The sequence below is a fragment of the Triturus cristatus genome, chromosome 7 (assembly GCF_964204655.1).
Source record: "Triturus cristatus chromosome 7, aTriCri1.1, whole genome shotgun sequence".
NCBI lineage: Eukaryota > Metazoa > Chordata > Amphibia > Caudata > Salamandridae > Triturus > Triturus cristatus.
In genome coordinates, this window is record NC_140590.1 from 326,356,569 (window position 1) to 326,500,747 (window position 144,179).

The 144,179-nt window shown below is 48.7% G+C and overlaps 1 protein-coding gene across 3 annotated transcripts; it reads right to left on the minus strand.

Annotated features, from left to right (window-relative positions):
* Window positions 1-12,398: 12,398 nt before the first annotated feature.
* LOC146809587 (galactoside alpha-(1,2)-fucosyltransferase 2-like) lies at window positions 12,399-117,908 on the minus strand. Of its 3 annotated transcripts, XM_085616430.1 has the most exons (4): window positions 117,724-117,908; window positions 98,535-98,622; window positions 33,302-33,396; window positions 12,399-14,420 (listed from the first exon to the last, which is right to left on the minus strand). In XM_085616430.1, exons 3-4 carry the CDS (start codon window positions 33,307-33,309, stop codon window positions 13,367-13,369), a joined length of 1,062 nt encoding a protein of 353 aa, XP_085472556.1. In that variant the 5' UTR covers window positions 33,310-33,396; window positions 98,535-98,622; window positions 117,724-117,908; the 3' UTR covers window positions 12,399-13,366. The 3 variants fall into 3 exon arrangements, with proteins under 3 accessions (XP_085472556.1, XP_085472555.1, XP_085472557.1); XM_085616429.1 differs by lacking the exons at window positions 98,535-98,622; window positions 117,724-117,908 and adding an exon at window positions 33,481-33,968; XM_085616431.1 differs by lacking the exons at window positions 98,535-98,622; window positions 117,724-117,908 and having other exon boundaries at window positions 33,057-33,397.
* Between the last annotated feature and the right edge of the window lie 26,271 nt (window positions 117,909-144,179).

Sequence of the window (144,179 nt, forward strand, 5' to 3'; positions counted from 1 at the left end):
GTTTAGATGGCATCATATTACATGACACCTAACGTGATCTAGATGGTTATGACATGGCATGGTGGTATGTTAACATATGATAATAAAAGAGGATTAGCAAAATGTCTTGTCCTCCTACTTCTTAAAGGTATGCCCTTCACACCAAGTTAACAACCTGCAACAGTTGTCAATATATAAAATGTTGGTAACCGAGAATGTGTAAATGTGTACTGTATTGGCAGTGTTGTTATGTTGTAACTGTCTATGCTACTACATCAGCTTATGACCCAGTAAACAACAGCTACTGTATCAATGGGATAACACATTACCTGTCATACAAGTTTTACTACAGTAACGATTATAGATACATAAGTCAGCAATGATTGAGCAGTTCAACATCATACTAAAAATGGTTTAATCATCCTTATAAGAGTCTTAGAGGCGAAATACTCATTGAAAAGCACTGTAGCTTGATTGGTTTTCTTCATAAACACCTTTTTGTATCTGTTTTTCATAGAGGTGTAATGCAACACTTGTTATCTACTCACATAAATGGCACAGTGAGTTTACTGTATACCCATGTCACAAGTACAGCTGCAACTTTAGAAACTTTATAATTAGCAGAGTAAACACTGTGCTTAGGTGTTATTTACATTTCAAATAACATTTAGAAAATCCAAGGGCTCTCTGTATTGTTTGGGTTACGCCAAGGTACTTGTGTTTGTACTGAGAATAAATACAGAATGTACAGAATGGAATACTATATAGTGTGAACATAGGACAGAAGCAAGGAGTGATGATCTATGGCAACTTTTTTAGCTCTGATTTAACTATGTAAGGTTTAGTAATGGGTTCTAGGAAAGGCTCTTATGCAAATTTGTTGGGTGTTCTGTGAGGTTCTGTTGGGTCCATGTGAGAATCTCTATATAAGGTTCTTTCGCAGGCTATGAGATTAATTGTTAGGGGTTTGTAACGGGCTAAGAGAGGGTTTGTTGGTGGCTTTGAGGGTGTCAGGATCTGTGTGGTGCTATATTACCTGTTGGGGGTAGTGTGAGCATCTATTTGGGGATCCAATGTGTCTTTGTGTAGCTCTGTTGCAAGTTATGAGTATTTCATGGGCTGTGCAAGGACTGCGCATGGGGTTATGTGATGGTCTGAGGTGTCAATTTGTAGGTTAGTTGAGGCGCAAAGGGCCAGATGGATCAAGCCTTTTTGCATTTGCAAACGGCCTGATTGACAGAATCGGGCCATGCGTGCCGGCAAAAAAGCATTTTGGTATGAAAGAAACCAAAATTGTGTTTCCGTAACACGTTCCCAAATTACAATTCGGGTTTATGACTACATACTGATCCAGTATTTGGAAGGGGCGTGTTTAGTTTTTTTTAAAAAATACAGAATAACAGTGGAATGTATTAATATTTTGCAACTAAAATGCCGTCACAAAATATTAATTCTTTGCCAACTGCTGAAAGATAATGATAAGGTATTCGCAAATGGGAAAGGATACCCACATATTTTAGAAAGTGGTCTAAAACATGTTCCCTGAGTTTCTTCAGAGGGTGATAACTTTCATTACAGGGAATAGCAAGATAACCCATTTGTTTAGATATATTTTCCACGTGAGTGGGGGAACCAAATGTGTGCAGAAAAGTATTATGGAGTTTTCAAAATCTGATTAAAGAAGAGGGAATGAGGTTGGCACAAGACAAAACTAAGAGTGCTTTGACTGAGATAGTATTTTTGGGGGATGGACCTGGGTAAAGTGACAAAGCAGGCAAAGGTATTAAAAGAGAAGACTTTGGTGCTCTCTTGAACATTCAAGCTGCCTATCACTTCGGGCAGTGGAGAAAGTTGTTTTGAGGATTTGGACTGCCTTTTTGGGGAATTGTAATGGCATGACCATTTGGCATTTAGGTGATGAAGCAGAGTATGGAATTCAGATTTTCTCTGACGCAGCATGTTCTAAAGGGTTTGAAATGTTTTGCCATCGTAAGCGATCTGTAGAGAAATTGTCGGAGAAGTAAGTTTGTGAGGGGGAAGCTTTGGATTCCTAAAATGTTTCCCGTCAATGGTGGCCCTGATTTTGGGAGCGAAACACTTCAGGAACGAGAAACTGACTTTAAATTTTGATAATGCAGCAGTGATCCAGATGATGAACAATCAGTGAATTAAGAGAGGGTGTTGAGGTTGCTCAGACATTTCATTCTAGGTTATCTGATTTAATTTTAGGATGCTGGCAAAGACTTTGCAATGCCTTACCTCCTTTGCGATGGAGGATGACTGGTGGGATAGCACAGGGAGTGGATCATTGCAGAAAAGCAAGGCCACTGGCAGGTATGAGTTTTGCAACTCATCGAGTACTCTCTGGCACATTCCAGGCGAGGACCACATTTTTGGCTAGTGGTGCAATGTGATGGATATAAGGCTCATGGCAATTGTCATACTTACTGTCTTGTCTGAGAGTAAGCCGCAGCAAACTCTTTGTGAATCAAGCATCTTATGTGTTTTATTCACAGTACCTTGCGCCCTCCAATGAGTTCAGCAATGGCAGATAGTTTTTTACTAAGAGATTGACCTTGATATTGGGAATTTACGGGGGTGGAGAGGCAAGATGGCGGTCACCTGAGACCGTTGTGCACACAGAGCACACTGAGCACTGAGAGCACTGAGAGCCATGGATTAAGGATTTCTGCGCCAGTCAAATCGGGATGAATGCAGCAGTTTGTAAATGCAACTTAGAGTCACATTCCCCCTCTAAGGCAAACGGGGACTACCTCCGATTACTAGGAGCAGTAATCGGACTGTCAGTTCTCCGACATTTTTTAAGGACTATCGCTGGAAGTGTCAAAGCCCGCCAAGAAGGCTCCTACCTGCCGGAGGCATCCAGCGTGGGATTCGGCTGCAGTGATACGTTCGGGACTGTCGGGCCCGCAGAGATGGGTCCAAAGACCGCGGCGGAGGCCCCAAAGGTAGGAGCGACCAGACGGGCACACGGAGTGATGGCGGCGTCGGGAGAAGCCCCAGCCGCATCTTTGGGGGATTCATTTGCCCAAACGCCGGTGCAAACTCCACGGCGGGCGCGCAGTGGGACGGCGGCAGATTTGGTTCCCGAAAAGAAGGGAAGAGGCGGAGTAATGCAGAAGGGGCGTCCGGCCGGCCCTACGGTGGACGATTTATGGAGAGGCCCTGCCGGAGGAGTAGTTCCGGGTTGTGAGGGGAAGCCCAGGAGCAAAACTTGCCTTGATGCAGCGCTGAGGACAGTACATGCTGGACAAGATCCTCCCCTGCAGGAATCAGTTCAGCTAGAGCAGAGCGGACTGTCTGAGGCGGTGAAAGGTCAGAATGACCCGATAATCAACATGGAAGGTAGGCCCGGGAGTGCCTCACCCCAAACACCGATTTTGAAATCATTGACAGACACTTTAACAGGGCAATTGGACGGGGGGCTCCCAACGGACCTAGAAATCGTAGCCACGGACAGGAGGGGAGATGGTATACAAGCAGATGAACATTGCACTCCTCCTCCGCAACTTCAGGAGCCACTACTCAAGGATTATTTTAATCCTGAATGTGCAACTTATTATAGTCAGGTTCTAGATAGTGGCGGCCAGACCGAGATGGATAAGGAACCCAGTGACTTTTTTTTTTCGGTATCAGATGGGGATGATGACGAGTGGTCTGAGGATTCCTCTGCAGATATTACAGATCTGAGCTATAGCGATGTAGAAGAGGCAGGTGGTGCTAAATGTAAAACTGTGCAGAGGAAAAAGAAAAAGAGTCAGGGAGGGAAAGATCTGGCCTGGGACTATACTCCTACAAGCCAACTCTCTGACCCTTTGCCCATCTCCCAATCTGTCTCAGATACATTAGAGCTAGCCTCTCCACCGTCACCAACGTTGGAGGTTTTCCTTCAGGCAATCACTATGCATTGTTAGGAAACCCGACAAGACAGTCGCAAGGCCCAGCTTGCCATGCGCAAAATGCAAGGTGTTGTACGGAAACTGTCTAAAACCTGTAGTTCATTTGGCGAACGTCTAACTGACCTTGAGGCCACGATAGTCACTACAGAATCTGATCTTGCCGTAAAACATGCCCTGGTGGATTCACATGAGGCACAATTGGTTGATGTCAGATGGAAGCTGAAGGAGTTTGAGAACCGCCAGTGGAGGAATAATCTACGCGTTCTTGGTGTACCGGAGGAGGTAGAGGGGGCTGACATACGCTCATTTGTTGTTGATTTATTGCGAGACTCATTGCCTGAAAAAACTGGCTGGGACTGAGCAATGGAGATCCAGCGGGCCCATCGGGTCCCCTTTGTTCAAAAACTGCCGGCAAGGGCGGGTGCTTTCCCCCGAGCCATTCTGGTTTATTTTGGCAATTTTCTGCTACGCCAAGTCGTCTTTGAAAAAGGAAGGCCTGAAGCAAAAAGGTCTAGGAACGAGATATCATATTTTGTTCGCCCAGACTTCTGCCATTCCACCGTTAAAAGGCGTTGGAGACTGCGGCAACTTATTAAACCTTTCCAGGATAAAAAGGCGCAGGCCTTTTTAAATAATCCTGCTCGCCTAAAAGTGATTTTTGAGGGGCAAACTAAGTTCTTTATATCTGAAATTAAAGCTAAAGAATATCTGGACGGGCTGTCCAGCTAGGTGCAGACTAGTAATTAATTCACATTAGGTGTTCTTTTTTCTGAGATTTTGTTGGGTGATTTTTTTTTTTCTCTCTTTTCTTAGCAGTAAAACAGATGAGATACTATCTAATCTGGGATCTTCTGTTAAGGATGCAGCATTGAGCAGGGTTTATAGAGATAGTGCTCTCAGTCTCAGTGTGTGTTGCACATTCATTGCGATCAGACTCAAGATTGAGTCTGCATGCCTCATGTGGGGAGGTGGGGGTTCTGGAGGGGTGGGTGGGTGGTGCAGTGGGTGGGAGGGGAGGGGAAGGGTCGGGGAAAGGGGGGAAAAATGCATAAGGAAAAAGAACATATCTACTAAATGTAAGAAAATAAGGAGACAACCAAAGGAGGTTAATTGGTGGCAGAAAAAGAGACAAGAACATAATGGGAAAATGAGTCTGTGTAGATTACATGAAGGAATCTGGGAAATTAAGGTCAATTTAAGATGGGGAAGATAACTATATGTTCATTGAACATTGCCGGGCTGAACGAGGGCTAGATTTGCTGAACTTATTAAGCTTAACCCCACAGATGTAGTATGCGTACAGGAAACACATATTCCCTGGGGGAAGAGAGAATTATTGAAAATAGCAGGATATCATTTACTGGCATGTACCACCCAGACATCTAATATATGCGGGGTGGCTATTTTAGCAATGAATTCCCTGGGCTTTGCCAAACGCAAACTAGTGGACAGCCTGGGTAGATGGGCAATTGTAGAACTTTCTGTGGGTGGCACTGTTTGTGCAATTTATGGATCTAACCAAGATGATCCCCAGATACTAGAGGTCTTGGAAGTTGAACTTGCTACGTGGCCAACCCCACTGATCCTCTGCGGTGATTTTAACATCTCTTTGGATTACAAACCTGGGAGTCACCCAGGCGGCTATGTGGGCAGAAAGCCACGAGTTTACAGGGCATTGAATTCCTTACAAACTAGTCATGGTTTGGTAGATATTTGGGCTACTAAGATTCCTGCTAACCCTGGGTATACATTTTTTTCCTGTCCCCATAAAAAATATGTCAGGATAGACTATTTTTTGCACAAGGGACCTAGTAGGGCAAGCTGGGATTAAGAAACTCCCCAAAATAATTTCTGACCATATTCCCCTGATTTTAAAATTGGAAATTGACTAGAATAAGGGGTTTGACAACCTGCACTCCTAGTGTAAATCAATATTCAAATTGTTTGAAATGATTCCATAAATGAATCTTACAGTAATCAAGGGTGCTGCCTTTGTGTAACCTGTTCAACCCCTGGACAGGCTGCAAAATATGACCACAAAATTATTCAAACAGAAGTTTGAGCAAAGGCGCACTATCCACCCGCCCTTCTAGGTGCGATGTATTAATCTGATTAAATTTTTGAAAGTAAACTACATACATTAATTATTATAGAAGAAAGCAAAACACTTAATCTCAGTGTGAAATGCAAACCAGTCTCAAATGTAAACCAAAATCATAATCCAAAATGAAACTCAAGAAGGTGACAGTGTCACGAATAAGTTCATGGTTGCTTAGTGCGTATCAATGTTCTTCAACCAAGACACCAAAGATGACTGTGAGTCAAAAGTCAGAAGTCAAAAACTCTCCTTTATTTTCTTGGTGTTTTCAAAGCAACGTCATGGTATCCCAATGCATTTCGGTGTGAACACCTTCTTCAGGGAAATGCTGTAAGGGTATACATGTGTATATATATCAGTGTTTATACGGATATCAACTATGAAGATGCAGAACAGATCAAGTGAACAAAGCATATATTATGTTCCATATAAAGCATTGTTAAAACATTAACATCCAGTGTTAGCCAGCCAATATTGTATCCACAAATGGAGCAAACGAACGGTACTTTTGGAAGAAACAATTCATGACAGAAAAGAGGCTCATACAGTGTGAAATGTAGAAACCAATGTGCATCTTCGTATCCAAAATAGTAGGAGTGCTTGGTGGGGGGTCACCGTTAGGACGCTCACTCTATTTTCCACCAAGCACTCCTACTATTTTGGATACGAAGATGCACATTGGTTTCTACATTTCACGCTGTATGAGCCTCTTTTCTGTCATGAATTGTTCCTGGGGGAGGAAAGTTTTAGATCGGTAGTCTCTGCATTAATTCTATCCCGCTTAGACTACTGCAACAGTTTTTATCTGACGATCAATAAAAAACTTCTTAACAGACTTCAGATGGTTCAAAATGCGGCAGCTAGGCTGCTTACGGGCACTCATAGGTCAGTATCTATTAGGAAAGGCATTGCTGACCTTCATTGGCTCCCGATCATAAAAAAAGCTCAACTTAAGGCTCTTTGCACGATGTTCAAAGCCCTTCATGGAGCAGGACCTAAAGATATAAGAGAACGTATCCAATGGTACGTCCCTGGGAGATCTTTGCGCTCAACAGAAGCCAAGTTGGCAGCAGTTCCCAGGGCAAACAAAGCCAGATGGGGTGGAAAGAGCACTGTTCTTAGAGCCACCACTGCCTGGAACGAGCTCCCGCTTCATTTAAGATCTGCTTCAGATCTCTTATCCTTTAGAAAAAACTTAAAGACATGGCTTTTCTCAGGCTAACCTCCGGGAATCTCCTGGGGGGCGGACTCTCTTTCAGGTAAACAGTTTGCAACGCCAGGACACCCTCGGGTAATAGTGCGCTTTATAAGCTCATATAACATAACATAACATGCAGGATCTAGCTAGGGCTGAAGAACAGCATATTTCACTGATAGCACAGGGACGGGAGGGAGATCAAACTCAGCATCAGATAATTGTACTGAGAGCAGAATTAACTAATTGGTTAACGCAGAAATCTGCTGAGGAGTATCAATCTCACCGAAACAGCGTTTATGAAACCACAGAACAAGTCGGTAGGAGGTTGGCACTCTCTACCAGGCAGAAGATATCCTAAAATGCCATATCTAAGATTAAAATAGATGGACAAGTTTATTCCGATCCACAGGAGATAATTAGAGGATTTCAAAATGATTACCAGGTTTTGTATCAAGATGACATCAATAAGAGCCAGGAGGAGATCTCTCTGGGTATGGCAGGGTTGGCTGCTGACTTTAATGTTGGAGAGGGGTTGGATGAGCTCACTAGAGAAGAGCTAGAGGCAGAAATCACACTCAAAGAAGTTAAACTAGCGCTCTCAGGAATGGCTACTGGGAAAGCGGCCGGCCCGGACCGGATACCCCTTGAAGTCTATAAAATCTTAGATATAGTTATAACACCTCTGCTCCTAGATCTGTTTAGGGGTGAACAGTATAATGGAACCCCCCCAGAGTCTTGGAAAGAGACTGCTATTATAATCTTCCCTAAAAAAGGGAAACCGGTGGACAATCCATCCTCCTATCAGCTGATCTCCCTGATCAATTCAGACACCAAAATGTATTCTAAAATTCTGGCTAATCGGCTGGGGAGGGTCATTGAGCATCTGGTTTCCCCATCGCAACATGGGTTTATCCCTGGTAAAGGCACAACAGACCATACCCGTAGAGTTATTTCTCTTTTTGATATTGTAACCAGGGATGGGGGCCAGATGGCTATGATCCTCCTCGATGCCGAAAAAGCCTTTGACCGAGTGTCCTGGGAGTTCTTATGGCTGATATTGGAACGCTATGGTTTCGGCCCTCAGTTAATAAAGGCTATCATGGCAATGTATTGCCAGCCAAAAGCCCGACTACAATTAATTGGAGGGGATTCCAGGAATATTAACATATCAAGAGGAACCAGGCAGGGCTGTCCCTGCTCCCCTATTTTATTTGCGTTATATATCAACCCTCTTGTGGTTATGTTACTACAGAGCCAGAAAATTAAGCCGATAATAACTAGTGGGTTTGAGACTAAAGTACTGGCCTACGCAGATGATATCGCGGTTCTAACTTCAAACCCGGCTGAGACAATTAAAGAAATCACTAGGATTGCAGAAAGTTTTGGTCTCCTCTCTGGATATGCCTTGAATGCTGGGAAAACTATAGTTTTATGTACAGATAATATAATCTTTAACGATCCTAAGAGAGCAACCTCTGCTGTATACCTTGGGGTTCGAATAAGCGCCAAAGTGGATAAAATTAGTAGAATTAATTTTGAACCTTTAATTACAAATATAGGGAATGAATTAAGGAGGGTCAACGGCCTGCATTTGTCAATTATTGGAAGGGGGAACTTCTTAAAAATGACTATGCTACCAAAAATATTATATTTGTTTCTGGCAATTCCCCTGATTGTGGAAGATAATTTATTGAAGGTGCTGGAATCTACCTTTTCTAATTTCATATTGCAATATGGGAAGGTTAGAAGAGCATTGAAATATTTAGCACTGCCCCAGGATAGGGGAGGGCTAGCTGTTCCCAATATTACTTTGTATTACTGGGCAACACTCTTACGTCAGATGACCACCCTTCTTTTAGTAAACAATACTAAGGAAACAGCGCAGGCCGCAAAAATACCCACAAATTATTAACTCTCTTTGGGGAAGGAAGCCACCGGGCTGCTACTCAGACAATTGGAACCCAGCTACTATAAGAAGGTGCGGTTCAAAGTGATCTATAGCTCATGGAGAATTTGGAAGCAAGTCTCTAAATGTATGGCAATTCCTAGAATTTCTAGATACACCCCCCTATGGTGTTTGCAATTACTCCCCTGTTGGGCTAATGATGATATGGGGAAAAAGTGGGAAAAATGCGGGATAGGAACAATAGGGAATTTTTGCGGGGGAGAACAAGACTTTCCATTCTCTAGGCTACAGCGGGTGTTTGGTATTTTAGAAAACCAATGCTTTAAATTTATCCAGATTAAGAATATTCTTACCATATGGCGTCCCAAGATTAAGCTCGATAAGATACCTCTTATGGAAGTGGTTGCTAGGGATACGTGCAGAATAAGAGACTTCTATAAAGTGCTTCTTGAGCATAGTCATGAGGACTTAGAAAAAACTGAAGCATCTTGGGCAATTAAACTGGGAAACCCAGACGTGGATATTTATATGAGTCTTTTCTTATCCTCAAAAGTTTTGTTATCCTCAAATTTAAAAGCACAAATCTATAAAACGTTATTTAATCTTTATTTTACCCCTGCTAAACTTTACCTATGGGGGAAAAGGGCAGACGATAAATGCCCCAGATGTGGGTTAGGACCCGCCACTTTGATACATATGTTTTATGAATGTGTGAGTCTGGCTCCACTGAAAGAAGGGCTCTTAGGTTTTTGGAAGGCCGGGTTTGGCCGCAGTTTAGAAATAACTCCTACTCTCCTGGTGCTTGGCTATGATGGCACGCTGGGCCTTGATACGGAACAAGAATATGGTCTGTTTCTGGGGGCAGCAGTTTATAGAATATTACTTGCTGCAAGATGGAAAGATACCGAGCCACCAAGCGTTCACATGTGGCTTGCTAGACTCCTCGGAATTTATAAACAAGAGCTGTCCATATACTCATGCCGGGGCAGACGGGCTAGAGCCCGGGGGAGGAAGATCTGGGCACATATGGAGGAGTGGAGTAGAGAGGCGTGGATGGAGTAATGGGGGAGGGGGTTGTGACCCGCTAAGTTTGCAAATAGTAGAATCCTGTGTAAGCTGGAATGAAATTTCTGCCGTATTGATTGATTTGATTTTCTCAATATAATCCCCATTGGTTATGTCTCGCAAACTTGTTAATTTGAATTTCTTTTTTTTTTCTCTTTGTCTCCTTTTTCTTTGAATATGTATGAATTTGTATTTATATTTTCTGGATATTTCTAATAAATACATTTTTTTTAAAAAGAAAAGATATTGGGAATTTACATAGAAACCACAATCTTTTCTACATCCCCCAAATCCTAACTCTAACCAACATGCAGAGCTATTTTGCTACGCAGCTGGAGATTAAGCAGCATATTCACAAGGGAATGGCGAAGTGTGGCGTTTAGCAAACATTGCTAATGCCAGGCTCTGCCATTCTAAAAATGCAGGGATGTGCTGTATTCACTAGAATGCGGCACACTCCTCCGTTTTCGCTAGCACTGGCGCTAAATCTAGCTGTCTAGCGCCAATGCAGGTTCCCTTGTACTACAGTACCAGGGTACCTGCATTGGGGGGAATGATTGTTTATGTGCAGGAAAGTTTCCCTTCCTGCACACAAACAATCCAGAATGGTGAACTGTAACTTCTATGTGTGATGCATTGTACAGCAAACATAGAAGTTGCAAATTGTCATTTTTTAAAAATGATTCTTTATGTGCAGGAAGGGACGCCTTCCTGCACATGAACAATCATTCATGGCTTTTTGCTGTTTCTATGTGTGCTGCACAATGCAGCATACATAGGAACAGTAAAAACAAGGAGAAATTAAGCATTCCTCCTCTTTTCGCCATGTTAAGAACAGGTTTTCCCTGGTCTTAATTTTGGTGCTGCCTCCTACTTATGCCTCTCTATTAAATATGGAGCAGCGTCAAAATCAATGCACGCCCCTTTCATGCTAAGTGTAGCGCGAAAGGGGGCCTTATTTACAAGGTGGCTCTAAGCCACGTTAAGTGGCTTAATGCCTTATGTAAATGAGGCAAAGAGTTTATCGCCACAGGAACGTCATAAAAAGTGATGTTCCTGTAGCAAAAGGGGCTTGTAAATATGCCCCTAAGTCTCATTTACAGCTGGTTTTATTTATCGGCGGTAAAACTAACCAGGGGAAATATCATTACGTAACACTGTGGTGTTAAACCTGGACGGTTTTACCTTCCGATTCTCTTTTTTGCAGGTCATGACGGACAATAATATGCAGTTTCAGTTTTACCATCAGGTGCATTTGCATGATTTTTCCCATTCTGACATGCTTTTAGAAATTTCACCAGGTAATACTTGCAAAAATGTGTTTGGAAGAAAAAATCAAATATCTGCAATTTGCCCTTGACTTGGAATTCAAAATTCGAAGTCGTCAGCAAACACCATTTCCACCTGATTTTCAGTTTAGCGTGGCACTCGCAATTAGGTCAATGGACAGTTTCTGAAGATCCATCCAAACATTTTGTGATTACTGGAGTACGCTAGTCCTGTCAAGTCAAGTGCTTTCTTGGGTGCAAATTGCACACCTGCCAAACACCAATTCTGTAAGCTTTAGTAATTATGGGACTTACAGGGTGTGGAAATTGCACATGATCCCACGTTTATGACCACACATTAGGGAGTAACATACTAATATCACTTGATTTACACCATACTACAATCCACAAATTCTTTTTTGTGCAATTTGCCAGAATGATTTTCTCGAGGTTTCATCAGGCAATAATTGTGTGGAGAGAATTCGAGGCATGTGTAATTTGAACCTGGACTATGATCCCATTTCTAGAGTCCAAAACAACATTAGTGCCAGACATGTCATGAGGCTAATTTCCACTTCTTCCTTTGCTCTCCCACGAAGATCGCTTCCAGGTGTCTGGCACAGGCTCAAGTCTCCAAGGTGATTGGGTAACACATGGTCAGGCTTTTACCTCGACCCCAAGTCTAGTAGGCGAATAATGTGTTTGGTCTACCTGCTCAGTGACATTAGGTAGTTACAACTGTGATGGGTAGACGCCAGCTCATCAAACTATTCACAAGGTTGCTTAATACATCATTTCAGAACAGAGGCCACTCATCCTTCTCAGTAAGGGATTACCCATCAATGACTATATAATTAATTAAGTAACACATCGAAAAACAGTGCATAAATTCAGATCACGTTTTCAAAAATTGGGCCATTCCATGGGAGTTATGGAAATTAAAAGTACTGTTTTTTTTTTTTTTGTAAAATATGTTTATTAACATTATAAATCACTCAAGAACATTACAGTCAGGGGCCAGCACTTACGTAAAACATCCGAACATACAGCTTCCCTTATAGAGTCATGCCCACTGTTACCTAATGATATACTATCTGAATTATCGCTCCCCCAACAAACTGTGCAGTGTAGTCCCTAGTAATCCCACCATCAAATCTCCATGTAAAGTCCTACTGTAAACATATGAATAGAAGAGACTTCACTCAACAGTGCCACTACTTAAGAAATTAAAAGTACTGTTGTGTGAGTTTTTTAATTTGGATATTTGATTCCCCTTACATATTCTCCACCCCAACTTTGAAACAGGCCCTTTGTAAGTGTATCCATTTAAACATATGAAAGCACATGGAGACACCATGACACAAGGACATAGGAAATTACGGGCCTGATTTAGAGTTTGGTGTACGGGTACTGCATGACAAACATGACATATATCCCATCTGCCTTATTACAAGTGCATTAGAATGCAATGCACTTGTAATAAGGGGGGCAGGATATCCATCATGTTAGGGTATGATGCACATCATGTCCGAGACAGAGTGCCTGTACGCCACAACTCTAAATCGGCCCAAAATATTTGGCTATGTTGGCCTATAAAAAGTAAACTCTTTACTAAATGTTGTTACTTTTCTAGATGTTTCAGATCAAGTGATATGATGATATTTGGTTGCAACCGAGGTTGGCGAATAAAGAACCTCTTGGCACAGATGGCACCCTCACTTGCAAGACTGAAGCGCTTCGCAGTTTATGAAAGTGTGTCATCCGATGAAGGACAAAGCAGTAACGCATCATTGGATCAGCTTGTTCGAGCTCCATATAAATTAGTTCGATGTGTGGACTACAGTGTTCTCAAACTCATTTAACAAAAAACATAATAAGAGGTATGATTCCTCCACTTCCGTGTTATAAAATTATTTAGCAAACCAGTCAATTTCAGTTTGAATACAAGACTGAAAGATCAGCTGGAATCCCAACCCAATGAGGGAGGAAAGCTGCCTCGTAGTGGAAGACTTCGAGAAATGGTGACTCCGGTAATGTAAAGTTCGTGAGGTAAACCGTCTCCCCACCGGCAAGATATCCAGCCCAATAACCAAAAGTTCCGATGGTCATAATTGTGTGGTTGCAATGGGCGAGAAGGGCAAAGTCTTTTCCCGAGGTCGACTCAATGCCATCACCCAAAAAGTAAACATCTCCTTTGGAGGCGTCAATGTTCTCTTTGCACCACTGCATCCCATTGCTGGCCACTATGAAGACAGGCTCAGGATACTTCTTCCTAAAGTAGGCCATGGCCTTTTGGAGGTAGTCTTTATCTGCTAACACCCCTTTCCAGATCTTGGGCATGATATAAACATAGTCCCCCCTGCGCACATGGATCCCAATGTAGGTCACGTTTTTTCGGTCCCCTCTCAGCTGGTCCAGGTGCTGGTTGACCTCTTCCTTGATAAAGTCATGGAAGGTGAACTCTCTGCGGATCTCATCCCGGATAGGGTGGTAGAACGTCCATGAACAGGGATACCCGGTCAGCTTAACATACTTGCCCTTTATAGTTTGGTACTCATTGGACATCCAGTCATGGAGCTCATATTCCTTCCAACATATTGCAGTGGCATTGCTCCTTGGAAGAACAGGTAAGGAGATTTTGAAGATTTGGCTCAACAATTGGTACATTTCGGGCAAAATGTATGCCGGGTGCCCATTGATCTTGGCCAGCGCATACAAAGCTGCATATTGTCCCATCTGGTTGCCCAACCGTCCGATGGGCCTAATGGTCCATACACTACTGTGGTTATCAAAATGTATTGATTCATTTTTTTCAGACCAGGATATGGTACAGGGGCATGTATTTAAAAAGGAACAAAATGTGGTGATATGCGGCAAGTAAGCATATGTCACCAGACACAGGAACAGAGATAGCACTAAAAAGAGAAGGTAAATCTTTTGTCTTCGGTGTTTCAGCATCAATCTTCGAGGATCACAGTGGCATTTCCTGCTCCCAAAATAAACAAACAATGAAAAGAAAACGTTATAACACTTCAAAGAGAAAACAAATTCAGTAGGAAATGTTTTTTTGGAGGATAGACGAAAATTATTACTTTTCTGACCACACTAGATCCTCTGAAAAACCTTGCATACAATGGACTCGGCCAGTCATAAGCAACCCCAGTTAGACATTCTTCTGCTATTGTTAAAGGCCAATCCATCTCTTATTTTAAGAGGCGGACCCACATCACCCCTATCTCAGAAACCTCCACTGGCTCACTGAAAAGATTCCAGTTCAAGATCCTCATGTACGCCTGCAAAGCTCTATACGATCAAGGACCAGCCTACATTACCATCAACTGAACTGCCATCTACCCACAATACACCTATGCTCCTCCTCTCTTGCACTCATGTACACCCCCATGCATCTATCACAGCTGCAGCCGGGGTCGCTCCTTCTGCTACATCGCCACCAAGACCTTGAATGACCTGCCTCTCCACCTTCAAACAGCACCCTTTCTGGCGGACTTCAGTGAGAAACTCAAGACCAGGCTCTTCAGCAGAGACATGGCACCCTCAGCACCTAGATTCCCCTAGGGGTGATAGAGTTGTGCTATATAAATGCGGATTGATTTATTGATTGATCTACAAAGCGGAAAGAAAATGTTACTTACCATTTGTAACAATCTTTCTGGTGGACACTCTAACTCTAAGGCTCTAGGCACTTCTCCCCAACCAAAAATGGCAGTTAAGAAACTAGGGGTCCTGATGGACAATGCCCTTTAATTCGAGAACCATGCAAAAAAAGTGGCGGACTTGTTTCGGCCTCTTACGCGGCCTGAAACCCACCCTGGGATTCTTTGATGCATCTATCCACCAAATGATTGGCCAATCAATTGTGCTGTCCCGTCTGGACTATTGTAATGGGCTCCTAATTGGAGATAATTAAGCTTTCATTAAAAGACTCCAATGGGTACAGAATGCGGCAACACGTACCCTTTTGCCCTACCGAAGCACTGTCATGCTTCCCATCTCCTTCGCGGTCTCCACTATCTGCCGATTGAACAGAGAGTCCAGTTCAAGGCTCTTTGCACCACGCATAAGATCCTACATGGCCAAGCCCCTCAAATCCTGCAAGCGGTCTGTTCTTTATACATTCCAGGGCGGGCTCTGCACTCTGCCAATTTGCACCAGGCTAGTACTTCAAGAGTGCACAGGCAAAGAGTGGGTGGACGTTCCTTTAAGGCATTGGCCCCCGCCCTATGGAATGCCACCCCTCTTGCTGTGCGGAGCACACAAGATCATTGGACATTCAGAAAATTGATTAAAACCTTGCTTTTCTCTTCCACTTAGCTCATCCTGCTCTAACCCCCCTTGTCTGCTTGCGCTGGGAAGCCCCGATGTTGGGTCAGCCATGCGCTTTACAAATCTGCCTAACATAACATAACATAACTCCCTGCCTCCTCACCTCCTGAATGTCCCCATGCATCAGATTATCTCCAGGAACATTTTGCAGTACTTCTCCTGTGCCAGTAGGTGGCATCCACTCCATGTCGACATGGGTTGCTACACAGATGTAACATCACTTGACACATATCATGCCACACTGGCATATTGATGTCACAGTCTCATACATTGTTCTTAGCCCGTAGAGGCAGATATGAGTTCAGCTTAATTTGACTGTAAATAAGCAGTGCAGTTATTTTGAATATGGCACCTTTCTATCCTGATAATTAAGACCATCCTGTCGAACAGTGAGGAACCTACAGGTAGGGTACCCACCAGAAAGACTAAGTACATTTTTCTTCTGATGAATGCTTCTACCTGCAGATTCCTCATTATTTGGGTACATACCACAATAGTACTGCCTCCAAGGTGGTGAATCTGAAGAAACGTTCAGACCCTGAAATTCCACAGCACAGAACAAGCAAAATGGCCATCTCATCTTGCATCTGAATCCAAGTAATAATGCTTGGAGAATGTGTGAAAGGAAGAGTTTGATGCTTTTGCTGTGGTGGAATGACCAGAAGTGCCTCCTGGTGGTTCTTACTTAGCAAGGGCATAAACAATCTTAATGCAGAAGATGATCTTTCTTCTGGACCACCTAACCCTTCTTGTTGCTCACATATACAACTAACAGTTGATTGTCAGATATGAACTCATATGTCCCGTGAATATAGAAGCTAACTGCCTTATGAGGGACCAGCAGATGTCCATCAGGCTTGCTTGCACATCACCCGGGAATCCTGTGGATCTCAGCCAGGAAAGTCTCCCTCAGGCAACCGAAGATCCCATGCCATGGGCCACCAAATCCACAGTGTCCAGGCCTGCAATAAATTTCTGTCTGGAGGCATCCCCACTGTCCTTCCTCACCTCAGGTAAGATGTCTTTCAAGTTGACATTTCCTAAAAGGCAAGGGGTGGCATTCAAGGAACAAAGGTACAGGCTCCAAGCTGAAAACACCTTCTTTCTATAGCCTCTAGGTTTTTCGATTGTTTGGTGGCGCCATGGGAAATGCTTGTGAGTTTTGTTTGGAGCAAGAGATGCTTGTACTATCAAACTTCAAGCGAAGGGTGGATGGACAAAAAAATCAGGATCATGTGGATCCATGCCGTATCAATGAGCGATCGATCTGTTTAGTACAGGGAAAGATGTGAGTTTCTCTCATGAGTGGCTCCATTAGGTCATTGGTGAAGGAGAACAGAGGCTCAGGCACTGCCAAAGCGGGCTACAATATCTCAGTGAGAACATTAGATGTTGCCTCCACCTTGGAATGCGGTATCCCTAGGACTCCATTAAAAGAGGCCACCCCAGACAGACACACACAATAGGGAGCCTAGGTGTGACTGAACAGGCCATCACTGGCAGGATGGGAGGGAGGAGCTGGGCACAGCTCCACTTGCACTTGAATACACTGTTTTCTGCCTCCATACAAGGGGCTGCATACCCACTGAAGTTAGTCTGGAGGCATGGCTGGGAATACAGGATGCCTGGCGACTTCAAAGGGAAACCTCTAGGAGCTTCTCCCCCATTTCAAAGGCACATCTGGGTACCAATACTTGACCACAGACACCAGCACTTCAGTACACGTCTGGACCTGTGGGTTCTCTGCCAGGAAGAAAGACTGCTCTGCGCCTGCAAGGACTGCCACTCTACTGGACTGCTGCTCTAAAGGAACTGCTACCCTGCTGTGCTGACCTGCTGCTCTCTTGCCTGGGGAGGAATAACTGCACCTACAATTTCGTCCTGAACCCAGGACCGCAGAGTGACTCACAGAGTTCGTCTGCTGGCCTCCTGCTCTGAGACTCAGGGACATAAAAGGATCCCCAACCAGCTTCAGCACTCAGCTGCAGTGAGTTCCTGACCTCCAAGTGGTGCCTCTCAGGTCCTGGATCATTGGTGTGGCTCAGAGGCTCTTAAAATCAAACATTTGGGCTCTTTGCAAACAGGCTTGTTCACACCGGAACCACCCTGCTGGCACCACAAATTAGCACGAGCCATCACCAGACCGTCTCTTCACACACCAAACATTGATTGCCCGTGGAGGGACCGCCAATGTAAAGATGAAGCCTTCCTGTCTGTGACGCCTGGACTGCTCTTTGTGCCACGCATACTATTACCGCAACACTCTCCTTTCTTCCCACAACCCCACTGCTGCGAACATGACTCCTGGCACAAAACTTGAGAAGGTAAACATTCAGAGGGACTAATCTGGGGCTGTTTCCGAACCATGTCCCATCGCGGTCAGCCTGAACTTTTGACTTTGACCAGGTCCACAATTAATAACTCTAGTTCTAGTGATTGGAGTTTTGTCATTTTGGTCTTGTATTTATTAAAGTACACTCTATTTTTCTAATTTGATGTGGGTTCTTTTTGTGTGGTGTTTTCACTGATTAAAGTGTTGAACAAATCATTTACACATTGCCTCTAAGTTAAGCCTGGCTGTTCTGTGTCGCGCTTACCAGGAGGTTGAGAACAAGTTCATTGTGGGTCTGCTTGTGTCTTTCCCTCCAAAGGATTGTGGTTGCTGCTCGATCAGAGCTCACATCCCAGTCAACCAGTAATCCAGTTTTTTACAGGTGAGAAATCTGCAGGGTAGGAATCCATTAGAATGACCCTACACACATTAAATTATTGCAAAAGTAGATGACTCTATGAAGGAAGTAGCTCATAAATAATAAATAATTAATGCTAATGGTCCACAGTCTTTTTCTAATTTACATATACTTTCTACTTTCGGAGTTGCATAGAGACTGTGCATTAAAATGTATGATTATGGATCACTTATTATTAACCCTATAAAACTAGTCTCTGGCTTCCCCCAAATTGAGACCCATAACAACAGGCGTATTTTAATTAAGTCCTTCAAGTAGGAAGCCCCCAATTCAGAGTGACAGATATTGGTAGGGCAAAAATGTGACACAGTCTCCAGCCTTTGTAAAAAACAGTTTTCACCCTTGTGTAAACCACCAACATCTGAATAACTCTAATAGACCAGTGCCATAAGAAGCCACTGTTAAGCATTTGGGGGCATATCAGCAAGGCGAGGCGATAAAATTATCGCCCCTTTATCGTCCGTTTTCGGACGAAAAGCCGCGATTATATTTTATCGCCCTAGCAGCATGGACATGCTATCGCGTGAATCCATGCCTTAGCGCCTGTTTACTGAACGCCCAGCTTTGCATCTCTAATGAGATGCAAAGTGGGCGTTCCTTCCCGAAATAACTGGAGAAATGTCGCTAACCGACATTTCTCCAATTATCAAGGGAATCGCTAACAAGCATAGCTATAAGAAAAGTAGCGCTAACGATGGTTATCGCTACTTTCCTTATGCCTGCTTTAGTTCTGACTTAGCCATGTAATCCTATGGGAGGTGGATTACATGGCTAAGACCACCCTGCCCTATCAGCAAGGTATCGCCGGTCACAGTGCGATTATCGCAGGATTTCCAGCGAAAATCACACTGTTTTCCAGCTAACCCCTGCATTTCTATCGCTTTGGAGATAAGCGTTGCTGATAGCACGCTATCTCCACAATAGAAAGCAGTGATAGCCGGCGATAATTATCCTAGCGCTAAGTGCGCTTAGCGATAGTTATCGGCAGCCCTTGCTGATATGCCCCTTGCTTTTCTATACTGTGATGATCTCCCTGAGATGCGTGGTGCATCATCAAAGAATGGCGCATTTATAACCTTCCAAAATGCATCACTATCCAGAGTTGTGCTTGCGATGATTGGTGCTCTCCTGGATTCCTCTCTAATACTATCCTTTGTTACTGTCAGGACCTTTTTAGGTCTCGCTTAGCGAAAGCAGCGCATGCGCCTACCTTGCTATTGCAAGTACCTTTTGGAATCGATTCTGCCGAGGGCTTGCATGTACGCGTCTGCATGGACAAACATGGCTGCTCTTGCCATTTATCCATAGCAAACAGCATGCACATGTCCGTAGGGACTGTGGACAGCCCGACGCCATTTTGCATTTTGGTGTCCTAGCAACGAAAATGCTGTTTCCTGTACGGCGTGGAAGGTGTCCTAGCAACGAAAATGGTTGTTATTTATTTATTCTTAACCGGCACGTTTCTTAACCTCTTCAGTGCCCCGCCCTTTCCACGCCCTGTGCCGGGCGTTGCATTAGCGGGCAGGGTTCATGACGAGATAGTCTCGTCATGGGCACAGCGCAACCGCGCTCCATGACGAGACTATCTCGTCATGGGCACTGAAGGGGTTAAAAATGCCGCTTACAATGAGTTTGTATTTATTTTGTTGAAACGCGCGCCGTGTAACTTTGTGCGCATTTTTGTGAGTTTTTATTGTTAAAAAGGCTGATTTCAGTACGCAGCTTGCCGGGGTTTGATGACTTTGAAAGTACTCAGCTTGCCGGGGTTTGAAGAGTTTGGAAGTACGCAGCTCCTAGCAACGAAAGTGGTTGTTATTTATTTATACTTAAACGCCACGTTTCCTAAAAATGCCTCTTGCACTGAGTTTGCATTTATTTTGTTGAAACACGCTCCGTGTAACTTGGCATTGGCATACTACTCACTCTCTACTACTTACTCTCTACCCCTCTACTACTCTATACTACTCTACCCCTCTACTACCCCTCTACTACCCCTCTATCCCTCTACTACTCTACCCATCTACCCCTCTACCCCACCCATCTACTACCACTCTATCCCTCTACTACTCTACCCATCTACCCCTCTACCTCACCCCTCTACTACCCCTCTACTACCCCTCTACCCCTCTACTACCCCTCTACCCCTCTACCCCTCTACTACCCGCTACCCCTCTACTACACTACTAACCCTCTACCTCTCTACTACCCTACTACCCCACTACCCAACTACCCCTCTACTACCCAAATACCCCACTACCCTACTACCCTACTACCCCACTACCCCCCTACTATCCCATTACCCCACTAACCCCTACTACCCTACTACCCCTCTACCACTCTACTACCCCTCTGCCCCACCCCTCTACTACCCCTCTACCCTCCTACCCTACTATCCCACTACTACCCCACTACCCTACTACCCCTCTACTACCCCACTACCCTACTACCCTACTAGCCCTCTACTAACCCACTACCCTATTACCCTACTACCCCACTACCCCTCTACTACCCTACTACCCCACTACCCCACTACCCCACTACTCCTCTACTACCCCACTATCCCACTACCCCTCTACTACCTCACTACCCTCCTACTACCATACTACTACTCTACTACCCCACTACCCTACTACCCCTCTACCCTTCTAACCCTCTACCCCACCCCTCTACTACCCCTCCACCCTACTACCCCTCTCCTACCCCACTATCCCTCTACTACCCCACTATCCCTCTACTACCCTACTACCCCACTACCCCTCTACTACCCCACTACCCTACTACCCCACTACCCCACTACCCTTCTACTACCCCACTACCCTACTACCCCTCTACCACCCCACTAACCACCTACCCTAGTACCACAATACCCCACTACCCCCCTACTACCCTACTAACCCACTACCCTACTACCCCATTACCCTACTACCCTACTACCCCTCTACCCCTCTACTAGCCTCTACCCGATCCCTCTAATACCCCTCTACCCTACAACCCTACTACCCACCTACTACCCTACTACCCTACTACCCCTCTACCCCAACTACCCCACTACCCCACTACTACCCCATAACCCCTCTACTACCCCACTACCCCTCTACTACCCCACTACCCCTCTACTACCTAACTACTCTACTACCCCACTACCCCTCTACTACCCCACTACCCTACAACCCCTCTACTACCCCACTAACCTACTATCCCACTACTGCACTACCCCCTATTAACCCACTACCCCACCACCCCCCTCCTATCCCACTACCCCACTACCCTACTACCTCTCTACCCCTCTACTACCCCTCTACCCCTCAACCCCGCCCCTCTACTACCTCTCTAACCTACTACCATACTACCCCTCTACTATCCCGCTACCCTACTACCCTACAACCCCTCTACCACCCCACTACCCCACTACTCTACTACCCCTCTACTACCCCACTACCCCTCTACTGTAATTGTAATTGTAATCAGTCTTATATAGCACGTGGTTACCCTCGGGCATCCCAGCACTTGATCAGACACACCCAGGCCAAGACCTAATCACACACATCACCGAGGAAATAAGTGGGACTTCAACAGCTTCCGGAAGCGAAGAGTGCCAGTTTCTGAACGCAACTCCAGCGGAGCGCGTTCCAAAGGGTGGCTGTGTGGACCGCAAATCTTCTGCAGCCCGTACTACTACCCTACTACCCCACTACCCCACTACCCCACTGCCCCTCTACTTCCCCAGTACCCCTCTACTACCCCACTACCCCCTACTACCCTACTACCCCCTACTACCCTCCTACCCACTACTACCCTACTACCTAACTACCCTACTACCCTACTACCCCACTACCCTACTACCACTGTACCCCACCCCTTTACTACCCCTCTACCCTAATACACTGCTACCCCTCTACTAACCCACTACCCTACTACCCTACTACCCCTCTACTACCCCACTACCCTACTACCCCTCTACTACCCCACTACTCTACTACCCTACTACCCCTCTACTTCTCCACTACCCTACTACACCTCTACTACCCCACTACCCCTCTACTACCCCACTACCCCTCTACTACCCATCTACTACCCCACTACCCCTCTACTACCCCAATACCCCTCTACTACCCCACTACCCCACTACCCTACTACCCTACTACCCCACTACCCAACTACCCCACTACCATGCTACTCCCCTACTACCCCACTACCCTACTAACCCACTACCCTACTACCCCTCTACCCCACCCCTCTACTACCCCACTACCCCTCTACTACCTCACTACCCTACTACCCCTCTACTACCCCACTAACCTACTACCCCACTACTGCACTACCCCCTACTACCCCACTACCCCACTATCCCCTACTACCCCACTACCCTACTACCCCTCTACCCCTCTACTACCCCTCAACCCCTCTACCCCACCCCTCTACTACCCCTATAACCTGCTACCCTACTACCCCTCTACTACCCCTCTACCCCACTACCCTTCTACCCCTCTACCACCCCACTACCCCACTACTCTACTACCCCACTACTACCCCACTACCCCTTTACTTACACACTACCTCAATACCCCTCTACTACCCCTCTACTACCCTACTACCCCACTACCCCACTGCCCCTCTACTACCCCACTACCCCTCTACTACCCCACTACCCCACTACCCCCTACTACCCTACTACCCCCTACTACCCTACTACCCCACTACCCTAGTACCCTACTACCCCACTACCCTACTACCCCTCTACCCCTCTACCCCACCCCTCTACTACCTCTCTACCCTAATACCCTGCTACCGCTCTACTAACCCACTACCGTACTACCCTACTACCCCTCTACTAACCCACTACCCTACTACCCCTCTACTACCTCACTAACCTACTACCCTCCTACCCTTCTACTACCCCACTACCCTACTACCCCTCTACCACCCCACTAACCACCGACCCTACTACCACACTACCCCCTAATACCCTACTACCCCACTACCCTACTACCCCATTACCCTACTACCCTACTACCCCTCTACCCCTCTACTAGCCTCTACCCGATCCCTCTACTACACCTCTAACCTACAACCCTACTACCCCCCTACTAACCTACTACCCCATTACCCTACTACCCTACTACCCCACCAGCCTACTACCCCTCTACCCCACCCCTCTACACCCCTCTACCCTACTACCCTACCACCCCTCTACTTCTCCACTACCCTACTACCCTGCTACCCCTCTACCCTAACTACCCTACTGCCCCACTACCCCTCTACTACCCCACTACCCCTCTACTACCCCACTACACCACTCCCCCTCTACTACCCCACTACTCCTCGACTACCCCACTTCCCTACTACCCCACTACCCCTCTACTACCCCACTACCCTACTACCCCTCTACTACCCCACTAACCTACTACCCCACTACCACACTACCCCCTACTACCCCACCACCCCCTACGACCCCACAACCCTACTTCTTTATTTTATTTGTTTATTTATTTGAAAAGTTTTATATAGAGCTGGCTAGACCCGGAGGTATCAGAGCGCTTTACATGAGGACGAGCATTGTTTCATAGGATAGTTACAAGTTACATTGTTACAAGATACACAGTTTTCGAGCATAGTTACCTATTGCTGGAGCGCAGTTGCATGCGTTAAAAACAAATACGTAAGGGAAAAAGCAGGCAAGGGGAGAGATTCAGGGGAGAGGGGATAGGAGCAGGAGAGGAAGACCAAGAATGAAAGAGGGGAAGAGGTGACGGAGGAAGAAGGAAACTTATCCGGAAAAACAGTGTCCACCGTCAGGTGTGCTGTGATCCCAGTGGAAAAGGTGTCGTTCCACACCTCCGCTGTGTGTGACTCCCTATACGCTGTGGACTCTCTGAGGGGTCACTGAGACTCCAGGGCATAAATACTGGATCCCTCCCCAACAAGGGGAGGAGGAGTGCTTTGGTAAAGGGCACATAGATAACAATAGTTACAAGATACACAGTTTCAGAGCATAGTTACCAGTTGCTGGGGCGCAGTTGCTTGCGTTAAAAACGAGGCAAGGGGGAGATTCAGGGGTGGGAGGATAGGAGCAGGGGAGGAAGACAAAGAATGGAAGAGGGAAAGAGGTGGGGGAGGTTAAAGGAAATATTAACCGGGAGACATGGAAAAACAGTGTCCAACGTCCGGTGTGCTGTGATCCCAGTGGAAATGTTGTTGTTCCCACACCTTCGCTGTGTGTGTCTCCCTTTACGCTGTGGACTCTCTCAGAGGGGTCTCTGAGACTCCAGGGCATAGATACTGGATCCCTCCCCAACAAGGGGAGAGGGAGGACTTTGTCAAGGGGCGCCATTCCCACACCTCTGCTGTGTGTGACTCCCTTGACGCTGTTGACTCTCTCAGAGGGGTCTCTGAGACTCCAGGGAATAAATGCTGGATCTCTCCCCAACAAGGGGAGAAGGAGCGCTTTGGTAAAGGGCACATGGATTACAATAGTTACAGTTCCAAAATCTAATACAGAAGAAACAAGTCCCTAGGAGTGGAAAAAGGGAAAAAGTGGGAGGAGGAGCGAGGGACAGGGGGCTGGGAAGCGTATCAAATCAGGCAGATCAGCAGTGGGTGTGGAAAACCTCGTGGGGGCCCAAGAATGTAAAGAAAACGGGTCCAAAGCTTAGCTGGGGTCTCATAGACATTAAGTCCAGTGTCAAGTTAGGTAAGAACAATTTCCGGTTCATCGCCTGCACTGCCTCACTACCTCTCTACCCCTCTACTACCCCTCTACCTCTCTACCCCACCCCTCTACTTCCCCTCTAACCTACTACCCTACTACCCCTCTACTACCCCACTACCCTACTACCCTACTAACCCTCTACCACCCCACTACCCCACTACTCTACTACCCCTCTACTACCCCACTACCCTTCTATGACCCCACTACCCCTCTACTACCCTACTATCCCACTACCCCACTGCCCCTCTACTACCCCACTACCCCTCTACTACCCCACTATCCCCTACTATCCTACTACCCCCTATTACCCTACTACCCCACTACCCTACCACCCTACTACCCCACTACCCTACTACCCCTCTACCCTAATACACTGCTAACCCTCTACTAACCCACTACCCTACTACCCTACTACCCTACTACCCCTCTACTACCCCACTACCCTACTACCCCTCTACTACCCCACTATCCTACTACCCCTCTACTTCCCCACTACCCCACTACCCTACTACACCTCTACTACCCCACTACCCCTCTACTACCCCACTACCCCTCTACTACCCATCTACTACCCCACTACCCCTCTACTACCCCAATACCCCTCTACTACTCCACTACCCCACTACCCTACTACCCCACTACCCTACTACCCTACTACCCACTACCCTACTACCCCACTACCCAACTACCCCACTACCATACTACCCCCCTACTACCCTACTACCCCACTACCCTACTAACCCACTACCCTACTACCCTTCTACCCATCTACCCCACCCCTCTACTACCCCACTACCCCTCTACTACCTCACTACCCTACTACCCCTCTACTACCCCACTAACCTACTACCCCACTACTGCACTACCCCCTACTACCCCACTACCCCACTATCCCCTACTACCCCACTACCCCACTACCCCTCTACCCCTCTACTACCCCTCAACCCCTCTACCCCACCCCTCTACTACCCCTATAACCTGCTACCCTACTACCCCTCTACTACCCCACTACCCTACTACCCTTCTACCCCTCTACCACCCCACTACCCCACTGCTCTACTACCTCTCTACTACCCCACTACCCCTTTACTTACACACTACCCCACTACCCCTCTACTACACCTCTACTACCCTACTACCCCACTACCCCACTGCCCCTCTACTACCCCACTACCCCCTACTACCCTACTACCCCACTACCCTACTACCCCACTACCCTACTACCCTACTACCCCACTACCTTACTACCCCTCTACCCCACCCCTCTACTACCTCTCTACCCTAATACCATGCTACCCCTCTACTAACCCACTACCCTACTGCCCTACTACCCCTCTACTACCCCACTATGCTACTACACCACTACTACCCCACTACCCCTCTACTACCCAATACCCCTCTTTTACCCCACTACCCCACTACCCTACTACCCCACTACCCAACTACCCCACTACCCAACTACCCCACTACCGTATTACCCCCTACTATCCTACTACCCTAGTACCCCACTACCCTACTACCCCACTACCCTACTACCCCTCTACCCATCTACTACCCTTCTACCCCTCTACCTCACCCCTCTACTACCCCACTAACCTACTACCCCTCTACTACCCCACTACCCTACTACCCCTCTACTACCCCACTACCCCACTACCCTACTACCTCACTACCCCACTTCCCCTCTACTACCTCTCTACTACCCTAGTACCCCACTACCCCACTACCCCTCTACTACCCCACTACCCTACTACCCCTCTACTACCTCACTACCCCCCTACTACCCCACTACCCCACTACCCCCCTACTACCCTACTACCCCTCTACCCCTCTACTTCCCCTCCACCCCTCTACGCCTCTACCCCACCCCTCTACTACTCCTCTACCCTACTATCATACTACCTCTCTACTACCCCACTACTATACTACCCCACTACCCTACTACTCTACTACCCCACTGCCCCTCTACTACCCCTCTGCCCTACTACCCCTCTACTACCCCACTACCCCACTACCCTACTACCCCTCTACTACCCCACTACCCACTACTACCCCACTACTCCTCTACTACCCCTCTACTACCCTACTACCCCACTACCCCTCTACTACCCCACTACCCCACTACCCTACTACCCCTCTACTACCCCACTACCCCCTACTACCCCACTACCCCACTACTACCCCACTACCCTACTACCCCACTACCCTTCTACCACTCTACTACCCCTCTACCCCACCCCTCTACTTCCCCTCTACCCTACTATCCTACTACCCTCTACAACCCCTCTAATACCCCACCCCCCTACTACCCTACTACCCCTCTACTACCCCACTACCCTACTACCCTTCTACTATCCCACTGCCCTACAACCCTACTATTCCTCTACTACCTCACTACCCTACTACCCTACTACCCCTCTACTATCCTACTACCCTACTACCCCACTACCCCTTTACTACCCAACTACCCCACTACCCCTCTACTACCCCACTACCCCTCTACTACCCCACTACCCCTCTACTACCCCACTACCCTACTGCCCATCTACTACCCCAATACCCTACTACCCTACTACCCATCTACTTCCCCACTAACCCTACTACCCTACTATCCCACTACCCCTCTACTACCCTACTAACCCACTACCCTACTACCCCACTACCATACTACCCCTCTACTACCCCACTACCCCTCTACTACCCCACTACCCCTCTACTACACCACTACCACTCTACTACCCCTCTACTACCCAACTACTACCCCTCTACTACCCTACTACCCATCTACTACCCCTCTACTAACCCTCTACTACCCCTCTACCCCTCTACTACTCCACTACCCTACTACCCCACTACCCTACTACCCCTCTACCCTACTACCCCTCTACTACCCCACTACCCCACTACCCTACTACCCCTCTACTACCCCACTACCCTCTACTACCCCATTACCCCACTACCCCCTACTACTCCACTACCCCACTACGCCCTACTACCCTACTACAAACCCCACTACCCCTCTACCCCTCTACTACCCCTCTACTCCTGTACCCCACCCCTTTACCTCCCCTCTACCCCCTCTACCACCCTCTACTACCCCTTTACTACCTCTACTCTCTTCCCCTCTCTACCCCTCTACTCCTCTACCCTTCTACCTCTCTACCTCTACCTCTACCTACCTCTACCTCTCTCTACCTCTCTACGCGCACACATATATATGCATATATATGCATATGCATTTATATATATGTATGTGTATATACATACATACATATATAAACATATATATACATCTGCATATCTATATAAATACAAATACAAATGCATGCATACATATCCATATATGCATACATATGCATGTTATGTACATGAAAGTTTGAAAAACACTAATAAAAGCAAAGCTAAAAAGCAACCTAATTACAAACAGAATTGCTTTAACTTAAACGAGGGCGAGACCTACTGCATTTTCAATGCTTGTTATACTGTTGTTCCCATATGTGCCATTTCCTATCACTGTACACCAGATCCATTTTTCACACTGACCACCAGTGCCAAATTTCACACTGCTCACAAGTGTCTGCTTCGGGCACTGTCTGCCAATGACAGATTCTCCCATTGTCCACTAGTGTGCCAGCTCCTCAATCTGCTCAGAAGTGCCAACCGTACACAAGTACCAGTGTCTATTTAAGCTCATTAAGCCCATTGAGGCCATGAGTACCAGCTTCTCACGCTATCCATCAGTGTCTGTTTTTCATAACGTTAACGCATGTGATTCTCTCACACTGTTTGCCAGCACAAGATTGTCACGGTGTCCATGGGTGCCAACTCATCCCACTGCCCACATGTGCCAGTTTCTCACACAGCCCAGCAGTGTCTTAATGTTCTCAACCATGCCATTTCTCACAAAGCCCACTATTGCCTGTTCCTCATAATGACTGCTGTCATATCTTCATATCAACCTCAGCTTCTCACACTACATTCCAGTGTTCACTTCTTAGAATGTTGATGACTGTGTGCCGAATTCTCACACCATACACCACTGTCAGCTTCCCACTCTGCCCAGAATTATCAGCTCAGGACACATCCCTTGAAATGCCGTTGTATCAAATTGCCCACCAGTGCTATCTTCTCACACTGCCCTCCAGTATGAGCCCCATACTGCCTGTATGTACTAGAGCCTCTCACCTCACACAACTGCCAGATTATCTCACTGCTCTTCAGTATCATGAGTGTAAGTCTCTCTCTATGATGCCTCATTGTCATCTTGTCAATGTACTCACCTGTATCAACTTCTACTCTGTAGTATGATTCTCCTGCCCTCACACTCTCTGGTTACATATTCTCACACTGTTCACACGTCTGTGCCTGTCACAATGCCCACCGGTGTGAGCCCACTATTGTCCCTAGAGTAAGCTACTGTGGACAGTGTGAGGAGTTGAGACTTGTGGACAGTGTGAGAAGTGGGCACTGGTAGGTAGTGTGAAAAATTGGCATTTGGTGGATGTGCAAAAAGATGGCACTGGTAGGCAATAGGAAACTGGTGCTTGGATGTTTTCCAGTGACAGTTTCTAACTCTGTCTACCTCAGTGTAGGCTTTACACAGTGCCTTCAAATGTCAGGATCTCGCAATACCCAACCAGGATCTCTCAGTGGTCACAAGTACAGTCTTTTCACACTACCACATGTTTCAGCTCCTAATACTATTCACTTATATTGGCTTCTTAAATTCACACCTGTGCTAACTTCTCTCACTTCCCTCCATAACCAGCTTCTCACACAGCTCACCAGTGTAGTTTTTCACAAAAGTCACCAGGTTATTCTATGCAGGCTTCTCAAATTGCTCACCATTATCAGCTTGTCACACTATGCCTACTTCAAAGGCAGAAAAAGGTCTAAATATTGGAACAGTAAACCCATATTTTGAGAACACTTCTGGATCAAGAGGAGATTCTGCCAAGAAGAAGAGCTGGAAAAGCTGTAGGGAGAAAACTGCCACTGGACTTGTTGCTGTGTTGTGCTGGCCTGCTGCTTACTGCTTCTGTCTTGGGCAAAGGAAGGACTGGACTTTACTTTCTTATCCTGCTTGTCAAGGTTCTCCAAAAGCTTTTGTGTGCTTGCTCCCTGTTGGAAGTCTCAGGACCATAAAAGACTTCATCTGCAGCTGCCTTGAACTCCTCTGATTGGTGTTCTAACCTGCCAGGTAGCGCCAATTCCAGTTCTGGGCCCTTGGAGCTGGATTTGCTGCTTCAAGGACTGAAAATCCATGCATCGCAGTTTGGCGCCTATTTTTCCTGCCGCTAGCCCGCTGTGAAGTTGAAAAACCAATATCGCAGCAGCAGCCCCAGTCCTGAGCACCATGTTCCTACTTTCGAGATCCCTGCTCCGACTCCGATGCAGGCCCTGCTGTGTGCCTGAAGGAATAGATGCGCCACCTGCATGCAGCTGAGAAAATTGATGCATTGCCTGTTTCGCCATCACATCCACCAAGCACTCCTGGATTTTCCACACATTGCACCTGTGCACCAAGTCTCCAGCGATGCCGTCTCCGGAATTTGACACATTGCTTCTCCTCGCGGTAAGGCATCAATGCAACACTTCTCCTGCAGTGCAGCAGAACTGATGCCTCCATTCCCTTGGGACTCAGGAATCGATGCATTGCTTGTGTTTTCTGACGCTTCCCTCCTTTGCGGCTGCTTTTCGTCTCGCATTTTGCTACATCAAAGGAACTTTGTGCTAAAATCAACGCATCCATAGAGTTTTATGGACTAAACTTGCTTAAACCTTCAAAAAGTGATATCTCTGCTTGTGTATGTTGGATTTTTGTCATCTTGGTCTTATTTGGTTTAGATAAAGATTGGTTAATTTTCTAAACTGGTGTGATGTCCATTTGTAGTGTTGTCCCTGTGTTATTGTGTTTATGTACAAATGCTTTACCTATTGCCTCCGAGATAAGCCTGGCTGCTCATACCAAGCTACTAAGGGGGTGAGCAGAGGTTATCTTGAGTGTGTAACTCCCTCACCAGGAGTAGAAAGAAGGGCCCCTGCTTGGACAGGGTGCAAGCCACTGCCAACTAGAGACCCCCATTTCTAACACCCACGCTACCCACTAGGGCCAGCATATCAAAGTGCCAATCACAGCCAGCTTGTCACACAGCCCATCGACTCCTGTTCCTTACATTGCTCACCAATATACATCGAACCTTTTCCAGGACAGCCACAGGGGATTTTGGAGCCCACAGACCCACCTCTGTGACTTTCGTCATGTTGTTCATGTGTGATGTACAGGTACAGGATTATAGTACGGCAGCTGTCAACAAGAGGATGATTTTCACCAAGGTCTTCTGAGTGGCATAACAGACCTTAAGGAACATTTCCCCTTGGTGACAGCTGTGCATCTACAATTTCAAGTCTAGCCTATTCCACTACAAATTAACTGCTAAATGGGAAGCACACATAAAAACAAGGTTTTCTTTTGTTTATGCTTATTTTACAATATATTTGTCTTTCTTGTACAATAGTTGACGTGTTTTCATTACAGAATTGTTGTTGATTTTATAGTGGCAGTGAGAACATCCAACTTCAAGGAGAACAGATAACTGACATGACTTTTTTGGTAACTATACTCAAAGGCAGACTGAAAAGTCTAAACCACAAAATCAGCTTGAGTGATAAAAATGAAGAACTCACTACGAATATTAAAAATTCTTCTGTCTGTTTTGGAGTGGCTAAAATGCTGCTCGACTAATCTTTTTTATAAACTTAGCCTCTTCACAATACTCCAGCCCTGAGTAAAACATCTTCAAAAGGTTTCAAAATGGCTGCCTTGTTTATTTTTTCTGTACTTTAAAATTTCACTCTATATTTGTTATGTCTTTTCTTCCACTTAAACTACATATAAATACTCCAAACAGCTATTATTTGGAAGTTTGGATAAATTAGGTATAACTAACTCCCTTGAGAAAGCTTCAATAAGCAAAAGTGAAACACGTGCCGACTTTTCAATGGCTAAACTATTCTTTATTAACAACTCAAAATATAAATACAATATAATGACTTACTAAATACCATTCATGGACAAAAACAGAAAAAAAAATTGAGAAATTATCAGATTTTAATCAAGAAATTACTGCGAATGAGCGCGCCTGTCTTAATACGAAATGAGTTTATAGTTTTACTGCCTTGCTTTCAATAGAATAAATAGATGTTTTTAACGGAACTTTGTTAACAATGATTGTTTATGGGCCTCTTCGTAATTATAAAATGTCAACTCTGCCCTCTTTGCAGACATTGCTAACAGGGGAGCCAATATGATACAACTGTGATTAGGATTTTTAGGGGACCCTCCCCCGAGTAAGCGAATTGTATCTGGCTCAAAAAATAGTGCAACATGTACCACACTACTGACGGGTAGGAGAGTGTGAATCTAGAACCAGACAGAAGGTGCTTCTATCATGCCTACTCAATGTACACCCTTTCATTATTCAACCTGTACTCTCTATGATATTGGCATTAAACTCCCCTAAACAGCAGGGTATGATGGGCACACAGGCTGACACAGAATCCGGGGGTATCAGGTGTGAAAGATGACAATGATACAACAAAATTAGGCAAGAGGCAGTGTGAGCAAAGGGCAAAGGATGTACAATAGGTGTATAATTGGGGTGGCTGGGGTGATGGGAGAGGGTTCTTCAGCACAAAGGCTGCAAGCATTGCTTAATTTGTAAAAGTATAAGTGCTGGTGCCCAAAGCTCTGCTCAGAAGCCGGGCCGGCACTAATGTCAGCGAGCAGAATACCAATGCTGCGTAGTCTTGACTCTACCTCATGCCTCTGTAATCCCCTCCAGACACTCCCACTCTCCACTCTTGCAGGTTCCTCCTTTTTCCCTTTGTGACGGTTTTTCAGTCTTTTTCTTCCTCCTTCTTCCCCCTTTGTGTGTTTTACCTCCTCTTCTTAGAATTTTTCTTATGCTTAAAAATAAGTTCCGGCACCAAAAATGAGTGCCAGTGGCCCCCACCTGCTCAAATTAAGCATTGGCTGCAAGGGTGTTACATGCACACAGTTACCTTCTCATGTCATAGGTCCTGATCGATTTTTCGCGACTCTCCCAGCGCCTTGATGCCTCCTCACCGGTGTCCAAGAGTCCACCACGATCCAAGCTCTGGAAAAAACAGAGAAGCCCTTTGTGCAAAGTGTACCAGGGAGCTTATTGCAAAACTATGAGCCTCTGAGAAACACAACCGACCAACTCCATCCAGAGCAACAACTGCTAGGTCCCTCCTTGAGTAGACACATCAAATGGCTGCGAATCCGGGCGCGGGGCAAAGCTTCAATTTAGGAAACGAAAACTGAAGCAAAAGAAAACAGCAGTCCAAAAAACGCAACCTCTCCCGGACCCTCCACCCGGTCTCTGGAGCTCTGACGCTCTAAAGTCCACAGCAAGAGGCACTCTTCTGATAATTGGGGAAACCTGTCCTTCGACTCCAGAAATGCCTCCTCGGAAGACGCACGTTTTCACTAATACCTGCATCACAATTCGAACCCCCTCGACTGCGTGCATACATGCAAGACGGACTTTTCAACCACACCCTGCTGGAAATAGCAAGGGACTAGCTGACAACTAGCCCCAGCTGGATCAGGTTGGTGACCTGTGGGTTTTGGAAATCTGTGGCAGGCACAGACAGTGCTGCCTTAGAGAAGGAACACTCCGGATTTCAGTTCCAGTCTCCTCTCATGTTTGAACCCGGTCCCGCCCAGGTTAATGCTGCCCTCCCCCCCTCCCCCTCCCAGTACAGGCAGGCTGGGAGAGACTCTTCAAGGACAATCAGTAACATCTTTTGTATCTAAGCTGGGAGCAGGCGCTGGAGTTGAAACGGAGCACAGCTGAATGCACACACACACTATGCTGAAATATGAACTCGTTTTTACTTTGTCCGAGCTATTGAATTGTAAATTGTGCCCTGCATATTACTCAAGGCTTTCTGAGACGTATACAATATCCACTGAGCTGTCTTACACAAAATACAAAAGCAGTGCTCTGCAACAGGCACATTAACGCTATAAGCAATTTTCTTATGATTAAAACCTCAGCTGTCCGCCATTAACCACCTCAAGCGAGCTCTTTTAGCAGCATTGTGCCCCAGTGGCGGCTGGTGACATTTGAAAGTGGTAAGGCGTAAAGTTATCATGGTACTGCACTGAGGCGAGCGAGCGAGCCCTACTAACTCCTCCGAGAAAATTTTGAAAAAAGAGTGGATAAATGGAGCATTTTCAAGCAAATTTGAGGAAGCAGGAAGGTTGATAAAGCACTTGCGAAAGTATTATGACAGGATCTGTAATAACATCCTTATATCCATCAACTTTACCCCAACACAAGTACAAACACACACTCAAACTCTTTCAAGTACACACATAAAGCACGAGTCACAAACATTTGTTTAGGCTTAAAGACCTATAAACAAAAAAGTATACAGAGACCGCTGCAGCTGCAAGCAGACGTGAAATACTCGATTTGCTCACAAAGTGACAAACACAAGACCCGCAGCCAGACATACTGGGCCCGGTGCCACCTCATAAGCACTCCAGGTCACACCTTCCCCTTTCTTGGAGCTTCCAGGAGACGTGCTGGGCAGGATGAGGAAATACTGAGTGCTTGTCCCAGCAAGTCGAGTTTCTTTCTGTGTTAAAAAATTACCGCCTTCCATTTTCTGCCTCCCACCCATTTCTGTGTTTCGGTGTCTTTGTGTCTCACACCCTTCACCATCTCTGCCACCCTCTCCTCAGCTGCCCTCTGCACTTCACCCTCAGCTTTAGGTCTCCCCATCACTCTTTCTACCTCCTGTTTTCCCCCATACAGCTCTGCCTGAATTGCACCCTCTTTCATGTTCATCCGTTCACTCTCTCCTAGCTGTCACTCTTACCACTCCTCTTTGCCCTCCCCCTCCTCTCTGTGAAACTCTCTCTCCTCTCATTGCCACTCTTTCCACTCTCATTTGGCCCTTATGAATCTCATCTCACGCTCTTCCTCTCCATCCGTGTCACTCTCACCTTGCTGTCACTCTTTCCACTCCCTTTTGCCCTTCCCTCCTTTCTGCGAACCTCTCTCTCTGACCTCCATCTCTGTCACTCTCCTCTCATTGCCATTGTTGCCACTCTCATTTGGCCTCTCATGAACCTTATCACAACACACGCTCTTTATCTCCATCTGTGTGACTCTCCTTGCTGTACCTCTTTCCACTTCCCTTTGTCCTGTCCCTCCCTGCAAATCTCCCTCATCTGCATCTCTGTCACCCCCTCTCAGTGACACTCGTTCCCCTCCCCTCTGTCCCTTTCTCCTCTCTGTGAACTTCTCTCTCATCTCCACCCCTGTCACTCTCCTCTTATTGTCACTCGTTGCACTCCCCTCTGTCCATCCCTCCTCTCTGTGGACCTCTCTCTCTTCTGCACTCCCTGTCCCCATCCTTTCATTGTCACTCTTTGCACTCCCCTTTGCTCCTGCCCTTTCCATTTCTTGATCCGTGGCTACTTCTTTCCACTCTTCCTTTCCCTCTCTCTCCTCTTACGCTTTTATTTTAACTCCCTGTCCATATTACCAACTTTACTCGAACAATGCCTGTTTGTAAACTCCAGCTTTGCGAAATGAAGGAATCAAGCATGCGGAGGTAAGGTGAGTTATCCAAGATCAAGCAGTGCCAGTGAGACTCGGGGTCCAGTTCTCCGGCCGAGACTTTAGTCACTGGCCCATGTGCTCTCCTCCCCCTGCTTTTGTGGGGAGGCGCACTACATGCCAAATGGCCAGGCTGATGACAGCGCCCAGCCCTGCCACTGTGGGCGACCTTTACACGCAGGGCAAACGCAAGCGTGTGGCACGACATGACAGCCAGGCTGGAGGCAGGTAGTACAGAAAGCACCCAAACACCCCAGGGTGACAAATGTAGTGTGTGAGACAAAAAAAAAGCAATAAAACAACAAGCATTGGCATAGCCAATAGGTCTCGCTTTTGGGACCTTATACGTGTTTAGCCATGCAACAGTTGCATAACTAAATACTTATAAGGTCCCAAAAGCGAGACCTATTGGCTATGCCAATGCTTGTTTATAGAGGCACTACAGTTGAAGATTCTAAGGGTGGAAGAGCACTGCTCCGTTAGCAAGCATAGGCACTACAGCGCTTCCAGCTTCAAAAGTAACTGCAGACACAAAAGAACATGGAAGGGGGGGGGGTCGATGAGTGCTAAAGCAACACAGGGAAGGCTGGCATATGGTGAGCACTTTCGCGGCCGCTTTGATGTTCTTAGTGGCCGCGCGGCTCACTGAGAACATCAGAGCGGCTGCGAAAGTGATCAGCAGGCTGCCAAATGGTGCGCGAGCCCGTCGCACATGCACTGTAGTTGGCGACCTGAAAAGCACTCGTTTGCACTTCCAAATCCCGCTTTCTATAGCTCTCGCCAGAGCAGCGCTAAAGCGCTGGCTCAGGCGAGACCTAAAAATCGGCCGATCTTCAGACGTATTGCCAACCAATGAGCGAGTAGCTCGCCTTGTATAGCGCCAAATGTCAGAGCGGTCCGTGTCAAGCCGCTTTTGCAGCTCTTCGGTCCCTCATTCTTTGCTTGAGGGTGGTGAATGGAGCCCGAGTGCTGGCCTTGGAAAGCAGAGCAGCTTTCATTACCGTGACAAGAGAGGCATCTGCTTGATGAAAAAGTGCTTAATTATACATAATGAAAAGCTACAAGTGTATTCTTTCAGCGAGACAGACAATGTAGTACGTTTTTAAAGAACACCGCGCTTGTGTTTCTGCACTAACTGAAGTCAAGAGCCTTTTAGCCTTCATTGTGCGCAGGTCATTCTATTCATGTTCACTTCAATTTAATTGATTTTGTTGCATTCAATAACCCGTGCATTTTGTAAACAGAAACAAGCGTTGGCGAACAAAATAGGTCTGGGCAGTGAAATCTTTTGGCATCCGCAGTGTCCAACTTGGAAAAGCATTTATTAAAATATTACAAACGGGTTTGCTGCATGTATATCCACAGCGGCCATCAAAAAAACAAACAAAAAAAACACAGATGGCTTCTGGGATGCGCGTAGAAACACAGCTGCAGTTTTGAGAATGCATTTGTAAAATGTTTATAAATCTAGCTCAAAGAAGGCTGCTGTGGATGCGCGCGCATCCATGAAAGCCAGCTTTCAATGGGGTGTTCAAAAATAATGTAAAAAAATTCCTGTGTGGCTGCTGTACATGCATATTATCTACCACCCATCTTGAAAAACATTCTAAGATAGATTTAAAAAAGAAAGCTAAGCTTACCAGACCAGGTCCGCGCGGCGCCTCTCTGCTTCTCGGCCGGGTCCCGTTGGTGCCTCTTCTAGTAAGGAACAGCACTGGTTGGCAACCCCTCTAAGCCAATACTGACGCTGCTCCAGCAGCGCCAGCATTGGCTTAGAGCAGGGTGACTCACCGCCCGCCCATTAGGAGACCGAGGTTTGAGCCTTTGCTCAACCCTCGCTCTCCTAATGGGCATGCGCCAGCCACAGCAGACAGTAGTGCGCATGACTGGGCACGGAGCGAAAATTCGCCTCCTTCACCCAGCATGCGCACTGCTGCCTGCTGTGCGCTCTGCGCCACCCCTGGTCTGCTGCATGTCAGTCACTCAGCAGCATGACGTCGGACCGCCCTCCCTCTTCAGAATCTGAAGAGGGTGGGCAGTCCGAGTTCATGCTGACTGTGACTGACATGATTCTCGACGCCGAGGCAGCTGCCGGTGCGGGCGGCTTGTGGGGCAACGCCCCAGCGCCCTTAATGGACGCACCGCCACTGTTGTGCCCTCTGGCTGCATGCGCAAAGATCTCCCAGCGTAAACTGTAAGCTATCTGAAACAACAGCCTGTCACCCGGAAACAAACTACACCAGCTTCATTATAACACTTTCCGCACCTGGCAATTTTCGGGGGGCAGAGTTGGTAAACTAACACATATGTACTAGCAAACTACCGACCACCTCAGATGACATCAAACAATTTCTGCCTCCCCGGTCACCAGCTTGTGATTTCTTAGACCACATGTGTTTGTTTCCATTAACAGCACTGTGCACTAACCTGTCTGACAAGGATCAAGTCTGTCCGAACAGAAAGAGTTCAGAAATTCCGCCTTTAGACCGAAAGTTGTTAATAAATCCTTTTGTAGACGCTTTTTTCTCTACTATCATCTTTTCTTCCCTTTTTTGTCTCTGGGTAAAGGGTCGAGTGCCTTATCTGATTTTATCCTCCAACTTTGGTTTCTCCTATGTCCAATTCCTACTTACATTTCTTAAGAAATTCAAGCTCTCCTCAGTCATACCTATGCGCCATCTCGCAACCCACCTTCCTGTTCCTGACCAAGTCCTTACTGAAGCTCGAGAGTGCAGCTGTCACTGGAGAGGGGCTTTGGCCCCACGCACATATTGAGGATCAGGAGTACATGTTTTGATTGAGAAGAAGTTGTGTGCATCCATAAAAAAGTTCATGACTTACACACAGCTGTGATCATTTTGTTAATTTATCCAACTTTCAGGGGCACATGCATGGCATTGCAATGCTATTTAAGTGTCCTACATAACTTAATGATGTATTGTGTTTTTCTCTGGCAGCAGCACGGATGGGAGGAGAGCACTCATTAACCTATATGGATTTTTAGGTCTGGCTTGACAGTGCAACCATCACCTAACCTTTTAACCTACACCACTATTACCATTCAGTTATTTGCTTCCACACAAATACACATCCATTTCCATGCTACTTGTGATGCTTCACATATAGGTGCCGATTACGATCCGGTAAAAACCGGGTACGAACCAACGGTCGGAGAGGTTTCTCCGTCCGACTCGTACCCGGTCGGAAAACTTCACAAACATGGAATTACGATTCGCACGGAAACACCATTTCCGTACGAATCGTAAAAAACACCGACCGACGAAAATATACGTACGAATGTGATCCGGGAATGCTGCGACGTGACGTCGGGACGCTGTCAGGCAGCGTTTCACGACCCAGGAAGTACGATTCGGACCGACAGCAGTCCGGACGGCGATATTTTCACGGCACCCAAAAAGTGCCGGAAAAGCGAAGTACGGCGCGAAACGACCAGAGTAGGTGGCCCGGTACGCGCCGTACCCCCCCCGCCCCCGTACGTAGGCGCCGACCCCCCCCCCAGCCCCCGTATGTACGCGCCGACCCCTACCCGTGTATGTACAGTGCGTACCCCCACCCGTGTATGTACACCCGTGTACGTGTCGTACCCCCCGAGTATGTACGCCCGTGTACTTGTCGTACCCCCGTGTATGTACACCCGTGTACGTTCGAGTCGTACCCCCACCCGTGTATGTACGGTGCGTACCCCCAGCGCTACACGCTGGGGGTACGCACCTTACATACACGGGTGGGGGTAGGACTCGAACGTACACGGGTGTACATACACGGGGGGTACGACACGTACACGGGTGTATATACACGGGTGGGGGTACGACTCGAACGTACACGGGTGTACATACACGGGGTGGGTACGACACGTACGTACGGGGGCTGGGGGGGTCGGCGCGTACGTACGGGGGCTGGGGGGGGGTCGGCGCATACGTACGGGGGCTGGGGGGGTCGGCGCGTATGCAGGCACATGTCTCCATGGTTGCTATGGGAGTTCGGTGCGGACGGTGTTTTTTCCATACGGTTGTAACATCGGACGCACAGGATGGATCGTAATTCCGCGGTCGGACTTCACTTTTCACATTTGTACGGTAAATCGTCCGAGGACGTGTCGGACACATTTTCCAACCCGAGGACGTGTGGGGAATGATTCCCAATGCGATTCGTATGGACTGTTTCCCATGCGAATCGTACTTGGCAGTTTGTACGGCACTTGTACGATTCGTACGGTAAAAAGACCGGATACGAGTCGTACGGGGAATTTTTTTACCGGATCGTAATCGGCACCTATGTCTCAACAGTTCTTTAAAGCCAGACCTATAGGCATTGCCAATGTATGTTTATAGTGCCAACTCAGGCCAAGCAACACCAACAAAAGCTTCATGTAATTATGTGTATACATTGCAACAAAATAGTCGGGGGGAAATGCTGCCAAGAAAACACCCCTCTGGTCTGGTGTTAGCTAATTCTTTTTGATTTTACTAAACTTATATGCATAATATACTTACATAAAGGAACTTGCAGCCACCACTCTTCGTGCATTGGTCTGTTCTTGTGTCATTTTTTTTTTTTTTTTTTTTACTTTTAAAGAACTTGTTAATAAAATGCGAGAATTACTGCCAGAAGATAGCGAACCATACAGTTCGAAGTATATGAAACAAAAACTCAAAGAGCATTTTGAAGATGAAATCTTCATAGGAACAGTTGCAGGGACTGCTGATGTCGTTACTTTTAAGCCCTTCAGTGCCCGCCCCTTTCCCCGCCCTGTGCCGGCCGTTGCATTAGCGGGCGGGGTTTGTGACGAGCTGGTCTCGTCATGGGCACAGCGCAACCGCGGCCCATGACGAGACCAGCTCGTCACGGGCATTGAAGAGGTTAAATGTACAGCTGCTCATGTATTGCAAGAGTACCACAGTCATAGCCATGAAGATGTTGAAGAGGATCAAAACAATATCCTTATGGCATCTGCTGAAATAATAAGAAATGATATTAAAGACATCCCTGTATAACCAGAAACATATCCAGCCATTGAAAACATCAGTAGTGTTGACTATAATGTGAGCTAAATTCCTGATTCGTTAAGGCTCTTATTATTATTTTTTTTAAAAAAATTTTTAAAGCTTTATTTATGTTTGAAAAACAAAACAATACAGAGATCTTGGTTGTGTGTTCAATAGATAGCCAGTGGAGAGATACAGTACACCAATTCCGCCTCCTAGACCATAGATAACATCTAAACAAGGCTCCAGGCATCAGTTCCCCATCAACCATCGCATCAGTCTCCCCCGCCCAAACCCAAACCCAAACAGGAATATCACAGAGCAAGTACCCATCATGCGCTCCCCCACGCCACCCCTACCCCCGACTGTCGTGTGTGCAATGGCCAGGTCATGCGCAACTCACAACTCAAGACCCAAAGTGATGATGTCCACAGCGCTATATCCACCCCACGACCTCCCCGAATGCGTAACCCCGCTACTGTACAGCCTAACCCACCCCCGTGGGCACTATCCCCGAACTGGAGTGTGTTTGGGAGGAGCTTGGTAGGTTTGCAATATATGTTTTATACGGGCCCCAGATGTCCCTGGGCCGTGCCACGGTGGGTAGGAGACTGGAGTAAATCTCGCTATTCGTGCTGCAGAAAGACATGGCCGGCAGCCACATCCTAGCCGTGGGAGCAGTTCTATCCCCCCAGCGCTTAGCAATTTCCCGCTTGGCTAGCAGCAGGCCCAGGGACACTAGCCTCCGAACCGTCTTGGGGAAATTTACTGTGTAGCCTAGCAATGCGACCTCAGGCGTGGGAACCAGCGTAAGCCCCAGCATCTCCTCAAGGATCTTGTGCACCTGTGTCCAGAATGATTGCAATCTCGGACATGTCCAGGCCATGTGTGCAAAGTCAGCATGAGGTGCAGCGCATTTCCAGCAAGTGTGAGGCCGCGAGGAATCAATGGAATGGAGTCTATCAGGGGTCATATAGAAGCGGCGAAGAAACTTATAGTGCAGGAGTTTATGACGACTATTAAGCGATATTGTGCTAGTGGCCTTACAGCAAGCAGCCCACTGTTCGTCCGTAATAGGCCCACCCAGGTCCGCCTCCCACGCCGCCCGCAACCTGTCATCCGCACAAGGAACCAGCGCAGCACATGTCTTGTACAGTTTAGAAATAATGTGGGCCCCTGTGTCTTTGTCGATGAGGATAGTGAGTGGTTCAAAGGAAGCCGGCTCGAGGGGGAATCCCTTAATTTCCGACCTAGCCGCGCAATAAAGCCGGTTAAGGATGAATTTGTCCATGAACGTAGCCTCTCTGAATCGTGCCTCTTCCGATACCGAGAATATGTGTCCCCCGGGGTATAAATCCCCAATCTTGGTGAGGTGAAACTTCGTTAAAGTACGTTGCACCAGTTTCTCGCCCGTGCCCGGCAACAAATCTGGGTTGGGAAGTGGGAGGGAAGAAGAGTAAAGGATAGGCTGGTCCAAGTAGCGCGAAAGTCTATTCCAGGCCCAGCTGGTGGTGGATACCGTTTGAATATCCACTGGACTCCTAGGGACACCCTTGGGCAAAACCGCCGCCAAGCGACCCGGGAGAACAAAGTCCGCCTCCGGACGAAGAAATGGGATCCGTGCGTCAGGGTGGTACCAGGCATAGGCGTGTGCACACTGGGCGACTAGATAGTATAAATACAGATCCGGTACTCCGAAGCCGCCTCTTTCATGCGGGAGAGTGAGAGTTCTCCAACGGATCCGGGGGTGTTTCCCGCCCCAGACCAGTCTAATCAAGTGGGACTGTAGGGTGGCGAAAAAGGCCCGGGTGAGGGGAATGGGGATATTGTTAAAAAGATACAAAAATTTGGGGAGTACGATCATTTTGATAATGGCTATTCTGGCTGACATGGAGAGCGGAAGCCGCAGCCACCCGTACACCTGTGTCTCAAGTCTTGCAATCGCGCGGCCATAGTTGAGGCGGATAATTTTGTGCGTGCTCAGATGTATATGTATGCCCAAATACCGTACCGAGTCTGAGCACCACTCCAACGGGAACTCACACTGCCAAGGGGCGGTGCCGCTAGTCAACGGGAAAATTATAGACTTATGCCAGTTTATGCCCAACCCCGAATGGCCACCGAAGCGAAGGATCTCCCGAATCAGGGGAGCAAGGTTAACCTGCGGCTCTCTGACATACAGTATGGTGTCGTCTGCATAGAGGGAGGCCAGCAGGGGACCCGTCCGGAACTGGAGACCCCTGTGGAGGTGTTGTTCCTGAAAGTGCCGGATTAAGGGGTCCATGGCCAGTATGAACAACAGTGGTGAGAGCGGACAACCCTGACGCGTGCCGCGAGTCAGAGCGAATGGGCGGGACAGCGTACCATTAATACGCAGGCGTGCCGTGGGACGACTATAGAGAAGCAGCGTGGCGGCTAGGAAGCCCGCGGGCATGCCCATGCGCTACATTACAGAAAGAAAGAAAGGCCATTCTAAGGAATCGAAAGCTTTCTCGGTGTCGAGGAGGATCGCTGCCGCGGGTGTGGCCGGATTGATTCTATGTAAAACTGTGAAGAGCGTCCACAAATTCAATGATGTCGAACGACGGGGAACAAAGCCCGATTGCGCGGGTGCTATAATAAATTCCATCAATTGGGAGAGTCTGTTGGCCACTATTTTGGCCAGGATCTTATAGTCGAGGTTTAAGAGGGAGAGGGGCCTATATGACCCACACAACACCGGGTCTTTGTTCGGCTTTGGGAGCAGCACTATGACTGCCTCACTGAGGGTAGGCGGAAGGGTCTCCCGCTCCAAGGCCTCCGCGTACACCACGATGAGCTTGGGCGCCAGCAAATCAGAAAAGGCCTTGTAAAAATCCCCGGAGAAACCATCGAGGCCCGGGGCGGAGGAGCTCCGCAGCACCTTAATCGCCCCTCGAACCTCAGTCACCGTTATGGGTTCTGCCATGAATTCCTGCATTCCCTTGTCAAGGAATACGAGCGCGATTTCTGATAAGTAGGCCTCCCGAGAGGCCGAGGCGTCGCCCAGCTTGGTCGTGTATAAATCTGAGAAGTAGGCCAGGAATTCGTCCCGGATCTCGGCGGGCCTCGTGCGGGGTGTGCCGTCCACGCCCTTGACCTCGGCTATAAAGGACTTACTATACGGCGGTCTCAGAGCCTGCGCCAGCGTGCGCCCCGGTCTGTCCCCCTCACCGTATCTGCGTGCGGTGTGGTATTTCCCCAAATATAGGATCTCCCTGTCAGCAGCCTCTCGGTAGTCGGCCAGGAGGCGCAGACGCCTGGCAAACACGTCGTCCGATGGATCCCGCCGCGCCTCAGCGTCAATCGAGTCTAGCTGATCCTCCAGCTGAGCGATTGTCGTGCATAACATCTTTCGGACCCCCGCATGTTTAGTTATACAAATCCCCCTAATGTACGCCTTAAACCCCTCCCAGAGCACGGCCCAAGAGTCCACCGAGCTGGAGTTGACCGTGAAGTAGTCTTCGATCGCCTCGGAAACCTCGTGGACAAATAGGTCGTCCAAAAGCGCTCTTCCGGGGAATCGCCACTGCCGTTCAAACCCCTCGGGCCGTGGAACGTCCAAACACAATAAGACCGGAGAATGATCGGAGTATGTTCTAGGGAAAGTCTTCAGTACACGAAACCAGGGGGACAGGCCCGGGGACAGGAGCCAGTAGTCAATCCTGGTCCAAGTGTTGTGTTGACCCGAGAAGTGTGTGTAATCAGTGGTGCCAGGGTTGCGCCTGCGCCAAATGTCAGTCAGGGAAAATTGCCTCTAGCATAATTACTGAAATAGGAAAAGTATCTATGTGTGCCCCAGGAAGCCGCAAAGCGTGCGTCGGCAGAGGAGTGCAAGTGTGTCTCTTGAATGAAAGCAATGTCCACCCGGTGCCGATTCAAATAGTGTAGCACCTGTTTGCATTTACGCTGGTTATTCAGGCCCCTGACGTTCCAAGAGATTAACGATAGGTTGATGGGAGTTTCATTCAAGCCTATGTGAGCCATCGAAGCCATGGAGCGAGCAGTGGGAAACGGAAAGCAGTCGTATCTCCATATATCGGGAAAGTCAACACACACCAATCAATGTTAATCAGATCAAAATAACCTACCCCCCACCCCCCACCCAGCCAGATCACGCAAACGTGAGGCGAACCCAGACCTGTGAACAAAAAGAAAAACTCCAAACAGCATCGCCAGTTGCAAGTAAACAATAACAAGCGGAGCATCAGAACCAAAAGTAATCCCAGCGGTTTCCCCCAAAGGGGGGTGGCAACGACCCGGCATCAACCCAGCACTGCAGAACAGTTATATACCAAGTGTTCCATAGTCCCCAGGTAGGAAGAGTTGAAAGGAACGGAGCTTGGACGTGGGCGCTACCTCACCCGACCCCGGAGCCTGCAAACAAGTCCTGGCTGACCACCGATCCACTGCGTGGGGGAGACTGCCCATCCTCATCCCCCCTAGGAGGGCTCCTGCGTGGCTTGTACGTGCGGCAGAATTCCTGCACCTCAGTAGGATTGTTAAAGAGTCGGACCCAGCCGTCAATCTCAACCCGCAGTCGGGCCGGGTAGAGCATGCCATACTTTAAGCCTAGATTGCAGAGCGCGGCCTTCGCCCCCACATACTTCCGTCGGGCCTCCTGGACCATAGCGGTGAAATCAGGGTAGAACGAGAGCCTCGAGCCCTGCCAGGTTATGTCACCTTTCTCCCTGGCCAGACGCAGGGCCGTGTCACGGTCCCGGAAGTTCATGATGCGGGCAATCAGCGGTCGACGCGGGAGCCCCGGATTAGGCCTCGGCCCCAGGGAGCGGTGCGCCCTCTCAACCACAAAGCCCGGTGTGAAGGATTCTCTCCCAAAAATGTCTGACAACAGTTTTTCCACAAAAACTTTCCAGCCTGCCCGTAGCCGTGGACTCCGGGACCCCAGTGATTCGCACGTTATTGCGCCGACTGCGCGATTCTAAGTCTTCGTTCTTAGCAGACACTTCTTTCAAGACGCGTTCCATTCTATCTATTCGCTTGGTTGCTTGCCCAGCGCTATCTTCTATGGCAGAGATCCGGGCCTCAGCCTCAACCAAACGCTTGTCATGGGCCTGGATCTTGGCCCCCATGGTCTCCAGCGTTTTGTCTAGAGCATCAAAGCGACCATCAATGGACCTGAACCCGGCCCTCATCTCCTGCAACCAGTCTGGGGCTGGGGCACAGGCCGCCGGGCCGCCGGATGCGCTCTCCACCGGAGCCGTCATGTCAGGGCGTCTCTCCGCCGGTTGCTCAGCGAGCTTTTCGAACGGCAGCGTTTTCTGCTTCGGGTCCTTGCGACCCATGCCCCTACACGTCCGACTGGAAACCAGCCCGCTCTCCGCAGATCAGAAGTGGCCCAAAGTCGGTGCAGCGTCAGTTCAGGAAGGCGACCCAATCCACGACTGATCGGCCCAGCTCCTCGGACGGCGTAGCCCTCTCGGGGGCGTCAGCCAAGCCCCGTGTTCGCAGTAGTCCGGGCAAGGGCCGCGGGAATGAAAGGCCAAACAACACTGCGACACCCCGACCAGTTGGACCAGGGAGCGCCCTCACGGAACCACAGGATCCAGGCAGGACAGGGGAGCAATCCCAATGGTGCCACCAGCAGCCTCAGCCCGGCGTTGGAGGATGGGGTGAAGGAGGACAGCCAGCACAGACCGCGGAGCACAGGACCCCCCCTGAGAGGGCACGAAGACAGGGGCAGAGGCAGCCCGGGCGCTCGGCCCAGCTCGGAGTCCCCCCCGCACCCCCCCGCCGCTAACAGGCCGTCCCGTTCCCCCCCCGGCCCCCTCGACCGAATTAGCCAGGGGCCTCTGGGAGGAAGACGAGCGCCCGGCCGCCCCCCAGCGAGCAGCAGCGCAGGGAGCAAGGCAGACCCCCGCCAGACCGCACCCAGGGGCTCAGAACCCCCCCCCCCAGTCCTCCCCGGGTACCTGTCTCCAAGCTGGCCGCCGTCTCCCTTATCGTCGCTCCCGATCGCCGAGTCCGGCCGCCATCTTGGGCCTCAGGTTGCCGGGCTCCAGCCCTCCGTCGGCCGCCGCTGGAACATCCGGGGCCCAATCCTTGTCGCGGCGTGGTCCGGGGGGTCAGGAGGACCAACGGCGGCGATTGCCGCCCAGCGCCCGAGTTAGAAGGCTGGGGACATGAGTGGAAGCGCTGGGTCGACGGCGGAGCTTCAACGCCGCGTGGCCATCTCAGCTCGCGGCTTGGCCACGCCCCCTCTGTTCTTGTGTCATTCACATTTTGTTTCCGCCTACTGCAGCATACAGCATGGGGCAATAGGACAGCCTAATCAGCTATTGGCTAACTTCCTTTTGGGTGACTACATTTAGCCCTTTCACAAGGGGCAGAAACGCACACAAGCTAGTTCTCTTCAGTGCCAGGGAATACTATGCTAATGTGGACTTTTCTGAGACCAATACATCATTTTTGCCTTTAGTCAGTGTTTATGTTTAGATTGATGAGGGCCCAACAGCTTCCGGACAATATCGTTTTGCAAAAACCATGAGAAAACAAATCAAGAATTGACAAAAGGCTGGCGGACAATATCACATTTATTGGCTTTGGCAATGTTTGTTCATGGGTGCACTTAGGTGGTGTTTAAAAATTATAGCTTTCACTGAACAAAGATATTAATTACCCCCAATGTTTGTGAAAAGGATAGCGTTGGACCTGGCACCATAGGTGTAGTTTCCCCGGACTTTTTGCCTTTAGAGCTCCTGCTTTTACTGTTTATGCTGACTTTGTTTTTGCTGACTTTAGGAACATTGGTACTTTACCACCGATCACCAATGATAAAGTGCATGTGCTCTATACTTAAAACTTGTTAGCATTGGTTAATTTCACAATTGACATATTTAATTTACCTATAAGTCCCTAGTAAAGTGCACTACATGTGACCAGGGCCTGTAAATTCAATGCTACTAGTGGGCCTGCCATTACAACATAATTGGGTAAACCAAGAGATGCTGGGACCTGGGTATAATTTGATACGGATGGGTACTACAAAAGTTATTCAAAAATAGAAGCAAATTCTGTCTAGTCCTGGAGTCTCGTCTTGTATCAATACCAATTTTATTCGGGGGGCGTGGCTTGAACGCCGAGGAAAATGGCCGCTCTCCGTCGGAGCTCCGTGACGGAGTAGCACACTGGAACCCCTCCGGGTCATCATTTCTGCATTTTGGTCCTTTTCAGCGGTGGGATCATGCCCGTGAATCTCGCCTGCCTCACCAGTGCTGTTTACCGACTGCGAGGATGACGGACTTCTGTGCTTTTTGAAGTTTTGATCTACGCGCGGCTTCATGAAGGTCGCGGCCGCCATTTTGTGTGTTCCGGTTCCCCGCATTTTCCCGGCTGATGTGTTTCCTCATGCTTGGACGCTCATATGAACAACGGTGAGCGTATGCAGCCTTTTTTGCTCCTATTTCATCTGCATTTTGAATACTATCAAACGTCATTTCTTTTGGAACTTTCTGAAGTGCATTTTATTTACTACATTGTCTCCTCACACTTGGAGGTTCACATGACCAAAGGTGATCATATGTGACCTTTTTTTGCTCGTCTTCTCTACTTTTTTGCTCGTCTTCTCTACATTTTGATTCCTGCCAAGCGTCCTTTCTTCTGTGAAGCGCGTTTTCCCCCACTGGAGTGTCTCCTCATACCTGGTTGCTCATATGACCACAGTATTTTGAATCTCTATTTTGGCACCTTTTTGAATACTTCTCTGGTTTGAATGGCAATGCCTCGTACCAGTCGTGGTAACGCCCAGCATACCAAGAGTACGTCAGTGGAAACTTCTAATCCTTTCAGTATTTTACAGGATACTATGGAAGAGTCTGGTACTGTCAATTCTAAACCCTTGTCATCTACCACACCGAACTCTTCCTCTAAGCCAATCTCTAAAATTCCTTCTGCTTCCCCTTCTTCCTCGGGTAAGCGGACAAAAGTTAACCCTCCATCTCCTCCTCATACCTCATCTGAGATCTCAATGGAGCTTATACTGGAGGAAATACGCTCACTTAAACCATATATGACAGAAACTAACTTTCGCCTTCAGAGCCTTGAAGACAATTGGTCTAACACTGAGAAGAAAGTCGATGCTCTTGAGATTCAAGTAGAATCTATTCAAGCCATCACGGATCATGTTCCTGGTATGCGAAGGGAGATTTCGATTCTTACACAGCAAGTTGAGAATTTGGAAAATCGGAATAGGCGTAATAATTTGCGCATTTATGGTCTTTTGGAAGGCCTTGAGGGTTCTGACCCTTTGTCATTTTTTCAATCTTTTCTGCCAAAGCTTCTCGGTTTTCCTGAATCACCTCCTCTCAACATCCAACGAGCACATCGCTTAGGTCATGGTCCAGGCCCTTCTAATACTGCGTCCTCTTCTGTGAAGCCTAGAGGTGTTATTTTATATTTTTTGGAATACACCGATTTACTCAAGGTTCTTCAGGCTGCTAAGCAAAAAGGTAAAATTCTTTGGAAAGGCTGCAATTTGTTCTTTGCCCAAGACTTTTCTAAGGCCACAGCGGACCGGCGGAAGACGTTTTTGGATATGAGACCTGCTCTACGTAGTCTGAATGCTCGATATGGTTTATTTCATCCCTGTTTGTTCAAAGTGACTTATAATAACAAAACAACTAACTATGAAGATCCTGCTCTTCTCCAGCACTTTCTGAATACCTGCAGGGATGAATCTATGGACATGTCTCGATCATAGATTTCTGTTTTGAAGTCTCATTTGTTGGTTACTATGTGTTTCTAGCTTCGTTTTTGTCCAATATGTGATTTTTTGCATTTTTCTCTTGTTCCGTATATGGCTTTGTTGGTAACCATGTTTTCTTTTCTACCTTTTTTGTTGTAGACGCATTATATAATCCCTTCGTTCTTACTCCTTCGTTATCCCTGGAGGTCGTTGTTCCTTGTGCCCTCGTCAGTCCTGGAGTTGTCCGTCTTGGTATGCTTCCTTTTCCTATGCGGCTTCACCCCCCCCATCCTCCATGTTTATCTGTGGTATGTCTTCATGATATATTTTATTGGATCTTTCTATCTTGTTTCTTTGTTTTTTGTTTTTCTTCTCAAATATTTGCGATATTTTGTATTTTTTATTTTATTATTGGCTCATTTTTTCCTATCTCCCCCTACTCTTTCTTCTGTTATCACAGTTATACTATACGTATTGAAGCAGTTGTTCTTTTGTTTTTTGTCCTCGTTCTTTCTCTCGCTTTCTTTTTTCCTCCTGTTTTGCCAATTCTCTTCGTCTCCAAATGTTTGGTTTGTCTTTGGTGTTTCTCTCCTTATTTATTTCTAATTCTCATCTTTTTCATTTTATATCTCTCGGCTTACAATCTTTCTTTTTCAAGACTTTTTCTTATTTCATACTTCCTTACCTTATCCTATCACTACTCCTCTAATGATACTGTCATTTTCTTAAACTTGTATATGATGTTTTTTATTCTTATTTTTTGGTCACTTATGTTTTTAATTATCTTTCATACAATGTTTTTTGATATGAGCTACATATTTAGATGTCGTTGAATATATTTACCTGGAATGTTAAAGGTTTGGGTTCCCCCATTAAGCGGCAACGAGTTTTATCTCACTTAGCGAACCTAAAAGGGGATATTGTGCTATTACAAGAAATTCATATAAAAGAGGGTGAAGTTACTAAATTACGTCGTAATTGGGTAGGTCATGTTTTTGCGTCTCCTGGCTCGGGAAAACGTAATGGTGTTGCTATTCTCTGTCATAAGAGCTTAAATATCAAAGCTATAAATCAAGCCAATGATTCTGATGGTAGATGGGTTACTGTATCTTTAGTGATTGATAAAATCCCTTTAACTATTTTTAATCTGTATGCCCCCTCTATACAAGATAAATTATTTTGGCCTCAGATACTAACTTCGTTGATGCACTCCTCTGATGACTACCTCATTCTAGTGGGTGATTGCAATATGGTTATGGATCCCATTTTAGATCGAAAGTCCCATTCCCGTTTCTCGTCATCTCACATGCACACTCAGTTTACATCCACTATATCCCAACGCTCTCTTGTTGATTCCTGGAGACTCTGCCATCCCACACTTCGGGAATACACATATTACTCACCGGCTCATTCTTCCCAGTCCCGGATTGACTACATTTTTATTTCTAAAGCCCTGACCCAACACATTACCCATTCTGAAATAGGTTCTATTCTAATTTCTGACCATGCTCCAGTTTCCTTGCGCCTCGATTTACTTCCCCCCATAAAGGGTGCTAGAACATGGAGATTTAATAATTTTCTCCTATTAGACCCCAAATTTACTTCAGCCTTCCTTGAATTTTCATCCCTATTTTTTACAGAAAAGGAGACATTGACTGTCCTGTGAGCGCGAGCTCTGTCCTGCGAGGTCCTTCCTGTTGGGCTGTTTGTTCTGCTGCTGCACCTCGCGGAACCCGCTCCGCGGGTCCCGCTTCGCCCGTGTGCCTGGGCGCATCGTTGCTGATTCCTGACAGGGGAGCTGCCTGAATCTCGGGGAGCAGGGCTGCGAGCGCCAGGTGAGGATCAGGGACTCCATTGCCCAGGAGTCCCTGTGCTGCCATCATTTCCTGCACCTGGACGCTCTCCCTGCTGGCCACGCCCCCTAAGCACAGCTGAAAAGAGCCTGCTTGTCCCTAGCTCTTTGGGAGACATTGACTGACCTGTGAGCGCGAGCTCTGTCCTGCGAGGTCCTTCCTGTTGGGCTGTTTGTTCTGCTGCTGCACCTCGCGGAACCCGCTCCGCGGGTCCCGCTTCGCCCGTGTGCCTGGGCGCATCGTTGCTGATTCCTGACAGGGGAGCTGCCTGAATCTCGGGGAGCAGGGCTGCGAGCGCCAGGTGAGGATCAGGGACTCCATTGCCCAGGAGTCCCTGTGCTGCCATCATTTCCTGCACCTGGACGCTCTCCCTGCTGGCCACGCCCCCTAAGCACAGCTGAAAAGAGCCTGCTTGTCCCTAGCTCTTTGGGAGACATTGACTGACCTGTGAGCGCGAGCTCTGTCCTGCGAGGTCCTTCCTGTTGGGCTGTTTGTTCTGCTGCTGCACCTCGCGGAACCCGCTCCGCGGGTCCCGCTTCGCCCGTGTGCCTGGGCGCATCGTTGCTGATTCTTGACAGGGGAGCTGCCTGAATCTCGGGGAGCAGGGCTGCGAGCGCCAGGTGAGGATCAGGGACTCCATTGCCCAGGAGTCCCTGTGCTGCCATCATTTCCTGCACCTGGACGCTCTCCCTGCTGGCCACGCCCCCTAAGCACAGCTGAAAAGAGCCTGCTTGTCCCTAGCTCTTTGGGAGACATTGACTGACCTGTGAGCGCGAGCTCTGTCCTGCGAGGTCCTTCCTGTTGGGCTGTTTGTTCTGCTGCTGCACCTCGCGGAACCCACTCCGCGGGTCCCGCTTTGCCCGTGTGCCTGGGCGCATCGTTGCTGATTCCTGACAGGGGAGCTGCCTGAATCTCGGGGAGCAGGGCTGCGAGCGCCAGGTGAGGATCAGGGACTCCATTGCCCAGGAGTCCCTGTGCTGCCATCATTTCCTGCACCTGGACGCTCTCCCTGCTGGCCACGCCCCCTAAGCACAGCTGAAAAGAGCCTGCTTGTCCCTAGCTCTTTGGGAGACATTGACTGACCTGTGAGCGCGAGCTCTGTCCTGCGAGGTCCTTCCTGTCGGGCTGTTTGTTCTGCTGCTGCACCTCGCGGAACCCGCTCCGCGGGTCCCGCTTCGCCCGTGTGCCTGGGCGCATCGTTGCTGATTCCTGACAGGGGAGCTGCCTGAATCTCGGGGAGCAGGGCTGCGAGCGCCAGGTGAGGATCAGGGACTCCATTGCCCAGGAGTCCCTGTGCTGCCATCATTTCCTGCACCTGGACGCTCTCCCTGCTGGCCACGCCCCCTAAGCACCCTCCCCCTATATCAGGTGCAGCTTCTTCCGCGGCGCGGGAGGGCGCCGGGAGAAGCCCGGGACAAGGGCGGGACCGTCTGTGGCCGTCCGGGGCCGAAGGTGGCCGGGCTGGGCCTACCCTCTTGGATTGTGCTTCCGACCCCTGGTCTCTTACACTCGGTGGAGCCGCCCGCCGAGTTTAATTTATTGTGTACATTATGCCGTCCCCTGCAAGGGAGAGCACCCCACTAAAACCGGGTGGAGCAAAGAATAGGACTCTAGAGAATTATTTCTCCCGGGTAGTGGGGGAGGGGGACAAAGAGTGTAATCTGTCCAGGTTAAGGGCAGAACGGAGACGCTCAATAGATAATATGAAAAACACGCCCCTCGGAGACCAACTTATTTTACCAAGGGAGGAGTTGTCCCGAATTGATGATGTCCCACTATTGCTGAGGGATTGCACTAACATGTCACCAGTTGAAGCCTTGAGTATAGCCCCAGAAAATAGTTCTAGCCCCCCAAGGGTGACCACTGATTTAGTGTCCCAACCCCCTCCGGCCCCTCCAGCCTCGAAGATTAGGAAAACTAAATCTAAGCCAACTAACACACAAGTAGCCTTTGGACCTCCTCCAAATAAACGCAGGAGGAAATCGAGGGGAGTTCAAGGAAAGAGCAAACCCAAGGTTCCACACTCGGATTTTGGGAAGTTTTTAAAAACCCCCACATTAGTAGAGAAACCATTGGTCGATTTACACCCTAAACCCATTGCTCATGAGGATCCAGCTCCTACTATGATAAAAGACACAGGAGTTGGTATTGCTAATATTCCCTTGTCTGTTGTCCCGCTGGGAAACCTAGAATTTTTGCTAAGGTCCCTGTTATTACCGATCAGCGAGAGTATTAAAAAGATTGAGATCAGACTAACCATTTTAGAGGCCACATTGGGCAGTCTGAAAACTCCAGCTGGCAGACAGGGAAGGCAATCAGAGTCCATTCCCTCCACTGTAGCCCCTAAGCAGTCGGCAAATAGTGTCGCCAATCCAGTCCCTCCACAAGCTGTGAATGTGGCACCCTCGCAACAACCCACAAGGCCAAAGTCTGCAACAGCTAAGCCCCCTAACACCAATATGCCCAACCCTCCTTTAGGATCTGTACCCCCGGCACAGCCGGTAGACAAGAGCACCCCGACCCCTTTAATGAAGCTCACCCTGAGACCACGCAGACCCAATTTACCTCCAGAGACCAATGCTTTTACTGTCGTTATGGCAGGTGTCCCCCCACTTGAGGAAGGTGAAACGGAGGACTTTTGTGCCCTAAAAAGTAGGGTAATCAAGTGGTTAAACATAAATAGACCCCTCCCGACACATTTTAATAACGAAATTATAATGGTAAGAAGGGTACCATGGGTGGGAAGAACACAAAAATCCATTAAAGGGGACTGCATACTGGTGAGTTTTAGGGACACAGGAACGGTGTCCCATATATGTCAAGGGAAAAACAGATCTAGGGAATCCACCATCCAAACCCTCCATGTGTCGTTCTTTTTTCCCATCATCCCAGTCCTATCTCAGCAACCCCAAACTCATGACAACTGGGAGAGGGTTGGCAGGAGGGGGAGTCACCAGGCCTTTAACCCTAGGCCGTTTTCTGGCCGACCTGAACAACCCTTTTTTTCCTATAACCGGTTCCATTGCCTAAATGGCCTTGAAGGGGTCGATTGACAGACAGACAATGCCCCCCAGGGTTGTATAGAAATTGGAGGTACGGTAGAAAGACTGGAGGAGCAAAGATCCAAGGCTCAGCAAATCCTGGTGGTTGGTGAGGGGGAACCAAACTGCGTTGTGCCAAAGGAAATAGTTGTAGACAAGACAGGAGGGGGACATGGGCAGGGAATGCAAAGATCAATGTGGGAAAGAAGACCAAGGGCCCAGGGGGGTGCTGAATGGAGTGGAGAGGGTGTGAGACTTATTTCATGGAATATAGCGGGTATAGCGGGCAAATTCAACAATAAGGAATGGGTGGACTTCATTAGAACATTTCACATTATATGTGTACAGGAGACATGGGCTGTGGAGAATAACTACCATCTGCAGGGGTACAAGTGTTTTTTTGTTCCCGCCCGAAAATCTAGCTCAGGGAGAGCAATGGGCGGTTTGTCCATCTATGTAGATTTAGACCTGCCAGGCACCTGGTCCTTTCCAGACTGGTTCTCATATGGGATACAGGCGGTTCGGTTCCAGGGAAAGGGGTTACGTTTCTCTGTTTTTAACATATATAGCACCGAGTTAGAAAATAGCCACACCCCGGTATTAACTGAACTCGATCAAAGGTTAGGAAAAGAAATCATATCCCAGAATAAGGGACCGTCTGGTGGACTGCTTGTGGTGGGGGATTTTAATTGTCACCTTTGTCCGGCACTGGTCAAAAAGAACACAGATTGGGCGCAATGCCCAATTGAGAAGGGACCGCATTTTTCTCACTCGCCTACTGGGTCGGCTCTTAGGTTGCTTCGGCTTATGTACGACCTAGAGCACACCATTAATATGGTAGACCCACAGTCGAATGGTACACTCCCACCAACTTTTAAGGGCAGGGGCTGCTCGTCTATTATAGATTATATTCTGGTCTCGAGATCCCTGGTTAATAAAGTAGTCAGTGTAGGGATAGACTGGAACACTTTCAGCGACCATAACCCGCTTGTTTTAATGCTCGCATATAGGGCGGGTATTGGCTCCAATGCCCATCGTTCAATCGTGGAGAGGGTCACCGATCAAGGCAGGAGACTGAAATGGTCCAAAATAGATGGGGCAAAGTTCTATAAAAACCTGAGCGATAAGGGTCTGCTGGCCATAAATGAATGTTTGGATCTGGAAGTCCAGGGACCAAGGTTATTAGAAGCATTTAACCACATTGCCAACCTGATAGACGGATTACTAAGGTCCAGTGCGCCCACGCGTAATCTGGTCAATCCCCGGTGGTTTGATAAAGATTGTTCCAAGGCACTGAGGGAACTGAAATGCTCCCTTAAGTCAAAACCACGAGATCCACAAGTAATCAGGGCATGCAGAGAAAAATATAAAAAAGAGACCAAAAGGAGGAAACTCACCCTGCAGGCAGAAGCTTGGGCAGATCTGAGAGAGGCAGGGGAAAGAAGGGACCTAGCGGGGTTCTGGAGAATCATCAATAAACCGACCTTTCAAGAAAATGATTCTCCGGAGATAGGGGCTAACATCCTCCCGGAGCAGTGGGTCACACACTTTAGGAGCCTGTATAACCATGAATCCGGTCCCCACGTAGAGTCATCAGTAACCCCAAGTCAGGCTCCTCCGGTAGTATTTACCCTTAAGGAGATTACGGCAGGGATGGAGAGTCTAACTAAGAATAAAGCCCCGGGCCCAGATGGAATTCCCCCTGACCTTTTTCTTAGTAATATAGATCTTTGGGCCCCACTGATGACCAGGGTCCTAAACACTGCTATCACCTGCGGTCTCCCTCCATCATGGTCTAAAGCGATCATTGTGCCAATCTTTAAAAAGGGCAACAAGGACGACCCCAAGTGTTATCGGCCTATTTCCCTGATTGACGTCTCGGCTAAACTTCTGGGAAGGGCACTCCTGAACAGATTGTCCGAGTGGACCGAAGAGAACAACATCTTCTCGGACACTCAATATGGGTTCAGGTCAGGGAGGTCCACCAGCGACCAATGCCTGAACCTATATATGCTGACTGCCAAATATACTCTGGCCAGTAAGGAACCCATTTATATGGGATTCATGGACCTGGCAGCAGCATTCGATCACGTCAACAGAGGGAAGTTGTGGGACATGATGGCAGGGATGGGGATCGAGAGCGGCCTAATTACCATACTAAGAGAGCTGCATAGCGACACCACGGCTAGAGTTAGATTTAACAGGGAGGGAGGTTTGACGGACTCCTTTCCATGCAAAAGTGGAGTCAGACAAGGTTGTATTCTTGCCCCTTTTTTGTTCTCCCTTTACATTAATAATTTGGAACAGTTTCTTTTGGGCTTAAAGGCAGATTCCCCAAGGGTTGGGACGCGGCAAATCCCTGTCCTGCTTTACGCAGACGACGCGGTCTTGCTGGCGCGTACACCACGAAGCCTACAGATTCTGATAGATGGGTTCGTCAAGTTTATGAGCGATCTGGACTTATCTGTCAACCTAAGCAAATCTTACGTGCTCCTGGCAGGCAAAAAACCTTCCTCAAAATTTTCTTACACAATAGGCTCCCATTGTTTAGAGGAGGTTAAAACGTTCTCCTATCTCGGAGTAACCTTTGATGGTGCTCTTCAATTTAACTCCTTGGTGGAAGAGCGCTGTAACAAAATGATTGCCTCTAACGGGGCAATAGCCGGATATGGCAGGAGGTTGGGCAGATGGAGTCCGGAACAGGTGATGAACCTGTACGGCTCCATAACATGCGCTAAAGTAAGCTATGGGGCAGACGTTTGGGGCTTCGTGAATACCTCTAGAATTGACCAGGAAGAGAACAAACATCTGAAATCTATCCTGAGGGTACCACCCAGCACTGCTGGACTCATAGCTCACAGGGAGCTAGGGAGGCCATATCTGGTCGATTTGTTAAAACTTAGGCCAATTGTGGCGTGGCTAAAAATCTGGGTAAATCCAGACGCGCATCTAAGTAGAAAAATCTTACTGGACTGCCTAGGTAGGACCCACTGCATGCGCATCCCATGGCTCAAATATGTGAGAAACACTCTTGAGGAACTAGGGTTTGGAAACCTCTTCAAGAACCCCACCACCATTTCAGCACAGCACAAGAAACAAGTAGGGGAAATTTTCCTAGAGCGGAAAACCCAATGCCGTGCTCTGGCTGAAGGGGAAAAAAAGTCAATAAGGGCTCATACTTTGGTGAAGAGTGTGGAGGGTATGGAGCCCTACCTGTATCTTGTACACAATACACAGGACAGATTTCTTATGTGCCGTTTCAGACTGAGCCTACTTCCTTTTATGTTGGCCTCGCCAGCAGGTTTTACCATGTCAATCGAGCAGAAGGGACCCTGCGGCTGCGACAATCGGTCTCCGCAGGACTCCCTTCATTTTACTTTGCTCTGTCCCTACTATTCAATGCCCAGGCGTAGATTCCTAGTAGACATCCTAAAAAAAAAGGCCCACCTGGAACATGCCAGAGATGCACTAATCTACTTGCAAAAAGCTTCTGACCCGCTAACCTTGTGTTGTGTTATGAATTTTATCAAGGTTGCGGTCCGACTAAGGAAGACGAGGGGAGAGGATTAAAATACTTGTGACTCCCTGTTTTAAATTTACAGCCTTGTATGTTACTATTTTATTGTTATTTATGCACAAGGATCTTGACTAATATTTAATGCTGTTTTATCTATGTATATGTATGTGTGCTTTTATGGTGTTTTTTAATCACCGAATAAAGATTCTTGAATTGAATTGAATTGAGTCTCCTCTGATATCTCCTCAGGTGTTATGGGACACTTTTAAGGCTGCTTCTAGAGATTTCATTATTTCATTTGTTTCCCGTAAAAGACGTGTCGCATCTCATTCCTTACAGTCCATTAGCACATAAATTAAACAACTGGAACATTCTTATTATTTAATTAAATCTCAATCTGACTTAGATAAACTTCTTAAGGCCAAAATTTCTTTTAATAAACTCTCCACGGAGTCTGCAAATTTAATCTTACTAAAATCAAGTGCCAAATATTACTGCGCGCAAAATAAGGCAGGTAACCTTCTTGCCAAGTATCTTAAAGTTAAGAGAGAACGCACAAAAATCGAATCTATTGTCTCCTCATCTAATATCACTCTTTATAAAGATGAGGATATTCTGACGGAATTCACAAATTTTTATCAAAATCTTTATACTCCAGAGTCTCCTCCTTTGTTAACGGATATTGATCATTATTTATCCTCTATCCCTTCTCCCTCTTTTTCAGAAATTGATTTTACACCATTAGAAGCAGATATAGGCCCTAAAGATATCTTGGATTGCATTCAAGTACTTAAGAAAGGCAAGGCTCCTGGACCAGATGGCTTCACGATAGAGTTCTATTTACATTTTTCTAAGTTGCTTGTTCCCAGACTTCACCAGCTGTTTTCATTTTTTATATCGTCCAAAAAATCTGAAGGTTCTTTTCAAGAAGCCTTAATCTGCCTCCTCCCTAAAGATAATAAAGACCATACTCTATGTAAAAATTATAGACCTATTTCTTTTATCAACCTAGACTATAAGATATTTGCAAAAATTCTTGCACTTCGTCTTGACAAAATTTTGCCCAAAATAATTGGTAAAGAACAATGCGGTTTTATTAAGGGCCGTCACCTTTCTGATATCACCCACCTCTTTTTCAACGTACTTAGTAAGTCCCCTTCCTACCAGCATTCTTTAGCCGCTGTTGCATTAGACGCCGAAAAGGCATTTGACAGGGTTAATTGGCAATTTATGTTTGCAGTTCTTGTTTGGTTTGGTTTTGGCCAGAAATTTCTTGCTTATATTTCTTTATTGTATTCTTTTCCTAGATCTTTTATCTTAGCCAATGGCCTTGTTTCCTCCTCGTTTCCTCTATTCAGGGGTGTCCGACAAGGATGTCCTCTTTCTCCTCTTCTTTTTATTTTGGCATTAGAACCTTTCTTGACAAAAATTCGAATTAATAAGGGTATTACCGGCTTCCCTTATGGGGATAAGTATTTGAAGCTTTCTGCGTATGCGGACGACATTCTTTTATTTATCTCTAACCCACAGTCCTCTATTCCATCCTTTTTATCGGAAGTCTCTGATTTTGCGAAAGTATCAGGCTATAAACTTAACGTTGATAAATGTGAGATTCTCCCTTTGAATACATTTTGTTTTCATGCAGATTTCTTGGCCTCTTCTTTTCATTGGAGCCCAATTAAGATTAAAAACTTAGGTTTGTGGTTCAAGTCCTCTATTAAAGACACTGTAACACTCAATATTAAAAATCTACACACAACACTCCAAGATTCTACAACTCGTTGGCATCCCTTGTTTTTATCATGGTGGGGTAGATTGGATTCTATTAAAATGATGTTAGTCCCAATAATTTTATTTTGTCTTTCTAATATTCCAGTTAATGTCCCTAAGTCTTGTTATAAACATATATATTCTATTCTATCAAAATTCCTATGGCAACATAAGAAAGCTAGGATGTCTTTTGCAAAACTCAGATGTCCTAAACAGTTGGGTGGAGTGAATTTTCCAGATTTTGCTTCTTATCATACCTCGTTTTTTCTTAAACATTCGGTTTCCTTACTATCTGAACAAGTGTCTGATCTCCCGTCACGGCCTTTGTGGGTAGATATTGAATCCTCCTTCTTTCACCCTTTCACTTTTGAAGAATTTGTGTCGCTGTCCCATATTCCCAAGAAATTTTCTCTCCCTATTCTTAAAAATTCTCGAAAGTATTTTCCCCTCTTTTTTTGGAAGGTTTAGATGACCGCTCGCGTTTCTTACAATCCCCCTTGTGGTATAATCCTCTTATTAAAATTAGAAACAAGACGCTTTTTTGGAAGGACTGGAAAGATCTCGGTATTAATTGGACTCATCAACTGTTTGATGAAGGTACTTGTATTCCCTTCTCTACTCTTCAATCCCGCTTTTCCGTGCCAGAATCATTTGCATCCAAATATAAACTATTACATACGGTTGTACAAAACAGTTATGATGCCCTTTCGGATTCTGTCTTTCACTCCAATTCTTCTCCTCTTTCTCTCCCCTATTTACTTGCTTCGTCCTCCGCTTCCCAAATCTATAAAAAATGAAGGGATACTTCTAGCAGTCGAGATAAATCTAATGTGGAACAAGATTGGGAATCAGATTTAGAGGAAACATTTTCTGTCTCAATGTGGCAAAAAATCTGGACTAAGATAAGGAAATCCTCTAGAGCAGCAAATACAACTCAAACATTATTTTTTATATATAATAGACTTCTGTTCACTCCTGCCAAACTACATTTAATTGACCCATCCATTCCCTCCTCCTGCTGGTCTTGCTCAGCTTCACTGGCGGACCTTAAACACATGTTATTTACATGCCCGGTGATTTATAATTTTGCACCGATGTATGGAATCAGATTAATAAGATTTTTTCCACCCATTTCCCTCTTACTTTTTCACATATTTTCTTAGGCAGTCTTTCAGACTTATGGTCCTCTTCCACTATTAACACTTCCATTATTGATTTACTTATAGCCGTAGCATTTCAACAAATCACTAAGTCCTGGAAGGATACCTCAAATGTTTCATTTCAAGCTTGGTGGTATGGAGTCTGTTATCATCACAGATTAGACAGAGCCTATGTTTACCCTGTTACACTTGCTATTAAGCGCGACTTACTATGGCTACCCATCACAAATTTCTTAAATATGTCTGCTCGTTCCCTACCTTTGCATAATCCTTGTACGGAAGAAGTTCCCAAACCTCCATGAAAATATTCCGGATGGTTTGATGTATATATTTTTATTGACTGTCTTATGGTTATTTTTATGCATCGTTATTGGAGGAGTCCCTGTACAGTTTGTATATTTATCTATGCTCTTTTTATAATTTTGTACACCAATAATTTCATTCATACTGCTTATGTTTTGCTTTATTAAATAATCTTTTCTTTTCCTTTCTCTTCTGTTTCTTTCTCTTCTCTTTATTTCTCCCTCTTATCTATCCTGTTTCTTTTTGCACTTTAGACGTGTTCAGATATTACGTTCTATTGTTTATCTTGTTGTAATTGAATTTCAATAAACTTTCCTTTTAAAACTGAAATACCAATTTTATTCAAAAACAATAGTACGGGTAGCCAACATGTTTCGGCGATTAGCCTTCAACTGGTCCAAGTATATATATATATATAAATATGGCCAACCCTTTATATGGATTACTGACACAATATTGTGGTAAACAATATTGTTAACAAAAATATGTCAAAAATATAATTGACCGTAATAGCATGCTCATATACTCATAATGGTAAGTACAAAATGATCAGGAAAAAATATCATTGACACTAATATTGTCACAAAATAGACACAAATATTGATTTATGTATGTATGTATACATATATACTAGGGGTGGGCGAAATTTGCGTAATTGAGCTACGCAAATCTCCGCGAAACGGTAAAAAATCTCCGCGAACACTCAGAAATTCCGCGAATACGCGGAATTACTTGTTCGCGATAATTTTTTCCTATTCGCGATCGCTGTTTGCGTGCTCGGGGTGAAATATCTCGCGAACACGCATATTGAGAACGCGAACAAGCAAAAAATTTCGCGAAGTCGCGGAACGCAGATTTTTGGGCAATTTCGCGTTCTCCGCGGAACGCGAAATTACCCAAATTCCGCAAATTCCGCGAGCGGAACGGAATTTACCGCCCAGGCCTAATATATACACAACTCACACTATGTATAGGGTAGCATGTATTTGAAGGAAAGTTGGGCATAACCAAGTTATGGACGAAAACCCTCACTCACCCGAGGGTGACATGCTTCATCATTGGGTTCCTCCAACACATGGGGACCGCAATGTTCCACATGTGGGCTACAACTTAACCCCTGGGGGAAGGAGCTGGAGTGCAAAGCATGTGTTGGATCTACCAACTCAACAATGGTAAGGAGGGGCAGAGTGCAAAAAATGAATGAAAAGTGATTAAAAACTACCTACTCAGGGGCAACAACTTTATTCTTTCTCCAAAAAAGTGGTAGTGATTAAAAAGCAAGTGATAAGGGGTTAAATATATATACCCTTGTTCTAATTAGGTCAACATGTTTCAGCCATAGTGACAATTAAGTTCTGGGCTTTCGTCAGGACCAGTAGACCTATGTCACTCTGCTAACAAATGTGCAATAAATCATAATTAGAGATTTCAATAATTAAAGCCACAATACTTGACCAAATGTATCAATCCTCATTGGGTAATGGTCAGAGGGCTCTATGCATCATAATCGTATTCCCACTCAACCGTCCTCAGAGTCACTCACCTTTGTCGGTTTCTACACAGCCGACCGGGTCCGCCTATCTGACTCTGAACTTTCCTTCAAATACATGCTACCCTATACATAGTGTGTGTTGTGATTAATTAATAGTGGTATAGGATTTAGTAGCAATATTCTACCTCAGACCCTCTTGTGTGTGATACATGTATACATATATATATATATGTCTATATAGTGTAACAATTAAAAATACAATTTATTTTACATTATATTAATTTTCTAATATTTTCAATTTATTACTATGAATATATATATACATATATATATTTCATTCACGTTATTTAAATGTATATATTAAATATTTAAATATTCAGATATTTAACATTTATGTTTAACATTTACTACTTTAAATTCTATTTATAAAAAAAAAATCAATATTTTTGTCTTTTTTTTGACAATATTAGTGTCAATGATATTTTTTCCTGATAATTTTGTACTTGTTTACGGTGCCAAGCTGACTACTGGGTCCTTCAGATCAATTGTAGGGCATATCCTTGGATTTTGATGTTGTTTAGGTATTGGATGGTGATGGGTGGGAGACCATACCAAATACTGAGGAGAGGTCTAAGATGATGAGGACTGCCGTGTCTCCTCTTTGAGGATGTAATTTGTGGCAGTTTCCATGCTGTGGTTGAGTCTAAAACCAGACTTAGCAGTGTTGAGAAGTTGGTGGTCATTGAGTTATTTGGTGAGGTATCTGTTGATAATTTCTTGACCAGGAATGATAGTTGGTAGATCGGTCTGTGGTTGGCAAGCGTTGAAGGGTCGGTGAAGGGTTTCTTCAACAATGGGAGGACAGGTGCGCGTATCCAGAATCTGGGAAGGTCACAGAAGAGGTGGAGGCCTTCAGATTGGAAGTGAGCATGGCCCTGATGGGTTGCAGTACTCTGGAGTAGGCATGGTGGGTGCAGGGGTCCAATGGGGCCACTGAGTGGATGGATTTCATGGTGGGGCAGTTTCTTGTGAGGCTGTGGTAAATATTCTTTTTTACCTTGACTGAATTTCATACGGAATCTAAAATAAAGTAAAATAGCTCAGAATAACAAGAGGCAGAATCCGTGGTATAAGAGATTTTCTGAATGGGCTTTATTCCAAAATGGCCGACTCGAGTGGCGGCCTTCAGGTTCCGTCACCACGAGGGTTCAGGAAGTGAAGTACAATACTTTATTGACAAGAAGTAACTTTTATAGTTCATACATTACAATGAAATGAATGCAAAAGGCGTAACAATTGATAAGAGAAATGACATATTGGTACGTAATCGAAACTAGGCGTAATAAGGAGCAGAAAGAAACATGATTGGCTCTGATTATCATGCATAGGTGGATCTATAAGATAATACTTAACATAGATGCGCGCGCAACAGCATGACGTGTGATTGACGTGCAACTAGGGGGTGAAGGGGACTTGACATTTAGCTCTACATGTGGAGACGAGAAGTCTGGGGGGTCAAGTCAACCTAATCCCAAATCATATCTAACATCCTATGTTTAGAGAACTATGTTATCCACAAGAAAAGACTCTCGGACAGAATCTATTCTATACTGACTGTGTGTGCGTGTACAAGCGTCTAAGTGTCTATATGAGATGCGAGGGGCAGAAAACTTTCCATGGCAACAGGGCTATGAATTACTTGCAGGAGGACGGAAAGGCCGAGTCCTTTGCTTGTGAGCTTAGAGGAAATGTTTACCTAAATCACCGAACAGGAATGCATCGGCTGAAGAGCAAAGTAGATAATTCGAAGGTGAAATACAGCTTCTTGGCAGGCAGGCAAAACTGGCCGAGGCAGGCACCGTTAGCTGCACAGGGAGTAGGACAAAGTTCATGGATACAGATGCGGGCTCAAGCTGAAGCTGTCAGAGACAGAGAGCAGGGAAGGCTTTAAGGACAGGATCGGGCCTACTTGCCTGAACTGTAAAAATGGAGTAACTTAGCCATATAAAGTCGGTGGCCTTTCATACTTAGGAATCGAATATCCAGCCCATTCATGGCGGATCTGACAGAGAACATGTTGACGGTGGACGCACATATGTTTGCGTTTTGGAAACTGGAACTGGAGGGAACATACATGTACTTGTGACATGCACATAGAACCGTTGGGGTCCAAGATAGGGGACATAACTGATCAGGAAAAATCCACACTTCCACATTCCCTCCTTGTCCCCTACTTGCCCTTCAAGAGATATCAATCTTCATCATTCCATCGATTTGCTCATGGAGCATCATTTCTTCTTCCTTCTTCTTCCGGCATTTTGAACGAGAACCTTGATATGGAATGCATGATGTGGCACACAGACCACAAATCGCTGGTCCACATTGCAGGCATAAACAACAACTGAAGAGCATAAGAAGGCCAATACCTAGGAAGGATAGAACTCTCCATCCCCAGGCTGATATCACACTCCAAAACCACCCGGACCACGTCCAAGTGCCTGGATTTTCGTGTATCTGGCTCACAATCTTATGAAGGCGTGTTATAGCTTTATATACAGATGGCGAATTTTCTGGTATGAATATGCAGCAGCTGGATCCGATGACCCTGCAAGCTCCGCCCCTATCGGCCAGGATGACGTCAAGGACAAGACGATTCTGGAGAACAACAATTCTCATTACTGATTGTTCCTCTGTCAGATTGCCTAGGGCGGCTATAGTCTCGTTTACTACAGCTTCGAGAGTCTTGGTTAGTTTACGTATCAGCTTACTATTTGATATTGTACCTATATAGGGAAAGATACCTTTATTGAAATCTACATACTTGTCCCATGCCGTCTCAGTATAATCGACAACTGGGAGATCTCTTCGCTCTCTATTGTGTACTAAATGAACATTCCGATAATAATCAGGTGGAGCTAGGAAAACAGGTGGCAGAAGGAATGCTATGTAACAGGTACCATCCCAATCTAGAGGCAGACGCATATATGCCGTCTGACCACATATAAAGTAAGAATGGCGAGAAGCTCTAAATGAAGATTTACCTTGATCACTATATTCTACTGTAGTAACGCATTGGCTATGGCCCATATGTATGGAACCAACTTTTCTTACACATAATTCACCCTTAACTGAAAATACTGACATAGTGGGCAGAATTAGTTCAACTTCGGATTTGACATTCAGAATCATAAGATTAGGTGTAAAATTACCTAATTTATACACTTCATTTTCTAGATCAGTTCCTGTTCTACTGGGGCGACCCTCCTTATTAGGATGACAGACTTTGAATAAAACTAGATTCAGATTTCCCCATATCCAATGTTGTTGATAAACTGCTGTGTCTGGGTCTATGGAATTTAGTAAACTAAACCATGCTCCACAGGAGCCATTGTGTGTGAACGGATGTGGAAAGAAAGGCAGAACTCCTTTGTTATTCTGATAGGGAGGGAGTCGGCCACACACCCAACAATTGGTGGCATTACTAGTCTGATGGGAATGATGTAACATACTAATGAAAGTGTTATTGCGCAGCGCAAGTCTATAAGATAATTCATGTGGCGGTAGGTCACTAAAAGAATGTTCAGCAGCAACATTATAAACATGTCTAGAAATAGGATGATATATGTGCAAAATCACACTCGTAATAATTACTAAAACACTCAATAAAAACAAAATTAATAATGTCCTCATACAGTAGCTACGCAGTGATTTACAATACGCCTGTCGTTTCAACATTTCTCGGGTATTTTCTCTACTCAGGTCCAAGGGATACATGTCGGAGACAATTCAACCGCTTCACCTTGGAGAGGACTTAAACAATCAAATTGTTCGACTATTTGGGCCTAAGCTTTAATTTATAGCACTGAGAGTCATTCTGTTCAACAAAAGGAAGTTTTGAATCAGTCTGTGAGGGAGTGCAGGGCACAGTGTCTATATCCGAGGATAGTCCATGAAATTTCTTAATGTGGCTGGAATGTATCCAGCCCTTGCGGCCCTCAACTTTCACGGCTGTTCTTGTGGTCAGCAGGACTAGCTTCGGTGCTTTCCACCTGGGCTCCAACTGGGTCTTCCGATCAAAATTTCTCACAAACACCAGATCCCCCGGAGCAACGTCATGGGGTTTCACCTCAGTGTTGTCAGGAAAAGCTGCAGTTACCTGTGAACGACAAGATTGTAGTGCAGACATCAAGGAAGCCAAGTAATCTGTCAGCATATTACAATTAACATCAGTTATTTTACGTGGTATAGGCGTCCCCCACATATTTGGTGGTCTTCCGAAGATCACCTCATACGGGGATAGCCCTGTTCGAGAGTGTGCTACCATTCTTATGTAAAATAGTGCAACTGGTAATGCTACTATCCAGTCAACACCTTTCTCCTTACATATTTTAGACAATCTGATTTTCAAAATTTGATTATGTCGTTCCACGAGACCTGCTGCCTCGGGGTGTCGGACACAGTGGAATTTCCACTGATATCCCAACAAAAGTGAGACATGTTTCATTAATTCGGATGAGAAAGGCTGGCCGTTATCTGAATATACAACACGTGGTAAACCGTACCGCGGGAAGAATTCTCGAACTAACTGTTTGGCAGTAGTCGGGGCCGTGTAATCTGATACTGGGTACGCCTCAGTCCATCGGGAGAGAGCGCAGACAACTACCAGAACATATTTGAATCCTCGACATCGTTCCATCTGGATATAATCCATTTGGAGCACTTCAAAAGGATGATCAGGAGTCTGGAATCCACCCTGTTCTACGGGAACACTTTTTCCTGGGTTGAACTGACAACATATCATACAGGTACGGACTTTTTGTTTAGCTGCTGCTCGTAAATGTTTGTTGAACCAAATGTGTTGAATGCTATCTAGCATAGCTTTCTCTCCTAAATGCGCTGGGCTGTGAATTGTAGCTATAATGGCCTGGACCATAGAGTCAGGAAGAAACCATACAGATTTCTCCTTCGTCATCCATCCCTGATCTGTCTGGATCCCTCCTAGTTCAGTCCATTTCTTTAATTCCTCTGCAGTAGCATGTGTCTGTATGTCAATTACGTCAAGTGCGATATCCTTAATTGTCATACACTGTGTTGGTGTCTGAACTATTGGCTTTGTCATGTCTAATGTGCGATTCTGAGCAGTCTGTTTAGCTGTTCTGTCAGCTAAATCATTGCCTTGAGAAATGATATCAGTAACCTTCGTGTGTGCTTTACATTTCATAATCGATATGGCAGTTGGTAGATGTATTGCGTCTAACAAGGCATGAATGAGGGTTCCGTGCTGAATGTGGGCACCATGGGAGGTTAAATAACCTCTCTCTCGCCACAGCACGCCGAAGTCGTGTACAACTCCGAATGCATAACGTGAGTCAGTGTATACATTAACTTTCTTATTTGTGGCTTGAATACAGGCTTGTGTTAGAGCAATAAGTTCTGCTGCTTGGGCTGACAAAGTATCTATACAATTTGTCTCAATAACTTCAGTGTCTGTTGTGACTGCATACGCGGCCACTAAGTCTCCTGTACTTGCTCTCATGCACGATCCATCTACATACAACGTCAGGTCTGGATCTAACAATGGAACGTCTGTCAAGTCTTGTCTAGGTTTCGTCTTTATTTCAATAATTTCAACACAATCATGAGCTAGTGGGTCTGTTCCAATTACAGGTAATAGTGTAGCAGGATTCAATGTATTACACCGTCGGATCTCTATGTGTGGCTGAAACAATGTCAGTTCATAACCGGTAAGTCTTGCTATGGTCAAGTGTTGTGTTTGTGTTCGGTTCACAAGAACTTCTACTGCATGTGGTACTTGTACTGTCAATGGATGTCCTAACACTATGGCATCGCTTTGTCTGATTGCTAAAGCTGTTGCTGCCACTGATTTCAGGCATGCGGGCAAAGCCTGAGCTACGGGATCTAATGTACTGGAAAAATAAGCACATGGCTTGCGTGATCCTGCTTGTTCCTGTGTGAGTACTGACAAAGCAGTACCTTCGCGTTCTGTGACAAAGAGTGTAAAATGTTTGCTATAACATGGTGTTGCTAAAACAGGTGCTTGACATAAAGCTTCCTTTAAGCTTTCAAAAGCTTGTGTATGTTCCTGAGTCCAAGGGAGAACAGTCGATGTGGCTGCCTCCTGTGTGGTTAACTGAATGAGTGGTTTTGCTAGAAATGCGTACTGAGGGATCCACTGCCTACAATATGAAGTGAGGCCTATGAAAGCCCGCACCTCCTTTTGTGTCTGGGGTATTGACATGTTAGCAATTAACTGGATGCGATCTGGTGTAAGCTGCCTTCCCTCCTTGGACAGCGAGTGACCAAGATAAATAACTCGCTGGGCACAGAATTGCAGCTTAGAGGGAGACACTTTGTGCCCCTTGTCGGCTAGAAAATGTAAAACTGTCAGAGAAGCCTTTTCACATTCAGGTTCGCTTCTCGCGGTGATCAGCAGATCATCGACATATTGAAGCAGTGCAGTATTGACTGGCATGTGGATACTGTCAAGTTCTCGTTTCAGTGCTTGGCTGTAGATGCTGGGGCTTTCTGTGAATCCTTGGGGAGCGCGTGAGAATTTAAAGCTGCGCCCATTTAAACTGAATCCGAACAAATATTGGCTTTCCGGATCTATTGGGACGCTAAAAAAGGCATTCTTGAGATCAATTACAGTAAAGAATGTTGCTTCGGAATCAATTGCTGTCAATAATGATGATATATCGGGGACCACAGGAAATTGTGGCACAATGCACTTGTTTAGTTCCCGCAAATCAATAACCAATCGGTATACTGGCGGAGCAGTAGGGTCAGTTCGTTTAAGAATCGGAATTATCGGTGAATTACATACATTGGAGTCTGTTTCTACAACTACTCCTTGGGCAATTAACTCATCAATGATTTTCAGCAAAGCCACTACAGCATCTTGCGGTAACTTGTATTGTCGCATTCGTGGTAATACCACTCCTGCCTTGAGTGTAACTCGGTATGGTGTAATGTTCATGCAACCAACATCAGTAGGGCCTTGTGCCCATAGATGTGCTGGTAAAGTCTGTAGTCGGGGATCCATGTCTCTAGACACATAGTGACCTTTAAAATCACGTAAAAACAACCTTATTCCTTCCGGAGAACAACATATTATGGCTCCTAGGGCTTTCAGAGTTTTAATTCCTAACAAATTTTCTGGGCATGATTTAGTAAGCAATAAATCTGTAGTTCGTGTCAAAGGTCCTATCGTAAGTGGAAGAGGCTGTGATACTTCGTTAACAATAGGTTTTCCTGAAAAACCAAGGGAAACATTTTGAGAGCCTGAGAGGGGTGCCCCTGGAACTTCACTACGTTTTATAGTTGTACGACTTGCCCCTGTATCGAGTAAGAATTTTCTATCTTGACCTAATAATTCACTATGTACATAAGGTCCTTCTTGATCTACAGGAATCTCGATAAGCGGTAAGTCAACTTCCCTCTCTAGGCTTGTTCATGCGTAACGCTGATACTCAGGATATTCATACTGTGCAGTCTGATACATTTGTCGTGTGGTGGTTTGTGTGGCAGTAACAGGCCTGGGAATGTGGCATAGCTCCTTGTTCATTCTGATCTTGTCTGAGTGGCCGTGATCTTTCTTGTGTTTTACCTATGGCGATATTGTGTTTTAAAACTGGACAATCGTGTACGTAATGACCTGGCTTTTTGCAATAATTGCATGTCCCTTTTACCGGTCCTGCTGAATCGGACTGTGTCATACCCTTTTTATGTCCTTCAGCCGGTACTGTCTGAGACACTAGCATTTTCATTTTTGTATCTTTCATACGTCTTTGTTCGTGTTCTTGTTCATCTCTAATTCTATTGTGATGATACTGTAACATTTGTAGCATTTGTGACGGAGTGTTACTTTGCCAGGTACTCTCGAATTTCAATATTCTATTCTTTACTGGAGGTAATGCATTTTCTACTAATTTTGTCACAAATAAATGTGGATACGACTCACTACTTGTTTTTATACCACTATTTATTCCAAAACATTTTTCAAATCGGGCATAATAGTCACTTGTGTCTTCATCATGCTTTTGTTTACAGGCCGTGATTGCACCCCAATCTTCCTTTTTCGTAGTTAACAAACGTGGCAGTACTTGTACTAGTAAACCTGGTAATGCTTTGACTTTATCCCCGAGCCCTGAACCTGCAGCTCGGGCCTTTTCTTCCGTTTCTAATGCTGTCCAATCTATCTTTTGGTCTCCCACTTCCCACTCTTTTTCTTTCAGTTTTTCATAAATACCAGCAGGTAAGAGCACCTTTAATATCGTCATAATATCAGGATAGGTATACTCTCCCATCAGCAACATGTCCTTAATTTCTCGGTGGAAACCCGCTGGGTCTTTGTCATGACTTGGTACTACTTTCTTCATTTCTAACAATTCAATTTTTGATATGGGTGTGTATACAAATACACGGTGAAACTCATTGTCTTCGCCTTTTATTGGGTGCACTTCTCGTAAGGGATTTTGTCTATCCATATAATACGGCGTTCTTTCTCTGCGGGGCAGCGGGAAAGAATCCGGATTTACAAAAAGGACATACTGTTTACGTGACACTAATATTTCTTTAATCAACTTGTTACTAGAACCTCTCCATCTGTTCGTGAGTAGTTCCGTTAATATATCAGGTAAAGGACCAGGGTCAGCATGTTGGCTCTTATATAATATAAGGAGTTGCTGAATCATATAGATTCCAGCTAAACGTTGTTCATCTGCACTAAGGTTAAAAAACGTGTGTGCTACGGTCTCATCACCGTATTTTTCAGGACTGTCAATCCAGTGAACGGCTGATCTGGCCAATTCTTGCTCATCCATGGAATCGAGGAGGTGGTAACCCCTTCGTTCTCGTAGTAGTTTATCTGCGGCTTGGAACAGATGTTCAGGAGACTTTAAATTTATTACAGGCGTCGGATACGTTCTGCTATTATTTGGACATACAGAGTGTATGGGATCAGAAAAACATCTAGTATTATCACAGGATCTTCCTCTGCCTACGTATGCTATGGTTTCTGACTGTCTTGCGGAATTCCCTGATTCGGAGACTTCATCTTGCTCGAACTCGTCTGTTTCCAATCTTTCTTCGTGAATACGTTCTATTTCTCTACGGATTTTTCGGCACATGGCTATTATACAGTTTTTCTTATCGTGTCTCCCTTCTGATATATTCTGGCTCCATCTTGTAAGAATAAGCATTGTATTCGGGTCTACCCCCGGACGGTCTTGATTTCTGATCACGCAGTTTATGAGGAAACGTAACAGTTCCCCCTGTATCTCTACTTTCTGGAATTCCATAGCTCTGTTAATACATTCTGGGTCTCGCCCTGTTTGGACAAAATGATATATGTTATCTAGATGCGTAGTCATTCCTGGTAACTTCGCTAAATACTCTGCGGCTCGTCTGATACGTAATGATGCCAGGACCATTTCGTCCTCTTTACCGACCACCGGGTCATATCTACAATCTATAAGGAGTTCCTTAAGCGTACGTTCACTTACGAATTTGGGTGTACGTGAATGCGCTGATTCTTGAAAAATAAGTTTATTTATTCTAGGTGGCGTAAAAGTATTGCTTGCACCTCCCGTGGCCCCTTCAGGGGCGTCGGGTGTGAATGGATTCGTCGAACGTGACACAGCAACTATAGGTGTCGATACCACTGTAGAATCAATTGCGGGGACAGATGCGGAAACAGACGTGCTTGCCGGAGCTCGCGTCGGGACTTGCTGTTGCACGGGGACAGATACCTGATCCTGACGTTGAACCCCTCCGCCAGACGGTCTATGTGGTGTGGGGTTAGCATACTCGGGAGCTGCGTCATCTAGATATGAGGAAAGAAAAACATCTTCTGCGGTTCTGGGATGCCCTTTTGGATGTACCTTAATTGGAAATAATGGGGGTGGCAAGTCTTTTGGCATCTCTGGAACAGCCTTAGGTAGTCCTTCGGCTAGGAGGGGATACATACCACTCATAAGAGCGTTTCTTTGTCTATCTACTTGTTCTGATTTTACTCGGATACCTTCCTCAATTAATATATTTTCTTGAACTTCCTTTGAACTCTCTTTACTCCTCTCTTCCTGTCTACGTGCTTTTTCTGTACGTCTATGAGATTCTTTACGCCATAACTCAACAGCGTCTTTCTGTGACTGTCTGACTTTTCTTTTCCATAACTCTTCCTCCACTTTCATGATGCACTCTGCATCCCAGGTTCCCGCTGCGGGCCACCTTTGACTTTCCGGCAATCCCTTGGTATAATCTACCCATAGATCAAGAAACAATATGGCATCTAAGCCATGCTTGTGATACATAAAATGCCCTGGGGTGTCCCTAGGAGGAATAGGAACTGCTTCTTCGAGCACCCCTTTTCTGGTAGTAATCTGTCTTAACTTCGAGAAGAGCGGCATCTCGACAACTGATCTGATACTTACTCTTGAATTCACTTAATACGGAAAACACAATAATGAACGGTGAACAATGAACAATCATTCATACCACAATATGCAAGACATTTGAACACTTTAAACATTTAACATTAAACATTTTAACCTTTAAAAATGACCAACAATGATGACAGTCTGCATAACTAATCACCAAGCAGAATTCTTGACAATAACTAGATACTTCGGAATACTTGATATACTGCTAAACAGTACATATACACTGCTAAACAGTGCAGACCGGATTTGTGTACCCAAATCCGTCTTGACCGGCACAACCTATGTGCTGTCAACACGCCTCCCCGGCGATGGTACTCACCGAGTAGCTCCTTGAAACGGAAGGCCTCAGAGAATGAACGGGACTCGATGACTGCGGACAGCGGACCCTCTGGACATCGGGATTTCGAAAACCTGGTGGGCCTCTGTATACCTCGGATCTTGCTCTCTCAGCTCGGCTCTGGTCGGGATACTTCGCACTTCTCACCGCCTCGTCTGGGTTGATCGCAGCCTCAGTCGCCCCCGCTTGACCGGAGGGAGCTTACAGGAAATCCTGCTGGTACGCGTTTATGGTCCGTCCAGCTGTGGCAGGAGACCGGGCCTGCAACGCACCGCCGGCGCGTGAGATGAGAAAGTGTCCCTATTCGGGCGCCATTATGTGGTAAATATTCTTTTTTACCTTGACTGAATTTCATACGGAATCTAAAATAAAGTAAAATAGCTCAGAATAACAAGAGGCAGAATCCGTGGTATAAGAGATTTTCTGAATGGGCTTTATTCCAAAATGGCCGACTCGAGTGGCGGCCTTCAGGTTCCGTCACCACGAGGGTTCAGGAAGTGAAGTACAATACTTTATTGACAAGAAGTAACTTTTATAGTTCATACATTACAATGAAATGAATGCAAAAGGCGTAACAATTGATAAGAGAAATGACATATTGGTACGTAATCGAAACTAGGCGTAATAAGGAGCAGAAAGAAACATGATTGGCTCTGATTATCATGCATAGGTGGATCTATAAGATAATACTTAACATAGATGCGCGCGCAACAGCATGACGTGTGATTGACGTGCAACTAGGGGGTGAAGGGGACTTGACATTTAGCTCTACATGTGGAGACGAGAAGTCTGGGGGGTCAAGTCAACCTAATCCCAAATCATATCTAACATCCTATGTTTAGAGAACTATGTTATCCACAAGAAAAGACTCTCGGACAGAATCTATTCTATACTGACTGTGTGTGCGTGTACAAGCGTCTAAGTGTCTATATGAGATGCGAGGGGCAGAAAACTTTCCATGGCAACAGGGCTATGAATTACTTGCAGGAGGACGGAAAGGCCGAGTCCTTTGCTTGTGAGCTTAGAGGAAATGTTTACCTAAATCACCGAACAGGAATGCATCGGCTGAAGAGCAAAGTAGATAATTCGAAGGTGAAATACAGCTTCTTGGCAGGCAGGCAAAACTGGCCGAGGCAGGCACCGTTAGCTGCACAGGGAGTAGGACAAAGTTCATGGATACAGATGCGGGCTCAAGCTGAAGCTGTCAGAGACAGAGAGCAGGGAAGGCTTTAAGGACAGGATCGGGCCTACTTGCCTGAACTGTAAAAATGGAGTAACTTAGCCATATAAAGTCGGTGGCCTTTCATACTTAGGAATCGAATATCCAGCCCATTCATGGCGGATCTGACAGAGAACATGTTGACGGTGGACGCACATATGTTTGCGTTTTGGAAACTGGAACTGGAGGGAACATACATGTACTTGTGACATGCACATAGAACCGTTGGGGTCCAAGATAGGGGACATAACTGATCAGGAAAAATCCACACAGTTGGTGGTCATTGAGTTATTTGGTGAGGTATCTGTTGATAATTTCTTGACCAGGAATGATAGTTGGTAGATCGGTCTGTGGTTGGCAAGCGTTGAAGGGTCGGTGAAGGGTTTCTTCAACAATGGGAGGACAGGTGCGCGTATCCAGAATCTGGGAAGGTCACAGAAGAGGTGGAGGCCTTCAGATTGGAAGTGAGCATGGCCCTGATGGGTTGCAGTACTCTGGAGTAGGCATGGTGGGTGCAGGGGTCCAATGGGGCCACTGAGTGGATGGATTTCATGGTGGGGCAGTTTCTTGTGAGGCGACTTGGATTTTGATGTTGTTTAGGTATTGGATGGTGATGGGTGGGAGACCATACCAAATACTGAGGAGAGGTCTAAGATGATGAGGACTGCCGTGTCTCCTCTTTGAGGATGTCATTTGTGGCAGTTTCCATGCTGTGGTTGAGTCTAAAACCAGACTTAGCAGTGTTGAGAAGTTGGTGGTCATTGAGTTATTTGGTGAGGTATCTGTTGATAATTTCTTGACCAGGAATGATAGTTGGTAGATCGGTCTGTGGTTGGCAAGCGTTGAAGGGTCGGTGAAGGGTTTCTTCAACAATGGGAGGACAGGTGCGCGTATCCAGAATCTGGGAAGGTCACAGAAGAGGTGGAGGCCTTCAGATTGGAAGTGAGCATGGCCCTGATGGGTTGCAGTACTCTGGAGTAGGCATGGTGGGTGCAGGGGTCCAATGGGGCCACTGAGTGGATGGATTTCATGGTGGGGCAGTTTCTTGTGAGGCGACTATGGTCCATGTGGTTAGCATTGGCTCTTTAAATAAAACTGGGAAGCATTTGCTGAGGTGTCGGGTCCGGTTGTGGGTTGAGGTTGCTATAAATCGCGGTGATTATGTTGCTGAAGAATTGAGAGATATTGTTGCAGAGGTCCTGTGAACGGGTGCTAAAAAATTGGAGGCGGCCACAGGTGAGGTGAAATCTTCACAATGGCTAAGATTTCTTTGCTTCTGTTGGTTCTGGCATCAATGTGGTCCACCAGAGTGGTGCGTTTGGTGGTCCAGATCATTTGGTGATGGCATCTCGGGGCAGATTGGAACATGCTCCTGTCTGCATTGTCCTGGCTAATTCTCCATTTGAACTCTAGTTGTCTGTAATGGCGTTTCATCTGGTTCACTTGCAAAATATGACACCACAATTATCGTGGGACATAAGTATCATGATAAAAATATCAAAAACAAAAATATTGTTATCCTATACATATAATGTAAATAACAAAAATATTGAGAAAAACATTAATCATTATACACTAATATCTAAACAAAAATATATTTTTTAATATATACATACTTAGACATATTAAACATTAACTATACTAGCATTAACCAGTAATATAAAGTAAATTAAATATATTTAAATATATATACATATTTTATAATTATTTTAAAAAAACGCATACGTGTGTATGTTTATTTAAACATAAATAATTTTAAACTATTATAATAATATTTATAATTTATATTACTAGTTACAAATGTTTTGTAAAATTTAAAAATATAACTAATAAATGTATACATATACGTGTGTATGTGTTTATACATATATACACACACACAAAATTCAAAAATGACATATTGAAAACATTGCTAAATAAAACAAATATGATGGTAAATAGTAAATACACAGAAACATCATAATAATATGAATGTAACTATAAAATTGCTGGAAAAATACATATACTATTCCCACACAAAGCTCTGCAACAGTAGGGAAGTATTGGATTCAGGAGAGGTAACATTTACTATTTCGGGGGGTGTGGCTTGGCGCCCGAGACGCATGGCGGCGTCCGGGTGAAGCTCTCCGGTGCGACCTGGCGGCACCGCGTTATCTGCTCTTCTCCCGCGGATAGAATGCCGTTTCAGAGCGTCGGAAGACCCGCTGAGTGAAGTGCGGACCTCGTCGTTCCCGTTCCATAGCGGGACATGTTTATTTTCAGCACAGTGAGTCCCCAGGTGGCGGCGACGCGATTTCGCGGCCGCCATTTTGTTTTTTCAAAAATATTTAACTAAAGAGTTTTTTCAGAAGAGGACTTTATTTTTGAGCTGCTAAGCATGCCTGGAAGCGCTCAAATGACTGTTCTATCACTTTCTTTCCTTTAACTCCCACCACCAGATGCTGTTATTTTTATATACAGCTATTTATAAAGTTACCTGAGGAGAAGCACTCATGGCAGCCCTTTTGTAACCTATTCCTCATCTTTGTGACTGCGTGAGCACTTGTTGGATTGCAGTGTTGTTTTTTCTCCCTGCATTATGGAGCTTCATCTGCACATTTGACCATAACTTGCCTCATTACTTCTCCTTTGTCCAGGAATACCCCTTTTTGCCTAATATTTACTTGCTACTTACTTGATATGATATTGATGTTGGGCGTTTGACCAGAGTTGTTATATTTCTGGTTTATACTTCCTTCTGCGGCTTTCTCTCCTTGTCAGTGGCTCTTATTTTTATTTTGGACACGTTTCTACCCTTTTTGAATAGATCTTGTGCTGGGATTGAATTCTATGGGTCGAATAAAAGGCACTCTCTCTAAACAACCCACGCCTAAGCGTATCTTCGTCAAAAACTCAAGAATTTTTACTGCCTTTTCCAAGTTAGAGGATTCTTTGTTGTCTTCATCTCAAGCTTCCGCGACAAGTATGGATCCCTCTCCCCCACCAGCACCCTCTGTAAAATCTGTCACCAAGCGTCTAAAACAAAACCCTCCTTCTCCACCTAAAACGACTTCACCTGTTTCCATGGTGACACTGCTGGAGGAGATTAGGGCCCTTCGACCCTTTATGGAGGAAACAAATAGCAAACTACAAATTCTCACTGATACTTGGTCTCAACTTGACACGAGAATTACCGCAGTTGAATGTAACATGTCTTCTTTTAAAGATACTGCCGCCAATGTGTCTCACCTTCAATCTCAAGTATCCGTACTCCAGCGCCAAGTTGAGGACCTCGAAAATCGTAATAGGCGGAATAATCTACGCATCTATGGTCTGGTGGAGGGATCGGATCCTCCTGCCTTCTTGAAAACTTTCCTACCCAAGATTCTTCACATGCCAGAAGGCACCACCCTTAACATTCAACGGGCCCATAGATTAGGACGTCCTTCCTCGACTGCTTCATCTCCACAGAGGCCGAGAGGTGTCATTTTGTACTTCTTGGAATACACGGACTTACTGAAGGTCTTGTCAGCGGTTAAATCTTCTCAGCACATCACTTGGTCTGGCTCAACCCTGTTTTTCACACAAGATTATGCCAAGTCTACTGCTAACAGACGTAAGGCCTTTCTTGACATGAGGTCTACTCTCCGTTCCATGGGTGCACGCTATGGACTCTTTCACCCCTGCCTATTTAAGGTCACGTTCAACAACAAGACGACAACCTATGAAGATCCGCTGCAACTACAGAGTTTTATAAACTTTAGCAAGACGGATGCTATGGATGCTTCAGGATCTTCGTCCTCAAATATTACCTGACTTTATGTTTTTTCTTACAGATTCTTCATTCACTGCTTCTCCTCTCTACCATTATTTATGTACCATCTGTTATTTCTCTTGGCTTCGATAGTCTTGCAATTTTGACTTGGTACTTTATGTATTAGTCGCTCTGTTTTATCTTATGATTCACACTTTTCACTATTCATTCTGCTAATAGTTCTATTGTTTTTGTTCTTTCTCACATCCGCAGATACCCTATATTTTTGCCGTGCTGCCCCTCGTCCTCCGTTTGGTCAATCCTGGATGTACCGTCTGTGTCATGTGGCCTCACCCCTCCCCCTTGTTCCCTTGAATTTTCTTCATGTAAGTATGTTTCCTGTTCACACTTTCTTTTTGTGTATTTCTCGTTGCCTTTTACTACTGTTCCTCTCTTCCTCTCTTTTCTTTTCCCTTTTCCCCTTCTTTTCTTTCCCCTTGTACTTCCCTTATTCTACTCTTTTTTCTCTCTCCTTTTTATCTGATCACTCGCAAATTTATACTCTTTGTTCATTTTTCTTTTCTCCTATTGAGCTTATTAATGTTATTGTCTTTAATCTTTTCCTCTTTTACCTTCTTGTTGGTATGCTCCTGAGTTCTCACTTATTTACTCATTTTAATCTTATAACTGTTTATCGCATTGTATGTTCATGGTTTAATGATTTTACTCATATGCAGTCAAGTTCAGAGTTACCACATGGAACATTAAGGGATTGAACAATCCTATTAAAAGACAACGAGTTTTATCCCATTTAGCTAGATTAAAAACTGATGTTGCTTTTCCTCAAGAAACCCACCTATCTGATGCTGAAGCGTCTACATTAAAGAAATGTTGGGTGGGCAATGTGTTTTCTTTCCCAGCTTTGGGTAAGAAGAATGGTGTTCTCATTCTCTCTCATAAAAAGTTTAATGTCTCGGTTACTTCTCAAGAAACTGACTCTGAAGGTCGCTGGGTTATTTTTAAATTACTTATTGATAAAATACCGTCGGTTTTCTTTAATGTTTACGCTCCAGTTTCTGTTGACAATGTTTTTTGGCTGCACATTTCCGATAAGTTACTTTCACTTGATGATGACTATATTATTTTTGGCGGTGACTGTAATCAAATTTGTGATCCCATTTTGGATAGGAACTCCCCAGTCAGATTTGTAAATAATAAAATGCACTCACAATTTACTTCTACCATCTATCAAAAATCTTTAATTGATATTTGGAGATTGTGCCATCCTGATCTTCGAGAATACAGCTTTTTCTCCCCCCCCACACAAATCACAATCTCGTATTGACTACCTCTTTTTTTTTTTTTTTTTTTTTAAAAAACCTTTATTCGGATATTTCAGATACACAGCTATTCAGCCGACAACCCGGAGGTTCGGCAGCTCGTCAATCAACATATGTAGTCTTCTATAGCTGTCATGCAGGAGAGAAAAAAGGTTTCAATTTTTAAAGAAAAACATAACAAGCAAGGCAATATACATCATGTGTTCGCGTCAGATCCCACCGATGAGGCGGCCCCATATCCACCATCAGATCAGCCCTCAAGTGTGGAGGGGAGGGAGAGGCAGAGGCACTAACTTTCTATCAGATTTCATCCGCAAAACTCAAGTCGGAAGTGGGGCTAGGGGGAAAGGTGCTCCTCTGGTGGGTCAGTGGCAGGAGGCAGGCAGATGTACCCCCTATACTGGTTCCACCCCCCCCACACCTTGTGCCATTTCTTGGGCCTCCCCCGTGCACAATACACTGTTTTCTCCCGAAACATGCACCAGTCCATGTTATCCTTCCATGCATCCAGGGTGGGCGGGCTAGGGGATCCCCACAATCGTGCAATATCCCGCTTGGCCACCATATTACCAAGGGTCACCCATTGAGTCTGCGCAGCATCGTAGTCTGTAGGGCCCCACACGTTCAAGAGACAGCGCCGCGCCTCTGAGTGCAACACAATACCCGTGACCTCCTGCATCACAACATGAATCTGCTTCCACAATTCCGCAATCACACCACACTCCCATATAATGTGCAGAAAGGTGCCCACCATCCCGCAGCCCCTCTTACACCGCCCGTCCTCGGAGAAACCCATGTGGACCAACCGGGGGCCAGTGACATAGACTCTGTGGAGTATCTTAAGCTGGACCAGCCGCAGCCTGGCGGGGATGGCAACCTCTTTCGGGGAGGAGACAGCGCACTGCCAGTCCTCATCGTCCAGCTCAAGACCGTCTCTAGTCCACTGGTCCCGCACCCCCAGGAGGAGATCGGTACGGACGTTCACCAGCTTCTTGTAAATGAGAGAGATTGTGCTCTCCGGCACATGGCCGTCCAAGATCCGGTCCTCCAACGGAGAGGATTCAGGCACCTTCTCCCCCTCAACGAGGACCGACCGCAGCGCATGACGTACCTGCGCGTACCGGAAGTATTCCGTGCCCTCTAGCACATATTCCGTCTGCAGCTCTGTAAACGACTTAATCCGCCCCTTGGCCAGCATGTCCCCCACCCTGGAGATACCAATCAGGTCCCATTTGTCGAAACCCTTAGAGTTCCAGAGTTTCCCCAGCATGTCCGAGTCAAACAGCGGAGTGGCCAGTGTGAGTCTATCCTTCCACCCCAGGGAGTTCGTGACTGCCTTCCACACGTGCACCGCCACCCCGGTCGGCCCCGTGAGGGATCCAGCCGGGGCCCTTGAATAAAGTGCTCTATAGTAGCCACCACCCCGCAACAACCACCGGTCCATAGCGAAGCCGGGGCTAAGCGCAGGACCGTAGACTCCGTGGTTGACTGCGCTCAGTTGGGAGGCCCAATAGTATCTCCGGATGTCGGGAAGCGCGATACCCCCGTCATACCAAGGGAGAGTTAGTTTTGCTATCGCTATACGCGGGCGGCCGTCCCACAGCAGCGAACGCTGTAGACTCTCAACCTCCCGAAAGTAACTGGCCGGGACCAGCTCCTGGGTGTTCTGCAGGGCATAGAGAAAGCGGGGAAGCGACATCATTTTAAAGAGCGCCGCACGACCGAGGAGGGAAAGCGGCAGCCGCCTCCAGCCTGCCACGTCCCGCCGCAGGCGCGCCAACGGAGGGAGCAGGTTTCGCTCATACCGTACCGTGGGGTCGGCTGAAATATAGATCCCAAGATACTGAAAGCCCTCCCGGGCGATCTGGATCGGGCAATTCCGCGGGGGAACCGGAGCGTCTCCACACAGGGCGTACAGATATGACTTACCCCAGTTGATGGTGAGCCCCGAGTTCCTCCCGAAGGAAGTCAAGATGTCGCAGACAACTATAAGAGACTTCCGGGGTGAGGTAAGATAGAGCAGAATGTCGTCGGCATAGAGGGAAATGCGGTCCTCGTGGTCGGGGGACCAGCGAATCCCCCTCACGTCTGGGTGCCACCGTATCCATGCCGCTAGCGGCTCAAGGGCGAGAGCGAACAACAGCGGCGAGAGGGGACAACCCTGCCTGGTACCCCTTCCCAAGTCGAAGGGATTGGAGGCCCTCCCGTTAACCGCAACTTTGGCGAGCGGTCCTTCGTATAAGAGCCTCACCCAGCCCACAAATCCGGGCCCGAAGCCGAACTTCGCGAGCGCGGCCCACAAATATGCCCACTCAACCGTGTCGAATGCCATCGTTGCGTCGAGCGCCGCCACCACGGCCGGTTCCCGCATCGTCCCGACCCCTGCGATCACACCATGAATGCGCCTAAGATTCAACGCAGTATTCCGATGTGGGATGAATCCAGATTGGTCGGGGTGGATCAGGTCACCGATCACCCTGACTAGCCGGTTTGCGAGGATTTTAGCAAGGATCTTCGGCTCAGCGTTAAGGAGCGAGATCGGCCGGTATGAACTGCACCTGTCTCTAGGCTTGCCATCTTTATGGATGACCACGATCGTTGCCAGGCGCTGGTCGAGCGGGAGGGAACCCGTCGCCCGCGCCTCCACAAACATGGCTCGTAGATGCGGAGCGATCTTGTCCGGCTGGAGTTTGTAGAGCTCAATGGGCAGACCATTCGGACCCGAGGCCTTGCCCGGACGCAAAGAACGGATCGCCCCCGCAATCTCATCGACCGTGATGTCGCCATCAAGGTCGTCCCTGTCCACGTCGGAGAGGCAAGGCAGGGCGAGATCGCGCAGGAGTGCACATGAGTCCTCCACAGGCCTGTCCGACACGGATGTATAGACCGTGCGGAAGTAATCCGCAAAGCACTGGACTATGTCCTCCGGCTCCGTGACCAGGACGCCAGCCTCCGTCACTAGGTCCGGCACCACTCGATTGACCCTCTCCTTCTTGTCCAGCCACGCGATCAATTTCCCGGCCTTGTCCCCGACGTCGTACAGACGGCCCCGCTGTTCCCTACTCAGAGCCTTGGCTGCGTCAGTCACAAGGGCCCTGTACTCCGATTGCTTAAGGCTCAATTCGTGCAGCGCCTCCTCCGTGACCTCACCCTCCAGGGCCAGCCCTAGGTCTGCGATCTCCGCCTCAAGCTGGGCGACCTCCGCGTCCCTCCGACGCTTGGCCGCTGTAATCAAGGAGAGGGCCTCACCCCGAATCACGGTTTTGAATGCTTCCCACAAGGACACCGCCGACGTGACCGAACCGAGGTTTTCTTGAAAATAACGGTCGATCGCCTTAAGTACCTCACTACGAGTCACAGGGTCTCTAAGATGCCATGGGTTAATTGGGGCCACCCTACCACCCACTCCTCTGGCAACATCCATACAGATCCACACCGGAGAATGGTCAGAAATACCTCGTGCCATGTGCCTGGCCTCAGAGACACTGGAAGCGTGTGCAGCCAGAGTAAGGACATAATCAATTCTGGAGAGACTGCCATGCGCACCTGAGTGGAAAGTGTACTGCCGTTGTGTGGGATGCAACATTCTCCAACAATCAACCAGCCCTAGGGTATCTATGAAATCAGGAAGCCACTTCTGAGCCCCCCCTGAAATCCTCTGCGGGTGCCTGTCAAGCAGGCCTGAGCCGACCGCATTAAAGTCACCACCCACCACCAACACGCCCTCTGGGAGATCCAGTAATGTCCTCTCTAAGTCCGCTAGGGTAGTGGGCTGCAATGCAGGGGGGACATAAACCGACACCAGGACCAGCGTCCTGCCCTCCCACCGTCCCGCTACTGCCGCGAAGCGCCCCCTATCGTCTACAGTAGTAGAGTCAACCTCAAATGGGAGAGAGGACCTGACTAGTATTCCCGCCCCTCTGGAACCCGAGGTGAACCCGGAATGCGCAACAAACTTATAGCCTTTACGATTGAGTGCATGGCACGTGTTGCCAATCAAGTGCGTCTCTTGCAAGAGGACAATATCAGGGGCACATCTCTTCAGAAATTGCAGTACAATCCCACGCTTAATACGATCCCCCAGGCCATTCACATTCCAACTGAGTATTTTGAGGCCCCTACCCCCCATCCCAGCATGTAAGGAGACCACCACCACCCACGTGGAACCCGACCCGAACCACAGGAGCTTGCATCATGACGCCTTGCAGAACCAAAAACAACAACAACCCCAACAACAAACCCCACCCACCCCCCACCCTGCACCCCTGCGTAAGCTCTAAAGTGCCCCCCTGTAGGAGAGTAGGGTCTGCAATCCTATGATCACCCAGATTTTTTGCTTTTGCTTCATTGGTTTACGACTTTCTCCGGCTGTGGGCCTGCCAATCAGACCCACAGCCTAGCTGTTCTCTCTCGAAATTAACACACATGTACGTTAGGTGCATCCACTAATTGGAACTGGGCCGCCTTGTCAGTCCCTGTCTCCGCATACCACAGGTATCCAGGGCACCGGTGTACCCAGGGCCTACCAGGGGCTGAAGCATGTATTATGCCACCCCTGGAATGGCCGCCCAAATCTGACACAACTGGCTGCACGACAGCTGGGGCCACGTGGTGTAATCACCCGTTGCTGTAGGTGTAGTATTCCTACACCTAACCCCTAAAATGGACACATGGATTCCTATCAGTCACTCCTATAGCAGGCCTTATCAATCCTGAAGGCAGAGTGCAGGGGATCCTGTGGGACAGTGCTCTGGCGCGAGCTGAGCCCGTCGACGGCTTGCGGAACCAAGTCCTAATAGCCGTGCCATGGTGACGCGGGCCAACTACTTTTAATGCCTTATAATCCTTGCGGTTATCTGCTAACTTTGGCCTCGCATCACCTACACATGTCGAGTAAGGTGTCATACGAATGGGAATACGAACCCCTCGCCAGTCCTGGTGACGGGGTTGGCATTCCCCCCTTTTAGAGGGACACGACATGGAAGTAACCTTGAACCCCGGTTAAAGTTGACTCAAGCCTCAGCATCACAAAATGGATGCTGCCACCAGACACAAGTCTGACCTCCCGCTGCTGGGGGACCTTCCAGCGAGGGGAGCTTGGACAAAGGGTTTCCTGTCGAGGGCGGTGTCAGCACCGTCCCAGACAGGGTTTGTGTATCCCAGGTAGGCAGGGCTGAAAGGAAGGTGACCCACTTGTGGGACACCCCCGCGCCGCACGGCCACCAGCTGCTGCGTGTGCCCCTTGCCTCGCTGCTGCCTCGTTTTTGCCTCGTTCGCCGGCTGCCGCCGCTGCGAGCACTTTTTCCCCTTGTTTTGGTTGTTTTGTCAGGTATTTGTGCTTGTCTCACTGATCTGTTGTTTTCTCTGCTTTTCCCCGTTTTTGTCGCTATTTTGTGCCTGTTCAGTATTGTATCGTGTGTACCCTCCTTCCTGGTTGTCCGCCTACCGCTCCGCCCCCCGCCCTCCCTTCCCGCCACCGCCGCTTGTCCCCGCCCCTTTTTCTTCTGTAACCCTCCCCGCTCCCGCCTCCCAGCTGCCCCGCCCACCCGCGCACTTCGCCTTAAATGGCGACCGTGCGAACGCGCAGCGGTCACGCGCAGCGGGCGCGCCGATTGTGCGCCGAAGGCGCGCCAAAGGTAAGCCCGTCTGCGCCCGTCCGCGCCTGGACCGCGCCCAGTGCCAGGACCCCTGGCCCCCGTAGAGCCCGACCGACCCGCCTGACGTACTCAGCCGCCACCCTCACCGCTCTCAACACCGGCCGACACCCAGAATGCCACCAAGCCACTCCAAGACGCACCCACGGACCATTCAGCTGCCACGCCTGCAAGTTCTCCTGCAGCCGGACCAGCCCCGCACCAGCACCCGCCAAGTCGAACTCCAGCAGCACCCACCTCAAGTGCATCCTCCTCAACACCCGCTCCGTCCACAGACACGCCATCGAACTCTGGAACCTCCTCGACACCACAGCCCCAGACGTTGCCTTCCTCACGGAGACCTGGATGAACGCCTCTTCAGCTCCCGACATCGCCATCGCTATCCCAGAGGGCTACAAGGTCGTCCGGAGGGACCGAAACGCCAACCAGATGGGAGGAGGCATCGCCATCATCCACAGGAACACCATCCGCCTCACGACCAGCACCGACAACACCCTGACCAGCGCCGAACACCTGCATTTCCAGATCCACACCAACCCGAACACCACCCTCAGAGGCACCCTGATCTACCGACCCCCTGGACCACGCACGCAATTCAGCGACGACATCGCCGACTTCGTCAGCCCGCACGCCCTCCCCTCCGCTGACTACATCCTCCTGGGAGACCTCAACTTCCATCTGGAGAACAACAACGACCACAACACCAGCACCCTGCTCGACAACCTCGCCAACCTGGGACTCAAGCAACTGGTGTCCACCCCCACCCACCTCGCCGGACACACACTCGACGCCGTCTTCTCATCCAGCACAGACATCGACTTCAGCCACGCCACAGAGCTTCAATGGACGGACCACAGCTGCGTCCACTTCACCTTCAAGAGAACAACGACCCACCAACACCAGCAACACACCGCCCACAGAAGCTGGAACAAGATCACAGCAGACCAGCTCGCCACCTCCCTGAGCCAACACCCTCCTGCCAGCTCAGCGAACCCCAGCCAGGCCGCCGATAACATCACGAAGTGGATCAGCAACTGCGCGGACGAACTCGCCCCGCTGAGGACCCCGCCTAGCAGACCCGGCAGCAAGAAGGCCCCATGGTTCACCGACGAACTCAAGAGCTCCAAGAAGAACTGCCGAGCCCTCGAGAAAGTCTGGAAAAGGGATCCGACACCGGACAACAGGACCTCCTACAAACTTGCCACCCGGAAACACCACCAGCTGATCCGCGCCGCCAAGAGAACAGCATTCAAGGACCGGTTGGACAACAACGCACACAACAGCAAGGAACTCTTCAACATCGTGAAAGAGCTTTCCAACCCCAACGCGGGAAACAACGACATCACCCCTTCGCAAGACCTCTGCAACTCCCTGGCTTCATACTTCCACAACAAGATCGCGGACATACACAGCAGTTTCAACAACCAACCAACGCACACCACGACCGACCAGCCAGCCCCCCCCACCACCACCCTCCACGCCTGGACCCCGATCAGCACAGAAGACACCATCCGCACGATGAACTCCATCCACTCCGGATCACCAACCGACCCCTGCCCCCACCACATCTTCAACAAGGCCGACGCTGTCATCGCACCCCACCTGCGAGACATCATCAACACATCCTTCGACACCGCCATCTTCCCCGAGAGCTGGAAACACGCCGAACTCAGCGCTCTACTCAAGAAACCAACAGCGGACCCCACCGACCTCAAGAATTACCGCCCCATCTCGCTTCTCCCGTTTCCAGCCAAAGTCATCGAGAAGACCGTCAACAAGCAGATGGCCGCCTTCCTCGAGACGAACGGATCCCTCGACCCCTCACAGTCCGGCTTCCGAGCCAAACACAGCACCGAGACCACCCTCATCGCCGCCACCGATGACATCCGAGCCCTGATGGACAATGGAGAAACAGCGGCCCTCATCCTCCTAGACCTCTCCGCGGCATTCGACACGGTCTGCCACCGCACCCTAATACGGCGCCTCAGCAACATCGGAATCCAGGACAAGGCGCTGGAATGGATCATCTCCTTCCTCGACGGAAGAACACAGCGAGTCCGCCTACCACCTTACAAGTCAGAGGCCTCCGAAGTCATCTGCGGCGTCCCCCAAGGATCATCCCTGAGCCCCACCCTCTTCAACGTCTACATGAGCCCCCTCGCGGCCATCGTACGCAAACACCACCTCAGCATCATCTCCTACGCCGACGACACCCAGCTGATCCTCTCCCTGACCAACAACCCCGCCGCCGCCAGAGCCAACCTACACGAAGGGATGAAAGAGGTAGCCGAATGGATGACGACCAGCCGCCTGAAACTGAACTCGGACAAGACGGAGGTCCTCATCCTGGGCTCCTCTCCCTCCGCCTGGGACGACTCCTGGTGGCCTCCCGCCCTGGGCACCGCACCCAAACCGACAGACCATGCACGTAACCTGGGCTTCATCCTGGACTCCTCCCTCTCCATGACCAGGCAAGTCAACAGCGTCTCCTCGGCGTGCTTCAACATCCTACGCATGCTACGGAAGATCTTCTGGTGGATCCCCACAGAGACCAGGAAGACCGTCACCCAGGCCCTCGTCACCAGCCGACTGGACTACGGCAACGCCCTCTACGCCGGGACCACCGCCAAGCTCCAGAAGAGACTCCAGCGGATCCAAAACGCCTCAGCCAGACTCATCCTCGACATCCCACGATCCAGCCACATCTCCGGACATCTGAGAGACCTTCACTGGCTCCCCATCAACAAGAGAATCACCTTCCGCCTCCTCACCCACGCACACAAAGCCCTACACGACCAAGGCCCGAGCTACCTCAACAACCGAGTCAACTTCTACGCTCCCAAACGCCACCTCCGATCAGCCAACCACGCCCTCGCCGCCGTCCCCCGCATCCGCAGAGCAACTACAGGAGGAAGGTCCTTCTCCTACCTGGCCGCCAAGACCTGGAACTCCCTCCCGTCCGACCTGCGCCTGACCCAAGACCACCTCTCCTTCAGGAAGAAGCTGAAGACCTGGCTGTTCGAGCAGTAGCGGCACCCCCCCCCCCCCCAGCGCCTTGAGACCCTACGGGTATGTAGCGCGCTTTACAAGTGTCACTGATTGATTGATTGATTGATTGCAAGTGGCACCCCGGTGCTCACTGTGCATAGCCCGGCTCAAACCAGTTTCGGGGGCACACCAGCCCCTGAGCTGGCGCGAAGCCGGACAAAGGATAGGGGTGTAACCACCCCCCTCCTGGCTCCACCCATAGGTAGAACCTAGACACGGGCCAGCCCCTTTTTCTTAGAATAAAGGTAGGAGCGAGTCCCCTTCCCAAATTGGATAATCAGATAATCGGATACCTCCGAATCACGAACCACTTTCCACGAAAGGAACTCTTGACTATTTCTGAAGACTCTCCCTTGTGGCTAAGGAGTAGCCACCCTGCACCAGCAGGCACCACCTAAGCGCTTGCGGTTTGCTGTAAGTCTCTCCTACGGATCAAGACTGCCCAGCTCGACGAGACCCGAGTTCCCTGCCATCTCTGACCTTTTACCTCCCTCATCAGCTCAGCTGAGAGTCGTAGGTGTGACGAGACCTGCGGGACCGGCTATCCTCAGAACCTGCACGACGCTTATCTAGCACGCCCACCGAGGGACCCTCGAGTGAGTGCACCTAGGGTTTGAGAAGCCCTAAACCCTGAGCAGCTCCAGCATCGAAGTCTGTCTCCCCAGCATCCACGAGATCTGCGTGGGGGCCCTTCCGCTCCTTGCTGTTCACCGCGTTGTCCGACCACTTGCCGACCGGCTTGTGGCCCTCTTCACGGCGCACCACGTTTTGGTTTCATCACTAGTCTGGTTGCTCCAGACTGGCTCTTGCTCCCCTTCAACAGAGGAGTACCCCGGACCCTCCTGGTCCACTCCCGACGCCATCTTGACTCCCCCGCTTGGGTTGCCACTGCCAAGATCCGCTGCCCCTTCCTGGGCCCAGCATCATCGACAGCAGACACCTTCGTGGGACAGCTCGCCCTCCATCCTGGTCGCCGCCGCGCCTCCTGGTCCGAGGAACAGCCGAGTCCGACGTCACCCACTCACCTGGTCGAGGTGACTTCAGCCGGTACCCTCCTGGTACCCACACGATCGCTGGCTAGCGGTTGAGAACTGAGTCCCCTCTGCTTTCAGGTTTTCCTTCATCACCGATCCAGGCTTGGATCGCTCTGAACATCGTCACTGGTCGCCTGCCAGCAACTTCTTCTTTCAGGCTCCTGAGACTACACGAGGACTCCCGACATCTTGACGAACTTCACGCAGCCGCAGCCTCCGGGCTAGGTAACTCGAGCATCTCGGTGCTCCATCGCAGGTTCGCTCTACAAGTGTCCAGTTCCTTTTTCGTTTAGTCCCACTGATCGGATCACTCCGGAATCAGTACCTCCAGATTCTAACCATTCGCATTTCACTGTTAGTGTAGGTGGTTTCTCGTGCCCCTCGGGCATTTGTGTAAATTGTGCAACTGAAGTATTTTCCTAAGAGTTTTGTAGTGTGCTTAGCTCCCTGACTCATAAAGAGCCAGGGTAGTCTTGTTATAAATAAATATCCTTTTATTTTCATAACAACTTGTGTGGTGTCCTTTCACTTGGTGTTCAAGGGGTATATGTGATGGTAAACAGCTGGCTTAACACGCCCTCTAGAGTTTAGCCTAAGACTGCTCGTATCCACGCTACTAGGATAGCTGGTCTAAAAGGTTGACTTACAACCAATCATCAATAAGGGTCGTTTGGAATGATACACAGTGATCACTAGAATAGTGAGCACTACATATCAGGCCAACTTCTCACACCCCCAACTTGCAGTGTGCCTGTCGCCCCTTATAAAACTAGTCTACGGAAAGAACCCCAGAGGAGGAAAAGCTCCCCTACTGCCCCCGCCACCCCCCGGACTATCAACCTCCCGGAGGGATCGGAGTCGTGGTACTTAAGTCCTGGTTCAATGTTCGTCACCGGCACCATCTGCGCCACCAGAGCGTTCCACGCCAGGCCGCCCTTGGGGCAGAGTGTCCAACCAGTCTCCGACCATGTCGGGTGCCTCAAAAAAGAAAGTTCGCTCTTCGAACACCACCCGCAACCTTGCAGGAAAGAGCATGGCATATTTTAGTCCCATCTCACGCAGTCTTCTCTTGACCGCCATGAAGCCTTGCCGCTGCTTTTGCACCATCTGAGTGAAGTCCGGATAAAAGCTTACAGTAGTGTTCTGGAATGGCAGCGGGCCGGCCATCCGCGATGCTTGTAGTATGGCATCTCGATCCCTGAAATTAAAGATCCGGGCGACAATCGGCCTTGGTGGGGCCCCCACCTTGGGCCTCCCGCCAGGAACTCTATGGGCCCGTTCGACGGTAAAGAACTTGCTAAGGCCTTTGGGTGCCAGATGGTTCACCACCAGGTCCTCCACGAACAGGTCCACCGACTGCTCCTCCGAATTTTCCGGGACCCCAATGATGCGGACGTTGTTGCGCCTAGCACGGCCTTCGAAGTCCTCCAACCGGCGGGCGAAGTGATCATTTGCTGCCCGGAGAGTACGGACTTCCTGCTGGAGGCCGGAGACATCGCCCAGGAGGCCGGCAGTCTTGAGGTCCAAGGACTGAACCCGCTCATTAGTTTTGCCGAGGTCGGCCCGAACCAGGTTGACATCTATCGATATGGCATCTACTTTTTGTGCCAGGGTCTCAAATTGCTGCCCAATCGAGGACTTCATCCCTTCGATGGCCCCCATGATGTCCTGCAGGGTTAATTCTGTGGAGGGGGACGCCGCGTCCTTCGAGGCTTCCGACGTCGGGCCCGATTCGCCCGGGGACCCCCTCTGATGGGCATAGCGGTCCATGGTATTAGTCTGGGTGGAGGTGCCTCGCCTGGTGTTCTTGGGCTTCTGCTTTTCGGCGTCCGACCTGGTCGACATCTCAATCTGCCGTGTAGACAATCTCCTGGCCCGTACAGGGTAAATGGGCATGCAACCAGTGGCTGGCGCCGCGCACGCCCCGTCCCGGGCGCCCTGGAGACTGGAAGGCGAAATCGAAAGTGAAAGTGAAATCCCCTCCACCTCCGACGACTCCTCCCCGACCAGGCCGCTGTTGTTCAATTAGGGCACGGGCACTGTGCCAACGCAAGTCCCGGGCACCGTGCGGGGATTAGGCCCCAAACTTCCAGGCAGTATAACTTCGGTCTCCGGTGGGCGATTTCGACCCGGACAACGGTTCCCGCCTCAGCAGCAGATCCTCTCCAATAGTCCGGGCATCAAGTACAGGATAATAGACAGGATAGATGCCGGAGGGAGCGAGGGTCTCGGGAGCTCTAGGCTCACGCGGCCATCTTGATCACGCGCTAAGCTCCTCCCCCGACTACCTCTTTTTAAGTAAATCTTTAACTCAACATGTACTCCACTCTGAAATAGGCTCCATTTTAATTTCAGATCATACCCCGGTTTCTGTTGATTTTGACCTAATCCCTTACAGCCCCTCTGCTGGGCGTTGGCGATTTAATAATTAATTGCTTGTGGATCCTGATTTTTCTAGCCAATTCAGTTCTTTTGCTTCGGAATTCTTCACCATAAATACAACTCATGATTCCTCTCCTGTTATGATTTGGGATTCTTTCAAGGCAGCTGCAAGAGGCTTCATTATCAATTTTGTCTCTCAGAAGAAAAAAAGTTTTGAGAAACACTCGGCTCAATTACCTGCCCAAATTAAAAAACTAGAATATGCTTACTATCATTCTTTTTCTGAAACTTCTTTAAAAGAACTCATTACTGCTAAGATCACTTTTAATAAATTATCCACTGAAGCGGCTTCTTCCTATCTTCTGAAGAGTAGTGCTCGTTACTACGGAGGTCAGAATAAAATGGGGAAATTATTGGCTAATTATCTAAAAGCACGTCGAGACAGAGTTAGGATAGACTCTTTGACTAATTCTAGTGGCGACACTCTTCTTAAAGATGAAGAAATTTTGACTGAATTTGTCTCTTTTTATAAAAATCTTTACACTCCTGAGACTCAACCACTTCACTCTGATCTATCTTCTTATTTTCAATCAATCCGCCCCCCCCCTCACAACACATTGATTTTGATTCGCTACAGGTAGATATTACTTTGACAGAAATTTCCCACGCTGTTTCGGTTTTAAGACGAGGTAAAACCCCTGGCCCCGATGGATTTACCATTGAATTTTATGAACATTTTTCGAAGCTTCTTCTCCCACAACTTCTTCTTGTATTCACCTCCTTTATTGCGAATGGATCATCTCAAGGCACTTTTCAAGACGCTATGATTTGCTTGATTCCTAAGGATAACAAGGACCCTTCTTTTTGCAAAAACTATCGCCCCATATCTTTAGTTAATACAGATTACAACATTTTTGCTAAAATCCTTGTCTTACCTGAACTTATTGGACCGGAACAGTCGGGCTTTGTAAAAGGTTGTTTATCTTCTGATAATTCCAGAGTCTTTTTCAATATTCTCAGCAAGGTCTCTTCTATAGATTACCCGCTTGCTGCCATAGCTTTAGACGCTGAAAAAGCCTTTGATAGGATTGACTGGGATTTTATGTTCCATGCTCTAAAATGGATAGGGTTCCCTCCTAAATTAATTTCCTTGATTTCTTTATTATATTCGGGTCCCAAAGCATCTATTTTTGCAAATGGTAAAGGTTCTTGTCTTTCTAGAGGTGTACGTCAGGGTTGCGCCCTATCCCCCCTATTATTTGTAGTCGCATTAGAACCTTTTCTAACTAAAATTAGGCAGGATACTCAAATTACAGGTTTCCAACTGGGCTCCCACCAAGTTAAAATGTCTGTTTATGCAGATGATATTCTTTTATATTGCTCCAATCCAGGCACTTCTCTCCCCCCCTTCCTCTCTCTGGTAGATGCTTTTTCGAAGTTATCGGGATACCGCCTAAATCGAGATAAGTGTGAAGTTTTGCCCCTTAATGTCTTGTGTCTCAAACACTATTTTAGTCAAACTGATTTTTCCTGGCAATCCTCAAAATTAAAATATTTAGGATTATGGTTTTCCCCAACTATCTCAGAAACTTTAAAACAAAATTTTGATTATATCACTAAGAAATTAAATGATTCAATTAATAAATGGCACCCTCTTTTTCTCTCTTGGTGGGGTAGACTAGACTCTATTAAGATGATGCTTTCTCCCCTTATTCTATACTCTCTTTCAATGATTCCTGTACATATCCCGAGCTATTATTTTAAGAGAATAGATCGCATTTTATTAAAATTTCTTTGGAAAAACATACCCTCTCGAATTGCTTTATCTATCCTTAAAAAAGATAAATCAAATGGCGGACTTAAATTTCCTCACTTTAAATCCTACCATTATGCGTTTTCTCTAAAACAAGCTTCTCGCTGGCTTTCTTCTGACTCTCCTACATATCCTCCGGTTTGGCTGTTCATAGAAAAATTCTTCACTTCCCCCTTTGGCTTTTTGGAATCCCTTGCTTTCTCCACTAACACTTCTTCGTTATGTCATTCTGTCATTCCCTATACACATAAACTTTTAACTCCTCTTCTACCATCTTCCTATCCCTCGCTTATCTCGCTTTCTCAACAACCTATCTGGCACAATAAATTGTTATGCATTAAAAATCGTGCTTTCTAGTGGAAATCATGGCAATCCAAAGGGCTGATATGGATTTCTCAACTCTTGTCTGATAATAAACCTTTGTCTTTTTCAGACCTTAAATATAACTTTGCTCTTCCTAATTCTTTCAAGAAACAATATGATCTTTTACTCCCTTCTCTCCACCAATATCTTTCATTACTTCCACCTTTTCCTGATCTCCCTATAACATGTTCCACATTTTTTCCGTTATTAAATACCTCCCCTTCTGCATCTTCCCTTTACAATTGTCTACTATCATCTCCGGCAAGGTTCAAAACGAAGACTGAATTGGCATGGGAAAAGGACCTATCGCAATGCTGGTCTGTCTCTGTTTGGGATAAATTATGGTTAAATAAAGATTCACAAAACCTCACGGGCGGCCAACACTACTCAAACTCTTTATTTTGTATATCAACGTTCATTATACTCATCTGCAACCTTAGCCTCCTTTTCCTCTAACACCCCATCACTATGCTGGTCCTGTCCATGCTTAAGGGCTGATTTAAAACACATGTTATTTGAATGCCCCAATATTGACAAATTTGGCATTTAGTTTGGTCTGAAATTAACAAAATATTTAACACCAAGGTCCCCTTTTCCCTTCCAAATATTTTCCTAGGTTCCTTATCCCCTTCTTGGCCTCATTCCCCATCACATTTTCAGCTAATCGATTTGTTACTTGCTATAGCCTTACATTTAATCACCTCCAATTGGAAGCATGCAGATAAAGTTACTTACAAAGCCTGGTGGAATGCCCTCTGTTTCCATAATAGACTTGATACTAATTATGTTACCCCTGTATCATTAGCAATTAAAAGAGATTTGCTATGGCTCCCTCTCACTACATATCTATCTGCTTCCGCCACTTCAAATACTTCAATTACTACTATGGTAAGAACGTCAGACGATGTTCATAAGCCGCCATGATTTTGTTTCGTTGTCTTTTTGTCTAACAATCTAATGCTGTTATACATCTTATACTTGCACAATTATATAATTATATCTTTTTTAGAGTTTTAATTACATGCAATGCTCCTCTTCATTGTATCATTTTGTTTTGAACCCTTTCCAATGACATTTATATTGCTCTCAATCCCCCTTTCTTTCCTCTTTTTCTTTTTCTTTATTCTAGAATACAGTGTTTATTGTAACCATTATACTTTTTACCCTTTATTATATATATTATTGTTACTTATGTTTTCTTAACGGTTTTTAATTGCTTATTGTTATGTCTTTTTTGGTTTCAATAAACTCAAACTTAAAAAAAACATTTACTATTTCCACTCCAGTCTGTGCAACATTGGGGAAAGCTTTTGAATCAGGAGAGGTACAAATTACTATTCCCACTCCAAGAGCTCCAACAGTAGGGCAACTATTAGATTGCAGGGAGTTAAAATTTAGTAATCCCACACTAGTCAGTGCAAAAGTTGGGAAAGCGATGCCTGCAGCAAGGGTTACATTTACTATTCCACTCTAGTCAGTGTAACAATAGGGAAAGCATTGGATTCAGGAGGCGTACAAATTACTTTTCCCACTCCATTTGCTGCAACAGTAGGGAAAGTGTTGAATTGCGGAGGGTACAATTTACTATTCCCACTCCACTCCATGCAACAGTAGGGAGAACATTGGACTCAGGAGGGGTGAAATATACTATTCCCACTCCACTCTGTGCAACAGTAGAGGAAGTGTTGGATTGTCGAGGGGTACAATTTACTATTCCAACTCCAGTCGGTGCAACAGTAGGTGAAGCATTGGACTCAGGAGGGGTAAAATATACTATTCCCACTCCACTCTGTGCAACAGTAGGGGAAGTGTTGGATTGTGGAGGGGTAAAATTTACTATTCCTACTTCAGTCTGTGCCACAGTAGGTAAAGCGTTGGATTGCGGAGGGTACAATTTACTATTCCCACTCCACTCCACGCAACAGTAGGGAGAGCATTGGACTCAGGAGGGGTGAAATATACTATTCCCACTCCACTCTGTGCAACAGTAGGGGAAGTGTTGGATTGTCGAGGGGTACAATTTACTATTCCAATTCCAGTTGGTGCAACAGTAGGTGAAGCATTGGACTCAGGAGGGGTGAAATATACTATTCCCACTCCACTCTGTGCAACAGTAGGGGAAGTGTTTGATTGTGGCGAGGTAACATTTACTATTCCAACTCCAGTCGGTGCAACAGTAGGGAAAGCATTGGACTCAGGAGGGGTGAAATATACTATTCCCATTCCACTCTGTGCAACAGTAGGGGAAGTGTTGGATTGTGGAGAGGTAACATTTACTATTCCAACTCCAGTCGGTGCAACAGTAGGGAAAGCATTGGACTCAGGAGGGGTGAAATATACTATTCCCACTCCACTCTGTGCAACAGAAGGGGAAGTTTTGGATTGTGGAGGGGTAAAATTTACTATTCCTACTTCAGTCTGTGCTACAGTAGATAAAGCGTTGGATTGCGGAGGGGTAAAATTTACTATTCCAGTTCCAGTCTGTGCAACAGGAGAGAGAGAGAGAGAGAGAGAGAGAGTAGCTCATTTAACACAAATAAAATATTTAACAACTACATTAAATAACAAATAATATAAATATAAAATATAAATAAAAAATGAAAAAAAGTTGCATATGTATTACAATGTTTAATACATATTTTAAATTAAAACAAATAATATATTTAAAATACCATACTACATTATTACAATCATAGCAACCAACAAATATAATGTTATTAACAATTAAAAAGTATAACACAATTAACACAAACATAATAAATAGCATATTTTCCAAACAATAAAGAACTATTTTTATGTTTATTATTTCTTAAATACCTCCCTACCCTAAACCTCTACAAAGTAAACAACACTCACCTAAAATATATCTTAAAAATTTTAATGACACATTTACATAATTAATTATCAATTAAACAGTTAATAGTAATTAACTAATAATAAAAGAATTATATTTGATTAACTTCCCACCCTTTATCCCTATATACCCAACAGTGTGCACCTAACATATAATTAAAAAGATATCCTAATTGCATAATTTAAATAACTAATTATCAATTAAACAATTAACAACAAATAACAAATAATAAATTAATTATATTTAACTAACTTCCTACCCTTTACTCCTACAAACACAACCCACACCTGATAGTGGAGGGTGGAGTAAATTTAAAAAATGCACAAAGACACATTGTTTGGTTTTGCAATGTTGTCTTTAAATGGCTTCACTGGGCACCGGCCTCCCCCTCCTGCCCTTCTGACATCACAAGTAGCGAAGTTCTCGCTATAGGTACTGCAAGAGCCTGAGCCCGTGAGACCTGAGGTTCATTCACAAATATACAGGTGAATAGCAGCATCATAACTACAGGATATGAGACTGACAGGAGAAGTGGTGTAGGGCGATCTTCTAGTGACCAGGTAGGGGAATGATCGCCCTATTGTGCTGCATTGTTGTGCCATTCCTTCCTGATACCGTTTCTTAGTCTGTGTCCCTGTACACGCTACCACAACGTCAGTTGTGTTACCATACACCGATTTTTGCTGTTTTTTGTTGCCTAGCCTTTTAGCTGCAGCACACCTTATGTCATTGCGGTGTGCAGTTAGACTCTACATCTGTGCTTGTAAACACTGCACTGTTTGTTGCTATTGTCTTCACAGGATGTTGTGACACACACAATATGTGAGTGTGGTGGCATTTCAATGTGCGAACCAATATAGTCTCTGGCAGGGTCATACTGGGTCAGAAAATAGACCCAGTACCAAACTAACAGTGGCCCCTATTTGTGAACCAGAGGGCTAAAAAAGTGGCCCACGTTTGCAAATCGGGGCAGTTTTGAACCGGTAAAAAACACTCTGTAAATGTTTTGCAGGGTATAGTAAACTGTATGGATTTGAGCTAGCTGCTGGCAACGTTTGTTTTAATATCAGGAATATCAGCAGTCGGAACCGGCCCAGCAACCATAAAACAGGCCCACATACTGACATGTCAGACCACTGCCTGATTGGCCTATGGCGACAGGACAGTCGGACCGTAGTCTCTGGGATGGGGCGGGGCAGTGGGGGATATTGGATGGGCCCATCAAAAGTTTGCATGCACCCATAAACAAACACTCAACAACTCCCAGGTCGGAGGGTATCCGACAACATTTGACAGATTTCATACTTCGAATAACTTTTGCATTTATTTGTTTCAAAGGTATGAGTAAAGGTTTTTTGTCGTGTGAACACCCCCATAATGTATAGATATAGTGTAGGATGTAGGGTAAGGAAGTACCTCAACAGGCAAAAACATTTCCCTTTATAGAAATACAAATAAAACTTTTAAAGTGAAAATGGACATTAGGGTCACATTTTATCATGTGGATTTGTACACGTGTAGCATTTCCTTACCTGTAAATGGTTATTCTCGTCACTTCTCCAAGGAATCTGAGACAATCGCAAATACCCGATTACTGCAGAAATTCTTTGACAGGCGCCTCTGAAGATGACACAACGTCCATTAAGAAAGGGATAGGCTTTTGCAATCATGTAAACAACAAAAAAGAATATGAATTCTGTACGCGCTCAACAACCGCTACAAATATTCAATGGAATGGTACTAAATATATCAAGCTTGGGAGGGTGAGCCGTTGAAAGCAGGCACCGTGTTTCCAAAGCTCTCAGGCATGGCTGCTCTGTCCCAACAAACCAACGCCCAGCCAGTGAAGAGGTTGTACCAGTGACAGAACGCGCCCAGGGGTTCCTGCTGGTTTGGTGCCTTCATCTGGCCTCAATTGCCAACAAGCATTTACAATGCAATGGTCTCGGCATTGGTAAAGTTAGAGCTATTGGCATTGCTCATGACATTATTTTTGTTTATGTTTTTAAAACATTTAAAGAAACGGCATTGTTATTTACAATGTCAATAGCTTAATCACTCTCAAATGCGAGACCTATTGCATTTGCACCCACACACAGCCACCTACACACACACTGATTAAGCTATTGACATTGTAAATAACAATGCTGCTTCTCTACATGTTTTAAAAACAAAAACAAACAAAAATAATGTCATGAGCAATGCCAATAGCTCTAACTTTAACAATGCCGAGACCGTTGCATTGTAAATGCTCGTTTCTATGTTGCCCCACGTCTCTGGAACTCGCTCCCCTGTGCCTTACGTAAGTGACCTAACTTGCTTAAAATCAGAAAACTATTAAAAACGGAGCTTATTAACGATTGAGCGCCCTCACGACTTCCTCGCTTCTATCCGCTGCTAGCGCGGAGATACCCCTGCCGGGGTGATTCCAGCGCTTTATAAATTCCTCATTCATTTTTAGTAGAAGTACCAAGGAAGGAAACGCAGTCTGCTTAATACACCCACTTCAGCAGCAAATCGCATCCCACAGTGCTTTCACAATCTGGGCACACTTTACAATTCTGTTGATATTGTATTTGGTGGTTTGTCATATTGTAAGTCAGTGGATAGTAACTGGCAGGGTTGGAGTAGACTAATGTATTCCTCTGTGATTGATTTTATTGGATAGTGGCCATCTAGATGGTGTTATGAATTAGGGTGGAGCAGTATGTGTGGCTTTGATGCCGTATTATGTGTTTGCGGGTGATGTAGATGAGGCAGAAAAACATGAAATGGATATACCTCTCAGGAGGCGAACACTTCGGCAACTAACGCTTAACCAAGTATGTGACTGGAGGCATGTTGTGTGTGTGATGATGACAGCAGCTGTGTCTTATATGTACCATCACTGTAGGGTATGACCTGGCTGTACCATTGAGGAGGCACATGTGTTGCCACCCCGATGGCTTAGAGCTGTGTGGTGCTCTAGATGGTGAGTGTGGCTTAACTATAGGCCTGATCACGTTGGTGTGCTTGCAAACTTGTGTATGTGTGCCTTCTACCGAATGCTCATCTAGGTGGCTGAAGATACGTGTGCCAGATTACCCCTATGTTTTTGTGTAACTGATCATCGAATATGCACAGGATGGTTTATCTCGGCCTGAATGCCTACGTCACAGATTGTGCCTGTATGCCTGGCATTTTGTAGCATACCTGGGTACTTAACACAAGTGTTCACGTGCATATCTCTGTGTAACTATACGTTGAGATGTGTGTCTGGAAATGTTTGTCTAGCATTTGTGTATAAATGCGTCAGTTTATCCCTGCAGTTGCACGTGTGTTTGTGTGTAACTGTGTGTTTGAATGTGTGCTCCTGTTTACCCGTGTGTCTCTGTCGATCTGTGTGCCGAACCCCTCGCACCGCACCATTGCCCCACCCCCTTGCTGGCCTGTAGGTGAAGGTTGCACCCCTTAACCCAGATTAACAGGTGTGAGGCATGAGGAGCTCTGGGCCCGGTGTGAATGAACTCTGTGCAAGGCAGAGAGCAAGAGACAACAGTCATAAAGATTGCACCGATAACCGCCGGTGCTCAGCGCGCGCTCCTCCGTCACAACTGGGTCATCTCTCAAGCAGCAGAGGCGCGTCACTGACCCCGGCATAGGGAAGGTGCGCGTGCTCGTCCTGTGCTGCTAATAGACTGCTGTGACCAGGGCCGGACTGGGTACCAAAACCGGCCCTGTCAAAGTGCTCGGCCGCCCCCTCCCCATATGGAATTCGGAAAAAAATTGCATCAATATAACAGAATATTAAAAAAAATAAAGGAATGAACCAAAAGCTAGTCACAGCAGCCCTGTCACTGAAGTGGACTCCTTTTCAGTTGGCTGTGCACATATGCACATCAAACGTTGCCTCTGCAAAACATACTTGCGTGAACAAGGCAGCATCGCCTATATACAATTAATCAGGATTTGTAAAGCGAAACTGTTTTACTGGTGATAGTCTCCAGGCACTGTGGGATCGATCATACTGCCTGTACCTATTGGTTAAACACCCATGTCTTGAGGTTGACTATATAAAAGTGAACTTAGGATGCTAGTTATGACCACTATGCTTCCGAAAACAATTTCACCTGTTGACATGAGCCCTACCTGTCCGTCGCCGCTCTGACTGGGCCGGGTTAGGCGGTACCGCAGGTCCTCCGGGTCACGTGGCCGCTGTGAGGAGTCCAGTTCGGGCAGCCCCCTCGAGGGTGAAGACGGGTAGTCATGAGGGGGACGGTGCCCGGGGGAGAAGGAGCGGCGACGGGGACTCCCTGGGTGATAGCGATAAGGGGAGCGGGAACGAAGAGGGGACAGGTTCCCTGGGCTGTGCAGGGGATAGGCATACGGGCTACTTGGAGAACGGGGTCGGTCACCAAAGGGAGAGCGCAGCCGTAGACTAAGGGGCGAGAGGTCCCGGGAACCGTGGGGCACGTAAGGGCGCAGCGGAAGCGGGGGCAGAGGGGAGCTTGAGCGCAAGCCACGGTAACCTAGCGGTGAGCGGGACCTGAGGGCACGGGAGGAGCGGGACCTGGGGCTACGAGACCTGGGCCTGTGGTCATGGGGGCCGTAAGTGGGTCGTGACCGGTGGGAGTAGCGAGGCCGGGAGCCAGGTAGACTACCGGGGGAGCGGGGCCGGGAGCCACGGGAACGAGGCGGCGAGCGACGGAAATTATGTGGGGAGCGAGGCCGGGAACTATAGTGCCTATGAGGGGATCGAGGCCGGGAACCATAAGGGGAGCGGGGCCGTGAGCGGCGAGTAGCAAAAGGGGAGCTGGGCCGGGAACTACGGGGCCTATCGGAGGACAAGGAACGGGGCCGTGAGCCGCTAACTGAGCGGGGGCCGTGCCGGGAGCCACGATGACCATGAGGCGAACGTGACAGCTTATCCCGCGGCCTCTCCATGGCCGGGCTCTGTTGACACGAACCTCCGGAAGGAGGAGTGTGACTGAGCCGCTGTGTCAACAACCAACATGAACCCCGACTGAGCTGTCGCCGTGCGCACGTCTCTCACCTCCGGGACCCAGGCTCCCCTAGTCAACGGCACCGGCCATCTTGAAAGGACTTTCTCCCACTTCCATCCATGCATCGGTATATCCAACCAAGCGAAACGCCCAACCAAGCGAAACGCGTGCCATGTTTCTAAAAAATATAGTTATGATTTCTTTTTTGGTCAATTTTTACATTTATTGTTTTTTTAAGCATAGAAATACAGTATGAACAGGCAGTCGATCTTATCCGTGGCACCATATCGTTAAAAGATAATTATCAATTATCCAGAGCAGCAGAGCAGACCAGAGCAGCAGCCTAACCCCGCCGCCTTTCTCCGAGGCGAAGCAGAAAATGCCTCGGAGAAACGCCACGTCCTTTTCGGATTTGGGGGCGTGTTTTGCTGTTGTCTCCTCCCTGAGACTTCTCGCAAAAAACACGCCCCCTGATCCGAAAAGGACGGGGCTTCAACGGAGTGACTGGACCTCTTCTCCAGTGGCTGGCCAGCATTTAAGAGGCCAGCCAATGGAGAACAGGAGAGAAGAGGGGCGGGTGCAAGCCCCTCTTCTCAAAGTCATTAAATCTCGGAGCGAGACTGCGCAAGCGCAGCCTTCGCAGCCGAGACCTAAAAAGGTCCCTCCCTCTGCCCACAACAAACAGAGGCATATTATCAAGGACGGCGTAAGAGAGGTGTGGCTCACTGGTTAGAGGCGGCCGACCTGTAAGCAGAGAATCGGCCAGGGACCAGGGTTCAATTCCCGACGCGGCAGGGTCGTGGACAAGGGTCAAAACGTACTCGATAATTCTCGCCTCGGTACCTACGGGGATGCCTGGTTTCACCTTGGAGATACCCAGAAAGGGGTTCCCCAGCGGTCTTCAGCGCCAGGATACTCCATGGAGTCACAGTGCGCTTTACAAGTACACCCACATTTACATTTAAAATTATCGCTGGTTTAGCGGCAGAAAACTGACACTGAAGCGGCGATAATGAGTTTGATAATATACCCTGGAGAATTCCCATAGAAGCCCATGTTCTGGTGTGAACATGGGCTTCTATGGGAATTCTCCAGGGCATATTATCAAGCCCATTATCGCCGCTTTAGCGGCAGTTTTCTGCCACTAAACCAGCGATAATTTTAACGCCTTCCTTGATAATATGCCCCTTATTTACAAGGACGGCAATAAATAAATGCAAAGCTTGCTTGGCGCTTTTCTATTTATTGCCGTCTATCGCTTGATTATATCGCCCTGTTAGCGAGTTATTTACAACGCGTTTCCCCAGGGCGATATAATTACCAGTATTAGCGGGGAAATTGCCATTTTGCAGGGAACATCACTGGTTTTCCAGCGATGTTCCCTGCAAAACGGCGATAACCTTGCTGATATGACCCTGTGGTCGTATCAGCACAATCCACCTTCCTATTCGGTATGCCTAAGTCTGCATTTTAGCAGACGTTAGTTTTCAGCGAAAACAGCGGTTTTCGCCCAAAACTAACATCTGCTAAAATGCGTTGGCAGCCTTGTAAATATCGCAATGTGCACATCAGCGATATTTACAAGGTTGTACTGCCCAGTGATGCCCACTTTGCATCTCATTAGAGATTCAAAGGGAGGCGTCGGGTAAAAGGGTGCTAACAAGCGCTAATGCATGTTAGCAGCCCCTTGTTAATAGGGCGATAGTTTTATCTCTGCTTTTTTGGCTTTAAAAGCCAAAAAAGCGGAGATAAAGCCCTTGTAAATATGCCCCGTGGCGTCTGCCCCACCCATACCTGGAAAACGCTTCAGGCCCTGCATTGGGGGCCGTTTCTGTACCTCGCAGCCAGACTGGGCTGCTCTAGTCTGAAGACCAGGTAGTTATGTTACGTCCCAGGCCAGAATTTCAGGTTGTGCCTTACACTGGGGCCAGGTGACACAAACTTTGCACCAGTACATTTACCCTAACACCTCTCCGCCACATCGCTTCAGCATACAAGAACTGGAGAAGAAGAGACCAACTGGTTGGCTCGGGCAGTTCATGTGGTTCTCATCCCTGGAATGAGGTCCTCTCAGAACCATGAGCCCTGCTCTGCTCGGGTAGATCAGCTCCTGAGGTTCTCTCTAGAGTTTGTTTAAGTAGGAAGAACCACAAGTATTGCCCAAAAAAGTCGAATCTGCCTGTTTCTCGGGATTGCTTGAGGGCCGGATCTGAGCAGCATCTGAAGCTCAATTTCGCTCAGGAGGTGAAATAAAAAACAAGGCAGAATTCGCTTATTTCGCGTTACACAAAATAATGTTGTCAATCCCTACTCACAATCTCACGTGCCCACTCTCTCCCATAATGCACTGCAATGACCATGAAGTATGCAGTCCTTTAAATGTAGTGCTGCCTGCCTCTTCCTCCAAACCATCGCCCCCAAACCCAAGTGCTACCCCCCTCACGGTGCAGCATAACCCGGTTTCCCAAGCCCTGTTTGCTCGGTAGACCCTTCTCTCACAACACAGGTGGAGCTCAGCAGCTGAAGGGCTGAGAAAAATGTATTAAAATTAGTAGAAGCTTTTGTACATGTAAGTCCTGGAGTTATAAAATAAATGAGCCCTCTATGATAACACCCTGTGTGACTAACTACAGCACATTGAAGTGTGTGCTATATTGCACATTTGTTCATACAACTTCTGACGTCACCCTGTCCCTCACTGCAAACCACAGACCCGCTAATGCCTACAACCCATGGCCCTGAACAACATCATCCAGTGCCTTGATGTACAGCAGCAGGCGCTGCCACGAGGCACGCCACTCAGTGTTCCTCAGAGGCGCATCATAAAGTGCTCCCCTGAGGTACATTCAGTGGTTAATGTGTACCAGTGTGTGGCGCTGGGGCTTGCCAGCATGCGGACTAGGATTCACTTCACAATCCTTCCCCCTCCCACACACACACACACCGCTGCTTTTCTACAGCCCGTTAGTGTTGTGTAAACGGTGCAAGACTGGCGCTGTTTACACAACACTAATTGTCTGTCTCTTACGGAAGCGTGTGACGCGAGAATGAGGAGTAACGAGAGAGAAAGAGAACAAATGTGAGTGTGACTGTGTGTGAGGCAGGGGTTGACATGCGGTGAGTAGTTTGAAGTTTACCCTGTCTTTCAAGTGCTTAACTCTCAGGCAGCGACAAGGATTTCTTTGTAGACAATGTATGCGAGAGTTATGTAGGTAATCCAAGTCAGTGATGCGTTCTCGGTTACATTTCACACGTTCTCTTCAGGTTGTGTGGGGTATGTTGCCTATCTCTTAACAGTGTTTCTTTACCCAGGCGTTTTGTTTCTGCGGTTGAGTTTTTCATGCGCGCGCATACTGAGTGAGGTGCTTTAGGTATGGGGCTGCACTCGGGAAGTGGATTGGTGTTCATGACAGCAGCACTGCGCCCTCTGGAGGTGAGGCTGAAGGCAGCCCGAGATTCTGACAGTGCCACTGTGTCATTGTCATGAATTGAATGTGCTCTTACTACGGGCTCATCCTATCCTTGGCCTCTGCAGAACGGTGGCAAGGCATGCGCCAGTTGAAGTTCTAATTCGATAGGAAAATCTTTTGAGGAATTACCTAACTTTCAATATATGGAAAGGGCCAATGGAAACATTTCCTAGGTGGCTCGCTCGCTTTGGTTGTTGACAGCCTGGCGTGTGTTCTCAGTGCAGGCGGTGGCAGTAGTGAAAGTGCGCTGTGCCACTAAGGGAGGGGGCGGGGGGGGGGGGGGGGGAATGGGGGGCATGGGGGGCGGGGGGGGGGGGGGGGTAGACGTCGGACTCCTTAGAAAAAGTCTAGGTACATTACACTGTGCTTCCATGTGGCACATTTTCCAGTACCCTCCTGGTACACATTTCCCTGTGAATGCGCTCTCTCCCTCTCTCACACACAATTGCCTTGTGCACCACGCATGTTTATAAACTAATGCCCCCCCCCCCCCCCGCGCTTCCTCTTGGGCCCAATGTGAGCACATTGCCAGTGCTCCAGTATTATACATCAACCTGGGCCTCTTGCTGGTGTGTGGTGTTTTGTTATGTTTTATTATCTACTCTCCTAGGGTTATGTACCACTGTGGGTCCATGTGCATGAAGGGCTGCATGTTTCTTGTTCTGTGTACATGGGTACATGCGTGTATGCTGTATGTCTGCTGAGGGTCGATAAAACGGCTGTAGCATATAGGCGATCTGCTTGTGTGGACATGGGCCCGCCCTTCGTTATGTTTTGTGCCTCGCTGGGCGTACACTATAGTAAAAGCCGAACTAATGGCCTAGTTAGTGCTTGCTCTTCATTATTTTTCCGAGTTTCACACTTGAAAATCTCAAAATTGTGGTCCTGCTTTAAATCTTTGTTCAAAAACAGCCCTGATTGTTTCTAGACTCCACTGCATTAGCAATGACAATGAATTCATAGAGAGCCGTGGTTAAAGCACACACAGAAGCTTTGCTTTCTTCGCAGCGCTTTCCTCACCCCTGTGTCCAAATTCCCCAAAAGCTGCACCGCGCGGCCGCGCCTACTGTTAACTTATGCTGTCTTGTTGCGGTCGCACCCAGGGAGAGGGCAGTGTACCACCAGAGGATGGGGTGTGCCACAGCTGCACCCGGTAAATACGAATTAAATACTGACTCACCGTAGATTTTGGACAGGCTTTTCCGCCCGCTGCGTCTGTCTGCTGCGATGGCCAACCCCCTTGTCCCGTTCTGCATCGGAAGTGGCACGGAGATGATGAGGTTGGTGGATGGGCACATGTGAAACGTGTCCCGCTGGCTCTTGCCTGAAACCAGACTGTCCTTCTGAGACGCACCGAAAGGTTCAGGGCGTGATTAAGAACAGCTTTTATTTAGATACCCCGTGTCCTTGCTTACAGCTTACGAGGCCGGTGGCGTTTACTGGGAGGTAAAGGAAGTCACAATTTCCGAGATGCGTTTATATTTTGGTAATGAAAAGTGGCTACCCGATTTTTATTTAACCGTGCTCACTACACTGACTTCCAAGTCCCTCACATGAGAGGCATACATGCTTAGTGTATGTTGTGGAGAACATCACTTTCTGAAAGGGTACCCTACATTATCTTGGCATTGAGTTTACAATGTTACATAAAAGACACTCTTGAAAGATAATCAAAGCATAGCCAGGGCTTTAAGTGGGCCGGGTCCAGCCGGCCCACTTAAATATGGTCTCGCCTTTGGGACCTTATAAGTGTTTAGCAATACAACAGTTGCATAACTAAATACTTATAAGGTCCCAAAAGCGAGACCTATTGGCTATGCAAAGCAGCCCTGCGGCCACGAAAGTGATCGTGATTGCGATCAAACATCAAAGCGGCCCTGCCGCTGCGAAAGTGAAAGTAATCGCGGTCAATCGCGGCGCGCGCGCCCGCGCACATGCACTGTAGCTCTAGGCTGGCCTGGTAGCACTTTTTGGAGCCCTCTCAATAAGTCTCGCCAGTTCAGCGCATGCGCTGGGTCAGGCGAGACCTAAAAACAAGCATTGGCATAGCCAATAGATCTCACTTTGGGACCTTATAAATGTGTAGAGCTATGCAACAGTTGCATAACTGAATACTTATAAGGTCCCAAAAGCGAGACCTATTGGCTATGCAAAGCGGCGAAAGCAAAAGTGATCGCGATCAAACAGGCCATGCGGCCGCGAAAGTGAAAGTAATCGCGGTAAACAGTGAACAGTGGTCCGTTGTTTCTCTGTGAAAGCCCTGCCCAGACCATCCTCCTAGTGTTGTTTAAGCCGGGTGAGATCGGTTTCTGTGTGCTGTCTAATGGAAGATGTGAACCAACGTACCAGGTGTCGCCCTGTCCCCATCACATGAAGGTATTGTAGTGTGTAGTGCATGGGTAGTTCTTGCTCAAGGGTCCCCCACGTAGACACCAGGGAAGCAATAAGTGCTCGATGTAGTAGGAACTGCCCAGGATGGAGGTCCCCTTCCGATATGAGTTCCTGAAAGGGGATAAGGTAGCCATCCTGAAAGAAGTCGCCTATGTCCACAATACCCTCCGAGGCCCAATGTTGTAGCTCAGCTGTCGAGGTGTAGATGTCTCCCCACGGAGTTCCCCGCAGTGGAATGGCAGGGGCGTTTGGAATAGTGGCCTTAGTGATAAAAAGACAACATCGGAAGCATCGGTATGCTCAATCAATCAATCAATCAATCAATCAAAGCATTTATATAGCGCACTACTCACCCAGAGGGTCTCAAGGCGCTAGGGGAGGGGGGTCCGCTACTGCTCGAACAGCCACGTTGAGCAGGAGCACGTCAGGGGGGTTGAGTTTGGAGCAAGTATGGAAGATCCGTAACAGAGAGCTGTGGGACAGCGGGGGTTGCAGTGAAGATGTGTCTAGGAGGTATCGAGATGACATCCATCTGGGAACCCACTGCAGTTGGGATGCCAGATAATAATGTTCAAAATTAGGGACTGCCAGACCACCTAAGGCGGCAGAGAGGTAGAGTTTCCCCATGGATACTCTGTGATGCGATGTGCCCCATATGAAATCGCTCACAGTCCTTTCCCACTGCCTGAAGAAAGAGGGAGGGATGATAAGAGGTAAGGTGGTAAAGTAGTAGAGAAGACGAGGAAAGGCCACCAATTTTACAAGGGCAATCCTTCCAGAGATCGCCAGAGGGAGAGTCTTCCAAAAACTCATTTGTGACCAGATTGCCGTGGTAGCACGGAGGATGTTACCATCAAAAAGATGAGATTTAGTTCTGTATATTCTAACTCCCAGGTAGCGAAAAGGATTTACACACCAGGCGATCGGACTACCCCCAGGACGTACCCCGGATCCGGTGTCTCCCTTATGCATGGGGCGAGAATAGATTTTGCGGCATTGACCCAAAGTCCCGATGCGCGCGCAAAGTGTCTCAGTGTCGGGAATGTCGTGTAGATCTCGTGCATAAAGCAGCAGATCATCCGCATAGAGCGATATGGTGTGCTTGTTGTCCCCTAACGGGATTCCCATGTCTACATGGGTGCGTATGTGGGCTGCCAGCAGCTCCACGGCCAACGCAAATAAAAGCGGGGAGAGCGGGCAGCCCTGCCAGGTCCCGCAACACACCCAGATGGGGTCGGACAGATAAGGCCCTGTACGAACCCGAACTGATGGTCCGTGATATAGCAACCACACCATACTAAGAAAATATGGCCCCACCCAAAATCGGGCTTGCACGGCCAACAAGAAACTCCAGGCCAGCGAATCAAAAGTCTTCTCGAGGTCTAACATCATGCAACCTGATGGGGGCCAGGCTGCCGGGGCATACTCCGCCATCCGGAAGTAAAGTTGAAGGTTTAGGGCCGTGTTGCGTTGGGGGACAAAGCCGTTCTGGTCAGAGTGCACCAGCTCAGGGACTAACGGAGCTAAACGGTTGGCCAATATTTTAACGAGGATTTTGTAATCTGTGTTTAGAATCGCGATTGGACGATAGGAGCTCAGGAACGTTGGATCTTTGCCGGGTTTCAGCAATGAGACCACGTTGGCTGTGCGCATGGTTGGAGGCAGCGCTCCCTCCGAGACTGCTGTGTCCAAAAGAGAAAGTAAATGCGGGGTCAAGCGATCAGTGTAGGTTTTAAAAAACTAAGACAGGAGACCATCTGGGCCCGGCATTTTCCAGGAAGACAGAGAGTGCAGCGCCTCCCTTACCTCCTCCTCGACGAGTGGTGAGTCTAAGTTGAGGAACTGCTCTATGGTAAGAGTAGGTAGCTCCACGGTGTCCAAAAAGGACGCCACACTCGGAGCGTCTCCACCCCTCCAGGCCCCATATAACGCGGCGTAATGCTCCGTCATCAGCGCATGAATGTCTCTCTGGGTGTGTCGCTCAAGACCGAGATTGCCCACTAGTAGCTGTATGGGGAGCTGCAGGTGCTCCTGCCGGATCAGGTAAGCCAATAGTCTTCCGTCCTTGTCTGCCGAGGAGTGCATGCGGGCAGAGTGTGCTAGAGAGTTGTGGCACCGCAGTTTCTCAAGTAGGACCACGCGTTCCGAATGAGCCAACTCTAATTGGTCTTGCCAGTCTAGGCCAGCAGCGACCTGCGTTTCGAACCAGAGTAATTGCTTCTCGATGACAGAAAGCGAAATGTCTAGCTGTTGGCGAACGTTCCAGGTTAGCCCAAGGCAGTGTCCCCTGATCACCACCTTGAAGGCCTCCCATTCAGTGAGGAGCGAGTCCGCGGAACCCTCACTAAGCACGAAGTAAGAGGCCACCGCTGCCTCCAGTGCACCCCTGGAAGGCGGGATCCTCCAAGGCAGTTGTTTATAGTCACCAGGTCGAGGCCGGGAGGGGCTACACCTCCCAGGCTAAGTAAAGTACCAAGGGGTTATGATCCGAATGCATCCGCCCGAGATAGTCAACGGATTGGTCAAAGGAAGCAGTGCCCCAGAGGAAAGGATTCTGTCTAGACGTACATGTAAGTTATGGACCGAGGAGTAAAAGGAGTAGAAGTAGACCCGGGAGTGAGGGTGTCACTCTCGCCAGATATCTGAAAGTGCCAAGTTATCCATCCAAGACTTAAGCGAGTGTGCGTTAGAGGAGGCCATTAAGAGCGGGAAAGGAGCGGTCAAGGGCAACGTCTAACACAGCATTAAAATTGCCGCCGAGTAGCCACGGAACTTTCCTCCATCTAAGTAGTGCCCCTGAAAGGTCCTGTAGGAAGGTGCCCTGTGCAGAGTTGGCTGCATATATGGATCCCAAGACCATTGGCTGGCCATTCAGTTTGCCCTTTACTAGAACATAGCGCCCCCTGGGTCAGTCAGGACTTCTTCCTCCGCCCACGGGACTCCGGCCTTGATCCAGACCACAACCCCTCTGGCCATAGCTGAATAGTTGGTGCTATAAATCTGGCCTCTCCATGCAGCGGAGGAGGGCTGCCTCCTGGCTCGTGAGATGTGTCTCTTGCAAGAGTGCCACACTAGCGACATGTCTTCGGAGATATGCGTATATTGCATACCGTCTAGTAGGTGTGTGGATGCACCTGACATTCCACGTTATTATGTTAAGGGTCGTCATTAGGCTTATTCAAAGCAGTGTGGCCCCCCGTATGTTGCAACCCCCATGGTATGGTGTGACCTCCGGGTGAAGGTGTGCAGAGGTACAACAAATCGGTGGACATGGCGACCCCAGCAAAGGAAAACAAAGAAAAAGAGTGCTCTGAAACAGTATTAGAGCGGATCCCCAACAGGGGGAGCTATCCAAACAATCGTTCCATGACATGGCAACTAGGTATGCGTCGCTGAGCGACTTCGGGAGAAGTACCAGTGGTATAGTACGAAACTGCTGGGAAAAGATATATATCAGTGAGATCAAATAAGAGGAAACAAGAAAAAGGGGGAATCCGGGTGCAATTACTATCCCCCACAGTTACCCTGAGACGATAGGAGAAAGTTAATCTTATAATAGGAGAAGAAGCCGCAGGCCTCTAGAGTGCCGGCCATCTCAGCCAAAGCCAGGCAGATGGAATTAACAGGAGGATACGTGCCAGGGGGCAACCAATGGCGGCAGACTACAGAAGCACTAAATGCGCTAGGAGGGCCCTGAGTCAAACAATGTCATCCGCAGTTTGAGGAGTGACCTTTGGAAGCGGGAGGAACTCTGCGTCCATGGACCATTCAGGCGTGGAACTAGAAGTCCCGGATTTCGACTGGGAGCCGGTAGACCTAGCCGGAGAGAGAGATCTGTCAGGTTGGAGAGATGTCACCGTCAGCAGGGCCTCCTGACGTTCCTGTCTTATCTGGTCCGGGGATGGGGCCGCCACCGATGAGCTTGTGCCGTCACTCTTCATCCCCCGCCTGCCACGACGGGTACACCCAGGTTGCTGGTGGTCTTCCGGAATGCGTGGTGCCGACCCCAGGCCCATCCCCTCGATCCAGTCCCATGCCTCGGTGGGGGAGCCGAAATAGGTAGTGCGACGATCTTTAATAACTCAGAGGCGGGCGGGATAGAGCAGTGAGTATTTGAAGTCTAGAGCCCGCAGCTGTTTTTTAACGGCACTAAAGGTAGCCCGTCTCCTCTGTACCTGGGCCGTGTAGTCCGGAAAGAGAGAGACAGTGACGTTCTGCACCTGGGGTCCTGGATGCTTGCCAAGATCACGTAGGATTACATCCCCGGTCCCTGAAATTCATCACATGAAACAGGAAGGGCCGGGGGCGGGCCCCCGTTGGAGGACTTCGGGCAGGCAGCCTATGGGCCCGTTCCACCACAAATTGCGGCGAGAGCGCCCCGGAAGGTAGCAGCTGCCTCATCCAGGATTCAACAAATGTCTTAAATATTGTATTAATTTGTCCTTATTTATTGTCTTAATGAAATGTGTACTCTTGTATGTATTTTTATCTGTGCTTTTATGGTCTCTGACCGAAATAAAGTTATCAAACAAACGATAATATGCCCTGGAGAATTCCCATAGAAGCCCATGTTCTGGTGTGAACATAGGCTTCTATTGGAATTCTCCAGGGCATATTATCAAGCCCATTATCGCCGCTTTAGCGGCAGTTTTCTGCCGCTAAACCGGCGATAATTTTAATGCCTTCCTTGATAATATGCCCCTTATTTACAAGGACGGCAATAAATAAATGCAAAGCTTGCTTGGCGCTTTTCTATTAATCGCCGTCTATCGCTTGATTATATCGCCCTGTTAGCGCGTTATTTACAACGCGTTTCCCCAGGGCGATATAATTACCAGTATTAGCGGGGAAATTGCCGTTTTGCAGGGAACATCACTGGTTTTCCGGCAATGTTCCCTGCAAAACGGCGATAACCTTGCTGATATGACACTGTGGTCGTATCAGCACAATCCACCCGCATATTCGGTATGCCTAAGTCTGCATTTTAGCAGACGTAAGTTTTCAGCGAAAACAGCGGTTTTCGGCCAAAACTAACATCTGCTAAAATGCGTTGGCAGCCTTGTAAATATCGCAATGTGCACATCAGCGATATTTACAAGGTTGTACTGCCCAGTGATGCCCACTTTGCATCTCATTAGAGATTCAAAGGGAGGCGTCGGGTAAAAGGGTGCTAACAAGCGCTAATGCATGTTAGCACCCCCTTGTTAATAGGGCGATAGTTTTATCTCCGCTTTTTTGGCTTTAAAAAAAAAAAAGCGGAGATAAAGCCCTTGTAAATATGCCCCGTGGCGTCTGCTCCCGCCCATACCTGGAAAACGCTTCAGGCCCTACAGTGGGGGCCGTTTCTGTACCTCGCAGCCAGACTGGGCTGCTCAAGTCTGAAGAACAGGTAGAGTTATGTTAAGTAGGAAGAACCACAAATATTGCCCAAAAAGTCGAATCTGCCTGTTTCTCAGGATTGCTTGAGGGCCGAATCTGAGCAGCATCTGAAGCTCAATTTCGCTCACGAGGTGAATTAAAAAATAAGGCAGAATTCGCTTATTTCGCGTTACACAAAATAATGTTGTCAATCCCTACTCACAATCTCACGTGCCCACTCTCTCCCATAATGCACTGCAATGACCATGAAGTATGCAGTCCTTTAAATGTAGTGCTGCTTGCCTCTTCCTCCAACCCATCGCCCCCAAACCCAAGTGCTACCCCCCTCACGGTGCAGCATAACCCGGTTTCCCAAGCCCTGTTTGCTCGGTAGACCCTTCTCTCACAACACAGGTGGAGCTCAGCAGCTGAAGGGCTGAGAAAAATATATTAAAATTAGTAGAAGCTTTTGTACATGTAAGTCCTGGAGTTATAAAATAAATGAGCCCTCTATGATAACACCCTGTGTGACTAACTACAGCACATTGAAGTGTGTGCTATATTGCACATTTGTTCATACAACTTCTGACGTCACCCTGTCCCTCACTGCAAACCACAGACCCGCTAATGCCTACAACCCATGGCCCTGAACAACATCATCCAGTGCCTTGATGTACAGCAGCAGGCGCTGCCACGAGGCACGCCACTCAGTGTTCCTCAGAGGCGCATCATAAAGTGCTCCCCTGAGGTACATTCAGTGGTTAATTTGTACCAGTGTGTGGCGCTGGGGCTTGCCAGCATGCGGACTAGGATTCACTTCACAATCCTTCCCCCTCCCACACACACACACACACCGCTGCTTTTCTGCAGCCCGTTAGTTTTGTGTAAACGGTGCAAGACTGGCGCTGTTTACACAACACTAATTGTCTGTCTCTTATGGCAGCGTGTGACGCGAGAATGAGGAGTAACGAGAGAGAAAGAGAACAAATGTGAGTGTGACTGTGTGTGAGGCAGGGGTTGATATGCGGTGAGTAGTTTGAAGTTTACCCTGTCTTTCAAGTGCTTAACTCTCAGGAAGGACAATGATTTCTTTGTAGACAATGTATGCGAGAGTTATGTAGGTAATCCAAGTCAGTGATGCGTTCTCGGTTACATTTCACACGTTCTCTTCAGGTTGTGTGGGATATGTTGCCTATCTCTTAACAGTGTTTCTTTACCCAGGCGTTTTGTTTCTGCGGTTGAGTTTTTCATGCGAGCGCATACTGAGTGAGTTGCTTTAGGTATGGGGCTGCACTCGGGAAGTGGATTGGTGTTCATGACAGCAGCACTGCGCCCTCTGGAGGTGAGGCTGAAGGCAGCCCGAGATTCTGACAGTGCCACTGTGTCATTGTCATGAATTGAATGCCGCTGCCCGCGTCCCAAGCAATGGGACATCAGCAGGGCAGCATTCTAGTGGCCGCCCGTCGGAGCCTTCCCCCCCTTGCTGCCTCGCGCGCGAGGCCTACGCCCACTTGGGTAAAACCCCCTATCGCGTGGAGCTGGAGGCGGGCCGGGGGGGCGGGGGGCGCGGCTTACCCCCCTACTTAGTTGGCTCTCTCGCCCAGTTCCTCCTCTGTCTCCTGCGCGCCGCACCAGCCTGGACACGCGTTCACCCACCCTTTCCTCTTACCCCACGTGTCAGGCTCAGCGCGTTATTGGAATGTTTAATTTTTTCTTTTGCGTTGCAGGCGGAGTTACAGGGCGATCTGGATGCAGACTGGTACAGTAAGGGTACCTCTGCGACAGGCGGTACAGTAAGGGTACCCCTGTCCGGCACAGTAAGGGTGCCCGAGCCAAGGTCCAGGAGCCGAAGGGGGTTCTGGGAAGACCGCGACGGCGCCCCGTTAGTCCTTCGGGCGGTTGGTGGGCCTGACCAACCGGGGGTGGCCACAACACGCTCCGCCCCTGTCGGAAGGGGCGGGAGTAGGAGGCAGATCACGTGACCCAGTGGATGATCTGCAAATATTTATGTGCCACACTGCCGGGCATCGACCCACCGTGTGTGCTGGCTCACCAGGCGGGCGGGCAGCAAGGGGCTGCCTGCCCTGGATCGCCCGTAAGATAACCCAATTTTATTATCATACTGTGTTGTATGAAATAAACCTGCAGCAGTTCTTCACCCACAAATAAAGTGTCAGTGTAATCTTTGGGTGATGTCTGTGTATGCGTGTTGACTGAAGCGGATGACGGTGTGGTCACTATGTGCTCTTACTACGGGCTCATCCTATCCTTGGCCTCTGCAGAACGGTGGCAAGGCATGCGCCAGTTGAAGTTCTAATTCGATAGGAAAATCTTTTGAGGAATTACCTAACTTTTAAAATATGGAAAGGGCCAATGGAAACATTTCCTAGGTGGCTCGCTCGCTTTGGTTGTTGACAGCCTGGCGTGTGTTCTCAGTGCAGGCGGTGGCAGTAGTGAAAGTGTGCTGTGCCACTAAGGGAGGGGGCGGGGGGGGGGTAGACGTCGGACTCCTTAGAAAAAGTCTAGGTACATTACACTGTGCTTCCATGTGGCACATTTTCCAGTACCCTCCTGGTACACTTCTCCCTGTGCACGCGCTCTCTCTCTCTCTCACACACAACTGCCTTGGGCACCACGCATGTTTATAAACTAATGCCCCCCCCCCCGCGCTTCCTCTTGGGCCCAATGTGAGCACATTGCCAGTGCTTTAGTATTATTCATCAACCTGGGCCTCTTGCTGGTGTGTGGTGTTTTGTTATGTTTTATTATCTACTCTCCTAGGGTTATGTACCACTGTGGGTCCATGTGCATGAAGGGCTGCATGTTTCTTGTTCTGTGTACATGGGTACATGCGTGTATGTCTGCTGAGGGTCGATAAAACGGCTGTAGCATATAGGCGATCTGCTTGTGTGGACATGGCCCAGCCCTTCGTTATGTTTTGTGCCTCGCTGGGCGTACACTATAGTAAAAGCCGAACTAATGGCATAGTTAGTGCTTGCTCTTCATTATTTTTCCGAGTTTCACACTTGAAAGTCTCAAAATTGTGGTCCTGCTTTAAATCTTTGTTCAAAAACAGCCCTGATTGTTTCTAGACTCCACTGCATTAGCAATGACAATGAATTCATAGAGAGCCGTGGTTAAAGCACACACAGAAGCTTTGCTTTCTTCGCAGCGCTTTCCTCAAAAGCTGCACCGCGCCTACTGTTAATTTATGCGGTCTTGTTGCGGTCGCACCCAGGGAGAGGGCAGTGTACCACCAGAGGATGGGGTGTGCCACAGCTGCACCCGGTAAATACGAATTAAACACTGACTCACCATAGATTTTGGACAGGCTTTTCCGCCCGCTGCGTCTGTCTGCTGCGATGGCCAACCCCCTTGTCCCGTTCTGCATCGGAAGTGGCACGGAGATGATGAGGTTGGTGAATGGGCACATGTGAAACGTGTCCCGCTGGCTCTTGCCTGAAACCAGACTGTCCTTCTGAGACGCACCGAAAGGTTCAGGGCGTGATTAAGAACAGCTTTCATTTAGATACCCCGTGTCCTTGCTTACAGCTTACGAGGCCGGTGGCGTTTACTGGGAGGTAAAGGAAGTCACAATTTCCGAGATGCGTTTATATTTTGGTAATGAAAAGTGGCTACCCGATTTTTATTTAACCGTGCTCACTACACTGACTTCCAAGTCCCTCACATGAGAGGCATACATGCTTAGTGTATGTTGTGGGGAACATCACTTTCTGAAAGGGTACCGTACATTATCTTGGCATTGAGTTTACAATGTTACATAAAAGACACTCTTGAAAGATAACCAAAGCATAGCCAGGGCTTTAAGTGGGCCGGGTCCAGCCGGCCCACTTAAATATGGTCTCGCCTTTGGGACCTTATAAGTGTTTAGCAATACAACAGTTGCATAACTAAATACTTATAAGGTCCCAAAAGCGAGACCTATTGGCTATGCAAAGCAGCCCTGCGGCCACGAAAGTGATCGCGATTGCGATCAAACATCAAAGCGGCCCTGCCGCTGCGAAAGTGAAAGTAATCGCGCTCAAGCGCGGCGCGCGCGCCCGCGCACATGCACTGTAGCTCTAGGCTGGCCTGGTAGCACTTTTTGGAGCCCTCTCAATAAGTCTCGCCAGACAGCGCATGCGCTGGGTCAGGCGAGACCTAACAAGAGTAGCAAATGTGCCAGGGCCTCTCAGCAGGAGAGTGGTATTGTTGTGCCATGTAGCAGGCGGTGTATTTTGGAGCACTGTTGTGGTAGCCCACTGCCATCTACAGACAGCACATTTTCACTTGAAATGGGCACTAAATTTACACAGACAGAAAGTTTTACGGATGAAACTAAATAGCACAGAAACAATGAGTAGAAATCTATCATTTGCGCAGCACTAAGTACTTACACCACACTTCAGAATTACAAAAAAATTTCATTTGCACCTTCATAATTACTGATATATTTTTAAATGAGTGTCCATAGTCCATTTACAAGTATTTAAAATGTTGCGTTTTAGAAGAAAACTCACATGCTACAGGCTTTCCTTTCATTTCCAGGGCCCCTGCAGAAATGTCTCCTAGGTCAGGTTTACAGAATCCTCTCAATGTGCAGTGAGAGTAAACGAAGTATTCACCAGTTTCCGAGTAAGCGGCAGTTTGTAAGAAGACAGATCCTGAAATGTGACCTTTGTCTTTGAACGCACAGCATATGTATACCTGACAACTTGAAGAACAATCACATAGTGTAGGGAGGGGGTGGGGCCTCGTGCCAGGAAGTACCTACCAGGCACGTTTGAACGCCGCCCCAATGCCCTATCCTCTAAAAAAAAAAAGAAACAAGCATTTGCAATGCAATAGGTCTCGCATTATAAAAGTGTGAGCAGTTGGCATTGCTAATAATATTGCAACACTAGCTATTGGCATTGTAAATGATAATGGCATTTATTTATGTGTTTGTTTTATAAAATAGATAAAAAAGGCATTGTCATGAACAATGCCAATAGCTTAAACTTTTGCAAATGCGAGACCTATTGCATTGCAAATGCTTGTTCTACTATGGTTTGTGTCAACCTGTTTCGGTCACTAGTTTGTGGTCAGTAGGTCTGCAGCTGGTGATGCCTGGCTGTGTTGGGATGTTCGCCAATGGTGGTGCATTTTCCTGCACCATTAGTGTTTGTGCAAAGATGACATGGTCTGGGCTAATGACCTCATAGTCCAGTCTATGGAAGCAATGGTCCTGGCAAGTGATAAGATAGTCACAGCCATTGATGTAATAGTCCAGGCAAGTGACATAATAGGGTTTCTGACAATATTATCTTGACCTGGCATTAATGGTCCGTCCTCCACAGACCGGTTAGGGATGCTGGTGATTTGAGCTCTCCAGTTGCCTGGGGAGGGCTGCGATAGTGTCACTGTTGGGTAAAATCTGAATTCTGGGGCAGAGTCTGACGCTGTGCTCCCCTGTTGAAGCCCCCTAAAGGTGGCCTTGAGCATAGACAGGCAGGGCCTGGGCCTGGTTTGATCCTACACCAACCCTTTACTGTACTCACAAGTGTTACACAGCGGTCAGTGGAGCCGGAGCCGCCGTCCAGGACTTCAGCTGCCCCTGCAGTAGGGGCATACCATCCATCACAAGTGAAGGGGGGTTTTTTACCACCTGGTACGGGGGATGCTTTCCCTCTGCAGGCATGTGAACAATGCCAGCAATGCTCCTGTGCCGTTAATTACAGCATCCTCGCCACTAAAAGATGGTTAGTAATAACAGCGCCCCTTCCGAAACTATAATCCCTCCTGTAGTATTGAATCTATTGTCTATATCGCTTTCTGCCTTTCTGAAGAGGCAAGCGGTAATTTACTATAATACCATAAGTAACTATTTACATTTATACAATGATGTCAGTCTCCCATAGCATGTAAAGTGTGCTGACGTCTTATTGGACCAAGTATGTGCTACAGAAAAATAGAATAAATGACATTTATTGTTGAAAATATATAATTATTTTGTAGAGTACAGCAACTGGAAGCGGACGGGGGGTAGTGGGCAACAGGGAGCTTGAGGTGGGGGGTTGTGGGGACAGGGAAAATGCAAGTAAAGCTGATGTGTAGGAAGCAATGAATGAGGCAGACAGAAGGCAGCAACAGCTGGAGGGCTGGGACAGTTTTGTAGGATGCTTGGCGGGGGCGGGGGAGCGGAACTTGTTGTTGTTAGTGGGGGCTGGGGTGGTTGAAAGAGTGGCGCTCACATTTGGTTGCTGGGATTAACAAGCCCAGCGGAGCGTGGCGCGCGTGCTTGGCGGGGGAGCGGACCCTTTGAAGTGCTCCCAAAAGGATTGCATGGCTAGCACGCGCACAATCACGCGCATCGTGCCGCCATGCAATCCGCTTTTTGGGAGCACTTTTCAAACCCCACAATAGTCTCGCTTTGCGATCGCTTACGCGATAGCAAGGCGAAACCTAAAAACCATGCTTTTGTTTCTTTCCTAAAAATAGTAAGAACTCTCCAATTGCCGCACTGCCGAATACTTATTAGAAAGAAAGTTGAAATAAATAATGCCCAGAGGTTCTATTTTAGTAAAAACCATGTTGAAAAAAATGTAATACAAACTGCTCCTGCTAAAAAGACTTTCTTTACAGCGGAGGCTAAAATGCCATGAGTTAGGGAAGTTATGCATTAAAATGTGCAACGTGTTCTGCGACAGTAAGTGTATACGAAGGAAGCTTAAATATACAGTAAACTATGCCGGCAGAGCGTATGTCTCCTCAACAATGAAAGTAACGCCACCCTGTTCTTCTGTGTAAATGTAGAAGATTGACTCCGCTAATTTGTTTATTGATAGCAGCAGCATACAAAAGCACTAGCAGCGAGCACGTTTCAAATAGATGTATTACTGTAGCTGCAAAGACAGCAAATCAGTGTTTAGTGTAAATATTTACTTTTGTTGGCACTTAAAAATAACCACTTTATAGGTACTTTAAATGTCCAGTGTGCGACAGCGCACTACTTCAGACGACAAAAGGCCGGTCTTTGCTACAGTTTGATGTTATAATTATTAAAACGGTGTAACTGAAACAGAATCCCCTACGAGCATTACATAAACAGCCTCAAGATACCTAACTGTAACTGTTCAGAACGTATCCATATTAGCACTGGTATGTTTTTTCGTTAATATCGTACTGAATTTCAGAGCACACTTAGTATTACAGCAATGTAGCATTTTGTGTGTGGCAAATACATGACTGCAAAAACAATTTAACCGAGGGAACAAGCATACATACAGAGTAAGAACCAACTGCAGTTAGTGCCTATGTCACAGCAATGATAAACGTCACCCCTCCCTGGTTTTCCGTTTAAATTTATGAGACTAGTGCTTTATAAACTGCGCACCACTGTACCAGCACTACTGGCTTTGTAAATAGTTGTAAATTGCATAAGATAACACAAGCAACAACTACGAATTCATTGTATATAATATGGAAAATACTTGTGTTGTTACGCGTTAGGGTGTGGCGTAAGGCTAAAGCTGCCGCCTTTGGCGCAGAGAAAGTAGGTTCGCGCCTGATTTGGGCTCAACATCATGTTATTGTGTAATGTAATCAAGCGCTTCAAGTTTGCACTAAAACGCTTCAAGTTTGGACTATAGCAAAAGAGAATAATGATTCTTTTTTTAACTTGGATCAAAAACAGTGTTGCAGAGTTAAGTTTTATATATTATTTGTCACCTTGAGGCTCAAAATGGAGAGCGCAAAAGGGACATGCCTCGGGACCTGCTTTTAAGGACTGCTGGTGCGAAGCCCCGGTCCAGACCCGGCCCACTTAAAGCACTAATCCGGTTTTCTTTATGTGATGTGCTTTAACTTATGATGCGGAATATAGATGAAAGAGAATATCTTTATTAGGCACTAAAGTGATATGCTGCCAAACAGAAGGAAACCGCATTTGTGGTTGCAAAATGTGTTTGGCATCAGAAACACAGCATGTTTGTGCCGAAGATGACGCAACACCTTAAAAATGTAACATTTTGTGGGTGGCTAACACGTAATTGCAGAAACAATTTACAGAGTGAACACGCATAAATACAGAGTAAAAACCAACTGCAGTTAGTGTGTATGTCACAGCAATAATGTTAAATGTGCTTGGTGTTCTGCGACAGTAAGTGCAGTGGCGTCACTAGGGTTGGTGTCACCCGGTGCGGGTAACTCATGGTGTCACCCCATCACGGCTTACCGCATGGACCTCCTCCGCTCCGAGTCCACTAGTGGACACAGTTGGCAAATAACGGAACCATACAGAATCCTTAGTAACGTTTGTAAATTTAGGTCCTCTATTTACAAAGGCCATAGAAGGGTTTTGGACCGCCTACCTGCACCTGGTGGCATCACCTGAGAATAACCCCATGAACCACAGTGAGTACCGAGGGGTGGGAAAAGGGCCGTATGTATTGAGCCATATAAAAAACTTTGTGCCTTCTGCTGAAGGTTTTTTCTTCATGTTGTTTAGGTCATCAGGAGGAAGGTCTTACCTTGGGGCACCAAAAAACTCCCAGAGGCAATGTCTGCTCAATAACATGTTGCTTTATTGTGGAGGCACGTGCAGACATGCAGCATTATATGCTTGGCATCCGTCATGTTCTAAAGCTGAACGTCCCAATGCACACGGACTCATCTCCGAAAATGCTTCCTTGTTGTGGCCTTATGTCACCAAACCACACTGTGCCCATTGCACTCAGTGAGATGTCATAAAACCCCATTCTTATTGTTTGTTTTCTTTGGGTGTCATTTTAGTTTGCCCATTGAAATGGCCACTAAATTTGCGCAGACATTCAGTTTTACTGATAAAACTATATTGGTGACAAATGATGATGTGTGGAGCTTGGGTTTCTGTAACCATTCATCATTTGTGCATCAATGAGTTGCGTGTTCGGATTTGTTTTAACCCTATTTGAATCTGTGTTTCCATAACTCTTCAGAACTAAATGGGCTTTGTGCTTGGTTTTCTCACAGGTGAATGTGTACATTTAATTCACAGGTATCTACATTTTGTTGTGGGTTACAAAAAATGATAGCCTTTCCTTTCGCACTCCCTGTGCCTGGCAATATTGTCATATAATTCACTTTACTTTCTCTGACCACAAAGTGAGAGAAGTTTGTAAATACCAATCCTTCAAGTTGAAAAAAACATAAGAAGCAATTTGTCAGAAGTCAAATGTCAGGTCATGTCCTCTATCTTTGAAGCATAGGAAATGTGACAAGATAAATACAGAATTTACAAGCATCTTTGTATATTGCTCGGACTAACTTTCAAGACCCACCAAAAGTAAGCTCGACCCTCCAGTAAGTCCTGAGCCACAGTTTGGGAAACGCTTTGCTGCTAAGGCATGCAACCACAGGTAGGGAAACACAAATGCAGACAGACTATTTGTGCGGTGCCTCTGTGTAACCTGTCACTTTCTGTTTGTATTTTTGTCTGTGCCCTGGATTTTTTGTCCTAAACATCTGGTGCTGCTTTTCTTTTTGTTCCTCAGTTTATAGTGCAAGTGCCTTGCCACATGATGGGGTTGGGGTGAATACCTAGTGGAACTGAGCTGCTGACCTAGGGAGCAGGGGTTGAATCCTTGTCTAGGCTTAGCAGTTTTTGTGGGCAAATCACTTAATCTTTCGCTGCTTAAAAAATGAAAAAATGTGTACGTAGTATGGTTTTGTTGTAAAGTGCACTAATGCCCTTGGGACAGTTTCACGCTATAAAAAAACTGCATAAAAAAATGTCCAGTCTGGGGTGACCTAGAAAGGATCATGCTCCACTGAGAGACCACATACATTGTCTGTGTTCGTTTATGCATGCCTCTGTTTACATACGTTAGCAAGTTCTAGTCAGACTTGCTGACTTTGTCAACGCTCGTTTTAATAGGTCCAGCAAAAGTAAATAAACTGACTTGAAATTTGCTGGAAAATCCTTATATGCATGTGGTTACTCACGCCATAAACCCCTTAGGTATGCGGTGTTTACGTTTAAAAGGCATACGTTTCATGACGTTTTTACAGTGGGTAGTTTAATAACAAGAGGTGCATGGCACAGTGGCGCAACCGCCCTGACCTTTCTCAGTACCTATCAGCACGTGATGCAGGTGTACTTGTGAGTGGGTGGATGCAGGGGTACTCGTGAGTGGGTGACATTGCCTTTGTCAGACAGAAGCCCTCATGCATGCATCTCTTCCCAGGGGCATCCAAGCTGACTCCAGGTGAATCACTTTAATGTTACATGAACTGTAACTGCAGTGTCTGTGGTCTTACGGGTACAACGAGCAGCCTGATTGGATTACACAAAACATCTTACCTTTTAAGACTTCACTGTGGTGGTGGCTGGGCCCCTACCGTATGGGTTCTGCTTCTGCAAATCGCCCAGCAGCCCTCCCCTGCCGAGACTGTCTCTGTCTTCACGCAGTCTAAGCGCGTGGTGATGGTGCGCGTCAGAGGAGCACAGCGCGGGGGCTGGCCCAGGGCCGTCATTGGTAGCGCTATAAGATTGACGGCCCTGGGACCCACAAACTGGGTACGCCACCGCCGCGCATCGCACCATCACCACTATGCTAGTAGGTGGTGCATGCATGGCGCTGGCGTGCACTGCAGTATTTGTTCCTCTGAGTCCTGATTATAAAGCAGTCAGAGGCAAGGCTGCAGAGCTGTGTTACACTTACACAGCATAACCAGATTGGTGTCACCCAGGGCCGGCTTTAGGGCTGGTGGCGCCTTGTGCGACAATGTTTGTTGGCGCCCCCCCAATGACCACCTCCACCTCGGATTCTCTCACTAGCACCCTTTAACAGTGACCAAGTCTCCATAACCACACCCTCTCAGATGCATTGAATTAGTTATACAGCACCACTCATACCAGTGTAGGGTGTCCGAGCACTTTGCATCACACACACATTACAAAGAGACAATCAATCATACGTGTGTAAATCAGTGTATAGGCAATGTTACATAAGCCAAAGGACTAAAAGTGTAGGAGTCACATGTCATCCATATCGGTAGGCAGTATAGTTTAAGAGTGCTTGGTGTGGAGAAGCACAAACTCAGAGTCGAAAAAGAAACAGCCTAGTTGGGAGTTTTCTTTAAAAATAAGAATCGATTTCTAGCCAAATTAACCCTTTTTGCAACATTAATCAATGCTCTAATAATGTATATTTTGCGGTGTGTATGCAGTTCTAGGATGAAAGTTAATAGCTCACTATCCTATATTAGGACTTTAAGTTATAAATTGCAAGTAACAAAAGGATGTCTCTTTGGACGTTCTTTGCAGCAGGCACATTAACCCGCTGCACTAACTTCACATAAAAGTCAAAACCTCATCTATACAAAATGCTGATCTCTCTCCAGGAAGATAATTAATCACAGGAGTTATCTTGACATTTATGTGAGGCCTGGTAATTGACGGGGGAAAGAAACGCTGCAGAAGGTGCTTCAAAAGCATAATAAACTTTCGAACACGGCGTCTAAAGCCGGCCCTGGTGTCACCCCATACGATGGTGTCACCCGGTGCGGTCCGCACCCCCCGCACCCCCCTAGTGACGCCGCTGAGTAAGTGTATAGGAAAGAACCGTAAATATACAGTAAACACCGACGGAAGAAATGTACACACAAAAAAAATCCCAAACACGGCAAAGGGAAGAGAAGTAATAAATGTAAAAGTCACACTGTAGTTCCTCAGATGTCGGGATGATTGAGGTTATTGTTAACAGATGCACGTCCCCAGAGCATATGGTGAGCACTTTGATGTCCTCAGTGGCCGCGCGGCTCACTGAGGACATCAAAGCGGCCCCGAAAGTGATCAGGCAGTGCTTTTCAGGCTGCCAAATGGTGCGCACGCCCAGCGCACATGCACTGTATTTGGAGGCCTGAAAAGCACTGTTTGCACTTCCAGATCCCCCTTTTACAAAAGCTCTCGCGAGAGCAGCGCTAAAGCGCTGTCTCAGGCGAGACCTAAAAAACTTAAAAAACGTACTGAGGCTGGTGCAAATGTCCTGGGGTGTTTTCACACCCCTTAATGGACATGGGCAGTTCAAAGCCTTGGTAAACAGACTTGATTTCCCTTCCAGGGTGTGATATTGGCTGCTCACCAGGTGACCATGTGATGTGAGTAGGTATCGTGTGTCACACAGGTGCCCCCTTGTGAGTTGTCAGGTATGCAAATGTGACAAAATGTACACTAAGGGGCATATTCACAAGGAGCTATCGCCGAATTAACGGCACTTTATCGCAGCCAAAGTCGTGATAAATTTACCTCCCCATTCACAAGCTGGTGCTAACAGCCCACAACATCAGTTTACCCGCGATAGCCGCCGCAAAAAACATTGTCACAGAGGCCCCCCGCAACTATTACTAATGAGATGCAGAGTAGGCGTTCCCGTGCCAAAAGCCGCGACAACATCACACCTCAACATTCTCAACGACCAGCCAGATCTGCGATAAAAACACAAATCAAGCGATAAGGCGTGTTAGCACCAGGAAATCTACACCTGCTCTGACCTGGTGTAAAGTTGGACGGCAGCCTGCACCACAAAAGGGAGCACAGCCCAGGGCCACATCGGAAGGGCAACAGATGCCATGGAGCCACCCATCATGCGGCCCGGACACCCAAGAGGGCCACAACACGCCAGGTCCACAACCCACACCCGGAACACCCCCCCCCCCCCCGGACCACCACAGACGCAGCACCGACAAAGACAGCGGACCCCAGGAAGCGTACCAGTCGCAAAGACCCAACCTCTGGCAATGTCACTGTCCACCACAGGGTGAAAGGAACAACCATCCCACGCATACCGACCATCATCGCCTAACAGGCCTACAGCACTAACACATGGGGCAACCAACATCCCACCCCACACCAAGCTGCTGGCTTGGCTGCACCTGTTGGCCCCTGGCAACCCCTAACCAACACACGCCAGAGTCGGAGAAGTCTCACAGCCAGCCACATCCAAGTCCCTCACACCTGTCTTGGACATCACCATCAGCCTGGCGCCCCAGTCCCCATATGTCCAACACAATGCGCAGGTCACGCTGGAGACCAAGCAAGGACCATAAGCCATAGCAGGATGCATGCACGTGTTGGGGGCAACCCACAGCACACATGTCTTACCTGTGCCCACTGGTGACACAGCACACAATCACCGCAACAGAAAGCACACGTCCCACCCCAATGTGCAGGCAACAACAGAACACCGTGGAACCTCTAACTATGTCGCCTTCAAATACACAGCCAGTGTGCATGATTCCTTCATTTTCTTTTGTTTAAATCTTTTTATAAACATTTTTAGCATTTTGCACAGTTTTAGGAAAAAATCCCGACAATGTACACACTGTATGTGGCAGCGTTAGTCAATAGAACATGTACAAATAAGCCATCAATCAATGTAGGACTTTGGAGTTACATGGTAGTCCATTGCAAGAGTCCAAGAACCACGCCCCCTGATAGAAGGGGGTATCTAGACCCAAAGACCGCATCGCCCGAGTATAGAAACACAGCTAGAACATGGTGCGCTATGCGTCAACCATGGACATAGGGTACAACATAATGAGGACAACATAAGATAATGAGGAGTGGGATGAGTCACCTGTGACCTGTTTCTGCACCTAGAGTTTGCCAAGCCCAGTGACACGGACAGGGTTCCAGATGCTTGGAAACCAGTGCTCTTCAGTCTATGTGCGGGCCAGAGACGAGTCTTTAGTGCCAGCCTCCGTCAGCTTGCACAAACCCCCTGCGCCAGTGACCATCTCCTGGAGCTTCAGTACCATAGCATCCCACTGATGCGCTAGTTTATGCAGGAGTTTGCGTAGGCCAAGGAGATCTTCCCTTCGGAGTGCCATCCCCTCCACCCTAGCCCAATTCAGTAGAGATCGTCGCCAAGCAATTGTGGGGGGCGAGAGAGGGGACTTTCATCTCTTGATTATGAGACGCTTCGCTGTTATTAGCCCTAGGTCTAAAAATCTAGTGGTAGCCTTATGTTTCTTGTTTCTGCTGAATAGATGCAGTAGGTGGAACTCCCAACAGGAATGGATCACCCGAGAGGTACAAGCGCCAGGATAGTTGATACGTGGGACCAGTAATCGTGCAGGATAGGGCATGACCATAACATATGGAGAATGTCAGCGTCTATGTGTTGGCAACGGGGGCAGTTCGCGTCATTTCGACGGAAATACCAGTTGATTTGGGTGGGAGTGAGGTAAGCTCGGTGCAAAACAAAGAATTGTATCTGTTTGAACTGTTGGTTGCGCGGGATGTATGTGGGGCTGCCCTGAACAGTGGTCTGTTGTTTATCTGTGAAAGCCCTGCCCAGACCATCCTCCTAGTGTTGCTTAAGCCGGGTGAGATCGGTTTCTGTGTGCTGTCTAATGGAAGATGTGAGCCAACGTACCAGGTGTCGCCCTGTCCCCATCACATGAAGGTATTGTAGTGTGTAGTGCATGGGTAGTTCTTGCTCAAGGGTCCCCCAAGTAGACACCAGGGAAGCAATAAGTGCTCGATGTAGTAGGAACTGCCCAGGATGGAGGTCCCCTTCCGATATGAGTTCCTGAAAGGGTATAAGGTAGCCATCCTGAAAGAAGTCGCCTATGTCCACAATACCCTCCGAGGCCCAATGTTGTAGCTCAGCTGTCGAGGTGTAGATGTCTCCCCGCGGAGTTCCCCGCAGTGGAATGGCAGGGGCATATGGAATAGTGGCCCTAGTGATAAAAAGGCAACTTCGGAAGCATCGGTATGCTACGTTGAGCAGGAGCACGTCAGGGGGTTTGAGTTTGGAGCAAGGATGGAAGATCCGTAACAGAGAGCTGTGGGACAGCGGGGGTTGCAGTGAAGATGTGTCTAGGAGGTATCGAGATGACATCCATCTGGGAACCCACTGTAGTTGGGATGCCAGATAATAATGTTCAAAATTAGGGACTGCCAGACCACCTAAGGTGGCAGAGAGGCAGAGTTTCCCCATGGATACTCTGTGATGCGATGTGCCCCATATGAAATCGCTCACAGTCCTTTCCCACTGCCTGAAGAAAGAGGGAGGGATGATAAGAGGTAAGGTGGTAAAGTAGTAGAGAAGACGAGGAAGGGCCACCAATTTTACAAGGGCAATCCTTCCAGAGATCGCCAGAGGGAGAGTCTTCCAAAAACTCACTTGTGACCAGATTGCCGTGGTAGCACGGAGGATGTTACCATCAAAAAGATGAGATTTAGTTCTGTATATTCTAACTCCCAGGCAGCGAAAAGGATTTACACACCAGGTGATCGGAGTACCCCCCAGGACGTTCCCCGGATCCGGTGACTCCCTTATGAATGGGGCGAGAATAGATTTTGCGGCATTGACCCGAAGTCCCGATGCGCGCGCAAAGTGTCTCAGTGTCGGGAATGTCATGTAGATCTCGTGCATAAAGCAGCAGATCATCCGCATAGAGCGATATGGTGTGCTTGTTGTCCCCTAACGGGATTCCCATGTCTACATGGGTGCGTATGTGAGCTGCCAGCAGCTCCACGGCCAACGCAAATAAAAGCGGGGAGAGCGGGCAGCCCTGCCAGGTCCCGCGACGCACCCAGATGGGGTCGGACAGATAAGGCCCTGTACGAACCCGAACTGATGGTCCGTGATATAGCAACCACACCATACTAAGAAAATATGGCCCCACCCAAAATCGGGCTTGCACGGCCAACAAGAAACTCCAGGCTAGCGAATCAAAAGTCTTCTCGAGGTCTAACATCATGCAACCTGATGGGGGCCAGGCTGCCGGGGCATACTCCGCCATCCGGAAGTAAAGTTGAAGGTTTAGGGCCGTGTTGCGTTGGGGGACAAAGCCGTTCTGGTCAGAGTGCACCAGCTCAGGGACTAACGGAGCTAAACGGTTGGCCAATATTTTAACTAGGATTTTGTAATCTGTGTTTAGAATCGCGATTGGGCAATAGGAGCTGAGGAACGTTGGATCTTTGCCGGGTTTCAGCAATGAGACCACGTTGGCTGTGCGCATGGTTGGAGGCAGCGCTCCCTCCGAGACTGCTGTGTCCAAAAGAGAAAGTAAATGCGGGGTCAAGCGATCAGTGTAGGTTTTAAAAAACTAAGACAGGAGACCATCTGGGCCCCGCGTTTTCCAGGAAGACAGAGAGTGCAGCGCCTCCCTTACCTCCTCCTCGACGAGTGGTGAGTCTAAGTTGATGAACTGCTCTATGGTAAGAGTAGGTAGCTCCACGGTGTCCAAAAAGGACGCCACACTCGGAGCGTCTCCACCCCTCCAGGCCCCATATAACGCGGCGTAATGCTCCGTCATCAGCGCATGAATGTCTCTCTGGGTGTGTCGCTCAAGACCGAGATTGCCCACTAGTAGCTGTATGGAGAGCTGCAGGTGCTCCTGCCGGATCAGGTAGGCCAATAGTCTTCCGTCCTTGTCTGCCGAGGAGTGCATGCGGGCAGAGTGTGCTAGAGAGTTGTGGCACCGCAGTTTCTCAAGTAGGACCACGCGTTCCGAATGAGCCGACTCTAATTGGTCTTGCCAGTCTAGGCCAGCAGCGACCTGCGTTTCGAACCAGAGTAATTGCTTCTCGATGACAGAAAGCGAAATGTCTAGCTGTCGGCGAACGTTCCAGGTTAGCCCAAGGCAGTGTCCCCTGATCACCACCTTGAAGGCCTCCCATTCAGTGAGGAGCGAGTCCGCGGAACCCTCACTAAGCACGAAGTAAGAGGCCACCACTGCCTCCAGTGCACCCCGGAAGGCGGGATCCTCCAAGGCAGTTGATTATAGTCACCAGGTCGAGGCCGGGAGGGGCTACACCTCCCAGGCTAAGTAAAGTACCAAGGGGTTATGATCCGAATGCATCCGCCCGAGATAGTCAACGGATTGGTCAAAGGAAGCAGTGCCCCAGAGGAAAGGATTCTGTCTAGACGTACATGTAAGTTATGGACCGAGGAGTAAAAGGAGTAGAAGTAGACCCCGGGAGTGAGGGTGTCACTCTCGCCAGATATCTGAAAGTGCCCAGTTATCCATCCAAGACTTAAGCGAGTGTGCGTTAGAGGAGGCCATTAAGAGCGGGAAAGGAGCGGTCAAGGGCAACGTCTAACACAGCATTAAAATTGCCGCCGAGTAGCCACGGAACTTTCCTCCATCTAAGTAGTGCCCCTGAAAGGTCCTGTAGGAAGGTGCCCTGTGCAGAGTTGGCTGCATATATGGATCCCAAGACCATTGGCTGGCCATTCAGTTTGCCCTTTACTAGAACATAGCGCCCCCTGGGTCAGTCAGGACTTCTTCCTCCACCCACGGGACTCCGGCCTTGATCCAGACCACAACCCCTCTGGCCATAGCTGAATAGTTGGTGCTATAAATCTGGCCTCTCCATGCAGCCGAGGAGGGCTGCCTCCTGGCTCGTGAGATGTGTCTCTTGCAAGAGTGCCACACTAGCGACATGTCTTCGGAGATATGCGTATATTGCATACCGTCTAGTAGGTGTGTGGATGCACCTGACATTCCACGTTATTATGTTAAGGGTCGTCATTAGGCTTATTCAAAACAGTGTGGCCCCCCGTATGTTGCAACCCCCATGGTATGGTGTGGCCCCCGGCTGAAGGTGTGCAGAGGTACAACAAATCGGTGGATATGGTGACTCCAGCAAAGGAAAACAAAGAAAAAGAGTGCTCTGAAACAGTATTAGAGTGGATCCCCAACAGGTGGAGCTACCCAAACAATCGTTCCATGACATGGCAACTAGGTATGCGTCGCAGAGCGACTTCGGGAGAAGTACCAGCAGTATAGTACGAAACTGCTGGGAAAAGATATATATCAGTGAGATCAAATAAGAGGAAACAAGAAAAAGGGGGAATCCGGGTGCAATTACTATCCCCCGCAGTTACCCTGAGACGATAGGAGAAAGTTAATCTTATAAGAGGAGAAGAAGCCGCGGGCCTCTAGAGTGCCGGCCATCTCAGCCAAAGCCAGGCAGATGGAATTAACAGGAGGATACGTGCCAGGGGGCAACCAATGGCGGCAGACTACAGAAGCACTAAATGCACTAGGAGGGCCCTGAGTCAAACAATGTCATCCGCAGTTTGAGGAGTGACCTTTGGAAGCGGGAGGAACTCTGCGTCCATGGGCCATTCAGGCGTGGAACTAGAAGTCCCGGATTTTGACTGGGAGCCGGTAGACCTAGCCGGAGAGAGGGATCTGTCAGGTTGGAGAGATGCCACCGTCAGCAGGGCCTCCTGGCGTTCCTGTCTTATCTAGTCCGGGGATGGGGCCGCCACTGATGAGCTTGTGCCGTCGTTCTTCATCCCCCGCCTGCCACGACGGGTACACCCAGGTTGCTGGTGGTCTTCCGGAATGCGTGGTGCCGACCCCAGGATCATCCCATCGATCCAGTCCCATGCCTCGGTGGGGGAGTCGAAGTAGGTAGTGCGACGATCTTTAATAACTCAGAGGCGGGCGGGATAGAGCAGTGAGTATTTGAAGTCTAGAGCCCGCAGCTGTTTTTTAACGGCACCAAAGGTAGCCCGTCTCCTCTGTACCTGGGCCGTGTAGTCCGGAAAGAGAGAGACAGTGACGTTCTGCACCTGGGGCCCTGGATGCTTGCCAAGTTCACGTAGGATTACATCCCGGTCCCTGAAATTCATCACATGAAACAGGAAGGGCCGGGGGCGGGCCCCCGTAGGAGGACTTCGGGCAGGTAGCCTATGGGCCCGTTCCACCACAAATTGCGGCGAGAGCGCCCCGGAAGGTAGCAGCTTCCTCATCCAGGATTCAACAAATGTCTCCAGCTCCAGCCCCTCCGCCCCCTCCGACAGGCCAACCACACGAATGTTATTGCAGCGAGATCGCCCCTCCGCATCGTCGACCTTCTCCTCCAGGGTGCATACCCGATCCAGCAAGTCCTGATGGCAGACGTGCAGCTTCTGGTGTGGGGATCCAGATCTGCCAAGGTATTCTCTCGGACCCTGTCCGAGAGCTTGTGCTGATCCCCTCGGAGGAGCGCGAAGTCCGAGGTGATGGTGTTCATTCTGGTCTCGAGGGAGGCGCGGGTCTGCTCTAGTGCGTTAACGATCCGCTCCACCGCTGCGAGGACAGTGTCTAGCTTGGCTACAATGGCAGACTGGTCCATCCCCGGCATAGGCCCTTGTGCCATGGGTGCCTCTCCGCCCCGATCTCCGGAGGGCATGTCCCACTGGGCAGTGTTATGAAGACGGCCCGTCACAATCTGCTAAGCGCTTCGCATAGGGAGCTGCTGGGAGGCGGTGGATCCCCGTGCGCCTCTCGACCTCAACTCAGGAGCTCGGTGTGTGGCAGAGGCGAGGTCAGTACAGCCCAAGCGGCCACCCCACTCCGCATGTGACTGAAGCTAAGCCGTGGTATTCGCCCTCAGGAGGTGTAGGTACGAGAGAGCCTAGGACCGACCGACCTCCGGGCCCCCCGCCTCCACTAAGACATGTCGCCACGGACCGGCTGGTTGCGGCCCAACCACGGGGCGCTGCAGGCCTAAAGCCTTATGGGGCATTGTCCGGGCCAGCTGCCAGCGTGACAGTACCCCCCAAAAGGTCGCATCCCGCTACTTTCCGCTCTAAGCACCCACTGTGGTGGGCAGGTAAGGCTTGTTTCCCCTCCTAGTTTGAGTGCAGCGCAGGTGATTTGGGGCACCTTTCCACAGGCACAAGAGTCACATCCAAATTCTTATACAGAAGAAGGGGAGGCCACAGCCGACAACACCCGGTCTCCTTTATGGCCCCTCACCAAGGGCACAGCAGCCGGTCGTGCCCCCCAGTTGGGTGAGGACCCTAGGCCCAAACGACCCCCGTGGTCCCCACCTCCAGTTTGGGGCCCCAGATGAGTAATTGCAGGCTTACCGCAAGGGCAATGTCCCGGTGGCCGGTGTCTAGCCGAGGCAACTTGCCACTCCGGTCCCCATCATGTCAGGTACAGTACACGTAATAGGGGGCTCCAGGCAGCAGGATGCAGGACAGTTCAACCCCTACAGGCCCCAGGGATGGAGAGGACCGTATCCGAGCACCCCTTCAGCAGCAAGCTGTGTGGGCCCTGTGGCATGCTGTGGACAGGAGACCGTAGCGGACGCGCTGGGAGGCAGCCGGTGAAAGCCCCCAACCTCTAGTGAAGCACAAGTTCAGCAGGTCTCTGTGCCGTGAGCAGGTGGGGGCCAGGCAGGAGCCAGCGGGCAGAATGGTCTTGGCGGCAATTTCAAAACAAGGGAGAGGGGCCCGCCAACCACACTGGCCCCGCAGAGAACCACCAGGCGACCCGCAGTAACGTCCAGGGGGCCCCACAGCAGCAGTCAGACGACAGAGTGGGGCGAGGCCTCCGGGGGGCAGTGTACTCACCAGTTTATCCGGGCAGCGGATGGCAGGGCGGAAGCGTCGAGAGGTGAGGCACCTCTGCCGTATCCCAGCAGGCCGGCCGAAGGCCCGCCACCACAGGGTTTGCCGCGCCCGCTCCCCAAACAGGCCCCAGTGGAACAGTCCGGCAGCAGAGGTCCCCCACCCGCAGCTCCAGGCGGGTGTGCAGCGGCAACCTGAGAGTCTCCCAGGCTCCCGGGGTGGTGCAGGCGCAGCGAGTCCTCCGCTCCTCAAGTGGGTTTGGCCTGGCACCGCAGCAGAGTGGGGCTTGAGTGGAGAAGGCCCGGTCCAGTCAGAGGCAACAAATACAGGACCCTCCGCAGCTGCTGAGCCAGGGGCGCTGGATGGAGCGGGCCGAGGCCTCCGGAGGCGGTACACTCCCCAAGAGGCCCAGGTAGGAGATTGCAGGCTGCCGACTAGATGAGTACAGGACTCCTCACCGTAGAGGCCACCACAGTACCACTCAAGCTGCAGTCCAGGCACCAACACAGCGGCAAAGCAGACGATCCACAGCTGCAGGTGAGAGTGCGGCAGCCATCGTTAGTGGCGAAACCAGGCAGCGATAGCGGCCACCATCTTAGCTGATAAGGCCCGGGGGCAAAGAGTGCAATTCCCTCTGTGTGTGGGCCCAGTCTCCGGTTCCACTCACTGCATCTGGAGGCAGGCGGTGTCTACTGGCCAGAATGTGGTCTCTCCAGCCAGCAAAGATGGGCGATGAGCAGGATAAAGGCAGGATTGTATCCCGGATAGCGAGAGCCTCACATATTTGCGGACATCTTGTTTGGCGCCCTCTAGCGGCCCCCCATGTGCATGATTCCTTCATCCTCCGACCGTCCATCATCAACCAGCGTACCCAGGATGGCAACAAGGGAATTGCACAGCCCCTTGGCAAGTTCCAGATGAACACCCCACTCATCTCAACTCCACAACCATTCAAATCACAACTCTGGCAATGCACACGTCACAAAATCACAACCAACATGCACAACAACATGCTCACCCACCCACCAGACACAACAGAACAACTCACAATGGTTACCTGGCCAAGCCGTGAACATGAGCCATCAACGGCATGGCACCTCAGCCACACAACAGCCGAATGTGGGGAGAGGTGGCAAACAGGCATGTGTGAAGGATGCGGTAGTACCATAATTGGGAAAGTACACAATGCCAAGAGTGGCGGATATTTGCTGGACAGACCGCAGTATGCAGCACACACCCATATCCATAGCGACATACACCTCTGGTGTATGGAGTGTAGTGTACAGTGGACGCAACCATGTCACCACAGCCAGTGGGGGACCTCGTGGAAATCGTGCCTGTTACGCCCCGCCCTAAGCGTGACCGGAGTGGGATGGCCCGGCGTACACCACGCCAGTGTAGGGGTGTGAATAAGAAGCATGTAGCCCTGGGTGTGGCCCTCTTCCGGAAAGTCCAACGTCTCTGCCAGGCCGGTGCCATCACCCTGCCACGAGGCCAACACCGTCCTTTTGAGCAGAGTTGCACGCGACGCTGTGCGCCTGCCGGACCCCGGCACGCTGCACCACGGCTTGTGTCAAGGAGGGCCCACCACGTTCCGGCGCAAGCTCCAGGCCCTAGTACCGCGACCTTGGCAGCCTCCTCAGAGCATTACGGCCTCCACGACACAGGCTCGCTTTAGTCCTTTTTTGTTGACGTACTCTACTGCCGCCTCAGGCCTACTCTTCGGCCCAGTAGATCCCATATGCGAAACTGTGTCCTGAGTCATGAGTGGCATTGACCCCAAATCCGGGCCAGCGACAACAGCAACAGGCCCCACCCGATCAGTGACGCATAGTTTCATATGGGCTTCTTGCGACACGTGGTGCCACTAACCCTGTTCAATGCCAGTCGGCGACACGTGGTGCCACTAACCCTGTTCAACGCCAGTCTGCAATACGTGAATGAGGGACCAGGACTACCCTGCGGACCAGTAGGTCCCAGATCCAGCACCTGGGCGCAAATCACGAATGGCAAAGTCCACACCAGTGGTTGCACGGAGAGGAGTAAGGGGAAGATGCGGCTCAGTCCGGACAAAAACCGGGTCACATACACAGAGGTGTCTGAACACGTGGTGCCACTGAACCTGAACTACGCAGGCCGGTGGGGCCATCCAACCTATGCCGGCGACACTCGGTGAATGGGCCGTGCTGACCGCTGCCTCAGGCCTACACCATGGTCAGGTAGGTCACACATTTGGAACAGAGTCTTGATTACACCATGGCAGTGAACACCATTTAAGGCATAGGACAAGTCACTATACCCCCTTCGATGTGGTGCCAACAAGTCTGTGCATGGCATCACAACCATACACGTCTATGGACCTATGCGAACTACTGCCCTCGGCCTATGCTGCGCACAAGTGGGTCACAGATTTGGAACTGAACATCAGTTATTCAAAAGGCAGAATACATGTCAAAGCATGCACGGAGTGGCGTAAGAGGATGACACGTTGCAGTCCGGAGGTGTTGGACCCGGCCTCGTGGCATGGTCCCGAACCCTCCTACCCGACCCGACGGGGGCAGCCCCCACCCTTCGGGGTCCCTCCGGATTGTACCTTGCTACCCGCACCAGCCTACGAGACACGGCTCGCCCCGGCCTCGGCCCCAGCGAAGCCCCGACATCGAGGCACCAAGATCCGGCCAGGGGGGCACCAAGTGGCCACTCCACCGATCCCGGAGGAGGGGAGTTTCGATGGGACCCCCAACCGGTCCCCAACGCCTGGTTTCGATCGCCCGCCGGCCTTCCTGGGCGCTGGCGCCTCTCCCGCTGGGTGTCTGGCCTCTCCCATCCCGGCCCCTCCGCCCCCCAGGCGCAAGGGTCCGGACATCAAAGGGGTCCAGCCCTATATCTGGGGCAGCCTCAAACCAGGACGGCAGTTGTATCCTGGAGTCAAGAGCCCTGCTGATCGGATCGCGGCTGACCCTACGGAGAAAGACTCGTTACTTGGAACTTGGACCTCTGAGCCCTGCTGACTGCGTCGCGGCTCCCCCCTTTGCTGAGAAGAAGATCCTCACGGAACATCGGAGCCCTGCTGACTGCGTCACGGCTCCCCCCTTTGCTGAGAAGAAGATCCTCACGGAACATCGGAGCACTGCTGACCTCGTCGCGGCTCGACCTCGCAGAAGTAAACCATCGGAGCCCTGCTGACCTCGTCGCGGCTCGACCTCGCAGGAGTACACCATCGGAGCCCTGCTGACCTCGTCTCGGTTCGACCTCACCGCATCAATCCCCCGAACCGTGCAGACGACGTCCCGGCTACCGGAACCCCCTGGCTCGAGGATTGAGAGCTAGGCGCAGGGTGTCCAGTACCAGGCGACGAGACTGAGACTGTCCCGCTACCTCATCCCAACCAGACTTTTGAGACTCTCTGGGATCCCTCGATCCACCTGTAAATATTGCCACAGAAACCTGCCTTGATAAGCGATAAAATCTTATAAGAGTAAATAGTATACCCTGGCTGTGTCCCTTTGTGGTAGTGGGGTTGCTTGGCTGATACGATCATAGGAGAAGGACCTCGCCCAGGAGGCTTCTCAACGGCGCTCGGCTACTCGCCTACGGAACGGTGGCCCTCGGGGTGGTCAGTCCGACACCATCCGGCTCCCGGGGGGCGCCCTTCTAACATTGGTGGCAGCGGTGGAATCCGAGCCCGACGCAGATCGTACAGCGAGTAACTCACCCACTACCTACCTAGACACAGGGTAACCATGAACGACCAACAGACCACCCCAACCGCGCAGTTCCAACAAGAACGGTTGGAGGAATATACCCATAAGGAACTAAAGCAGCTTTGTAAAGACAAAGGCATCGCGACCACCGGATTAAACACAAAAGAGGACCTGCAAAAAGCCCTAAAGACCTGGGTAGAGTCCGAAGCGGCCTCCCCCCAAACCGAAGAAAATCCGGTGACAAACGTACACCGGCAACCAACCGCAGCCCCGGCAGAGGGGAGAACAACCAGCATAGAGACCGGCCTCTCCCCGTAAGAGATACGAGAACGGGAGAGGGTCAGGACCCACGAGTTAGAGCTCGCCCGACTCCGCCTGGACGGCGAACTCCTGCTAGCCGAAAAGAAATTGGCCTTAGAGCAACTGCGGCTGCAAGAAGAGATAGAGGAGAAAAAGCAGCACCGAGAACTGGAAGAGAGGAGGCTAACCCTCGAGCATGAGCGGGGCCTTAAATAACTTGAAATCAAGTCCAGAAATGGAGAAACCGGCACCCCCGGAAACCGAGACACCCCCACACCAGTCGAGGCGAAAGTACATATCCCCAAGGATGTCGTCAAAGAGTACTACAAGAACGACGACATCCAACAATGGTTCAAGGCCTACGAAGTACCCCGGAAAGATTGGGGTGCCGGCCTATGGGGACGGTTCCTCAGCGAAGGCAGAGACACCCTGCTACAGCTCCCAGACGCAGTGATGACCTCCTATGACCATATGAAGGAGGCCCTGCTCACCCGCTATGGGCTCACCCCAGAGATGTACCGCCAACGCTTCCGGGACTGCAAGAAGCTCCCCGGTACCACCTGGGTGGAATACGTAGACTTTTTTAGCAGAGCCCTGGAAGGTTGGATCAAGGGCAGCAAGGTCACCTCCTATGAACAACTGTTCGACCTCATTGTATGGGAGCACCTCTCCAACAACTGCTTCATCGAGCTGAGACAGCACCTCCTCGACAGCAAGCTGACCGAGCCGCGGAAGCTCGCCGCCGAGGCCGATCGATGGGTGAACACCCGGGTCCCTCGGAACTCGATGGGGGAGTACCAGCGGAACCCCACGGGGCCCCCCCGCCAGCGGGGCGGAGGAGGGGGATCGAACAGAAACAGAGACTTTCCAGCGGGGCCACCCCGGAGTCCTCCCCGGGGACCGCCCTCAAACCGCACGTCCCCGTCCCTCGCCCGAAGAGGGGCCCCCCCAGTCCGACCAGGGCCTCGACCGACGGTGACGTGCTACAACTGCCAACAACCAGGGCACTATGCCAGTGACCCTACCTGCCCCGTGAACCGACGGGCGGGGGCCTCGGGCCACCCCCCCGCCAGTTGGCAGTCGCTGCCCTGGGGGAAGGGGGAGAAGAGGAAGAGAACTACGACGCTGGACCAACCGAGTGGGAACCCGCCGCCATGGCATTATTCTGTCTGGGCAGCCGGGAGATGGTACCCCGGGCTCCCAGCCCGAGCAACACCCAGAAGTACCAACAGTGGGTCACCATTAATGGGCGCCGGGCCGAAGCCCTCCGAGACACCGAAGCCAGCGTGACAGCCGTCCGCTGCCACTTGGTGACCCCTGAACAGATTTTGCCGAATGTACTGTGCCCCGTCCGGTCGGCAGACAACACTGAGAGCTTGTGCCAGATGGCCCAGATCCCCTTCGAGTGGGGGGGAGTGTCGGGCATGCTGAAGGTCACCGTCCGCGACGACGCCCCCGTGGACTGCCTCCTCGGGAACGACCTGGAAAGTTCCCCCTGGGCCCACGTCGAGCGCCGAGAGCATCTGGGGATGCTGGGACTGCCCGAATGGGTCTGCGCAACCACCCGGTCCACAACCGCCCGGGCCATCCAACCGAGAGTCGAGGCTCCCCCGAAAGAGCCGGAATGGCCCGAACCACCAGCCCCCTCCGTCGAAGAAGAAGCCGACACCGAAGCCGGACCGCCAGAACTCACCCCGGACGAGGTCGCCGCGCTCGGCGACCTCCCCGAACTCGCCCAATGGCGCCAAGAAGGTGGCCCCACAAGGGAGCAGTTCCGCCAAGAACAAAAAACCTGCCCCTCTCTCGCAGGGATACGACAGCAAGCAGCCGCCAGGCCGCCGGAGACCAGGCGGGGACCCACTGGGTCTATTGGGACAATGACCTCCTCTACAGCGAGCAGAAGACCGCAGAACTGGGGGCCAGCCGCGTGCTGGTGGTCCCCCTCAGATTCCGGGACTTCCTCCTCAATCTGGCGCATGATGTGCCCCTCGCCGGGCACCTGGGACAGGACAAAACATACAGCCGCCTGGTGACCCACTTCTACTGGCCCCGCATGCGGAAAGACGTGGACAATCATTGCCGGACCTGCCCGACCTGCCAAGCGAGCGGGAAGAGCGGGGGAAGGGTCAAAGCCCCTCTCCAGCCCTTTCCAATAGTCAACACCCCGTTCGAGCGAGTGGGGATCGACATCGTGGGGCCCCTGGACCCCCGAACCTCCCAGGGGCATCGCTTCATCCTCGTCCTGGTCGACCATGCCACCCGATACCCCGAGGCCATCCCTCTCCGAACAGTGACGGCCCCCGTGGTGGGCCGGGCCTTGATGGGAATCTTCTCCTGAGTAGGCTTCCCCCGGGAGGTGGTGAGCGACCGAGGCACCAACTTTATCTCGAAGTATATGCGGTCCCTGTGGCAACAGTGCGGGGTCACCTACAAATTCACCACCCCGTACCACCCCCAGGGGAACGGTCTAGTCGAACGATTCAACCGGACATTGAAGGGGATGATCAAAGGCCTGGAGGAGCCCCTGAGACGCAAGTGGGACGTCCTGCTGCCCTGCCTCCTGTTTGCCTATCGGGAGGTCCCGCAAAAATCTCTGGGGTTCAGCCCCTTCGAACTCCTGTACGGACACCCTGTCCGAGGCCCTCTCAGCCTGGTCAAGGAAGGCTGGGAGACCACCATCCAAGATGCTCCCCCCGACATCTATCGGTACCTCCTGACCCTGCGCAACCAAACCCGGAAATTCAGGGAGCTGGCCGAAGCCAACCTCGAGGCCAGCCAGGAGGAGATGAAACGCTGGTATGACCAGAACGCCTCCTCCATCGAGTTCGAGCCCGGCCAGCAGGTCTGGGTCATGTCGCCCATCGACCCCTGTGCCCTCCAAGACAAGTGGACCGGGCCCTTCAAGGTGGTCGAGAAGAAGAGCCCCGTCACCTACCTGGTCGACCTGGAATCCCCCAGGAACCCCCTTCGGGTCCTCCACGCCAACAGGCTCAAACCCCACTTTGCCCGAACAGAACTTAGCCTGTTGATGGCTACGGACGATGGGGCCGAGGACGACTCCGAGCCCTTACCCGACCTCCTGAAAACCTCCGAAAGGGACGGCTCCATGGAGGGAGTCATCCTCTCCGCCACCCTGACTTCCGATCAGCGCCGAGAGTGCCAAGGACTGCTGCAGCGCTTCACTGCCCTCTTCTCCCTCACTCCCGGAGTCACCTGATGGTGCGTCCACGACGTCGACACCGGGGACAGCCCCCCCGTACGACACCGAGCCTACCGGGTCCCCGAGCGAGTGCGGGCCTGCATCCACTCCGAGGTCGCCAAGATGTTGGCCCTGGGGGTCATTGAACCCTCCGACAGTCCCTGGGCCAGCCCTGTGGTCCTGGTGCCGAAAGCTGCCGCCCCCGGCACCACCCCGGAGCTCCGGTTTTGCGTGGACTATCGGGGATTGAATACCGTCACCAAAACCGATGCCCATCCCATTCCTCGGGCAGATGAACTGATCGACCGCCTAGGAGCAGCCCGCTACCTTAGCACCTTCGACCTCACCGCCGGATACTGGCAGATCGGGCTCACCCCCGGCGCCCATGAGCGTTCCGCTTTCTCCACCCCCGATGGCCATTACCACTTCCGAGTGATGCCCTTCGGCATGAAAAATGCCCCGGCGACCTTCCAGAGGCTGGTAAATAAGGTACTGGCCGGCCTCGAAGCGTTCAGTGCCGCCTACCTGGACGATATTGCGGTGTTCAGCAGCCACTGGGCACCTGAGGCACCTCGGGGAGGTCCTGACCGCCCTCCAAAGGGCCGGACTTACCGTAAAAGCCAGCAAGTGTCAGATAGGCCAAGGGTCAGTAACCTATCTGGGACATCAAGTGGGGAGCGGCCATGTGGCTCCCCTCCAGCCAAAGATCGACGCCATCATCGCCTGGGAGCCCCCAACCACCCAAACCGCTGTGAGGGCCTTCCTGGGACTCACGGGCTATTACAGGCGGTTCATTCAGAACTATGGAAGCATTGTGGGCCCCCTCACGGAGCTCACATCAAGGAAACAGCCCAAGAAGGTGCACTGGACGCCCTGCTGTCAGGCGGCCTTCGAGACCCTCAAGACAGCAATGTGTACCGCTCCCGTGCTACAAGCCCCCGACTACAGCAAGGAGTTTGTGGTACAGACGGATGCCTCGGAGTACGGAATCGGGGCGGTCTTGTCCCAAGTGAATTCTGAGGGGGTTGACCAGCCGGTGGCCTTCATCAGCCGGCGCCTGCTGCCCCGGGAGCAAAGATGGAGCACCATCGAACGAGAGGCCTTCGCCGTGGTGTGGGCCCTCAAGAAGCTCCGGCCCTACCTCTTTGGCACCCACTTTCGGGTCCAAACCGACTACCGACCCTTGCGGTGGTTGATGCAGATGAGAGGCGAGAACCCGAAGTTGTTGCGATGGTCCATCTCTCTGCAGGGGATGGACTTCACTGTAGATCATCGGCCCGGCAATGACCACGCCAATGCCGACGGCCTGTCCCGCTTCTTCCACCTCGGCGAGGAGAACCCCCAAGACGATGGGTGACTCTCCCTGCCTTCAGCTGGGGGGGACGCCTGTTGGACCCGGCCTCGTGGCGTGGTCCCGAACCCTCCTACCCAACCCGACGGGGGCAGCCCCCACCCTTCGGGGTCCCTCCGGATTGTACCTTGCTACCCGCACCAGCCTACGAGACACGGCTCGCCCCGGCCTCGGCCCGGCCTCGGCCCCAGCGAAGCCCCGACATCGAGGCACCAAGATCCGGCCAGGGGAGCACCAAGTGGCCACTCCACCGATCCCCGAGGAGGGGAGTTTCGATGGGACCCCCAACCGGTCCCCAACGCCTGGTTTTGATCGCCCGCCCGCCTTCCTGGGCGCTGGCGCCTCTCCCGCTGGGTGTCTGGCCTCTCCCATCCCGGCCCCTCCGCCCCCCAGGCGCAAGGGTCCGGACATCAAAGGGGTCCAGACCTATATCTGGGGCAGCCTCAAACCAGGACGGCAGGTGTATCCTGGAGTCAAGAGCCCTGCTGATCGGATCGTGGCTGACCCTACGGAGAAAGACTCGTTACTTGGAACTTGGACCTCTGAGCCCTGCTGACTGCGTGGCGGCTCCCCCCTTTGCTGAGAAGAAGATCCTCACGGAACATCGGCGCCCTGCTGATTGCGTCGCGGCTCCCCCCTTTGCTGAGAAGAAGATCCTCACGGAACATCGGAGCCCTGCTGACCTCGTCGTGGCTCGACCTCGCAGAAGTAAACCATCGGAGCCCTGCTGACCTCGTCGCGGCTCGACCTCGCAGGAGTACACCATCGGAGCCCTGCTGACCTCGTCACGGTTCGACCTCACCGCATCAATCCCCCGAACCGTGCAGACGACGTCCTGGCTCCCGGAACCCCCCGGCTCGAGGATTGAGAGCTAGGCGCAGGGTGTCCAGTACCAGGCTAAGACTGAGACTGTCCCGCTACCTCATCCCAACCAGACTTTTGAGACTCTCTGGGATCCCTCGATCCACCTGTAAATATTGCCACAGAAACCTGCCTTGATAACCGATAAAATCTTATAAGAGTAAATACCCTGGCTGTGTCCCTTTGTGGTGGTGGGGTTGCTTGGCTGATACGATCATAGGAGAAGGACCTCGCCCAGGAGGCTTCCCAGCGGCGCTCGGCTACTCGCCTACGGAACGGTGGCCCTCGGGGTGGTCAGTCCGACACCATCCGGCTCCCGGGGGGCGCCCTTCTAACAGGAGGGAACAGGTTCATCGTTACGGAGGTGATAGAACACTACCAACAACTGCCCTGGTATCACTAGCTCTATGCCTCACCAACCGACACATGGCTGTGGGCCTCTGCTGACCGCTGCCTCCGGCTTACACTGCGGTCCAGTAGGTCCCAGCCTTGATTTGGCAATGGTGGAGTTCATGTCAGTGTACCGGAATCATCGCAGACTGCATCCCCGCTCAGCACCTGTGCCACTAAGTCTGTTACCTGACATTCATGTACACTCTCTGGTCATCCATTGGTGGCATCTGAGTCTATGGACTAGGGGCTGTCTTCATCCTCTTGTAGCTGATACTTAATTGGTGGTGAAAACAAGGCTGGCGCTTTCCACTCCTCCATCAGACCTTCCGCATCATGCCCTGGAGGACACCTTCCTCTGTCCCCCGCAAGCCTACGCCACATTCACCTTGGGCATCGATGAGGACCTGCCCACTGCACGTGGACCTACCTCAGTGCACCGCAAATCACCATCCCGTGGCAGGGTGCCTGTGCTGGCCGCAGTGCATCCAGGGCCACTAACTCTGTGCTGCTCAGGTCTGGGACCCCTTCTTCTGATATATTGGATGACCTCTATGACTGTGGTCTTGGGGTCATCAACGCCATGTGTCTGTGGCCCTGCGCTGTCCGCAGCCTCCGGCCTCAACTGCAGGCCACCAGGGCCCACACATAGATTCGGGTCCTGACTGGCTCGGACGTCACATCACCACAGGAGGCACACGCCCCCACCGCAAGGACCACCTCCAACTGCCAGAGTTGATACGGTGGTCCTGACAGTCCTCCGGAGTTGCTCAGACCTTTCGTGGATGCCCTCATCGGCCTGATACCCTGCTCAGCACTCCACGTGCCAGTGACTCAGTGC

Excerpts from the sequence above, each read along its gene's own strand:
- LOC146809587 (XM_085616429.1), bottom strand. Across the intron at positions 14,421-33,301 it reads AGGACCTATGACATGAGAAG|GAAATGCCACTGTGATCCTC; the intron begins GTAACTGTGTGC and ends TTTTGGGAGCAG.